Raw genomic sequence first — 144,179 nt, 5'->3', positions numbered from 1 at the left:
GCCGCGCTAGGTATGTATCGGCTTGTGTGATTCTCTCCTTGGGAAGGCCTTTGGTTATTATCATTATTATTATTATTATTATTATTATTATTATTATTATTATTTCTAGCCTGGTCTACCTGTCTACCCACCTATCTATCTGGCTCTATCTGTCTTTCTGTCAATCAAATACGGATATCACTACATAAGGTGAGTGGATGGTATATACTAGACAGACTGACAGATACACGGATAGACGGAGAGAGAGAATCAGTGTCAAAACATTTACGTTATTGAGTTGACCTATTTATGTATGTATTGTCTGTCCATCTATCCAATATACCTGCCACTACATCAGGTGAGTGGATGGTATGTACCAGAGAGAGAGAATCAGTGTCAAAACATTCACGTTATCGAGTTGACCTATTTATGTATGTATGTGTCTGTCCATCTATCCAATATATCTACCACTACATCAGGTGAGTGGATGGTATGTACCAGAGAGAGAGAGAGAGAGAGAGAGAGAGAGAGAGAGAGAACTACTGATGTCTTTTAATCTGGTTTTGCATCTATCTATCCAATAAAGCTATAGTTCCATCAGGTGAGTGGATGGTATATACTAGTTGGACAAACAGATAAAGAAAAAATACTGATATCTTTTATATACTTTTGCATCTATCTATCTACCCAGTAAATCTATCACTACAGCAAGTAAGTGGATGGTACGTACTAGATAGATAGACATGCTTATAGACTGATACAGAAAAAAATGTTGAGGCATTTTATCTATTTTGCATCTATCTATCAATATAATAATTCTATCACTACATCCGGTGAGTGGATAGCACGTAGTAGATAGAGAAAATTATTGATACCTTTAATCCATTCTTGCATCTATCTATCTAACTAATAAATCTATCACTACACCAGGTGAGTGGATGGTACTTACTGGTGTTGGTGGTGTTCTGTATATTCATCAAGTGCACCTGTCTATCTATTTACCTGTCTATCTACATACTACACCTGTTTACTTATCTATCCAATAAATCTATAACTTTATCAGATGAGTGGATGGTATGTACTAGATAGACAGACATAGACAGTGAAAAAATCAACATCAGATTCAACAAATTCAAAAGTAATCTATCTATTTTTGCATATACCTATCTATCTATCTATCCCAAAAAATCACTACATCAGGTGAGTGGATGGTACGTACTAGAGATGGATGGACAGACAGGCAGACAGCCAGGGATCCATTTTTATCGATAATTTATTGAAAAAGTGTATTTATGTATTTATCTATCTATACATTTATCTATCCAATAAATCTATCACTATATTAAGTGAATGGATGGTACGTACTAAATGGATAGAGAATTGCTATTGATCATGTTTTAATCTATTTTTGCGTCTATTAATCTCTCCAGTTCATATATCGCTACATCAGGTGTGTGGATGGTACGTACTAAATAGACAGACAGACATAAAGAAAAAAATATTGATGTCTTAATATATTTTTACATATCTATCCAATAAATCTATCATTACATCAGAGAGCTAGACAGATAGTTAGACAGATAGACATGGATGGACAAAGAAAACTCAAATCATTCTTACTCATCAGATTGAAGGTTGATCTATTTTTGCGTCTATCTATCCGATAAATCTATCACTACATCAGGTGAGTGGATGGTAGCTACGACAGACTGAAAGGAAAAAATATATATATGTATTTTTTTACAATTTCAAAATTAATCTATCTAGCCTTCTCTTCCACTTGTCTATCTGCCCAATAAATCTATCACTACATCGGGTGAGTGGATGGTATGTAGTGGGCAAAATGCGTGTCCACATTCGTCTTGGTAGGTAGGCCGAAAAATGACTTAGGCGTATGTATCTATCTTTGATTTACGATAGATTAAAGGTGAACTGATGACCTGTTTGTAGGTCATGTGGAAAGATTAGATAATAATAATAATAATAATAATAATAATAATAATAGCAGTAGTAGTAGTAGTAATAGTAGTAGTAGTAGTAGTAGTAGTAGTAGCAGCAGTTGTAGCAAATAATAAAAAATAACAATAATAATAATAATAATAATAGTAGTAGTAGTAGTTGTTGTTGTTGTTGTAGCAAATAATAATAAAAAATAACAATAATGGCTATAATAATAATAATAATAATAATAATAATACATTTCAACTCACCCTGTGTCCATACCAGGGATAGTTTCCTTTTCCGGCACTTGTGCCACTTGCCTCGCCTCCACAGTAATCCAGTCTGTCCATTCATCACGGCAAACACAATCGCTAGCGTCCAATAAAAGGGATTTAATCCCCGAGCTAGGCAACTATGACCACATAGCCCCGCTAGGTTACAGGAGCGCGCTACCACTCCCGGGCGTGGCTCGAACTCGCAATCCCCCGATCACGACTCCGATGCTCTACCACTGAGCCACCGTGCCCCCAACGTCCAATGAAAGGGAAACGCAAAGTTAGTACAAGCTGTGCACACCAACATCCCCCCACTTCCTGACCCGCGGGGTGACTGACTGCCCGATGGTCTGCAACGCTGCGTCTCAAGGATCACGTGACCAAGGCAACATTGTGCCTGAGATTCCTCCAGTTAAATTTATGACGATTAAAACCAGTATTACACGAATTTTTTACCCATGTTTTAAATCAGTAGGTGATACAACAGATTTTACTTGATAGGATCATAATGGAAAGAAAAAAATAAAGTAGAAAATATCACCATCGTAGTGTACGTTGGTTGTTTCTTTTAAAAGACTGCATCTCCGGCAGCTTCCTTCAGGTGTACCATCACTCAACATTGGCAACGCTGATTTACTTTTTAAATCTTTGAATGTTTACAGGTAATGTCTTGATTATTTCTGACCTGCTTGTAATAAACAAGTAATGGTAGAGTTTATTTATCTTTAGGGAGATTATTGGGTTTCTGAACCTTATTTACTGTACTTCAGAGGCAAAATAAGACGATGCTACGGCCCTGCATCCTCATCACAGCATTCCCTCGAGACTGGCGCCATTTCTGTCTCAAAATCTTGTTACTGGTGAACAAACAAGATGTAGATATGGCTAAATCAGCCAAATGACGAGAATTCTGAGGTTATACACGACAGATGTGCAAGAAAATGCTTACGGGACACCAAGATTAAACAAATACGTCCAACAAATGACTACTAAAAGCAAAACACATCTCAGGAAGTTGCCGTTAACGGTCAGCGCCTGCAACTTGGCGCCGCTGTCCTTGCAATGTGTCCTTGAAATGTTTGGAGGGTTAAAGGCAGTTGTGGCAGTGTTGGCGCGTCCTTTGCAATAGGTCAGTGATAATAGAGGTTGCACTTAACCCTTTCCCTGCTGCTGCACAAGGCGTCTGTTGTCATCTGATGCAACTGGCCAATTGACATCTGCAATACTGAGTCCTGCTGGCATAACATTCAACCAGCTTTAGTTATCAGGTAGCAATGAGTCTCCTTGGTTACTAGTCAAATCCCACCTCAAATCTAACTTGGCCATCCACTGCAACTACTACCAAATATTAACCAGTACTACTACTACTACTACTACCACCACCAACGCTACTACTGCTACTACAACTACTACTACTACTACTACTACAACTACTACTACTACTACTACTACTACTACTACTACTACTACCACCACTACATTGGACTCAGCGTGTATAAATATCACCAGGATGTTGTTGTTGTTGCTGCTTACCCCTATCTAGTGTGTGTGGCCGAGCAGACCCGTCGACCACAGATAAGTAAGTGTTTCTGTGGGGCCGCTACAGGTACAGTACAACATGTAGTCAACCGGCGCCTCCTTGTGATAGACACCGCCTCACCAGGGTCCTTCCCACGGCGAGGTGCAGGCAAATGGAAGAAGTTTGTGGCCTGGGTGGACGCCGCAGATGTTTCCCTCCACCGCTGAGGTAAGCCAGTGTAAAGGCAGGTAAAGCCAGACTAGCGGTAAGCCATTTAAGGCCAGGGAAATGAGCCACAACCAATGTATAGCCAAGTATAGCCACAGCAACCCATAGAAGGCCAGGGAACCTATGTGTTTTGTGTGGGTTAGTCTGCCCTCAGCATATTGCCCACACTGACTGATAGATTACAAGATAGACACATAGACATAGGTAGATAGACAGATAGATTGATACAGATAGATAGATAGATAGATTGACTGATAGGCAGGTAGACAGATAGATAGATACACTGAGAAAGACAATGACGAACAGACAAATTACTTAGATAGATAGACACAGATAGATAGATAGCTGGAGACACAGATCAATAGACAGACAGACAGACAGATAGATAGATAGATAGATAGACACGGATACAGGGAGATAGATAGACAGATAAATAGATAGAGTCCAGACAGCCTTGGTCCGGGAAACTAGATAGATAGACACAAAGAGATTGACGTAGTTACCCTGATAGATAGATAGATAGATGGACGGATGGATATAGATAGATAGATTGACAGACAGATAGGTAGATAGATACACAGATAGATAGATAGACATAGATAAAGAGACATAATTAGATAGGTAGACAGATAAATAGATAGATAGATAGGCAGACAGATAAATAGATAGAGACAGATTGACAGATAAGAAGATAGAGAAATAGATAGATGGACAGATAGACATAAAAAGATAGACAGATAGATGGATAGACACAGATAGATAGAGAAATGGATAGGCAGAGAGAAAAATAGACAGAGATAGATAGATACCTACTAATTACCAACATTTTCATCCCAGACAGATAGATAGAGATAGATAGATACAGATAGCCAGACAGATAGACTCTGACAGCAAATACATCATCTGGGAAACTAAATTCATAGACAGATAGATAGATAGACTGTGATAGATAAATAGATATTGATAGACAGACGGTTACCCAGATAGATAGATAGATATAGATAGATGGACAATTTACCAGACAGATAGATAGATCGATAGATACACAGAGATAGATGGATAGATAGTTACCCAGATACGGACTGATAGACAGATAGATAGAAAGACAGACAGATTGATAGATAGATAAATAGATAGATAGACAAACAGTTGACTAGATAGATGGATAGATACAGAGACAGATGGATAGATAGTTACCCAGATACAGACTGATAGATAGATAGATAGATAGACGGATAGATACACATATGGAGATAGATAGATGTATAGTTACCATACATACATACATACATAAATACATACATACATACATACACACATACATACATACATACATACATACATACATACACACATACATACATACATACATACACACATACATACATACGCCAATATAGATAGATGTATAGTTAGCCTTACATAGATAGATAAATAGATAGGAAGGTAGATAGATAGACAGATAGACAGAGATAGATGAATAGATAGTTACCCAGATAGACAGATAGATAAACAGATGGATAGATAGATACTGATTACAAACCCATTTTACCCAGGTAATAGATAGACAGATAGATAGACAGACAGACAGATAGATAGATAAATAGATAGATAGACAGACAGATAGATAGATAGACAGATAGATAGACAGACAGACAGATAGATAGATAGACAGATTGATAGATAAATAGATAGAGACAGATAGACAGACAGATAGATAGATATAGATAGACAGACAGATAAGTATAGATAGATAGACAGACAGTAGATAGACAGATAGATAGAGACAGTAGATAGACAGATAGATAGATAAATAGATAGATAGATAGATAGACAGACAGATAGTAGATAGACAGACAGACACCCCCACAAAGCTGGTCAGCCAGTTAGCCATAGACATAGATAGATAGACAAATTGATAGATGGATAGATAGTTAGCCAGACACAGATAGATATAGATAGACAGATAGATGGAGGCAGAGATAGATATACAGCTGTACAAATAGATACAAACAGACAGACAGACAGATAGACATAGATAGATAGACAGATAGATATATATTTATTCCCTGCACTCAGCCAGGGTAGGCAAACCAGCATTCCTGTAGGTGCAATGTGACACGTGATTATTATTATTATTATTATTATTATTATTATTAGCATTAGCATTATTATTATTATTTTATTATTATTATTATTAGCATTAGCATTATTATTATTATTAGCATCAGCATTAGCATTATTATTATTATTATTATTATTGTTATTATTATTATTATTATTATTATTATTACTACTACTACTACTACAACAAGTACTACTGCTACTACTAGAATTAGTAGTAGTAATAACAACAACAGTAGTAGTAGTAGTGTTAGTAGTAGTAGTAGTGGAAGTAGTAGTAGTGGAAGTAATAGTAGTAGGGGTAGTAGTAGTAGTAATAATAATAATGAGTAATGAAAAATGCTTTTATATTGTTATTATTATTATTATTATTATTATTATTATTATTATTATTAGATGAAGTGTCTGAGGAGTATGTGTGGAGTGACGCGTATGGATCAAGTGCGAAATGATGAAGTGCGAAGGAGAACTGGAGTTGTTCGGGAGATGGCTGGTAGAGTTGAGCAGAGGGTGTTGCGATGGTTTGGGCATATGGAGAGAATGGATAATGAGCGATTGGTGAAAAAGATAACTAGATCTGATGTGAGAGGTGTAAGGCTGAGAGGAAGACCACGAATAGGATGGATGGACAGTGTGAAGAGAGCGTTGGATGCGAGAGGGATGTCTGTTGAGCAAGGAAGAGTGGCTGTGCGTGACAGAAATAAATGGAGAGAAATTGTGAATGAATAAGTGATGACGCAGCCCTGAGGGGATATTCTCCCGCATTTGGTCTGATCAGCTATTTCAGGTCAGGTGCGGGTAAGGGGATGAGTCTGTTATGATGTGGCAGGGGTAAACCAGCTCTGCTGTCGGACCCTGCTGCGGATGTCACTGATTGCATTGCGCAGTTGACCCATGTGTGGTGCGGTGCGGTGAGGATCTGTCCGTTCTCCTCTTTGGGGCTAAGATGCGAATGAATGTGTTTGAATGGATGAGTAAATGGGGAGTGTGTAGTCCTGTCTCGGCTACCTCCCTTTCCTTGGGGGAAGCAGCCTAGGTATATAGATAGATAGATTATTATTATTATTATTATTATTATTATTATTATTATTAGCATTAGCATTAGCATTATTATTATTATTATTATTATTATTATTATTATTTATTATTATTATTATTATTATTATTATTATTATTATTATTATCATTATTTATTATTATTATTATTATTATTATTATTATTATTATTATTATTTAAATTACCATGATTATTATTATCATCATCATCATCCAATCCTGTGTTGCCCATGAGGAGCGTAGGAGCCCGGGGCTAGGCAAGTTAGTCCTGACATTTAAGATGAGAGTGACCAGCCTCACTCATCCCTGAGTGGCATTACATGGGCAATCAACCCCAACCACCCCTTGGATATAAACCTTCACCGGCTCAATCCGACTGGAGCGCAATAATTACCCACTAAACCACCAGGCGCCATAATTTGGTTATATGGTTACCACCTAGCGTGGTAAATGTTTTCCTGGTGTACAGGAAACCATTTGGCTTGTCACTCAGTGTACAGTAGAGTCACCCACAGGCAGAAGGAAGAGGAAAGAATGAAGGAAAGAAAGACAGAAGAGGGAGTGTAAAGTCACCTGCAGGCAGAACGACGAGGAAAGAATGAAGGAAAGAAAGACAGAAGAGGATGGAAGGAAAGAAGGATGGAGGAAAGGAAAGGGCAGACACCCGAGAGCAGCACTACATCGAGTGAGTGGATGGTGAGCGCCTGACCTACCACAAATTATTGTTATTATTATTATTATCATTATTATTATTATTATTGTTGTTGTTGTTGTTATTGTTATTGTTAATGACAACTGAACCAGATAGACAGATAGATGTCGATAGATAATCAGATAGATAGAGCTACTTTTGAAACATTACTTCGATGCTGTTACTTAAGGCAGTTCTGTGAATCTCCTTGGTTACTAGTGGTAAGATAGATAAATAGATAGATAGAGATATAAATGGACAGATACACCACACTGATAGATAGACAGATAGATAGACACAATAGATAGATAGATGAAGATATAGACAGATACATTAGCCTGATAGATAGATGGATAGACAGACAGGTAGGTGGTTAGATAGATGGAAATATATACAGTATAGATAGACTAGATTGATGGATTGATAGATAGATAGATAGATAGATGGAGGTATAGAGACATATACTAGACTGATAGATAGATGAATAGATACAGGGAGATAGAGACAGATACACTAGACTGACAGATAGATAGATAGATAGATAGACAAATTTAAACACCAAATATTTTTCATGTATAGTTGGTAGAATCTCCTTGGTTACTAGGCAGATAGATAGATAGATATAGATAGACAAATTTAAACAACACTTAATATTTCTCTTCACGTATAGGTGGTATAATCTCCTTGGTTACTAGACAGATAGATAGACAGATAGATAGATACAAAGACGAATTGCATTTAAAAGTAATAAAACTCATAAATGATTTTTTACCCTTATTTTTGTACTAGAGTCTCCTTGGTTACTAGTCTTAATAGATAGATAGATAGATAGACAGACAGATAGATAGATACACAAATAACAAAACCAAGTAATAATTTTCCTGGTACTGCATATATTTCCTGTTATAATCTCCTTGGTTACTAGACAAAAATAGATAGACAGATAGACAGACAGACGAGTTACATTTAAACCTAATAAATCTCGTAACTGATTTGTTATACTTATTTTATACTAGAGTCTCCTTGGTTACTAGTCTTAATAGATAGATAGACAGATAGACAGAGAAGTAGGTAGGTAAACAGACAGATATAAATAGATAGATAGACACAGGTAGGTAGGTAGGAAGGTAGGTAGGTAAGAAGGTAGGTAGGTAAGAAGGTAGGTAGGTAGGTAGGTAGGTAAGAAGGTAGATAGGTAGGTAGGTAGGTAAGAAGGTAGGTAGGAAGGTAGGTAGGTAGGTAGGTAAGTAGGAAGGTAGGTCGATAGTTAAGAAGGTAGGTAGGTAGGTATTTAGGTAGGAAGGTAGGTAGGGTGGTAGGTAGGTAGGTAGGTAACAAGGTAGATAGGTAGGTAGGTAGGTAAGAAGGTAGGTAGGTAGGAAGGTAGGTCGGTAGGTAAGAAGGCGAGTAGGTAAGTATGTAGATAGGTAGGTAGGTAGGAAGGTAGGTGGGTAAGAAGGTAGGTAGGTAGGAGGGTAGGTAGGAAAGTAGGTAGGTAGGTAGGTAGGTAGGTAAGAAGGTAGGCAGTAGGAAGGTAGGTAGGTAGGTGGGTAGGTAGCCTAGTATAGACAGTTTTCTATCTATTTATCTATCTATCTATCTATCTATCTATCTACCGTATCTATTTCTTCCTTTCCATTCAAATTCCCATCCCATGTAACCACCTGCCTTGCCTCCCATCACCTGTTTATTGCAAGTACTGACTCTATCTCCACCATTCTATCTACCGTCTATCTATTTGAAGTCATCTGTCTATCTATCTATCTATGTATATATCTACCTCTATCTATCTGTGTATCTATTTGCACAATTCAATCTACGGTCTGTCTATTTGGAGTCATCTGTCTATCTGTCTATCTATCTATCTACCTACCTACCTATATATCCACCTCTGTCTTTCTACCTATCTCGATCTATCTACGTACCTATCTATCTATCTATCTTTCTGTCTATTTGTTTATCTACCTACCTCTCTATCTATCTATCTATCCATCTATCTATTTCTTACTTTCCATTAATATTTCCCATCAGTGTCACCAGCTTCCTTCTCCTCCTGGTGAGTTTATCTATCCTCTATCTATCTGCACCCTTCTATCTGTGTATCTATCTGGACCTATTTATCTATCTGTGTATCTATCTGGACCTATTTATCTGTGTATCTATCTGGACCTGTTTATCTATCTGTGTATCTATCTGGACCTATTTATCTATGTGTATCTATCTGGACCTGTTTATCTATCTGTGTATCTATCTGGACCTATTTATCTATCTGTATCTATCTGGACCTATTTATCTATCTGTGTATCTATCTGGACCTATTTATCTATCTGTGTATCTATCAATCCCCACACGTCACCACCTCCCTCACCCCATTTATTGCAGCTTTGTATTTATCTATCTATCTATCTTCTACCTATCTATCAATCTATTTATCTATCCATCTATCTACTATCTATCTATCTATCTATCTAGAGCATTTTATCTATCTATTTGCAGCTATTTATCTATCTATGGATTTAAGTCCTACATTCTTATAAAATTACCATTCCAATTTTTCTCTTCCTATGTACTATAAATGTTCACTATCTATCTATCTGTCCCTCTGTCTATTTATCTATCTAGCATTTGTATATCTTCCTATATCTATCTATCTACTTATCTATCTATCAGTCTATCAATTTATCTTTAAAATGTCCTTGTCATGCCATCAGTTCCCTCGCCTCCTATCTATTTTTTTTATGCATAGGCTTCACATCCTGCTGCCAAGGCCCAGTAGTCCTCCTACATACCATACACCTCTACATGTCACCACTTCGGCGCTAACACCCACCGTCCATATTGAATACATGCTAGGGCTGTCTCATACAGGACTGGTGTACTGGTATTAGCGGGGGTATTTTTATGGCACTAACACCCACCGTCCATATTGAATACATGCTAGGGCTGTCTCATACAGGACTGGTGTATTGGTATTAGCGGGGGTATTTTTATGGCACTAACACCCACCGTCCATACTGAATACATGCTAGGGCTGTCTCATACAGGACTGGTGTAATGGTATTAGCGGGGGTATTTTTATGGCACTAACACCCACCGTCCATACTGAATACATGCTAGGGCTGTCTCATACAGGACTGGTGTGTTGGTATTAGCGGGGGCATTTTTACGACATGTCGGCGGGTCTTCTGGTAGATCAGTAAAGCCTGATTTTATGAAATTCAAATCCTTAAACTGTTCCCTGCCCCAGCGGGGATTTGAACCTGGGTCCGGTAGGACTGCAGGCCACCTCTCTACCGATTGAGCCACCGTAGATTTGTATACATGTCTATCTAATAAATCTGTGAGTACATTAGATGAGTGGATGGTACCTACTTGATAGATAGATAGATAGGTACAGTACGTAGACAGATAGGTAGAGAAAAAAAATTGTAATGTTTTTTAATAATCTTTTATTGAAAAAAAATTGTAATTTTTTTAATAATCTTTTATTCTGTTTTTGAAACTATATACGGGAATCTAATAATTCTGTCACTACATCGGATGACTGGATGGTACCTACTGGATAGATGGATAGGAAGGTAGAAAGACAGGTTGAGAAAATAAATATTTTTAATCTATTTTTGCAACTCTCTGTACCGGTATGTATCTACCGTATCTAATAAATGTCACTACATCGGGTGAGTGGATGGTACCTACACGATAGACAGATCGGAAGGCAGACAGACGGGTAAATAAAATAAATATTGATGCCTTTTAAACTACTTTTGCAACTCTCTCTATATATGTATCTATCTAATAAATGTTACTACATCGAATGAGTGGATGGTATCTACCTCATAGCTAGAGATGGTAGAGAAAATAAATATTAATGCCTTTTATTCAGCTTTTAATCCATATTTCTAACTATCACTATGTACCGGTACCTATCTAATAAGTCTATCACTACATCGGGTGAGTGGATGGTAGCTACATAACAGATCGGTAGGTAGGCAGGCATGCTGAGAGAAACACTGATGACTTTTAATCTACTTTTCAGCTATTTTTGCAAGTCTGTATTTATCAGCCTAATATATTTATCACTACATCGGATATGTGGATGGTACCTACTATATAGACAGATATGTACGGCAGGTAGGCAAACAGGTATATAAAATAAATATTCACACCTTTTAATCATATTTTAATCTATTTTTGCAACTATCTATATGTATATTTAATAAATCTATCACCACCTTGGGTGAGTGGATGGTACCTACTGGATAGACCGATAGGTAAGTAGACAGACAGGTAGATAAAATAAATATAGATTCCTTTTAACCAACTTTTCATGTAGTTTTGCAATTATATATGCATCTACCTAATAAATCTATCACTATATCGGGTGAGTGGATGGTACCTACTAGATAGACATATAGGTAGGTAGAGAGACAGGATAAAATAAATACTGATGCCTGTTAACCAACTTTTATCTATTTTTGCAACTATCTATATGCATCTATCACATAACTATGTCATTACATCGGGTGAGTGGATGGTATCAAGATACACACATACGTAGGTGGACAGAGAAGAAAAGAAAATTAATACTGATGACTTCTGATAAACTTTTAGAATATTTTTACAACTATCTGTACATATCTACAAAATAAATTTATGACTTCATCGGGTGAGTGGATGGCACCTACCAGATAGATAGATAGGGTAAAGAAACAATATTGGTGCGTTTTAATCAACTTTTATTCTATTATTGCAACTAAGCATATATACATATCTAATAAATCTGTCACTACATCTGATGAGTGGATGGTACATAGTAGTTAGATAGATAGGTACTTAGAAAGAGTGGCAGAGAAAAAAAAAATGTAATGTCATTTAATCATCTTTTAATCTGTTTTTGAAACTATATATGAGTATCAAATAACTATCACTACATCGTATGAGTGGATGGTACCTACTGGATAAATAGATAGGAAGGTAGAAAGAGAGGTTGAAAAATAAGTATTGATGTCTTTTACTCAGCTTTTAATCTATTTTTACAGCTATACTCGTATATACCGTTATGTAGCAACCGTATCTAATAAATCTATCACTACATCTGATGACTGGATGGTACCTACACGATAGATAGACAGCAGGGCAAGCAAACAGGTAAACAAAATAAATATTGATGCCCTTTATTCAATTTTTAATCTATTTTTGCAACTGTCTATATGCATCAGTCTAGTAAATGTCACTACATAGGGTGAGTGGATGGTACCTAGCTCACAGATAAGGATAGTAGAGAAAATAAATAATGATGCCTTGTAATCAACTCTTACATAATCTATTTTTGAAACTACCCGTATGTATCTATCTAGTAAATCTATGAGTACTGTACATCGGGTGAGTGGACGGTACCTACATGATAGATAGACAGGGTAGAGAAAATAAATACTGATGCCTTTTAATAAACTTTTTATCTATCTTTGCAACTAACTATATGAATCAATCTAATAAATGCATCACTACACTGGGTGAGTGGATGGTAACTCCTACAGTAGATAGGTAGGTAAAAGGTATAGAAACAGGTAGGAAAATAACTGTTGACGCTTTTTAATCAACTTTTAATCCATCTTTGCAACTACCTAGATATACCTATCTAATAAATCTATCACTACATCGGGTGAGTGGATGGTACCTACTAGTGAGATAGATTGGATTCAGAAAATAAACATTTATGCCTTTTAATCAACTCTTAATCTATTTTCTCAGCTATCTGTATGAATTTGTCTAATACATCTATCACTACATTAGATGAGTGGATGGTACCTATAAGATAGATAGTTAAGTAGACAGACAGGTACAGAAGTTAAATACTGATGCCTTTTAATCAACTTTAAATCAATTTTTTGCAACTGTCTATATGTATCTATCTAGTAAATCGGTCATTACATCGGGTGAGTGGATGGTACCTACTTCATAGACGGATAGGTAGATAAACAGACAGGTAGAGAAAATAGATACTGAAGCCTTTGAATCATCTTTTAATGTATTTATGTAACTATCAACAGGTATGTATCTAATAAATCTATCTCTAGGCTACATCAAGTGAGTGGATGGTACCTACTTCGTAGACAGATAAGTAGGCAAACGAACAGGTAGAGATAACTGTTAATGCGTTTTAATAAAATTTTAATCTCTTTTTTGCAACTGTGTATAGGCATCTATATAATATATCTACCGGACTACAACATCGGGTGAGTGGATGGTACCTACTAGACTGACAGATAGGTAGGTAGACAAACAGGTAGATAAAATAAAAACGGATGCCTTTAATTAACTTTTAATCTACTTTTGCAACTATCATTATGTAACTAATAAATCTATCACTACATCTGGTGAGTGGATGGTACCTACTTGATAGACAGATAGGAATGTAGACAGGCAGGTAGTGAAAATAAATACTGACGCCTTTTAATCAAATTCTGATTTATTTTTGCAACTATCTATAGGTATCTATGTAATAAATCAATCACTACATTGGGTGAGTGGATGATACCTACTGGTTGGACAGATAGCCTAGTTAGGCAGATTGACGGGTAAATAAAATATCGATGACTTTTAATTAACACTTTCAATCTATTTTTGCAACAATATTTACTTACCTAATAAATATATCACTACATCAGATGACTGGATGGTGCCTACTAGATAGACAGATTTTTTGGTAGATATTTAGATAAAATAAATATTATTGCCTTTTAATCTTTTCATGTATTTTTGCAACTATTTGTAGCTATCTATTTAATAAATCTATCACTGCATCAGGTGAGTGGATGGTACACACTTGACTGATAGGTAGTTTGGAAGCCAGGTAGAGAAAATAACTATTAATAGTTTGCAAACAACTTTTAATCTATTTCTGCAGCTATCTATTTGTACCTAATAAATCTATCACTACATCGGGTGAGTGGATGATACCTAGCCGACATGATAAACAGATAGGTAGATAAAGTAAATATTGATGCCTTTTAATCAACTTTTAATCTCTATTTGTATCTATCCACATGTACCAATCTAATATATCTATCACTTAATCGGGTGAATGGATGGTAGCTTCAAGATAGACAGGTAGGCAGACAGACAGGTAGAGAAAATAAATATTGATGCTGGTGCCTTTTAATCAACATCTAATCTAATTCTGCCACTATATATAAGTATGTATCTAATAAATCTATCTACATCAGGTGAGTGGATGGTATCAACTAGATGGATGGGTACGTAGAAAGAGATGAAGAGAGAATAAATTCTGATGCCTTTTAATCAACTTATATTCTAGTTTTGCAACTATACATGTGTGTCTAATAAATGTCACTACATCGGCTAAATGGATGGTACCTACTACACAGATAGATAGGAAGGTAGAAAGACAGGTACAGAAAATAAATATTGATGTCTATTACTTAAATTTTTATCTCTTTTTCAACTATTAATACCGTAATTATCTAATAAATTTATCACTACATCGCTTGAATGGATGGTACCTAGTACAGTAGATAGATAGATACGGTAGAGAAAATAAATACTGAAGCCTTTTAACTTTTAATAATTTTTTATAACTATGTATATGTAAGGTATGTATCTAATAAATGTTACTACATCAGATGAGTGGATGGTACCTAATCGAAAGATAGATAGGTACGTAGACGGAGAGGTAAGAGAACAAAACTGTAATGCCTTTTCGTCATCTTTTAATCTATTTTTGGAACTATCTATACGTAACTATCTAGTAAATCGGGTGAGTGGATGGTACCTACTGGGTGGATAGACAGTAGGTAGACAGACAAATAGTGTAAATAAATATTGATCCCTTTGATTGACCTTTTAATCCATTTCTCGAACTATATGTATGTACCGTACAGTACACACACACACACACACACACACACACACACACACACACACACACACACACACAGCCTCTTTGCCATCCTTATCTCATTCCAGTAGTTGAGTTAGTCTTCCAGCAGCTGCCCAGCATGGCCCAACCCGCCTACTGCAGGTGTCCTCTCATTTTGTTAGCTTTATACCCTCTCTCTCTCTCTCTCTCTCTCTCTCTCTCTCCATGCCATCACTGCCTCACCCTTACACACACCAGCGTCAGCCTCAGTGCTATACGGCCAGTCTGCTATACAGCCTTGGTGCTATACAGCCAGTGTATAACACACATCAGCGTCAGCCTTAGTGCTATACAGCCAGTGTATAACACACATCAGCGTCAGCCTTAGTGCTATACAGCCAGTGTATAACACACATCAGCGTCAGCTTTAGTGCTATACAGCCAGTGTATAACACACATCAGCGTCAGCCTCAGTGCTATACAGCCAGTGTATACGAGTAACACACATCAGCGTCAGCCTTAGTGCTATACAGCCAGTGTATAACACACATCAGCGTCAGCCTTAGTGCTATACAGCCTCAGTGCTATACAGCCTTAGTGCTATACAGCCAGTGTATAACACACATCAGCGTCAGCCTCAGTGCTATACAGCCTTAGTGCTATACAGCCTCAGTGCTATACAGCCTCAGTGCTATACAGCCTTAGTGCTATACAGCCTTAGTGCTATACAGCCAGTGTATAACACACATCAGCGTCAGCCTCAGTGCTATACAGCCAGTGTGCTATACAGCCTCAGTGCTATACAGCCAGTGTGCTATACAGCCAGTGTGCTATACAGCCTCAGTGCTATACAGCCAGTGTATGGTCTAATGCTTAAGTGTTAACTATGCTCCGTTTTTTTCATCGAGGCTAAGATGCACTAGACAGGTTGGTGGTTATTGGCTGACTGCAACATTACTTCATAATCCAGCATTATTAACTGACAATAAATACCTGAGGGGGAAATTTGGGTTAGTAAATAGTTTTTGGACATGTTGCATTCAGCCAGTCATCATCAACCTGCCAAGTGCATCTTCGCCTCAATTAAGAAAAAAAAATAAAAATAAAAACGTAGTCCTTCCTTCCTTCCCTCTTATTTTATTACTTTCCAGGAACGGTCCCTTTCTTACTCCCGGAACGGTCCCTTTCTTACTCCCAGAACGGTCCTGAACCTCTTACCTGAGAATAATTCAGGAACGGCCCTACTGACCTCTCATTGCCACAGCTTCCCACACCTCACGGCAACACCTCTCTCTCTCTCTCTGTTTATCCTTTATACTTTTCTGTCTTTTAATCTACGTTGGTTCTTAGTTCAGAGAGAGAGAGAGAGAGAGAGAGAGTTAAACTTCTTACCTGCCACATCACTAATGAGGTCGAGACAGGTGTATTAAGTCACAAAACATCCCTCGTGTGTGTGTGTGTGTGTGTGAGTGTGTGTGTGTGTGTGTGTGTGTGTGTGTGTGTGTGAGAGAGAGAGAGAGAGAGAGAGAGAGAGAGAGAGAGAGTAGACATAACGAAAAACATATAATGTGTGTGTGTGTGTGTGTGTGTGTGTGTGTGTGTGTGTGTGTGTGTGTGTGTGTGTGTGTGTGTGTTTCTACCTTTCTGTTTTGTTTGGCTGTCTTCCTGTCTGTGTCTGTTAGCTTACCTGTCTTTGTGTGTGTGTGTGTGTGTGTGTGTGTGTGTGTGTGTGTGTGTACCTTTTTGTTTTGTCTGTCTGTCTGCCTTTTTCCCTGCCTTCCAGCTGTCTGCCTGCTTCCTTGACTGCTGGTTACCTCATCATTCTGTGCATTTATTTTTGTGGTCAGTAAATATCTATCCATCTATCTATCTATCCATCTACCTGTCTTTTTCATCCTACCTACCTGCCTATCTACCTACCAATCACTCTGCCTTACACCTCCTGCTTACCTGCCTGCCTTTCTTCCCTACCTGCTACCTTCCCACCTACTGCCCACCTACTGCCTACCTACTTGCCTACCTACTGTCCACCTACTGCCTACCTATTGCTCACCTACTGTCCACCTACTGCCCACCTACTGCCTACCTACTTGCCTACCTACTGCCTGCCTACTGCCTACCTACTTGCCTACCTACTGCCCACCTACTGTCCACCTACTGCCTACTTACTGCCTACCTACTGCCCACCTACTGCCTCCCTGCTTCTCACTTTCCACCTGCTTACCTACCTGCCTTCTTCCCTGCCTGTCTTCCCTCCTGCTTCACTACCTGCTTCCTCAGCTACCTTTCTCTGTACCTTATTACGTTTTTCCCCGTCCATCCCCGCCTCCCTTGTTTTGCCTCCTTAATTTCCCTTCTCTCCCTCCCCCCCACCTCTCTCTCTCTCACTCTCTCTCTCCAGTAATAAACTGGCGGAGCGATAATGTTTTTGCCCTCCTCTGTGTGTGTGTGTGTGTGTGTGTGTGTGTGTGTGTGTGTGTGTGTGTGTGTGTGTTACCATTATATCTCATGAACGGCTTCAGTTATCAACATCAAACCTTCCTCAGGGTATCAAGATATGGCCAAAGTCTTGGACTTGGCCAACAGCATATTCTGGCGGGCGATTAGCATTCGGCACCCACTTTTCTTTCATTTATTCCGATGTCATTTCCTCACTGTCATCCTTGGTCTCCACCACACTGACGTACACTCTCCTAGTTAGTCTCTCACTCTCGCTATGCACCCCCACTACCCTGTACAACACCACCGTCAGTAAGACATAAAAGGCGCCTTTAACATCGAGCCAACGCAACAACAAAACCAGAGAGAGAGAGAGAGAGAGACGAGTCCAATGAATGTTATAAGGGTTTGCCAAGCTGCACAAGTTATCCCTCTATCTTTCTTTTTTTTTTTTTTTTTTTTTTTTTGCTGTGGATGGAAGAATAGATGCAGAAGCGAAGTTTAGAATAAATGAAGTAGGTAAAATGCTGGGAGGAATGAAAAAAGTGTTTAGATGTCATTCGCTTAGAATGGATGTAAAGAGGAGGCTGATGAGGGTGTTGTGGTACCGACTGCGTTATATGGGGCTGAAACATGGAATATGGGTGTAGCAGAGAGGAAAAGTTTGAATGTAATGGAGATGAGGTGTCTGAGGAGTATGTGTGGAGTGACGCGTATGGATCGAGTGCGAAATGATGAAGTGCAAAGGAGAAGTGGAGTTGTTTGGGAGATGGCTGGTAGAGTTGAGTAGAGGGTGTTGCGATGGTTTGGGCATATGGAGAGAATGGATAATGAGCGATTGGTGAAAAAGATAACTAGATCTGATGTGAGGGGTGTAAGGCTGAGTGGAAGACCACGAATAGGATGGATGGACAGTGTGAAGAGAGCGCTGGATGCTAGAGGGATGTCTGTTGAGCAAGGAACAGTAGCTGTGCGTGACAGAAATAAATGGAGAAAAATTGTCAACCAATTGCAGTGGCTTTCATCACATGACGTCTGATGGATAAGTGCAATATACGGTACTGTACAGATGACGTCAAATGTTACTTATGTGGGGGTGCGCACCAGGTAACCTCCCGGTCTTGCCTGGCGTACTGGAAGACTGCAGCTTCATGCCTATACTTTTTTTTTTTTTTTTTTTTTTAGGTGAAGATGCACTTGACATGTTGGTGATGATTGGCTGAATGCAACATGTCTGAATAACGTTTACTCACTCAAATTTCTCCCTCAGATATGTGTCAATTAATAATGCTAACAGGCAAAGAGATTATGAAGTAATGTTGCATTCAGCCAATCATCGCTGACCTGTCAAGTGCAGCTTTGCCTCAATAAAAAAAAAAAAAAAAAAATGAGTATAGTACCATCAATTGACCCTGACATTTAAAGACTACCAGCAACTATTCTGGGGACTTAACCCCCTGCACTTGGATTCTGGTGTTCTCAGTGTTCCTGCATTTTCTGAAAGGCTCAAAGGATGGATCCAAAGGTCTCCTATGCGTCATTGGCCATGTCCAACAAATACAGGCATACCACGATTTAATGATGCAGTTGGTTAAGTAAAAACCCATCGCTAAGTAGGGTATCTTATCTTGGGGTTGATTTAACGTGTAAAGTATAGGGGTGAGTTTTTGACCCTGGGGTTCCCTCTCAACCAAGTCCTAAACCCACCCAAATGAGTCCAAAAACAAGTTCCTAGCTAACCAAAACCCTCAGATAGCTCTAAATCAAGCAAACTAAGCCTAAAAGCAGTTTATAACTCACCTAAACCCAAAAATGAAATCTGAAAATCATCAAAAATGGGGCTGGAATAAATCAATCTTAGTAAACTGTACCCCAAAATGACAATGTTCACCCCACCTATGACTGAAACACATTACTCTAAGTCTAAAAACAGTTTATAAATCAACCTGAACACAAAATTTGTCTAAGGTATTCTCAAAATTGTAAAAAAAAAAAAAAAAAAAAATCGTTAAACCGGGGTTTGGCCATCGTTTGTTGGAGTAGGGTGATATTTCTACCCCCATCGCTATGCTGAGGTATCGCATCTCGGGGTCTGCCTGTACTTGTATGCCCTTCTGAGTGACCACTTAGATTTTTCAGTGGATGATAGTGATGTGGATGGCAAAGCGTTGTACTACAGTGATAGGGGTGTCAGCCCATCCCTCATCATCATCAGAGATGCGTGTCCATGCCCTGTGCATGCAGGTTTGTGGACGCAGTGGTAATCAGAGGCAGTCGACCAGTCCTCCTCAGAGTGACTGGTTTGATGATGGGGTTTGTACTGAGGATGAGTGCATGTTTTCACTTCCTCCCCAAAATGGTACATCAATTTCTAGACAACCCTGTCCTCATCCAATCTGCCCACCACCCAAAGCATCTAGCATCTAGACCTTCAACTCCCGCCTCATCTGCAGGACTTGGTGATTCCCATGACTCCTTCCTGAAGATCATCACGTTGATGCTGGAACTCCTGTGTCAGGAGCATGGCTTTAAGGCCATCTGTATACATTTTTATCTCATTTGGTCTCATTTCTGTCTTTGCAATAATGGCTCCTGACAGTTCCACCAACACATTATTTTTTAATGCAAGATCGGTCATCTGCAAGACTCAGGATTTAAAATTGACAGTTTATGGAACATCCCCCACAACAGTAGGCATATATGAATCCTGGCTCAACCCTTGTCTGTCTTAATCTTTGGAGCTATGCGTCATTTCAGGAGGACAGGGCTGGCAGAGGTGGGGGTAGGTCTCTAGTACCATGATTGAGAATTGTCTTTTTCCATCTTAGGTATAAAAATAATCGGTTCTGTTTTGGAAATTTGGGGAAATACCCTGCAGACAAAGATGCATTCAACAAATGAATTATTGTAGCTATTAGTAATGTTTTATGTTGCATTCATTTACCTATTTCTGGTTGTGCCAGAAAAACTAGATGCCTTTTCTCTGAATGTTCTCAAAAAGTGGGGGAAAAAAAAAAAAAATCAATTATTCCTTGTAGGCTGTACTGGGTATCTGTAAATCTAAGTAGCTATTGTATCATATGTTCATTGTTTCCTAGTCATTCTTCTACAGTGTGCTCATGTTTTTGTATAGATTTTGATATTTTCTTTTAATCATCATCATCATCATCATCATCCGGACCTCCTTTCCCACCCAAGGGCAGGGTGAGGAGTAGCAATGTCCAGACAACCCAAAATTGCCCAATCCAATGGGTCACGCTTCCATTCACTCATCATTCAAGCCCCCGGAATCCTGGCTCAATCGGATACGCCAAAAACATTCAACACGTTCTGTAGCTTCACATATCGTATCCGACAGAGTCAATCCAGACGCTGCCATGTTAAAATGGGGTGCCAAAAATCCCTGATCATGCACATCTCCTCACAAAATTCATCCATCCAGCTCGATCTCCTGTCAGTTCCCTAGCCTCACAGACATCCAAACCTCTCTTCCTCACACATTCATCCACCATATCTCTCCACCTTCTCCCTGGCCTACCTCGCCTCCTCCCTCCTTCGAATTCGCTCAGATATACCTTCTTCACCACTCTATTGTGATCCATTCTCTCCACATGACCATACCATCTCAGTACACTCTCTTCAATTCTGGTGTCCATCGACTTCCTCACTCCGCATCTTTCACGACTCACATTATTTCGTATCCTATCCACCCTCTGTACTCCACATACATTCCTCAGCAGTCCTATCTCCACTGCTCTTACTCTTGACTTTTCATTTTCATGCCACACCATAGTCTAACATCCATATGTTAAAGTTGGCACTAACGCTCATTCATGTAAGCCTTGTGCACCTGCAACACTCAAGCCTCTGTTTCTTATCAAGGCCTTCATTGCACCAGCTACTCTTCTTCCTTGTGTCCCTCTACTTTCAACTTCTTTTGCACATTTTCCTCTCTTTTCTATCACTGTACCCAGATATTTGAACTCTCTCACCAATTCCAGTCTCTCTCCATTCACTGTTACATTGCGCTGGGAGTCACCTTCTCTCTCAATAACCATCACTTTGCTCTTTTCTACATTTACTCTCAAGGAACGACGCTTACAGACATCAGCAAAACTCTGCACTAGCCTACCAAGTTCTTGTCCGGTACTTGCAAGCAGTACTGCATCATCAGCATACAACAAATTTGAGATATTCCATCCATCACCATTCATTACCAATGCCATCCCTCTCTCCATTACTCGTGTTTTCACTTCTTTCATCATCCCATCCATATATACATTGAACAACCACGGGGACATCACAACCTTGTCGCACGCCCACACTGATTGTGAACCATTCACTTAGATGCCCATTAACCCTAACACATGCTTCACTACCATCATAAAAACTCTTGACGGCACCTAACAGCTTACCCTCTACACCATACATGCGCAAAACTTTCCACAGTCCTTCTCTGTCTACTTTGTCATATGCTTTTTCCAGATCCATGAATGCCATAAACACCTTATGGTCCTTCTCACAAGCCTTCTCTACTATCTGTCTCACTGCAAATATTTGGTCCACACATCCTCTGCCACTCCTAAAGCCACCATGTTCATCACTCACTAGGACTTCTGATATCTCTCTTACTGTCTCTATAATAATTCTTCCATGTACCTTCCCTACCACACTCAGTAAGCTTATGCCACGATAATTCTTGCACTCACTTCGTTCACCTTAATTTTTGTACAGGGGTACAATCACAGCCTTTTTCCACACTGCAGGCACAGTTTCACTCATCCATGCCTTCTTACATATCTCCAACAAGCACTTCATTCCACTCTCTCCACTACATTTAAGCATCTCTGCATACACCTCATCAATCCCAGCTGCTTTCCCATTTTTCAGCCGCTTCACAGCACTCTTCACCTGTGCGAGTGTCACGTCTCCTGGCACTGCATTGCTTCTCTGCACACCCCCAAAACCAATCATGTTTACAGCTGCTCTGCTCTCTCTATCCCCATTCATCAGGCTTTCAAAATATTCTTTCCATCTGGTCCTTACTTCATCTCCATGGGTTAATAATTTTCTTTTAATCACTTATTAATTCCCAGAAAATTGTGGAGCCTCTTACATAGCATTCTTTGCTTTAGGTGGTTGGGCTGCCTCTGGGCACAAAACCACAGCCCTTGTCAGTTAACAAAAAGGATTACATACTGGTATATAAATTAGCTAAATTCACTTAGCAGTCCTCTTATTTTCCCTAGTTCTTGCATAAGTCTCACACAGTAAAATCCACTTAGAATAAACATTGGAAACTAAAATATCATGTCATAAAAGAAAATAAAAGTGAGAGAAACTCAGAGCGTGTGATATGCCATAACACTGTCTATTTGTCACTGTCTCCATCAGGAGTGCAGGGGCTCAGGGTACACTACTCAGCCCTGACATGTAAGGCGAGGGTGACCAGCCTCACTTGTTCCTGATTGGCATTCTAGGCCACATCTGGTTAGATCACATAAACCCAGTGTCTGGAGCCAGTTGACACTGCCGGTCATGAGTTACTGGGGACTGGAAGAGTACGGGAGATGCCGTCCTTGGAGGCATGCTTGGAGGAGCCTGCATGGGTGGAGTTGAAGGGTGAGTGAGGTTACATGCCACTGTTATGTATGCCTCAGTTGAGTTAGTGAGTTGGTCTGCTGTCATATTTGTCTGTCTGTGTGTCTCTTAAAATGTCTATCTATCTGTGTGTGTGTGTGTGTGTGTGTGTGTGTGTGTGTGTGTGTGTGTGTGTGTGTGTGTGTGTGTGTGTGTGTGTGTGTGTGTGTGTGTGTGTCTTTGTCAATTACACCAGGTGTCGTAACTTGTAATGACTGCCAGAAATGATTCACAACTATGAGAAAGAGAGGGGAGTAGGAAGGAAAAAAGGGAGGGAGGGAGAAAGTAAAGAATTGCTTTTGAATCACATGAAATGAGGACAGGGCAACATTTGGGTGAGAAATTAAAGACTTTCTGGCTGCCAGAATATCGTACATTAAGAGAGAAATAGAGAGAGAGAGTGAGAGAGAGGCCGGTAAATGATAAGAAAGATAAGACAGTGTTATCACTGAGAAAGAGGTGTGGCAGCTTGAGCAAACTCCAGTCTGAGTCGGTGTGAAGGAAGTGGGGTTAGTGTGAAGGAAGTGTGAACCTGCAAAGGAAGTGGAAGTGAAGGAAATATGAGTCAGTGAAGGAAGTGTAAGTCAGTGAGAAGGAAGTGAGTCAGTGTGAAGGAAGTGGGGTTATTGTGAGGAAAGTGTGAACCTTTGGAGAAAATGGAAGTGGAGGAAGTGTAAGTCATTGTGAAGGAAGTTTGAGTCAGTGTGAAGGAAGTGTGAGTCATTGTGAAAGAAGTGGGGTTAGTGTGAAGGAAGGGTGAGTTAGTGTGAAGGAAGTGTGAATCAGTGTGAAGGAAGTGTGAGTCAGTATGAAGGAAGTGTGAGTCAATGTTCAGGAAGTGTGAGTTAGTGCTAAGAAGGACAAAGAAGGAAAGTGGAGTCATTGTGAAGGAAGTGTGACTCTGTGAAGTGGAAGTCAGTATGAAGGAAGTGGGAATCTGTGAAGTGGATGTCAGTGTGAAGGAAATGGGAATCAGTGTGAAGAGTCATCGTGAAGGATATGGGAGCCATTATGAGGTCTGAGTCAGTATGAGGGAAGAGGGAGTCAGTGTAAAGGAGTGAGTCATTGTCTAGGATATGGAAGCCAGTGTGAGGGAAGTGGGAGTCATTGTGAAGTGCAAGTCATGGCGAAAGAAGTGCGAGTCAGTGTAATGGAAGAGAGTGCCAGTGTGAAGGAAGTTGTAGTCAGTGTGAAGCAAGATCCTAATTTTTGATGATCATTTGTGGAACACCCGTAACAGTCCAGTGTGATTAGCATGCATCCCACATTACAGGGTGCAGTCAGCAACGATACACCAGACATGTTACACCGACGCATGATTCAGGTTTTATCGTCAGAAATTAAGGGCTTGTTTACACCTTCACGTACTCAGTTTTCAAAATACGACCCAGTGTGTACCAGTGCTTAGACCATTAGCCCATCATGTGGACCAGTAAAGATGCACCAGACCGTCTCAATATTGGCACCAAAGATGAACTGGTGAGTAATTCTCTCTCTCTCTCTCTCTCTCTCTCTCTCTCTCACTCAGGTAGAAAGAAAAAAAAAATCTATCTGTTCACTCCGAAATGTCAAAGCACATTGTGTTTAAAAGAGTGGGGACCATTGACAGAGTTAAATACAGACTGAAGAAAACAGTTCCAAGGTCGACTTGGCACATACATGAAGGGCTGAGGGTACCAGCTAACTCTTGCATTAGAGGGCTGAACAGAAAAAGGTTAAGCATGTCAATTATACACTCTGTACTCCAGCCATATCGTATCATTTTATTTATAAAGGCTCCAGCTTTCTTGCACGCATCAGTCTTGGTCACCTAATAGCAGCTCTCCATGCTGCTTGATCTCTGGCAGCCTCGCTGTTCAGTCCCATATCCCAGAGTTCACACTCTGTGACCTTGTTCCAGATCTTTTTTTGGTCTGCCTCTTAACTCGATCAACCCATGCTGTTCACACTTCTCGCCTTTTGCACCCGACTGCCATCCTTCATCCTCTCAACACACCTAAACCATCTCAGTCTACCCCTCCTCATCACAACACTAATACATACAAGTCACATCCATCCTCTCAATTTTCCACTTCCAATGCTAGGCCCCCATTTCTTTTATTTAAGGATGTAACACACATCCATATAATCATTCATTTCTGAACATTTGAACATACGAATATCCCCTTCTTTTACTGCCCTGGAATCACTCCTGCACAGCATTACATTCCTAACACATGCTACCTACAAAGATCCCTTAGCACAGAGGGTGAGCCCTCTCCATGTTAGGAGAGGTGACAGCTCCTTGAACTTCCACAACCACTCCTTACCCTACCTACAGAGCTAGCCAGCCCCACCTCCAGCACATAACATATCCCCCAAACAACAAAACTCTTCCACACACTCAAGAAACTCTCCAATAAGATCAGTCTTTCATACCTGGCAATCTCTACGTGCCCTCTGTGACACACTGGACATGCAAAGTCAGCATTACTTCACAGCCTACCTCTAATACCATTGCATCTCTCATGCACCCACTTATAAATACACCACACGATGGAGTTACAATACATCTCACACCCATGTGGCAACTGCACATGGCCACAATCCCTCTGCTTTGAGAGAACCACCATCAGCCCAAGGTATCATCACTTTTGTTTTATCCTCATTTACTTTCAAACCTTTGTGTCCCACTTTGCCTCTTCAGTTCTTAAATCTTTCCTCCACCTCCCCTTCATTCTCTCCAGTTATCACCAAGTCATCAGTATACAGCGTCTCCCATGGGAGTCCATTTCTGAAGTCACGTCAGAGAGCTTCAAGCACCATGACAAACAATAAGAGTCTCAGGACAGACCCCTGATGCACACCAGCATTCATGGAAAACTTATCACCTATATCTCCATTCCCTCTCACCTGACTTAAAATTGTATCGCTTCATCTTGAACTCCAATTTGTAACATAATATTAAAACTGTACGGTACCCGGTATACAAATATGATGTTGGTCACAAAGAAGTGCTAAGGAAAGGATGTAGAGCCATAGCACTGTATTTTTCTGCCACTGAACTATGCAGAATAAGCTACAAATGGATAAAGATTTGGCCCAGGTTAAAGTGCATTTCAGTATACAGTAATCCGCCAGTTATCGGGATGCTCCATATCTGATTATCCTCCATATCCGGATGTTACGCCTTGGCTCTATTATAACCGTATCCGGATTTATTTGCCCATGGCCGGATATAAAAGTTCCGGCATTGGCAGCCAGCCGGCCTACAAAGTCAAAAAAGTCCATTGGGTGGCTCACCAGCCTCTCTGTCCACACATAGGTAATAGGCTGTAACCCACAAGCAAAGCAAACAAGGCTGTCCAACACCCTACTGAATGGTCGAAATCCCCTGACCACCCCGATCACTGGTAACATACCAGCAGCGCATGAGGAAAACATTGTAGCCCACAAGCTGCGCAAGAATGACTGTCCAGCTCCCAACCGAATGGCCAAAGTCCCCTGGCCCCCCCGGCCGGCTGGCCGGCCTACAAAGTAATAAAAGTCCGTTGGGTGGCTCACCAGCCTCTCTGTCCATGCACAGTTAATCTACCATAACGAACAAGCAGAGCAAACAAAGTTGTCTGGCTCCCAACCAAATGGTTGAAATCCCCTGGCCACCCCGATCACCGGAAACACCGGCAGTGCGCAAGGAAAACAGATCGTAACCCACAAGCTGAGCGAGAATGGCTGTCTGGCTCCCTACTCAATGGTCAAAATCCCCCAGCCTCCCCAATCACTGGCAACATTCCGGCAGCACGCAAGAAAATCACAACGTAACCCACAAGCTGAACGAGGATGGCTGTCCGGCTCCCTGCCAAATGGTCGAAATCCCCCAGCTGCCCGGATTAGTTGGAAACTCTCGGCCACACACTGCCATCTGCTTCCTTACCGAACAGTCAAAGTTGCATTGCCATCTGGATTACTCGGGCACTCCTTAGGCCCATGATGTACATGAACCTAGTGTTTCGTCACTTTGTGACATTTGTTTGGGCGAGCAAAAGGGACCCTTGTGCTTGTAGGTCAGTGTGCTGCTTTTTTCTTGCGTGCTCATAGCCAAGCATGGGTAGAGACATGGCAATACCGTACACTCCCCAGCGCAACCGCGTCTCAGTTCCCGCCTTTGTCTCTCCACATGTGGACGTTCTTGGCTGTCTTCCTCCACCAAGTTCACCAACCCACCCTCATGACCCGCCCCAGCCTCCCCCATCCATTGTCCAGCCATGCGGGAAGCTCCCAAGACCACGTGTCACTTGGTTTGCGCAGTGCGCAATCCACAGGGCAGGTGCGCAAGGTAGGTGCGCAAGCGCAAATTTAGTTGTGCAAGCGCAACTAAGTTTGCACTTGCGCACCTGCCTTTTCATGTGAGCAAGCACAAAATTGCGCATGGTCTCGTGCGGTGCGCATGTGCAAACGATATCACCGGAGCGCAAGGGTGCGCAATTGCGCTTTGCTCAAGTGTTTGCTCACCTGCCTAGCACTGGTTATGGCCATGCATGTGGATGCTCACACCCAGGCAAGGGTGAATGGAGATTTGAGTGATGAGTTTTCTGTGAATGTTGGTGTGCACCAGCCGTCAGTTTGGAGCCACTTGTTGTTTATCATGGTGCTTGAAGCCCTCTCACCTGACTTCAGAAATGGACTTCCGTGGGAGATGTATGCTGATGATTTGGTGTTGATTGCAGAGAATGAAAGGGAGGCAGAGGAAAGATTTAGGAAGTGGAGGGTTGGTATGGAACACATGGCTTAAGAGTAAATGCAGATGGAACAAAAGTACAGCATTCGGGAACCGAATGCTGATCACCCACCAAAATATGCTGTTGGCCAAGTTAGAATCTACTTACAAACCATATGTGAAGAAAATTTGCAAAACTCTGCAGAATTCAGTCACCGCGTTTCACAAAAAGCCAATCCATATGAAAATTAGTTGACCTTTGGCAGCCATTTTTGTGACCTTGACCTTGACTCCAAGTGCTGATTTTCGAACTCGTCCAATATTTTGGCCATGTCATTGATACTCTGATGGTTTCATGTTGATAGCTCAAGCCGTTCATGAGATATAATGGGGCTGAAGGCAGGCAATAAAAACTAGTCGACCTTTGGTAGCGATTTTGGTGACCTTGACCCTGAGTGCCCATTTTTGTAGTTGTCCAAGATTTTGGCCATATCTTGATACCCTGAAGATTTCAAGTGGATAGCTCAAGCCGTTCTTTTGATACAGTGGTGCTAAAGGCGAGCAATAAAAATTAGTTGACTTATGGCAGCCATTTTGATGACCTTGACCTTGACCCAGAGTGCCCATTTTCTAACTCATCCAAGATTTGGGCCATATCTTGATACCATGAATGTTTCATGTTTATAGCTCAAGCCGTTCATGAGATCTAATGGTAACAGATACACAGACAGTGGTAACAGATACACACACACACACACACACACATAGACGCAGGCAATAACATTATCACTTCTCCATGCTAAAGGTGGGTGATAACAAAAGTGATGATGTCAAGGGCTGGTGGTGGTACAGTCAAAGAAGAGGGAGAGTGGCCATGTGCGATTGGTCACAAGGGCGTGGGAAGTAATTCCATCTTCTGCAGTGTCTGTGATAAATAGGTGCATAAGAGATGTAGTGGTATCAGAGGTAGACTGCAAGAGAATGCTGTTTTCTTGTGTGCGGTGTGTCGGGGAGAGCGGGTGGAGATTGTTGGGCGTGAAAGAATTGAACTTGCTGGTGAGTCTCATGAATGTGTGGATGAGTTTTGTAATTTGGGGAAACATGTTATGTGCTGGAGGTGGGGCTGGTGCTGCCACTGGGGCTACAGTGAGGAGTGGTTGGAAGAAGTTCAGGGAGCTGTTGCCTCTCCTGACAATGAGAGGGCTTTCCCTCCGTGCTAAGGGATCTTTGTATGCAGCATATGTTAGCAGTGTAATGCTGTATGGTAGTGTGACCTGGACAATAAAGGAAGAGGATATTCACAGACTGAAACACACAGAAATGACAATGATTAGGTGGATGTGCAATGCATCCCAGAGTGCGAGGCCTGGGGGGGTCTAGGATTACGATGAAAGAGTTGAGGGGTAGGATGGGACTGGAGTGCTTTGGTGTTGTGTTGAGGAGAGGTAGATTGAGATGGCTTAGGCATGTGGAGATGATGGGGGATGATAATTGGGTGCAGAAAGTGTTATGTTAGGGGTAGGGATGCGCGAGGTAGGCCGAAAGAGACCTGGGACAAGGTCATTGAATGTGACCTCAGTGAGAAGAGACCGAATGGGGATGCTGCCAGAGGTCGAGCAGCATGGAGTACCGCTATTAGGTGACCAGGGCCAATGCATGCAAGCATGTTGGAGTCTTCAAAAACGAACGAATCGATGAACGAACTGAAATAGGGTCAGTAAGTGGGATGCGTCACATGGCCCTTCCAAACCACTGGCAAGTGCTTGGGATGGCTCGCCGCTCACAACACAGTTGCCAGGGTAGGGGGATGTGAGTAGAAACAAAAGCAGGCACCCAGGTTTATAAGTTTCATAACACAAAAGAGGCAGCCATCCAGCGTCAGCCTGGGCGGCATCTGCATGCGTGTTTATGTAAACATTTTATTATTTTCCACAGGAGGAGCAACAGGCATTGAGAATATCTTGTTATTTATTAAAAGTGGGAGTGATATGTGTATATGATTATGAGTAAAGCAGAAAGCAAGTGAATAGATACTTAAGGTATATGACACAAAGGAGACAGCCCGGCGACATCATTCTGACATTGTCTGCATGCCTGTTTGCGTAAAATCCTTCTATTCTTTCTTCCTACATCCAAACCACTTGTTTCTTCATAGGAATGATCTGTAATTTTCAAGAGCTTAATTAAGGCTATATTCAGTCCCTCTAGTTGGCAGGGTCTGGCCAGATCGGAAGCCAGGAATTGTTGGACCTGTATACACTTTATATTCTAACATGACCTAAATTGCTCTCCCCATCTTTAATGTTCTTTTGTAAGAAAAGATTAATAATAGAATCTGATAATAGTCATAGATGCCATGGAAAGGATGTAGAGCCATAGTACTGTATTGTCTTATTCAGTCATTAAACCAAGTAAAATACCAGTAAGCTGCAAAATAAAAAAATCGGGGCCAAGTTACAGTAAAAGGATGATAGGTGTCTCACTGGTAAAAGTTGCTGCCTAGCACCTCTGCCTTACCACTCAGAGTATCTGTATTGGGTAGGACGATTTATTCTCCTCTGTTATTCTAAGTCTCATTCCAGAAAGGTTTTTCCTGCTCTGGACCCTATCTCACCCCATTCTTAGGTGGGAAAAGAGGTCTGGATGATGATGATAATGATAATATTTTATTTAACTGTCTCACAGGAAGTGCGAGGGTACCAGCGTGATATCAAGCGACTGGTGTTAACGGTAATAGCGACTTTGCTCACTTGTGGCCTGCTCCTGTTGCCTCTGACATGGCGACCCTCCTTCAGGTTGCCATTCACACACAAACGCTGCCCTCTGTCCATGGCAACCACTGTTTTGCTGAAGGTATTGTACTATACATGTGGGAAAAGGAGGTGGTAAGGTTTGATCCAGAGAACAAGAAAGTACTGTACTTGATTTGCCAGATTTTTAAGTACTTTCTCCTATCAGGTTTGTCTTTCTGATCAGGATGATTTGTAATACTGTACTTACCTTCTTTTATATATATAGATAGATAGATTGATTGATAGATACAGTACGGTAGATTGATAGATAGATTGGCCACATATTTCAGAAGTTTCCCTTTCTAGCTTTTTTTTTATAATTGTGTTAGTTTTTAAGTAGTTTTTCCAATAAAAGTTTTCATTCATGATTGGGCAGGTTTTTAGATACTGTAGTTTCACTTTCTTTTTTTCCTGATTGGGCTGGTTCACAGGTAGTTTCCTATTTTTATTTCATTTTCCTGATTCCTCTGATTGTTTGGTTGTTTCTCCTTCAATTTTTTTTACAAATTGGGCACATTTTTAGGTAGTTTCTGTCATTTTCTTTTTTTAAATAGGGCAAATTTTTAGGTAATTTGTCTTTTTTTTCTTAATTGGGCAGATTTTTAGGTAATTACTCCTTGTCATTTCTTTAATGTAGATTTTTGGGTAGATTCACCTTTTTTTTTTTTCTCCTTAATTAGGAAGATTTTGGGGTAGTTTCTCCTTGTCATTTTTTCCCCCTTTACTGTAACTGGGAAGATTGTTAGGTAGTGTCTCCTTCATGTCAGATTTTTTTCATGCTCTTTGAATTGTGCTGCACCCCATCATTTGGTGGGAAAAAGAGTTCTGGATGATGATGGTAATACGAAGCACTTGGAATCATAATGTCCCTAGCGCCATTTTTAAAAAGACAATAAAAACGCCTCCAGAGCCTGGTGACTTTTAAATATGTATATCTCTGGAATTAAGACATATTGCAATGCTTTTTGATTCTAAATGTAGTGCAAGGTTTCAGCTATAAAATCCTGTCATTTACATGACAGAGAGAGATACTGTAGAGAGAAATATTAAATTTAATTTCACATACACAGTATACACTACACTTAACCCGTGGATTGCGAGCCACAGGTCAAGCTGGGTAGTGTCGCGTTGGGAGCCACAGCTCAGGCTGTGCTGGCCGTACATCACCGCTAACTACTCCACCCCTTTGCAAACTTATACGTGGCGCTATGCAAAGACGGAGAGAGAGAGAGAGAGAGAGAGAGAGAGATTTTTTTTCTTTTCACCAGATGATGCCCTGGATGTTTATCTTCAAGTTCATAGTAAATAAAAAAAATTTTTTTTTTTCTCTCATTTTTTCACTACTCCCGTACGTAAAGTTACGCATGGCCCTATGCAAAAATGGAGAGGGGGAAATTATTATTATTTTTTTTACCAAATGATGCCCTGGATGTTTGTCTTTAAGTTATAATAAATAAATAAAAAAAAAAAATCTTCATTTTTTTGTACACCACGGGGTGGGATAAAAAAGGTAATTGTGCAATCCATGGGTTAAACACACATGCTTTACATAGCAGACTCACATGCTTACAACTTTGCTTACACATACAGGCATTTTCACACATGCATATAGGCGGTAATAGACACATTACAGGCACACATGACAGTAATAATGGTAATGAGAATTGACTTTGGTTATCATGAGTGTTCATAATGATAGTAAAATTGAGTTTGTAAGCATGTGTTTGTGAAGGTGTCATGTATACTGTGTATATGAAATAAAATTTAATTTTTCTCTTTCTATCACTCTCATGTAAATTATTTGATGTTATAGCTGAGACCTTGCACTACATTTAGAAACAAAAAGCAAACCAATATCTGTCTCAGTTCCTGAGATATACATGTTTAAAAGTCATCAAACTTTTGGAGGCATTTTCTCATTTTTTAAATATCGGCACTTGGAACGTTGTGATTCTAAGTGTCCCATATTATTCACTGTACTGTTTTCACTTTCACTTGGCCTAAAATTGCCATCTCCCCACTGTTTTGCTGTGGAAAGAATGGAGAATGAAAGGCAGACTAGTGGAGTGTATGTGAGAGATAGAGGGGTGAGGGGAAAAGAGGATCTGAGGATGATATAGAGGATGAGGTGGGGAGGTATATAAGGATTAGTGAAAGTCATGGTTTTCAAGAGAGGTGAAGTCAGTGAATGTGCAGTGAGGTTGGATGATGAGGATGTTTAAGTACTTGGGTGTGATGAATATGGATGGAAGTTTGGAGGGTGAAGTGCTTGAAAGGGTACAGCAAGGAAGAAAGGTTGCTGGTTCCTTGAAGGCAGTGATAAGAAACAGGGAAGTGAGCATGGACTTGAAAAAGTTATTACATGACAATATTGTGATAACCATCTCTAACGTATGGAAGTGAAGCTTGGACGTTGTTGGAGGGACAGAAGTCAAAAGTGAGAGCAGTGGAAATAAGTTATCTGAGAGGAGCCTGTGGAGTACATGGAGAGACAGACAGACAAATGAGGATGTGCAGGAGCATTGTGGTGTGGATGTGGATGTGATAGGAAGGGTTAGGAGAAACACATTGAGGTGGTTTGGCCATGTGGAGAGGATGGAGAGTGAGAGACTGATGAGGAGAGTGTATGTGAGTGAGGTGGAAGGGGAGAGAGGGAGGGGAAGGCCAAGGATGAGATGGAGGGATGGAGTGGAGAGGTATATGAGAGAGGGGTTTGTGAATTGGGAGCAGGGCAGTGAAATGGCATTGGACAGGATGACGTGGAGGCACCCCTTACATCCCAGGTCGTCATCCGTATCTAGCATATTAATGCTAGAATATAATGCTAGTCACAAAGAAGGTTTTTGAAAGATGTAGAGCTACATCATTATCTTTTATTACCACTGAATTTCAGGAAATTAGCTGCAAAACTGCAAATCTTTGGACCAGATGAAAGTGAAAGAACTATAGGCATATTGCATAATAATTATCCATTTTAGGCTATGTACTTCCTCTTTCTAGTGTGTGTGTGTGTGTGTGTGTGTGTGTGTGTGTGTGTGTGTTTGATCAAACCTTACCCCATCTCTAGTTAGGAATTAGAGTTGTGATGATGAGGATGATGATGATGACTGATTTTCTTGCAGGATATACACAACCAGGAATGGGAGGAGGAGGTAGTGAGGGAGGAAAAGAAAGAAGAAAAAGAAGATGAAGAAGAAGATGTGGAAAGAGGTGAAAGGAAGGAGAGAGAGAATGACGAGAAAGCAGTGCGAGTGTATTTCATGAACCGCAAGATCAAGTATATATGGGAAGAGACAACCTGTACCTTCGTCAAGTTGAGGTGGGTTTAGCAGGGGCCCTAGGCTAGGTTACCACAGTCCTTACCTCTGTTTTTCTGGATATTTGACTCACACTGTAATTCTTTAAAGTTAACTTGTCCCATTGAATGTAGGCATCTGACTTGCCCTGTAATTATTTCACTTTGGTTTTTCCCTGTGGTTCCTGAGTTGTGACTCACCCTGTAGTTCTTTCTCCTTGCCTTGTCCCTATGAATCCAGACTTCTGACTAACCCTGTTGTTCTTTCAACTTAGCTTTTCCCTCTGATTCCAGACTTTTGACTTATCCTGTAGTTCTTTTACCTTAGCTTGGTCCAGGATTTTGTCCCCCCCCCCCTTTTTTCTCCAGCTCAGTGGCAGAAAAAAGACAATACCATATCTTTTATTATATGGTCCTTGTTGGAAGGACACAAGTCAAGAGTGTGAGTAGTGGAAATGAGTTATTTGAGACGAGCATGTGGAGTTACATGGAAAAACAAACTGCCAAATGAGGAAGTGAAGGAGTGCTGTGGTGTGGATGTGGATGTGATAGAAGCATTAGGAGAAATACTTTGAGGTGGTTTGGCCACGTGGAAAGGATGGAGAGCGAGAGACTAATGAGGAGAGTGTTTGCTAGTGAGGTAGAGGGGGGGAGAGCAAGAGACTAATGAGGAGAGTGTATGCTAGTGAGGTAGAGGGGGGGAGAACAAAGGGAAGGCCGAGGATGAGATGGAGGGATGGAGTGGAGAGGTATATGAGGGGGATGTGAGCTGGGAGCAAGGCAGTGAAGTGACATTGGACAGGGAGACACGTAGGCAGTTTGTTTGTGTCCACCCCTTATGGGACTGAGGCGTCTGGCAATAGATAGATATTATATTAATGCTTATCTGTTTTCACAACTCTGTATTCAAGAAGGATTGATGGTTGTTTTAGGCATTGTGAAAGTCATGATACTGGAATCAGAATTCCAGGGGTTTGACTGGTGAGCGAATGAGAATGTGACTCACTTAATTTGGCCTTTTTATTTTTTCCCCCACCCTGACCTTGGGTGGGAATAGAGATGAGGATGTTGATGATAATAAAGTAAAATAACTCTGTCATCATTGTCATACCAACTTCTTTTCCCACCTAAGGATGGGGTGAGGTAGGGTCCAGGAAGCAAAAAAAAAAAAATAAAAAGCCTGATAGGAAGAGAAACTAACCAAATATCTGCCAAAATAAATGAGCCACACATTTTCTTTCTCCATTCAGGCCTACAGAATCCTGACTCCCTGCACAGGCTTAAGCTCCACATTTATGTGCTCCAAACAATGTATCAAGTAGTCAGTATTATGACTGTCACTTCACTAGGATATGAATGGGGGTGTTAAACTTGTCATAACTCCTCCTTACTAAATGGACTTGTTGACGGTTGATTTTTTTTTTTTTTTTAATTAAACAATTTATTTGGGTGACAAATGTGCTGAATTATCCTGTGATATGGTTAATTTAACAAACCAAAGGCAAAATTTGGAGACATATGCCTTCAAAGTTGCACAAAAAGAGGTTGATGTCAGCATGAGCCTCGAGTGGCCATGACATCATATACCCGTCAAGCCCGGAGACAAAACTAAACTGATCCCCAGCTAAGTTGTGTGATTGTCATTCTGCTGGGCTTTACATATTGAGCAAATAACCACTGTTGGTGTTTTGTTCCATTGTGCAAGAACACAAGAAAAGATTCATCACTGTTCCAAGAGACATGAGAACCAGAAAGCTGGTGGCGAGCAGCGTGTCATGAGCATTTCATCACAACGGGCAACTCCTGCTATTTTCAACCAGTGCGAGGAAGTACTGAATCAACAGTCATTTACCAAATTGGCACTTTAAATGGAAAATGTTATAATTTTTATTACCATATAGGTTCATGCACACCTAATATCTAAAATCTGGTCAAAAATTTCTCCTTAATATGAGTTAATAAAAATCAGGTTTCAGGGCCAAAACGTGCTAAAGTTTGCAGATATTTACCCTTCAGATCAACATGCATCGACAGACTTCCATTTTGCATAAATATTGATTTAAAGCACAAATTAATGTATTTGCACTGTAAGTCAATATTTACACAAAACAGAAGTCAGTCAAGGCTAGTTGTCAAAGTAGAGGAGAAACATGAATGCTAACTTCAGGAAATATTTGTTCTGAAACCTGATTTTTCATTGTCAAGTTAAACACAAATTTTTGACCAGATTTCAGATAATTAGGTGTGTATGAACCCATATGGCGATAAAAGTTATAATACCCTAATATATACAGCTTAACCTAACCTAACAGTCACCAGCAAGCAAAATCAACCCTAACTTTGGCTTAAGCCATTGGTAGTGATGTGCAAAGATTACTCTCCAGATCAGACTAGCTGTTACCAAAAAGATGTTCAGACATCATCAGCACATAAGACCAAGAAATCAGATAACCAGATACTCCGCAGAGGTATAGCTGTCCTCGGTCAGGCCTGCCTAGGAGGAAAAAACATTGAAATATTTTGGTCTTTGTGACATCTTCCCTATGTATTGCTGCCCAGTTTCAGAACTATATGCCTCTGGAGTCAGGACCTACCAGTGCTTATACTGATTCATTTCATAGGTCACTTCATTACTACTTCACCAAATTTACTCTTTGTCCTACTGAGTTATCCTACAGGTACCTGGTTGCTGCATGGTCTGTCTTTCAAACCAACAAAACTCTTCACTAAAGCACAAACATAGCATACGGGTTACATCCCATGGCAGTGCTGGATATTGAATAATTTTGCCAGAGATTGCTTTCACTGAGCCGAGCCAGCAGCACCAGATATTGTATTGGGCTGGATATTGTGACGACAGATAATTGAGAGTTTACTTTTATCAGAAGGAGTATAACCCCTAGCTAACTTCTATAGGTCTCTTGGCTAAACACCAGCCTTCAGCAAAGTCAGCAAAAATGGTTCAAGGTTTAGTTAAAAGGAGACTGATGATGATGATGATGATATGTAAAGAGAGTATAACTCCTGCTTAACCCCTTCCAGTCTCCTGCCTAACCTCAGCCTGCCACCTTCCTAACCCATGCCTCACCCATACAGGTCTCTTGACTACACATTAACCTTCAGCAAATTTCTCTAGGATGGTTCAGCGCTGAGTCAAAAGGAGACAAAATGATGATGATGATGAAAATTAAAAAGAGTATAACCCCTGCTTAACCCCAACCTGATCCCTGCATAACCCATACAGGCCTCTTGACTACACACCAACCTTCAGCAAATTCCACAATGATGCATCAGGGTTGAGTCAAGAGGAGGCCAAGAAGAGACTGAATCTGTATGGGGAAAATTACCTAGATGTTACACCTGTTTCTGTGTGGGATTTACTTATTCACAAGGTTAGTATCATTACTATCCTTACCATTATCATTATTACTCTCATCATCATAATCATTTGCATCTTAATCCCCTTCATTATTATCATCATTTTTATCTTTATAACGTCACTTTTCGGCACCCTTTTGCAGACCAGGTTAGCTGTCGTTATTATTATTAGTATTATTACCAGTATATGACTATCATTCTCATCAGTTTTGTCATCTGGACAAGCTGTTGATAGTTTTCACTGTTTCTTGCCCTCTCTTTCATTGTTTTCTGGCCCCTGCTTCACCTCATCTTTAGGTGCAAATGAAAGGTGACGATGATGATGATGATGAAGCTTTTATATAATCATTTAAATTAAAGTTATTTATTAATTTATGTGCTACTCAAAATGCTGTGACTAGTTCTCTTTCTTTCATACTTTCTTCTTTGTTTTCTGGACCTTACCTCACCCTCTTCATAGGTGGGAAAAAGTCAAGATGATGATGATGGTGATGAAACTTAAGAAATGATTTAATTCAGGAATTTATTCACATTTAATTTATTACACACAACATGCTCTTGATTGGTTTTCTGTCTCTACTGTCTTTTCCCCTCTTCATCCCATTCTCTCTTCTCTCCTGTCATCTTTCCCCTGCCTTCCTCTTGTCACCTCATGTCTCCTTTCCTCACTGCTTCTGTTCTCTTCTCCCTTCTTGTCTGCTCTCCTTTCATTTCTCCGCTCCCATTTTCTCCCCTCTCCTCCCCTCCCCGCTCTTCCCCTCCTTTTGCCTCTCTTGATTTCTCCAGTCCCGTCTTCTCTCATCCTTTCCTTTCTCCTCCTGTCTTCTCTCCTCTCTTCTCTCACACACACCTTGTTGCCAACAGGTGATCAACCCATATTACATCTGCCAGTGTGGAGTGATAATCGTATGGCTTGTACAACACTATTACCTTACTGCCCTCACAATCCTTGGACTCTCCATTGCATCGCTCGCATTCTCACTCTACCAGACTGCCAGTGTGAGTACAATAGTAATAGTAGTAGTAGCAGTAGAGTCAGCCCTCACCATCCTTGGGCTATCCATGGTCACATTCTTATTTTCACTTTGTCAGACCATTAGAGTGAGTAACAGCAGCAGCAGTGGTAGTAGTAGTAGTAGTAGAAGAGTACTGTACTGTATTTTCTTTTTTCTGGATTATACCAATCTCATATGATTGAGAAAAATCAGGTTTGGATGATGAAAATGATTCTCGACAATATGCACGTATGTATATACTGTACTGTATATATTTATATATATGTGCAGTACAGTATATATAGTACAATCCCAGGTAGCCAGGATTATCAGACAACCAGGAGAATTTATGGCAAATATCCTGTATATATAAAAATATGGCAGTGTTTGCCACTTTGAATGTCTGCCCCTTCATGAGGTAGTCACTTGTCACATGAGACTGGGTGAGGTTGGGCGGTATGAAGTGAAGGCATTTCTGGTCAGGGTCATTTCCTAGTTAATCCCCTTCCGTGTCCTCCACTCCCTCTCTCCCCTCCTTAATTCAGTCACCCTCTATACTTCCACAAATCATCAGCAGTCTGTTTACTCCCACCAAGCAGTAGGCAGGCACTCTCATTCTTGTGTTGTTATGTCTGCTTACCGCCGCCAGGCAGTAGACAGGCACTCTTGCTGTTGTGTTGGTATGTCATGATAGATGGCGATTTCTGCACTCCGTGATGCCTGAAGTGCAAACTAATCCTAAAGCGCATTGTGTTCGCCTTTAATCAGAAGCTGGACAAGACTTGAAAAAGTGAATATTATTAAGGCACTAATGACAGAATTTAATGTAGGAAATTCCACGATTTATAATACAGTAATATCAAGTCTCAGGGACCCAGACTCAAGGAATTTTTCATTAATAGCAAGACAGATCCACAGCACAATTCATTTGACAAAAATGTGTGATATAGCAATGGTTTTCTACCTAGCGAACCATCTTTAATTATGCATGAGTTTCCAATATCGTACAGTACCTTGGCAAGTCAATTCTTTTAAATATTATTCATCCTTTTTTTCACAAAAACTTGGAAAAATAAACTGAAACATAAATCTTGAGCATTTATTAATGAACTGGTGATTTGAAAAGAAATGTTGTAGCTACAATAGAATTATTATGACTCCCTTGCTCACACATCAGCGTTATATTCACCTATTTCTTCCTTACATGACCGCCATCACTCCACCCTTGACTTGCCACTCTGCTGTTTTGCAGATAATAAATACATAGGAATTGCAACCACAGTAATTTTGTCCAACAAAACAAACCTTCATTTCTATCAGCTAGATTCTATCATCTCTGCCAGTACAGACTCATTCTGAGATGAATTTATGCATACAGTATGAGTAAATTCATCTTAGAATGCATCTGTACTGTCAGAGAAGATAAAATCTAGTTGATTGAAATGAAGGTTTGTTTTGTTGGACAAGATTTTCATGCTTCCAATTCCTATGTATTTATTGTATTATCTGCAAAACAACTGAGTGGCGAGTGAGAGGTGGAGTGACGGTGGTCATGAATAGATTGGCCATGCAACCATATATACAGCTTAGTTGTGAGCAAGGGAGTCGTGAAAATTCTACTGTATGCATCATTGCAAATCATCAGTTCACCAATAAATGCTCAAGATTTACTTTTTAATTTATTTTTCCAAGTTATTATAAATAAAAAGATAAATAATACTGTATTTACAAAATGGACCTAACATGTAAATTTTGTACTACTGCAAGACACTGCAGTCACATGAATTATGTCTATGGGACATGTTTAAGAGGAGATAATGTTTCATATGAAACGTGTTAATGTGGCCCTAGATATGAGTGGTGAGAACTGTATGTACTGCATTGATATAGCCTATGTATAAGAGTATATCAGGTATCCGGGAAAAATCGGTAACTAGGAAAGTAACTTTCCCAATGCTTCCAGTTAATTGGGATTATACTTTCTGTGTGTATATATATATATATATATATATATATATATATATATATATATATATACAGTATATATATATATATATATATATATATATATATATATATATATATATATATATATATATATATACTGTATATATATATATATATATATATATATATATATATATATATATATATATATATATATATATATATATATATATATATATATATATATATATATATATATATATATATATATATATATATATATATATATATATATATATATATATATATATACAGTATATATCGTTTCCTTTCATTTCGTTTTTAAAGGCTCCAACATGCTTGCATGCATCAGCCTTGATCACCTAATGGCGGCTGTGCATGCTGCATGATCCATTGCAGCCTCCCTGTTCAGTCCCTTAACCCTGAGGCCACACTTAATGACCTCGTCCCATGTCTCTCTAGGTATACCCCTCGTAACCCCACCCCCAATATTAACACTTCTCACCTTCCTCACCCAATTATCATCCCCCATCCTCTTCACATGCCCAAACCACCACAATCTACCTCTCCTCATCACAACACCAATACACTCCAGTCCCATCCTACCTCTCAACTCTTCCATCGTGAACCCAGCTCCCCCCAAACCTTGGATGCAGGGACACACTACACATCCACCTAATCATTGTCATTTCTGTATGTCTGAGCTGGCGAATATCCTCCTCCTTCACTGCCCAGGTCTCACTACCATACAGCATTACACTCCTAACACATGCGCATACAAAGACCCCTTAGCACATAGGGAGAGTCCTCTCAATGTCAGGAGAGGCAAGAGCTCCCTGAACTTCTTCCAACCACTTCTCACCCAAGCCACAGGGCTAGCTCCAGCCCCACATCCAGCACACAACATGTCTCCCAAATAACAAAATTCTTCCACACACTCAAGAGATTCACCAGCAAGTTCAATTCTTTCACGTCTGACAATCTCCATTTGCTCTCCCCGACACGCCGTACACATAAAATCAGCATTATCTCGCAGTCTACCTCTGATATACATATGATATATATATATATTAAAGATAAGAGAGCTGTACTTGTTTTGGTTGATTTGGAGAAGGCCTGATAGAGTCCCTAGGGAGATGAAGTATGCAGTGAGAAAGCTTAGGTCAAGGAGTGACTGGTTAGGGTGGTTATGGCTATGTATGTGGGTGCCCACATCAAGGTGAGGGTGCATGGAGGTTTGAGTGATGAGTTTTCCATGAATATTCGCATGTGTCAGGGGGCAGTCTTGAGCCCCGTATAGGTTTTCATGGTACTGTACTTGAAGATCTTTCATGTGACCAGAAATGGACTCCCATGGGAGATGTTCTGTGCTAATACTTGGTGTTGATTGCAGAGAATGAAAGGGGACTGGAGGAAAGGTTTAGGAAATGGAGAGATTAAATGGGAGCACAGGGGTTTGAGTTTGAATCTGGATGAAACAAAAGTGAAGATATCTAAAGCTGGTGGCACTGTCAAAGCAGAGGGAGGGTGGCAAAATGTGATTTGCCACAAGGGTGTGGGAAGTAACTCCATCTTGTGCAGTATTTTTGATAAGTGAGTGCTTTAGAGATGCAGTGGTATTAAAGGTAGACTGCAAGATAATGCTGATTTTGTGTGTACAGTGTGTCACGGAGAGCATGCAGAGATTGTCAGGCTTGAAAGGCTTGAGCTTGCTGGTGAATCTCTTGAGTGTATGGAAGGGTTTTGTTATTTGGGGGATATGTTATATGCTGGAGGTGGGGCTGGAGCTAGCTGTTTGACCAGGGCAAGGAGTGGTTGGAGGAAGTTCAAAGAGCTGTTGCCTCTCCTGACAATGAGAGGGTTCTCCCTCCATGCTAAAGGATCTTTGTATGCAGCATATGTTGGGATTGTTATGCTGTATGGTAGTGAGACCTGGACAGTAAAGGAAGAGAATATTCATAAACTCAAAACATACAGAAATGACAATGATTAGATGGATATGTAGTGCATCCTTGAAATCAAGTTCTGGGGTGGCTAGGTTTGTGACTGAAGTCCTGAGAGGAAGAGGACTGGAGTGTATTGGTGCTGTGATGAGGAGGAGTAAACTGAGATGGTTTGGGCATGTGGAGAGGGTAGAGGGTGACAGTTGGGTGCAAAAGATGAGAGCTGAGAATGTCTAGAATGGGGTTATGGGAGGCAGACTGAGGGAGACCTGGGATGAGATCATAGAGTGTGGCCTTGGGGATGGGGAACTCAATGGGGAGGCTGCTAGAGTTCAAGCAGAGTGGAGAGTTGCCATTAGGTGACCATGGCTGATGCATCAAGCATGTTGGCGCAGAGCTAGGCACCACAGACAAAAATTCACTTCCACAAATGCAAATCCACAAACTTAAACCATTACCTTCCGCAACCACAAATCCGGAAACTTCTTGAAACTTGCAGTTCCGCAAATGCAAACGCAAACACAAACCATTTGTATCCCTTTCAGTACCATGGCATCAGTTCCATTTTATTCTGGATACCAATAGTGGATTTTATTAAGTTTAGGATGATATTTTTCATAATCAAGGGCTTAAAAATCATCTCTGTTTATTCATTCACTACAGTTATATCTTTGTATTATCTTACTCTCTGTGGGTGACTTTATGAAGTTTGCATATTATCTGTAGTACTGAATGGGATATATATATATATATATAAAATTATATTTATAGTAAAACAAATGTATATATTTTAAATATTTTTTACATCCACTCACCTGAGGTAGTGCTGCTCGTCGGTGGCTGCCCTTTCCTCTCTTTCTTCCTTCCTCTTTTGTCCTTCTTTCTTTCTTTCTTTCCTCTTCTTCTTTCCTTCATTCTTTCCTCTTCCCTCTGCCTATGAGTGACTCTACACTGAGTGTCAAGCCAAATGGTTTCCCGGACACCAGGAAACCATGTAGTATGCTGGGTGGTAACCATATAACCAAATTATGGTGCCTGGTGGTTTAATGAATAATTAAGACGTTCCAGTCGAATTGAGCTGGTGCAGATTTATATCCAAGGGGTGGTTGGGGTTTATGGCTCACGAAATGTCACTCAGGGATGAATGAGGCTGGTCAGTCTCATCTTAAATGTCAGGAACAACTTGCCTAGCCCCAGGCTCCTATGCTCCTCATGGGACAACACAGGATTAGATGATGTGTGTATACATGTATTTTATGGTCACACGCTGCTTAACATCTGACTGCACAATGCCCGTTCACTTTAACCCACCCCATCCCGACCACTTTTCCACCACTGACTCCCCCCAATCCCGACCATTTTTGGAAAAATTTTTTTTTGGCTCAAACCTCCACTTTTGGTGAGAAACATTAAAAATTCATAGAGAAATCGCTCACCTGAGGTTTAAAATACTCAATCCAGGTAGCAGTACCTCCTTACCTGACTGAGTTTTCTAACAGGCTGGCACCAAAGAAAACGAGTTCTATGGAAGGGTAACTATTTCACACCACTCATAAACGGTATTTATTTATTTACTTGGTACGAATTTATATGTAGTATGAGAGTATATTGGTTTTCAAACAGTAATATAGGCATTATAAGCATTGTTTCACTTACTAACTCATCACCATACCTGACCCTTTTTTGCCACATTACCTAATCATCATTTCTGACTGTTTCTTCCTCTAATGCTATGTAAAGTTTGTCCTCCACATTGTCACTGATTGGAGAATCACTCTGGCCCTGAATTTCGTACCGTGGCATGACATGGCTTTACAGGCCAGGTCACTGATAACAGGTGAATTGCTGAGACAATGGCATGCAGGGGGGGGGGAGGTCATGCTGGGTAAGGCATTGTCCCTGCCTGGCATCTTGTAGAGGAAGGTGTCCCATGTATATGTACCAAAAATCACATGCGAAAATTGAAAATTGTGCAAATTAGGGATCTTGCACTTGATTCGCATGTATGTACGTCGACGGGATTGGCAGTGACAAAACGTGTGGACATTAATTCACGTCGACGGGACGCCACGGGTTAATGTCCAGGGACACACAAGAATATAGTAGGGGGGAAAAAAAATCCAAAGAACGGACTATGAATTATTGTTACCTTTTGGCTGCGGTGGCCATGACAACAGCCTATATGCTCAGTGCAGAGAAGGAGGAAGATAATAATTCACAAGACTGTGTAATATAAAATAGCATTTTCAACCACTCTTGTATAATTTTAGATTTGGATGTGTAATACAGTATTTCGTATTATTTATGAGAGAGAGAGAGAGAGAGAGAGAGAGAGAGATTCAAACCAGTTTAGACCCACCTGCATCGAGAGTATGTGTACATGTGTGCATGTATGTAGGTATGGTTGCACATTTATGAGTGAGAGAAAAATTGTGTGTGTACATATGAGAATGCTTCATGTGTGTGTGTGTGTGCGTGTATATTTACCTAGTTGTATTTACCAGGTTTTGATATGCAGGAAATGAGCTACACTCATGGGGTCCCGTCCCTGCTTCTCGATAAGTCAAATTTTGCTTTGAACTCATTTAAGTTTTTAGACTGGACAATCTCTTTGTCCAGGCTATTCCACATGTCTGTACATCTATATGGAAAACTATATTTCTTGATATCCTTCAAGCAACTTGGTTTTTTCAGTTTCATTCTGTGTCCTCTTGGTTACTCTCCCATCCCATACAAACAGATCTTATGTCAATTTTTCTACTCCCATCATGGCCCTGAACACTGCAGTCATGTCACCCCTCTCTCTCCTTTCCTCTAGGGAAGGCAGATCTAGCTTTTCCAGCCTTTCCCTGTATGACAGATCTGCCAGGCTAGGGACCATCTTGGTTGCTGTTCTTTGTATCCTCTCGATTTTTTTTTTATATCTTTCTTTTTATGTGGGGACCACACTGTTGCTACATATTCCAACCTGGGATGGATCATGGTCACTGTCAATTTTTTCATCATCTCAGCCATGTAATGAAATGCTACTCATATGTTACTATTTAGGGAGGTTTTTCAAGAATACTCCCCCAGTATCCCTGCTTGTCGTAAAAAGCAACTAAAAGGGTTGGCGGAGGGTTAATGCCCCTCCCCAGAAAACAACTAACTAAAAAAACAAACAATAAGCCTCGGACAAGGACTGACCAAACGGTGACGACCAAGGACCGGACAAAGGACATGGTTATCAGAACGTGGAATGTAAGTGGAGTGAATGATGAGGTGAAAGAGAGAGAGATTGTCCAGGGGCTTGAGGGTGCGAAAGTGGATGTATGTGGAATAACTGAAACAAAATGGAGAGGTGAGAGTGTGAGAGAATGGGAGTATGGATGGGGTATATGTGCAGGAGTAGGTGAGAATGAGAGGGCAAAGGAAGGAGTATGTATAGTTGTAAGTAAAAGATGGAAGAAGAGCATAAGACAGTATGGATCAGTTGGGTCAAGGATTCTGTGGGTAAAGTTGAAAGTTGGAATACAAATGTGGACGATTGTGTGTGTGTATGCGCCAACGCAAGATTGTGCTAGAAGAGTGAGAGAAGAGTTCTGGACAAATGTAGAAGTGTGCGTGGAAAAGTTTGGAAGGAATGAGAGAGTGTTTTTGATCGGTGATATGAATGGTAAAGTTGGGAATGTGAAGGTGGATGGAATAGTTGGTGAGTGGGGTGTGCCTGCTGAGATAGATGAGAATGGGAGTGCGTTAGTGGACATTTGTGCTGGGAGGGGGTTGGTGATAGCCAATACCCTCTTCAGGCATAAAATGATCCACAGGTATACATGGCGAGTGATGAGAAGGATGGGTGGTGAACTGAATGAAAGGAAGGCAATGATTGATTGTGTGTGTGGATGAAAGGATGCGAAGATGTGTAATGGATGCAAGAGCTTATAGAGGTTGGGGGAGTGGACTTTCTGACCACTACTTGGTGGTGGCCAGAATTAGGATTCAAGTAAGATGGAGGAATAGAAGAAGGGAAAGACGAGAGGAAGGAGTAGTTGCAAGGAGAGTGGAAAGGTTACAAGAGGATGAGAAAAAGGCAGAGTATAAGAGAGAAGTGGAGGAACGATTGGGCAAATATGAATTGGAGCAGATGGGAGACGTGGAAGGTGTGTGTAGGATATTTACAGAAGAAATATGTGCAGCATGTGATGTGTGTGGAAGGAAGAGAAGACGGAGGGGGGTGCAAGGAACAGCGTGGTGGACTGAAGAGGTGAGACAGGCTGTGGCACAAAAGAAGAAAGCATACAATGAATGGATGAGAAATAGGGGCGTGGAAGAAGTTGAGAGGGGGAAGAGAGAGTTATATGTAGAAAGAAAGAGAGAGGTGAAAAGATTAGTTAGAAGAGAGTGGATGAGGAGTTTGGAAGGAATTTGAGTGTAAAATGGAGGGACTGTAAGAAAATTTTCTGGAAAGAGGTGAAAAGAGTAAGACAGGGTGGAAGTGAAGTTAGCAGGGGAGTGAAAGATAAAAATGGTAGATTACTAGTGGAGAAGGGAGAAAAAGTGAGCAGATGGAGAGAACACTTTAAGGAATTGTTGAACATAGAGGATGGAAGTAATGCGAGTATAAGTGGCTGGGGAATGGCTGGGAGAAGGAGGGAGGTGAGAAGACAGGAAGAAATCAGTAGGATAGAAGTTGTGGAAGCAATGAAGAAAGTTAAATTGGGGAAAGCCCCAGGAATTGATGGAGTGTGTGGTGAAATGCTGAAGCATGGGGAAGAGATAGTAGTAGAATGGATGTGGAAGATGTGCAGATTGGCCTGGCAGGAAGGTAGAGTCCCGGAGGATTGGAAGTCAGGTGTAATTATTCCCTTGTACAAAGGAAAAGGGGAAAAAGATGTGTGTGGTAATCATAGGGGCATTTGTCTTCTTAGTATAATAGGAAAAGTGTATGGTAGGATACTTACTGACAGAGTTAGAGAAAGAACAGAGAAATTAGTTGGAGAAGAACAGGGAGGTGGTTGTGTAGATCAGATATTCATTCTTAGATCTTTAGTGGAAAAGTTTCTAGAGAAGGGAAAGAAGTTGTATGTGGCTTTCATGGATTTGGAGAAAGCATATGACAGGGTGGTTAGACAAGGATTGTGGAAAGTGTTAAGAATATATGGAGTAGATGGGAAGTTGTTGAATGCTGTGAAGAGTATGTACGATGGTGCGAAGGCTGCAGTGCATGTGGATGGTGAACTAAGTGAATTTTTCTCTTTGAAAATTGGGTTGAAACAGGGATGTGTCATGTCTCCATGGTTGTTCAATCTGTACATGGATGGGGTAATAAAAGAGGTACAAGGTAGGGTAGTGGATGTTGGAGTGGCCCTGGTGAGAGAGGATAGTGTTTGGAAACTCCCTGTACTGTTGTTTGCAGATGATACTGTGTTGTTGAGTGAAGACGAAGGGGAGCTGCAAGGCTTGGTGGATGAGTTTGAGAGAGTGTAAGAAATGGAATCTAAAGGTGAATGTAGGGAAGAGTAAAGTGATGGTCTTTGAGAGGGGTGAAGTCAGTGAATGTACAGTGAGGTTGAATGGTGAGGAATTGGCCCTGGTGAGAGAGGATAGTGTTTGGAAACTCCCTGTACTGTTGTTTGCAGATGATACTGTGTTGTTGAGTGAAGACGAAGGGGAGCTGCAAGGCTTGGTGGATGAGTTTGAGAGAGTGTAAGAAACGGAATCTAAAGGTGAATGTAGGGAAGAGTAAAGTGATGGTCTTTGAGAGGGGTGAAGTCAGTGAATGTACAGTGAGGTTGAATGGTGAGGAATTGGAAAATGTGAATATGTTTAAGTACTTGGGTAGTGTGATGAGTAAGGATGGAGGTTTGGAGGGTGAAGTGCTTGAAAGGGTACAGCAGGGAAGAAAGATTGCTGGTTCTTTGAAAGCAGTGATAAACCGGGAAGTGAACATGGAAGTGAAAAAGTTACTACATGACAGTATTGTGATACCAACTCTAACGTATGGAAGTGAAGCTTGGACGTTGTTGGACGGACACAAGTCAAGAGTGAGAGCAATGGAAATGAGTTATTTAAGAGGAGCCTGTGGAGTCACATGGAGAGACAGGCTGACGAATGAGAATATAAAGGAGCGTGTGGTGTGGATGTGGATGTGATAGGAAGCATTATGAGGAACACACTGAGGTGGTTTGGCCATGTGGAGAGGACGGAGGGTGAAAGACTGACGAAGAGAGTGTATGTGAGTGAGGTGGAGGGGGGAAGAGGGAGGGGGAGGCCGAGGATGAGATGGAGGGATGTGGTGGAGAGGTATATGAGAGAGGGGGGTGTGAGTTGGGAGCATGGCAGTGAAATGGCAGGGGACAGGGACTTGGAGGTGGTTTGTTTGTGGCCACCCCAAACAGGATTGAGGCATCTGGCAATAGATAGATAGATGTTAGTCAAGAGATTATATGTCTTTCTAACTATCTTTTTAATGTGTTTCTCAGGTGACAAATTATCCCGCACAAGCACTCCTAAGTTCTCTTTTCTCGCCTCTGTGATTACTTCATTGCCCATCAAATAATTCAGTGATGGTCTCTTGGTACTTTTACCCATTTCCAATAATTTACATTTTTTCGCGTTGAAATTCTTTTCCCACATCCAGCTCCAATCATGAATCTTATCCAGGTCCTCCTGCAGCATTTTACAGTCTTCTTCAGCTTCTACTCTCCTCATGATCTTTGCATCGTCAGCAAACAGACTTGCATGACTGTTCATTCCATCTGCCATATCATTTATGTAAATCAGGAACATTACAGGCACTAACACCGAGCCCTGTAGGACTTACTTGTTACTTCCCTCCATCCAGACATTCTGTCTTTTATTACTGTCCTCATATGTCTGTCTTTCGAGAGGTCACTCATCCACTCTGAGCGGTTCCCCTTCAGTCCTCCTATGTATTCTGATTTCCTTATTAGTCACTTGTGGGGTACCTTGCCATAGGCTTCCTCCAAATCTAAATACACACAGTCCTCCCAACTATCTCTCTCCTGTCGCCTTTGAGTACAAGCCCAGTAAGTTGGAAACGCACAACCTTCCACTTCTGAATCCAAACTGAGTTTCTGCCAAAATGTCCATCTCCTCCAGATATTTTATCCATCTGTCTTTCAGGATTCTCTCACACAGTTTTGCAGCCAAGCTGGTCATGGGCACTGGTCTATAATTCAGGGGTTCTTCCTTGTGCCCTCCTTTAAAAATTGGTACCGCATTGGCCCTCTTCCATTCCCAAGGCACTTTCCTTTTTTCCAAAGAACCAAAATTTAACTGTGAATCTTATCCGCCAGTTGTTCTTTGCATTCCTTTAGTATCCAGTTAGAGATCCTGTCAGGTCCTGGGGCCTTCCTCACATCTTGAATTTCCAGTAATTTGTACACATCTTGCATTTCAACATTTAACGTTTGCTTCTCTTAACACTATATTTCATGTCACTCCCTCCTCCTCCTCCTCCACAAAATCACTTTCCCTTGTGAAGACAGATCGGAATCATTTGTTCATTATTTCAGCTTGCATAACCGCATCTTTATAGACATTTCCTTCTGCTTTCAGCATATTGATTCCTTTCTTTTGTTTCAGTTTGCCATTAACAAACCTGTAGAACAAATTAGGTTCTTCCTTATATTTGTCAATTATACCTTTTTCGAAGTTTCATTCTTCCTCTCTGCGTATTATTGTATATTCATTTCTAGTTCTTTTATATTCTTCCTTTGTTCTGTTATTACCTCTCTTTCCCTATTTGTTCCATGCCTTATCCCTTTCTATTTTTTGCTCTCATACACTTTATGTTGAACCAGTCATTTCTTCAGTTCTCTTTCCCATTAACTTTTGGCATATACTTCTCCACGCTCATAATTTAGAAGTCTAGAAAGATATCCCGTCTTTTCTGTATCTCCCTTGTTTCCCTGAATTCTTACCAGTCCGCGTCTTCACAAAATTTACTCGATCCTGAAAAGTTTGTTTTCCCAAAGTTGTATCTTCCATGCCTGTATAGGTCATCTCATCTCCCCATTTCCTTCTGTCGTTTGGAACTCTGTCACTACATGATCATTTTTTCCTATTGGACACAGGTATTTCAGAGATTCAGTTGCATCAGGTTCTTTGGTTAGTATTAAAACTAGTCTTGCTGGTATGTCATCACCTCTAAATCTTGTCTCGTTTCTGACTCACTGGGTCATTGCATTATCCATTGCTATATTTAACAGTATACTGCCCCACAAATCTTCACAACTTCCTGAGTCCCACTCCTCCCAATTTACCTCTTTTCAATTAAAATCACCCATCAAGGATATGTTGTTGCTTTTTTCAGTCAGTTTCTGAATATATCTAACCATATCCGACAACATCTGATATCCCTCCTATTTCCATGGCCATGTCTGGGAGGGGCATATGTTACTGCGATGTCTCTCTTGCCCCTCCCTCTGGTTTCTGTTACCATGTTTATCACTTCGGTCATACCTTCTCCCAGTTCCACACTATCCACATTTAGGCTATTTTTCACTGCTGTCATCACTCCCCCTCCCATTTTTTCTTTTCTATCTCTTCTCCTTAGTTTGTACTGTATTTCTCATCTCTCATTTGGATTTCAGTATTCTCTCTTAGCTTGTTCTCTACAAAGCACATAATGTCTGGCTCATTTACCCTCAAGAAATCGTTTGTCTCCATCCTCGCTGAGATTGGGCCATCTACATTAGCATATGCCACTTTCAGTCTTTTTGCCTTTTTTTTTTTTATAATGTCCTTCTTTCTCCCTCTCTCCTTCGGCACCACTTCCTCAATTTCTAATCCATAACTTTCCAATGGAACTCTTGTCTTCTCTTCCTCCGTTCTTTGGTCTTTTTTTCCTTGGCTTCCATAACAAGTTCCTTTATTTTAGATCTCTCTTCCTCATTTGTGTCTCTCCATATCCAGATATTCTTGAATCCCCCCTTATCAGCTAATTTCCAAGTCTTGTTGGTTGTTTCATTTACCATGACCTGAGATTGAAGTTTTACTTTTAGTGGCCTTGCCCCTCCCTCCACATATTTTCCCAGCCTAAACACTTCTTCAATCTCCTCTTGGGCTCTGTCATTTCCTTCGATAACGATTGACACTATTTTCTTCACCCTTCTCAGTTCTTCCCTTTCTCTTTCTGACCTCACTGACATAGGTTTTTCTTTCAGACCTGAGATAATTATGCAGTTTTTCTTGTCTGCTGCATCTCTGAGAAGTGATTCCTTACTTTTTAGTACCCTAACCATGTCCTTCTCTATCTTTTCCTGGTTTTCTTCTATTGTTCAATAATCTTTAGATTTATTTTCCCTTCTGAATTTTCATCCAGCTCTTATGCTTATCCTTAATTTCCTTAAAGTGTTCATATTGCATCCTTGTTTTTTATTCATATTCTTCGTGTTTACTTTTCATCCTATCCTTTTCTTGATTCATACTGTTCGAGCTTATATTTCATCCTGTCCCTTTCTTCCTCCAACCTCTTACTTCTCTTTTAAGCTTTTCTGTTTCATTTGAGGCTGAATCATTACTCACTTTTAATTTTGATATTTCTCTCTCTTGCTCTGCCCTACATGAACAGACACTCTCCACCTCATTTTTCAATTCCTTAATCACATTCTCTTGTTGTAGTGTTCGTTCCTGCAACTCTGTAATTACTGACCATACCTTTTATAATTCCTGGGCATTCCTCTCAGCCATTTTCCCCACACCAGCTACTCTTGTTCAGTTCAGTTTAATACTCTCTCCACTCCGGTCTTTATTGGAGAAATCCGCAAATTCACTTACACAGGTTGTAAACAACAAAAGTCTCTCTCTTTCTGCCAGTATACACCTGTATGAAAATTTTAAACTTCTACTGTGACCAAACCCTCCATTTTTTTCAATAATAATGGACGGGACCACCACTCATGCATTAAGTACACATAATCACAATAGGCTGGCCTATTTTTTGATGCTGTATTAGCATTATTTCCCCACAATCAGCTCAGAGTTGCACCTCTGTCAGAGACCTGTGTGTGTGTATGTGTGTGTGTGTATTTACCTAGTTTTGATATACAGGAAATGAGCTACGCTTGTGGGGTCCCGTCTCTTTTTCTTGTTAAGTCATATTTGCATTGAACTCGTTTAAGTTTTTAGACTGGACGATCTCTTTGTCCAGGCTGTTCCACAGGTCTATGCATCTATATGAAAAGCTATATTTCTTGATATCCTTCAAACAACTTGGCTCTTTCAGTTTCATTCCATGTCCTCTTGTTACTCTCCCATCCCATACAAACAGATCATTTTTATCAATTTTATCTATTCCCGTCATGGCCCTGAACACTGCAATCATGTCTCCCCTTTCTCTCCTTTCTTTTAGTGTAGGCAGGTGTGTGTGTGTGTGTGTGTGTGTGTGTGTGTGTGTGTGTGTGTGAGAGAGGGAGAGAGAGAGAGAGTTCTTAGAGGTCAGGCTGGTTTGCGGGCAGGTGTGCGTTTGCAGAAGTACTTCCGCTAACACAAAACCTTAAATTTGTGTAATATTTGTTGGAAACGCAAATCCGCATACAAAATCACACTTCCGCAATTGTGGAATTTGCGGTTTGCAGCAGTGTCCAGCTCTGTGTTGGAGCCTTTAAAAAATTTTTAATACAGTATATACATGTATACATGTAGATAAAGTAGACCCATGCAATATTGAGCCTCAATGTAACGAATTTCGGATGTATCAAACACCACAAAGGCCACCAAAATGCTTTTCCTCTATACCAAATAATGGTCAATAAGTAGGGCACATTATGTTGTCTTTCCGAATCATTCGACTCGGTTGGGGTGACTCACAACACAGTTACCAAGGATGGCAATGCACGAGGGCTAGGTTGGAGATCTGTTAATGGGAATAGGCGATGAGTTGGTAGGCTTGGGCAGCCCTGGAGTCTGTGGACATGCTGTATCACACTTGATCAGCCTCAGTCTTGCTGCATCTTTTGTTGTGATCAGACATCCACATTCATGTATCATATCTCTCAACTTTGCCAAGTGTTTTTCCATTGTGATTTTGAAGAATAGCTTCTAGTAAGGAATCTTCCAGCACCTTCTCTTCTGAAAATGCATAGAGGAGGAATCTTTGTAGCCATCTATTCAGATACAGTGTACAATACATGTGTTTTCTACCCATTTTTCTCCAATCTGGCTTAAAATTGCCCTCTCCTCATTGTGATTCCTGAGTTATGATATCAGACAATAGTAATATTATATTAGTCAGGAAAAAGTACTATGATAAGGTTGCGAAATAAGCTGCAAAAGGGTATAGTTTTCATTTTTGGTACTGGAATATCATTTTGTACTCATTTATTTTCAAACATGTGCTTGAATTCCCACCTAAGGGGGGTAGAACCTCGGATTTATCAAACCTGGCTTTCCCCCAGTTAGTTGATTAAAGTCAGGGTCTACAGTACAGTATTTAGATATGGATAGTTTTTCCATATACGACTGCCCTTATAGTGTACCGGTATTATGATTTTGATGACAAAGATTCTTTTTAAGGCAACATCTAACCCTCCAGTTGAAAAGTTTAGCTTAAGCTTGACAAAGCTGTCAGGGTATGGGAAGAATGTACCACTAATGTAAAGATGTCTTTGACTCAGTGGGTTAGTGTGCTATATGCAGCATTAAACTACTATGGGCAAGGTACTCTAGTTCTTTCACCTTTGCTTGACCCAGATTTTCATCATTTTGCAGTTTATTTCACTTACTTCATTGGCATTCTTTTCAAAGCACTTCTTTGTAACTAGCATCATCTGCCAGTGTGAATTTAATGTTTTGATTCAGCATTCAAGATGGAGAGATAGGAATTTGAGACAAGGCTGAAGTGAAATGAGTATAGATAACCTCCTTAGCCTGTACAGTAGTAATAAGAGCCCCTTTTTTTTTCCCCCTTCCTCCCCAGCAATGTCAGATGCTGAGGAAGACAGTAACTTCACAGTCTCAGGTCACAGTTCTGCGTAATGGCCAACGTGAGTACCCTTGTTGTTGTTGTTGTTGTTGTTGTTATGCCCCCAGGCAGGCAATAGTTTAGGGATTTGAATTTCATTCACCCCAAAATTTGAGGAGGAGGCTGTAGCACCAGCTACAACCTCCTCCTCCTACCAGGGTGGTACTCACAAGGGGAATGGGAATGCTGGTGATAGGGAGAGCTGGAGCTCCTGTTTCACTAGCAACTTAACCATTCCCATTTGCTGACCTTTTCAGTGTGACACTAACAGACGAGCATACTCTCCCAAACACTTCCTCAATCTCATACACTTCACCACATGTGCTTTACATATCACACAACATACCCCACTGTGTTGAAGGGTTTGGCGCCAGCAAGGGCATGCGGCCAGAAAACTTTGCCCCCATTACTTAGTGGCAGACCTTTTGAGGGGAGGCATGACGAGGGCTCCGCCAGCGTAGATCGTGGGGCCGGAGTGAAACGAGGCTTGAACCTGGCTAGAGGGTACAGGGCATTGCGGTTCCCAGGTTGCTGCTTCTGTCCAGTAGAGAGGGGCCTGAACCTGGGAGTAGTTCCTTAGGAGGCTGCCCTATCAATGGGTGTATAATGGCAGGGCAGTTACAGTGCCAAGACATGCTTGGAGGGTGTCCCTGTAGCTGTCCTGGCAGAGTGCCCCGAGGCCACTACCACAGCCATTGGTCAAGGTTGGTGGGCTATGAATCCCAGATCCATTGCTTGGTCCTGGAACTGTGCAGTGGATGGGGCCTGTGGCATATCTGTCTCCTTATTTTTTAGTATGACCATGTTAAAGAATGTAATTCAAAGCAAGCCTGAGGACATGAAATCACTCAGGGGGATCAGAGTGGCTCTGTGGAATGCGGGAAGTTTGAGGGGTACAACAGGGGGAAGTGGTTGAAGTAATGAGTAGGAGGTGGGTGAATGTGGGATGTGTGCAAGAAATCCGGTATAGGGGTGGATCATCCAGAAAGATTGCTGGTAGGGATTGTTGCTATGAGTTGTTTTAGCAGGGTAGGATAGTTGAATATGTGGGTGTGGGGGTGTTGGTTAGGGAGATATGGTTTGAATATGTCATGAATATTTTGAGAGTAAGTGGTAGGATTTGTTCGGTGGGATGATGTTTGCATATATATCAGCATATGCACCACAGGCAGGCTTGGATGAGGTAGAGAAGGATAGATTTTGGGATGACTTAATACATGTAGTAAGTGGTATGGGTGATGATGAGATTGTAGTATTAGGGAGAGCTTTACATGGTCATGTAGGTGAAGCAGTTCAAGGATAAGAAGGAATACATGGGGGATGTGCATATCGTTTTTGTTTTCATTTTTAAAGGCTCCAACATGCTTGCATGTGTCGGCCTTGGTCACCTAATGGCGGCTCTCCACACTGCACGATCCATGGCAGCCTCCCTGTTCAGTCCCTTAACCCTGAGGTCACACTTAATGACCTTGTCCCTGTCTTTCTCAGTCTACCCCTCACAACCCCACCTCCAATCTCAACAGGGTGGAGTCAAAGGCTTTTCGTTTCATTAACTCTCCTCATCTTACTGGCTCCCTTCAGCCTCTGTCTCTTCGCCACACTGTTGCATCTTTATATCTTTTCTATCATTACTTCATTGGTCGCTGCTTCTCTGAACTGTCTGCATGCATTCCTCCACCTCTACGACGGGTGTGTAGCACCCGTCTAGCAGCAAACTCTCATCCCTTTTCTGTCCAACGCTCTAATGCACTAGTTAACCGTTACTTGCAGTCCTTTGTTTATGCAACAGGTCAACTCTGGAACCGTCTCCCTCTGTCTGTATTTCCTGTTTCCAACGATCTCCGGTCTTTCAAACGCAGTGTGTCCAGGCATCTCGAAATGAACGGATCTTGAATTTGGCTCTCTCTTGTATCTTGTTTTTCTCTTGGAAGGAACAATTTGTGGGCTCGTGGCCTTTGGTTCCTTCTTCCTAGCATTAAAAAAAAAAAAAAAAAAAAAAAAAAGGCATTTTGATGCCATTATAAATGATACAACACCTTGATCACAACACCATGTTACAGTATCCCCCCACCCCCACTCGACATTCACCCATCTTTAAACAGAGCAGATGGGGTTTGAATTCACCTTGCTAGGCTTAGATCATGACATCACCCAGCCTTCCTCAGTTATATATCATCTTAGTTTCAGGTTGTGAAGAATCATAAATGATATGAGCCCTACTTGTAGAATAGACCCACACAGTATAACACAAGTAATGTAGCACTGCATAACACATGCCACATTAAGATGCAGACACAACATTAATGATGTAAGGAGCCTATGGGACAACTGCATAAGAGTTGCAAACCTGCAGTCGACAGGTCTGCTAGACTAGGTAGACAAGGGTTAAGCAATAAGAACAACAACAATATGTTTGATAGATATTATGATCCTTTTATGTGTTGATGGTTATGCATGTGAGCTTCATAAGCTTCAGTGGTGCATGAGTGAGTGTGTAGTACATTTCATTGGGCATGCTGTTAATTAAACCCTTCTCTGTCATTTTTCCTCTTTCCCATCTGGGCCCTACCTCCCTCCATCTTTTGGTGGGAAAAGGGAGGTCTGGATGATGATGATAGTGCTGCCGCTGCTGCTGATGGTGACGATGACAGTGGTGATGAAAAGCAGTAGTGATATTTTTCAGCAACAGTAGGGGTTTCATTGATGATGGTGGTGATGATGATTTTTTACAGCAAAAAGTATGTCATCACGTGAACTAGTACCTGGTGACGTAGTGTTGATCGGAATGGAAGAAAATGCACAAATGGATGAGACTGGGATGGGTCGATTAGAGATGGATGCAGTTCTCTTGGATGGATCAGTAGTTACCAATGAGGCTATGCTGACTGGAGAGGCTGTACCAGTCACTAAGGTTGGTATCTACCTGTCTGTGTATTTAACCATTAATCTGTGTGTCTGTATATCTGGCTGTTGATTAGGGATAGATGCAGGTCTATAGGAAGGATTTGTAGGTACCAGTGAAGCTGTAGTGACTGGAGAGGTTGTGACTGTCACTAAGGTTGGTATCTATCTGTTTTTAATGTCTGTCTATTTATACGTCCATGTATCTATACCCTGTGTCGGGGGGGACACAATCTGGCCGCACTATGGGGTGGTACTACTACTCTGCGGCCAGGTTGTGTTAGGAAGAATACTGTCACCGTATTCCCTGCGTGTCGTAAATGGCGACTAAAAGGGGCGGGGTGAGGGGACTAGGGACCCCCTCCTCTGTTTTTTAGTTCCTAAAATGAGACAAGACAGAGAAAGGGATGGGGGATGGAGTTATCCCCGTACCCTGAAGCTTGGGTCTATGAATGTGAGTGAATGTAGTACGATTGAGACTAAAAGGGAGGAGATTGGGAGAATGTTTGTGAGAAGAAAGTTGGATGTGTTAGCTTTGAGTGAAACGAAGATGAAAGGGAAGGGTGAGTCTATGTTTGGAAGTGTGAATGGAAGATTGTCAGGTGTTGATAGAGGAAGGGCAAGAGAAGGTGTGGCCTTGTTAGTGAGTCCTGAAGTACAGCAGTGTGTGATTGAATGGAAGGAGGTGTCATCGAGACTGATGTGGGTGAAAGCGAAATTTGAACGTGAGTAGTGGGTGTTTGTGAGTGCACATGGGCCTGGTAGTGAAGGGGATGAAGAAGAGAGGGAGTCTTTCTGGAATGATGTTGATGAGTGTCTGCAGAGTTTTGGAGCAAATGTGAATGTGGTAATGATGGGAGATCTGAATGCTAGAGTGGGAAATGTAGCAGTTGAAGGTGTAGTTGGTATGCATGGTGTGCCTGGAAGAAATGAAAATGGGGAACGAATGATAGGGATGTGTGTTGAGCGAGAGATGGTGATTGGAAATACACTGTTTGAGAAGAAAGATATTTATAAGTATACATGGGTGAGACAGGATGGTGGAATGGTTGTAGATAAAGCATTGATGGACTATGTGGTTGTGTCTAGGAATGTAATAGGAAGATTGTTGGATGTGAGAGTTCTGAGAGGGGAGGGTGGAGGTATGTCTGACCACTACCTGGTGGAGGGAAAGTTAAGAGTAGGTAAGAGATGGGTGAGAGCTAGGAGGGTTAGGTGTGGCAGGGAGGTTTTGAAAGTGAGTGAGTTGGATAAAAGACAGAAAAAGATAGAGTATCAGGAGAAATTGAAAGATCAGTGGAACGCAGTGAAAGATCAGGAAAATGGCAGTGTGGAGGAGGAATGGCAGTTGTTTAAGTGTGCTGTGGTGGGGCATGCAGAAAAGGTGCGTGGTGTGAGACATGTGGGTGGTGGTGTAAGAAAAGGAAGTGAATGGTGGTGCGAGGAAGTAAGTATGGGTGTGGCTGAGAAGAGACGTGCATATGAAGTGTGGCTGCAGAGGATGGATGAGATGTCATATGAAAGGTATAAGGAAAAGAGGAATAGAGCGAGAAGGGCTGTGCGTGATGCTAAAGTGGCAGCAGATGAGAGGTGGGGTAGGCGGCTGACAGAGAATTTTCAACAGAATAAGAAAATGTTTTAGAAGGAGGTGAAAAGGGTGCGAAAGGGAGAGTCTGAGAAGGAAGAACGAGTAAAAGCAGAGGATGGAAGGATGTTAATTGAGATGGATGCAGTAAGGAAGAGATGGGCAGAGTATTTTAAAAGACTGTTAAATGTAGAGGAGGAAAGGGTGGCTGAGATTGTGGTGGATGGAAGGGTGCAAGGAATAAATGTGTTGGGAGAGTTGAATGATTCTTTGATCATGAAGGAGGAAGTGGAGAAGGCAGTAAAGGAGATGAAAACAGGGAAAGCTGCAGGTATGGATGGGTGTGCTGTGGAATGCCTGAAGGGAGGTGGAGTGACTATTGTTGACTGGTTAGTAAGATTGTTGAATGTGTGCTTTGTGAAGGGTATGGTGCCAGTTGACTGGGCAAGTGCTTGTGTGGTCCCATTGTATAAAGGCAAGGGTGATAAGTATGAATGTACCAGCTTTAGGGGTATAAGTCTGTTGAGTGTTGTAGGTAAGGTTTATGGTAGAGTGTTAATTATGAGAGTTAGAGAGGGTACAGAGGGAGTGATTGGTGATGAGCAGTGTGGCTTTAGGAAAGGGAGGGGATGCGTGGATCAAGTGTTTGCTGTGAGACAAGTGTGTGAAAAATATTTAGCGAAAGGCAAGGATGTGTTTTGGGCATTCATGGATTTAGAGAAAGTGTATGATAGAATTGATAGGGAGGCTTTGTAGACTGTTTTAAGATTGTATGGACTTGATGGTAGGTTACTAAAAGGGGTGAAAAGTTTTTGTGTAAATAGTAGAGCGTGTGTAAGAGTGGGAAATGCTGTGAGTGATTGGTTTCCCGTGAGAGTGGCGCTGCGACAGGGATGTGTGATGTCGCCTTGGTTGTTTAATATTTACATGGATGGTGTTGTAGGGAGGTGAATGCAAGAGTTTTAGGTGGAGATCTAAGTCTGGTGAATGTTGATGGTGGAGAGTGGAATCTGAAGCAGCTGCTGTTTGCAGATGCTGCTGCACTGGTGGCTGATTCAGAGGAGAGATTGAGACAGTTGGTAGAGGAGTTTGGAAGGGTGTGTGAAAGGAGGAAATTGAAAGTAAATGAGAATAAGAGTAAAGTGATGAAGTGTACGAGGTTGGTAAATGGTAGGGGGATGAATATAGTTTTGAATGGCGAGTTGCTTGAGGAGGTAGAGTGTTTTAAATATCTAGGGTCACATGTTGCTGTGGATGGAAGAATAGATGCAGAAGTGAAGTTTAGAATAAATGAAGTAGGAAAGGTGCTGGGAGGAATGAAAAAAGTGTTTAGATGTCGTTTGCTTAGAATGGATGTAAAGAGAAGGCTGTATGAGGGTGTTGTGGTACCGACTGCATTATATGGGGCTGAAACATAGAATATGGGTGTAGCAGAGAGGAAAAGTTTGAATGTAATGGAGATGAGGTGTCTGAGGAGTATGTGTGGAGTGACGCGTATGGATCGAGTGTGAAATGATTAAGTGCGAAGGAGAACTGGAGTTGTTCGGGAGATGGCTGGTAGAGTTGAGCAGAGGGTGTTGCGATGGTTTGTGCATATGGAGAGAATGGATAATGAGCGATTGGTGAAAAAGATAACTAGATCTGATGTGAGAGGTGTAAGGCTGAGAGGAAGACCACGAATAGGATGGATGGACAGTGTGAAGAGAGCGCTGGATGCGAGAGGGATGTCTGTTGAGCAAGGAAGAGAGGCTGTGCGTGACAGAAATAAATGGAGAGAAATTGTGAATGAATAAGTGATGACACAGCCCTGAGGGGATATTCTCCCGCATTTGATCTGATCAGCTAGTCAGGTCAGGTGCGGGTAAGGGGATGGGTCTGTTATGATGTGGCAGGGGTAAACCAGCTCTGCTGTCAGGCCCCTGCTGCGGATGTCACTGATTGCATTGCGCAGTTGACCCTTGTGTGGTGTGGTGCGGTGAGGATCTGTCCGTTCTCCCCTTTGGGGCTAAGATGCGAATGAATGTGTTTGAATGGATGAGTAAATAGGGAGTGTGTTGTCCTGTCTCGGCTACCTCCCTTTCCTTGGGGGAAGCAGCCTAGGTATATAGATAGATAGATAGTATCTATATCTGTTGAAAAGAGATGCAGTTTGTTGGTTTGATGGTTTTGTAGTTATCAGTGAGGCTATACTGACTGGAGAAGCCATACAAGCCAGTAAGGTTTGCATCTGTCTTTTTATTAGTATATCAACAGTATCTCTTAATTGATGGGAGATGGGTACACTTCTGTAGTATGGATCTGTAGTTACTTGTGAGACTTTGCTACAGTTGGTACCTTTCTGTTCATTTATATCAATTTGCCTATCTGTTGGTCTTTCAGAGTCGTGGAAAAAGTGAAATACCTGTATTAGGGAAACATTTATCCTTGACTGTACCATGGATGAAGTGTTTTGTGTGTTAATCTATGTATCTATCTATGTGTTCTATATGTTTATCTATCTGTATCTAATATGCTTCTACCAGTTTGTCTATATCTATCTTCTGTGTGTGTATCTATCTGTATATTGACTGGAGATGGATGCCTTTTTTTTTTTTTACCCTCACAAGGCTATATAAACCAGAGAAACTGTAAGTCACTATGGTCAGTCTTTCAGTCTGTCTAGTTGTCTTTCTACCTATCTCTGTATCTTTATGAAGTTTTATGTATATAGGTATCTGTCTATCTATCTGTTAGTGCTATTTCAGTGATCACTGCTCTTCTGAACTACTGTATCCACTTGCATCCATCCTCCATTATGGCAGGCTTGTTGCACCCATCTAGCAACACACTTTTTCCCCTTTTTTTTGTTCCGCTTTCTAATGCAAGAATTAATACTCTGAGTCCTTTAGATAAGCAGTAGGTCAACTCTGGAACTGTCTTCCTCAGTCTGTATCTCCCTTTGCCTTTTTAAGCACCATGTGTCCAGACATCTCAAAGTACAGTATACAGATCTTGAATTTGGCACTCATTCCTTCAGCGTTTCACAGAAAGAACAGCATGCAGGCTGCCAGCTTTTGGCTCATTCTTCTGTACATTGAAACTCTGCCCACCTGTCGGTCTGTCTATTTGTGCATGTGTGTGTGTTCTTACCTAATTGTTCTTACCTAATTGTATCTTTACAGGAATGAGTCAAGCTCATACTGTCCTGTTTCTTAAACCATATTTATCATAAATATCCATAAAATTGTGAATTGTTTTGGCACACACTATTTCATTTGGTAGTGCATTCCACTGATCAATTGCTCTGTTTGGGAAACTGAATTTCCTCATGTCTTTATCACCTCTCTTCTTATGCAGTTTTTTGCAGTGTCCTCTTGCTGATGCTTCCCTATATGTTAAGTAATCATTTATGTCTATTTTCTCCTTCCCTGATATGCATTTATATAGCATTATCATGTCACCTCTTTTCCTTCTTTCCTGTAGTGTTGGTAGATTCAGTTTATTTAGTCTTTCTTCATAGCTTAGATCCCTTAAGCTTGGTACCCATCTTGTAGTGGCCCTTTGAACTTTTTCATTCTTTTCTATATGTTTTTTGAGATGAGGACTCCAGACTACTGATACGTACTCCAGGGTTGGTCTGATGATTGATGTTATTATCTTTCTTAGCTTGTCTTCATTTATGTATGTGAATGCTATTCTCATATTTGCAAGCAGTGTATACATGTTCCGTACCTTCTCGCTGATGTGGTCAGCCAGAGATAGTCTGTTATTGATAATCACACCTGCAGTAGGTCCTTCTCTCTCTCTGATGTGTGTAGGGTTTTATTTCCAAACATATAATCCCAATCAGGTCTTTTTCCACTTTTACCAAACTTGATTACATGACATTTGTCCACATTAAATTCCACTTGCCATGTATTACTCCACTCATGAAGTTTATTTAATTCTTCTTGTAGCTCTTTACAAGAGTCTATGTTAGTAATTTTTCTTTGTATTTTTGCATCATCTGCAAACATTTTTAGATAGCTTTCATTTCCAGTGTTACTGTTTATATCATTTATATACACTAAAAACATGATTGGTGCCAGCACTGAACCCTGTGGTACTCCACTAGTCACTTCTTTCCATGATGAGTAGTTTCCTCTTAGTACTGTCCTCGTTTCTCTTTTTATGAGAAAGTCTTGTATCCAACAAAACGGTTTGCCTCGAATTCCTCCTTGATGGTACAGATTCCATAAAAGTCTTTGGTGTGGTGCTGTGTCAAATGCTTTCTTGAAATCTAAATAGATACAGTCCACCCATCCTTCTCTTTCCTGTAATGTGTCTGTTACTCTGTCATAGTAGCTCAACAGATTAGTAACACATGATTTTCCTTTTCTGAAACCAAACTGTCTTTCTGTTGTCATATTGTGTTCTTCTAGATGATTTACCCAAGCTTTTCTTATAAGCTTTTCTAATACCTTGCTTACAACACTGGTTAGTGATACTGGTCGGTAGTTGAGTGGATTTTGTCTATTCCCTTTCTTGAATAAGGGGACAATATTTGCTTTCTTCCAAATATCAGGTAGTTTACCTTGACTCAAGGATTTCTTGAAAATTAAAAATAATGGTTTACTTAACTCCTTTGCACATTCACGTAGTACCCAACATGAAATTTCATCAGGACCACTTGCTTTTCCTTTGTCTAATTTACTTAGCTCCTCCTGTATTACTTTTGCTGCTATTTGTATATCTGGTAGTATGTGTGGGCATGCATGTTCCACATAATCCCTCTCAAAATTTTTTTACTTTGTAAAAACTTATTGGAATTTCTTGTTTAGTGCTTCACAAATATCCTTTCTCTTGTGTATAGGTGATTCCCTCATAAGTAATGGATTGTATTTTATCCTTTACTTTGGTTTTGCTTCTGATGTAGCTGTAAAATAGCTTCGGTAGATCACTACTTTTATTTATGATATCCTCCTCCTTATTCTTGAATAATCGTTTCTTGCCTGTTTGTAATTATTATATGCCCTGTCACTATTGTGTCTTCTGTATCTATTCCAAAACAAATCTCTTTTTTCTTTTGATTTTTTACATTCTTTATTGAACCATTTCTTTATTTTATTTTCTGTTTCTTTGTGCTTTGGGATGTACTTCTGGACTCCTATTTCATAAAGTTCACAGAATTTTTTATATATAGCATTTAAATCTTGTCCTTTAAGCTCCTTTCCCCAATCAGTTTCTAAGAAGTACTTCTTTAGGTCATGATAATTTCCCTTTTTATAGTTTAAGCTCTTTTTGTAACTTTCATTGCTGTTAACTATGTCATATGCTCTCCTGAAGTTGCAATTTAGTACTACATGGTCACTTTTGCCGAATGGAGGGTGGTATGTAAAATTGTCAATATCTTTTTCTTGCCTAGTAAATATGAGATCTAGCATTGAGGATATATCGAGTCCTCTATTTCTGGTGCTTTCCCTTACGTGCTGCGTTAGGAAAAACTCTTGCACGAGATCCAGGAGCTTTTGGTCCCAGCAGCTTTCTTGGCTTATTATATCTATAGTATTCCATTTTATATTTGTATTAAAATCTCTAGTTAGTATAATTCTTTCCGATTTCTCTTCCATTTTATGTAGTAATGATCTTAAACACTGAATTGTATTCTCTGCCAGGTCCTCATACTCATCTCTTTCCCATGTGTTTGACTTGGGTGGCATGTACATAATGGCTACAATTACTTCCCTTCAGATGTATTGATCTCTACTGCAATCAGGTCTACTTGTGAGGGTATATCTAGTTCTATTTCTTTTACTTTTAGATTTTTCTTAGTTAATATTATAATTCCTCCTCCTTTTTTTAAGTTCCTATCTCTTCTCATATATTATATTCCTCTAAGTTTAGGATGTCATTTAATATCCTTGGTGTTAATTTTGTTTCAGTTAGGCATATTATATGTGGTTCATGTTCTCTGACATAATCATTCATCTCTAATAATTTAGATACCATTCCATCCACATTTGAGTACATCAACTTAATCAGCTTGTTTATATACTTGTCATGACTTGGTTCTACTACCTTCCTCCTTTTTATTCCCTCCTGTTTATGTACCACTTTCGTACCTGCAATCCAATTACTTTGTAAAAAAAATGTATTCTTCTCCTCCTCTGAACTTCCCTCATTTTTTGTTTTTGTTTCCTCCCTCTTCTCTTTCAGTAATTCCAGTTCCCCTTGTGTTAGGCATCTTTTTATCCATACATTTTTTAACTCCTCTTTTTCCATAAGATTCTTTGCATATTTTAGTATCTCCTCCATGGTGTTTACACTCTGGTAGGTTACCTTTAGGGGTCTTGACTTGCTTCTCTCATATTTCCCTAACCTTTTATGTTCCTATATGTCTTTACTACAGATTTCCTCTGATACTTCTTTCAATATGCTCATTACATTTGACATCTCCTTTTTGTCTCGTGAGATCTTGTTTTTTACTTCGTCCTCTTATGTACTGGTGATTACTATAGATTTGTTGATATCTACTGAATCTCTGACTAACTTAGGATTGTTTTGGATTATTCTTTTCACTTCCTTTTTGATGCTTTTTTCTTCCACCCTTGTTTCCAAGTCTTTCTTTACTTTCACCATTTCAGCATAAGTGGTTTCCACATCATTTTTGTAGCTTTGCACAGTTTCATTCACCTGTGTTTTCTTCTCCTCAATATCACTGCTTTGGTCTATCAGACTGCTTACTTGCCTAATTGTCTCTATCATTTTTGAACTCCTCCATAATACTCTCGTGGTTGACTGCTGTACTTGCCATTTCACTAATTTTTCTCCTAATCTACTGTCAATTCATCTATGGTTGTCTCTTTCTTATTGACTTCCTTTCCTAATTTTTCTATTTCTTCCTTTTGCAAGTGCATCTGTTTCTTAATTTCATCAATCACATTTTGAAAAGCCATCTCCAGCCTGTGTACTCATTCCACTAGTTTATTGTGAGTCTCCATTTCAACCAGTTCTTGGTAGAAATCATCGTCCTGCTTTCTACCTTTATCCCTTTTCTTTTCCAAATTTGCTGTACTAAAGTATGTGGTCATTTTGCAGTTCTGAAAGCACATATGGTACTTACATTCCCTGGGGCAGTAGTAGACAAAACAAACGATCAGCTGATTGTGCGCATTCTTACTCTGATTTGTTTTCTGTTTGAGCAAGTCTTGCTTAAAACTTTTTTTTTTTTTTTTTTTTTTTTTTTTTTTGAACACGGTTTAGTCTAACCTGATACAGAGCTTGACTCATATAAAGACACTAATTTAGGTAATGCCACTGGCCAAGTTGGCCATGTATGGAGCGGTGGCGACTTGCGTCTGGTCTCCTCAGTGCCCCATGTGCAGTGTGTGTGTGTGTGTGCGTGTGTGAAGTAGATGAGGTGAAATATTTAACAGGTTTTTGTACTTATGGGTAGGTGGGGGCGCTCACCATCCACTCACTCGATGTATTGCTGCTCTCGGGTGCCTGCCCTTTCCTCTCTTCCATCCTTCTTTCCTTCCATCCTCTTCTGTCGTTTTTTCCTTCATTGTTTCCTTGTCCTTTTGCCTACGGGTGACTTTACACTCCCTCTTCTGTCTTTCTTTCCTTCATTCTTTCCTTTTCCTTCTGCCTGTGGGTGACTCTACACTGAGTGACAAGCCCAATGGTTTCCTGTACACCAGGAAACCATTTACTACGCAGGGTGGTAACTATATAACCAAATTTTGGCACCTGGTGGTTTAGTGGGTAATTATTGTGCTCCAGTTTGATTGAGCCGGTGAAGGTTTATTTGCAAGGGGTGGTTGGGGTTGATTGCTCATGTAATGCCACTCAGGGATGAGTGAGGCTGGTCACTCTCATCTTAAATGTCGAGACCAACTGCCTAGCCCCGGGCTCCTACGCTCCTCTTGGGGCAATGTATGATTGGATGATGGATGGATGTATTTTTGGACAGAGAAATATACCAAGCCTCTCCTCACTCAGGAATATTACTTAGTAGATGGATATGTGAAGTAGGAGAGATGAAATGCTGTTCAATTTTTGTCCTTAACTGTATCATGTGATGATGATAATATGGTGTGGTTACAGGTGTGTGTCTCTGTCTCTCTATACAGGTGTTCATTTATCCATCTTTAGCCAGAACCCTCAATCTCATGAACTGTTGTCCATGTTAAGTAATAATTCCACTCATGCATGCCTCACACCTGCCCACACTCCCTGGCTCTAACTCTATCACTTGTAACTTTAATTGTAATTTGGATTGGTCTAATTATAGGTCATGGATTTGAAGTAAGGGAGTATGGGCAGGTATGGAAGGGTGCGAGTCATGGCTGCAGTGGCATAGCCAGGTCTCCGCAACTGGGGGCCAAGGTGGGTCCAAGCCCTATTCTAAGAGGGTCATTAGGTCCACTATGCAAGTGTGATTAATCTATTACAGATCAGCATCACAGCTGTACTAATAGTGTTGTGTGCTCATTAAGGAGTCAAGCACTGTAGGAGCTGAATCTGTGCAGACTTTTTAAAACTTCAGAGCTGAGTTACAGATTACTGGGTTTCAAATGAGAGTGCCAGTGAGGGGGGGGTCTTGGGCACCCCATAAATATGCCAGTGCTTGGCTAAGTGTAACTGACTATAAATGCCATGGTTTAGGTGGTACAGGAGGCTTTGTAGCACCTCTTTCCTCAACTGTTAATTTTGCATATTACATCTTAGCATTCTCTTGTATATCATTTATATCACTTATAGACTTAATTTTCATCACAAACATACAGCACAGGAGGATAATGAGGCTTAATAAGCAGATCAGGTCATTAAGAAAGTGGTGTTGCAGTATCTCCAGAGCCACATAGAATATGATCCCAAGTTGTGGTGAGCCACTATATATACCCCTGCATTGATCTGTTATCAGGCTGCCTTCATTACCTTCATTAATATCCGTGTACAGGTGTGTGTGCCCCGTGATGATGACACGCTGTTTGATGCCACACAACACCGCCATCACATTCTGCAAGGTGGTACTCACCTCCTACAAGTTCGTGGTGGTTTGCAACTTCCTGCCCTTGTACTCAACACAGGTATGTACTGAGCACTTGTCTACCATCATCATCATCATCATCAGCCATACCTCTTTTCTCACGCAAGGATGGAGTGAGGTAGGGTTCAGAGAGCCAGGAAAAAAGACAGTGGAAGAAGAAAGTACCGTAATCCAAGTCTACCCAGTTGAATGAGTCACACCCTCATTCACTCACCATTTAAGCCCCCTGGAAGCTTGACTCCACCTCACTGGCATAGACATCCACATATATTTAATATTTACCATACTTTATGTCTTGTTTATTTACTGACTATACAGTATTGTTCACAGTAAAACCCCAGAATACTAACATAATCACTGCACAAGCATATTGATACAGAAAGATATTTGCTATCATGAAGTATTTGAAAACTGTAAGAGACAAAACTGCATAAGCATTTTTTACCACTGCAGTCTAATTTCAGGTTTAAAGTATATGTAGTAGGTGGGGGCATCCATCACCCCACTCACTTGATGAAGTGCTGCATTCAGGTGACAATTACACCAGGTTACAAGCCAGATGGCTTCCTGTAACCCAGAATACCATTTATGACTCTGGGTGGTAACCTTATATCCAAATGATGCCTGGTGATCTAGTGGGTTGAGGCACTCCAGCAGGATGGGGCTCACAAGGTTACCATGGGAGGGGTGGGTAGGGTTTATTCTTCACATAATGCCACTCAGACGAGTGAAGCTGACCACCCTCATCTTAAATGTCAGGACTGAGTAATGCAGCCTTGTGCAGTGTTTGTGGTAAATGGGTGCAAAACAGATGTAGTGGTATCAAAGGTAGACTGCGATATTATCCTGATCTTATGTGTGCGGTGTGTCGGGGAGAGCAGGTGGAGATTGTCAGGTGTGAAAAGATTGAACTTGCTGATGAATCTCCTGAGTTTGTGGAAGAGTTTTGTTATTTGGGAGACATGTTGTGTGCTGGAGGTGGGGCTGGAGCTAGCTCTGTGGCTAGGGTGAAAAGTGGTTGGAAGAAGTTCAGGGAGCTGTTGCCTCTCCTGACATTGAGAGGACTCTCCCTACGTGCTAAGGGGTCTTTGTATGCAGCATGTGTTAGGAGTGTAATGCTGTATGGTAGTGAGACCTGGGCAGTAAAGGAGGAGGATATTAGCAGGCTCAAACGTACAGAAATGACAATGATTAAGTGGATGTGTAGTGCGTCCCTGCGTCCAAGGCCTGGGGGGGCTGGGCTTATAATGGAAGAATTGAGAGGTAGGATGGGACTGGAATGTATTGGTGTTGTGATGAGGAGAGGCAGATTGAGATGGTTTGGGCATGTGGAGAGGATGGGGGATGATAATTGGGTGCAGAAGGTGCGAAGTGTTAATGTTGGGGGTGGAGTTGTGAGGGGTAGACCGAGAAAGACGTGGGATGAGGTCATTAAGTGTGACATCAGGGTTAAGGGATTGAACAGGGAGGCTGCAGTAGATCGTGCAGCATGGAGAGCCGCCATTAGATGACCAAGGCTGATGCATGCAAGCATGTTGGAGCAATCAAAAATGAAAATGAAATGAAACTAAGTAATGTAGCCCTGGGCCCCTTCACTACTATCTATCTCTATCTATTGCCAGACGCCTCAATCCCATTTGGGGTGGCCACAAACAAATCGCCTCCAAGTCGCCCTGTCCCCTGCCATCTCACTGCCCTGCTTCCAACTCACACTCCCCTTTCTCATATACCTCTCCACCCCATCCCTCCATCTCATCCTCGGCCTCCCCCTCCCTCTTCCCCCCTCCACCTCACTCACATACACTCTCTTCGTCAGTCTTTCACCCTCCATCCTCTCCACATGGCCAAACCACCTCAGTGTGTTCCTCATAACGCTTCCTATCACATCCACATCCACACCACAACGCTCCTTTATATCCTCATTCGTCAGCCTATCTCTCCATGTGACTTCACATGGATGGGGCAAAAAAAGAATTGGATAATGATGATGATTATTAATTATATTTTTTATACTACCAACTTTATATAGCTCTGGGGAGGTTTTTCATAGTGAAAGAGTTAGAAATAATCTTTATTACTTTCAAAGTGGTTTGGGCATGTGGAGAGGATGGGGGATGACAGCTGGGTGCAGAAAGTGAGAAGTGTGAACATCTGGGGTAGGGTTGCAAGAGGCGGACTGAAAAGACCTGAGACAAGGTCAAAGAGTGTGACCTCAGAGATAAAGGACTAAATAGGGAGGCTGCCAGGGACTGAGCAGCATGGAGAGCCAACGTCAGGTGACCAAGGCGACACATGCAAGCATGTTGGAGCCTTTATAAACGAAATGAAACGACACAAAAGTGGAGGAGTTAGAAAATATATAGTGTATATACAGTTTACATATATGTGACATAATATTTCCCACTGAGGAATCTCTGTGTTGGGTTTTGCCATGGTACATCTGCTGTTTTCTATGAACTGGAAGCTAAGCCATCTGCTAAAACCAGCTAATTACTTTCCAGCAGTTGCTGGAAGCTATTGGAAAAAAGAAATTTGTGATGTGTAATAAGATTTGTAACAATGTGAGAGTCTCAGCTTGGCGTTTGGCCCCATGCACAGTAACACAGACCGAGTGACTATATTTATGGCTGAATTTCCTGCTTGAGAGTGATGGTGTTTGGCTAGTTACCAGGCTTTTCACTCTCACAATGGTACCTCCCAGGGTTAGTGGTAGCCTTTATGAACCCTTTCAGTCTGAAGATGTGTAATTTAGGTTATTCTTGTTGTCATCAGACTGTTTGATTCAGCTCAGGAGAGACTTTTCATTGCTGAAGGAAGATGTGCAGCCTTAAGCAGCTCTTTCCCTACTGCATATCCTTTGTAAACCAAATAAAAAAATGTTTGGAAGTAGTAAGAATAAAACAAACCACATCATTAAATTAAAATAGTTAATTTCAAACTGAAGGACTGAGATGTAGCCCTCATTCACCTCATGACAACTGGATACCTGTCATAAGTGGATTGAATTCATTTTTTAACCCCGTAAACACGGCCGTGAACAGTCGACTGCCCCTGAGTGGCGGGGTTGTATCGCGGTCTGAGTACCTGTAGGAAAATATTCGCCAAAAATCAGAGATTAACCCTAGAACATTATACTTGGTATGGCAGATAGTACTTACATTCAGCTTTCTCCAGAGACAGGTGTTGAGCCTTCGTGGACTACCCAAGGACTTGTGGAGACTTGCAAAGTTGGGTAACCAAATCTTCACTTTCACACCTCCAGCAACCCGGTTTCCCCTCTACCACAGCCTCATTCTGTCACAGTAAACTTTATACTACAACGTAAAGGTAGTTTGGAATCCGTATTTGTACAATAAGCACTGAAAATAAGGCTAAAATCAACGGAGCGTACGGCCGACATGCACCGCGGCGGCGATCTTCCTGTCACTCAACAAACATTTCCATTTTCACAGCTAAAAATGTGTATACTACATTATTTTCAATCATATTACTTCCCAAAAGATCACCACGGCGCGCTTTTTATTCTGCCTTACGCCCGCCACTTTATTCTCGTTCCTGTCGGCCGCTTGCACTGACTCGGAAGAGCTAGAACTCGCCATAATGTCACTTTGAAAGCCTGCAGTAAACTGACGCTAAACAGGGGCAAACCGTGAGAAAAAAAGCTAGTGTTACAACTGGGGAAACAAGCATTTCCTATTAGCATAAACTGCTTGTGAGAGGAGAGCGCAGATTTACAGTTCTGAGCACTCAGAGTGCTGCCATGTATCACAGCCAGGCTGGCCTGGCCGTGGGGGGGGGGGGGAACGCGATACTTGGCAACAACTGAGGTCAGTAGTACAAAGGTAAAGTATGCTAATTGTAGCTAAAGGGTGGTGGTACTGATAGACAATACCAGCTGGAGCCTGCTTGCCCGCGGTTATTCAAAATTTACTAGAATCGCAAATGCGACGATCCGTCGTTATGTCCTTTTTGCCGAGCGTCGCAAACGAGACGATCCGCGTTTAAGGGGTTAAGTAACGGGAGTAAAGTGGAAGAATGTCATCGTGTTATCTTATTAGAGTGGTTGCTGGAGCATTGAGTATTTTTATTGTTGTTGTTATTGCTCCAGGCTCATCTCAACATGAACCTGGTGGACTGCAGGCTGAAGCTGCCCTTCTCCAGTGATACACCACCCCTCTTTTGGGGATACAGGGAGGAAGATGAGGGTCATTTGTAAAAGCATAGTGGTGCTACCTTCCCTTCATTCCCACCCGTTCAACTATTAACCCAGCAAACCATAAACCCCACTGTCACAAGTTTTTGCACACTAATGCAATCAGTTCTCAGGTCCAAATTTCACCATCTCAACCTCTACTGGGATTTGGTATAGCTCCTTCCTTCCTTCCTTCCTTCCTTCCTTCTCCCATCTGTTCATGCCTCCACCTTTGTAAATTTTCCTGCCATCCATCTTTCCTTCCTTCCTACTTCTGTCTCTTCCTTTGACAGGTTTCTACACCTCTGCTTCTATTTGCTTTGGCTCCTTCTCTCTGTTTTTTCTTTCTCTTCTTCCATCCTCTTCTTCCCTTCCATTTGTTCATCCACCCATTTTTGTACTTCTTCCCTTTCATTCCTTCATTCCTCTTCCATTCCTGCCTCCCTTATTCGCCTTCCTTCTTTCCTTCCTTCCTTCCTTCATCCATCTTTGTATTTTCTCCCTTAAAAGGTTTTTATACAGTGCGAGGCGAGCTAGTGCGATCGATTCTCTACCCAAAGCCTCACCACCTCCACCTGTACTGGGATTTGCTTTGGCTTCTTGGTGTTTTTGCTGCATTTGGATTGGCAGCATTTGGATGGAGCATTTATTCCTGGCAGAGCATTGGGGTGAGTATAGGACTCAGAGAGTGAGAGAAAAACACACGCACGCACGCACGTTCATCTCAATATATCACTTATTTCTTCAACTTGTTTGTGGATTGCTGTATTTATTTCATACAGATTTGCTGAACTTGCCAGACCCATTAATGTTAATGGTGCCTCCAGTACTAAGCATAATACTGCACTAAGCATTGGACACCCTACTAAGCACAGTATTTAGAACAAGCCAAGTGTAGTAAACACAGTATAACCACATAGGTCCTGATGGGTGTCATGGTGCTAAAAATTTCCCAGACCTAATATTGTTCATAGTTTTCCAGTTCTGCCCACAGCCCTTACCATTAAGCAAGCATTAAACACAGTATTGAACACCATAATAAGCACAGAATAAACACTGACACTAAGTTAAGATGTTGTTTAGCGACGCAGTGCTAAACTCGCTGAACCCTGATAATGTTTGTGTTGCCTCCGGTGCTTTCCACCATCATAACCACTAAGCAGATATTAAACAGTATATTAAACACGGCTCTATTCACTGTATTAAACACACTGCTAACACACAGATGCCACTGGGTGACAGTACAGGTATTCAATTCGCTGGACCCGATAATGCATGTGGTACCACCGATACTTCCCTCCACCGTTACCACTAAATACATAATAAACACCATATTAAACATTGCTTTAAACACCATACTAAACGTTACTAAACCACACAGCTCCCACTGGGTGACACAGTGCTAAACTCATTGGACCTAATAATGTTTGTGGTGCCTCCGATACTGCCTGCGGCCATTACCACCATTGCTGCATGGGCTCAGCTACGTCTCAAACGACAGCATATCCTCACCTTTGCTTCAAACTACATATTGCCTGTTGGCTCAGTTGATGTCGTCTGTTTTGATAAGGTGAGTTTTGGCTTGTAGTCTACTGGGTTCATGTTCAGGTGAGCCTGGGGTTGCAACTGCTGCTACATTATTACTACATTCACCTGGTGGTGTAATGGTTAGAATGCCCCGGTTAGAGTGATAGCCATGTATAGATTACCGTAATAGACTCTAGCCTTTGACATCATCGTTTTGGTAAGGTGGTCTAAATGAATTTTGTCACGAGAAGAGCATCGCAAGGGTTTGGCACCCCTCTATAACTTCATTGTCATTGGATTGAATATCTTGAAGGCAATATGAAATGCATGGTAACAGTGTTTCGCTCTGCTGTGCTGAGCAGAGCAAAAAGTTTTTGCTCGGTAAAGACCTCTACCTCATAAGATGTGTTTTTATTACTAAGGATGGTGAGAATGGTAAACACACTCCTCCTCCTCTCAGACAGGCACACTGACAGAGGAGGACCTGGGCCTAGCAGGGGTTCTGCTGGTGTCGGGTGGTGAGTTCCGACCTCCCCAGGAGGACCTCAGTCGCCTGAACCCAGACCAGCCCTTCACCCGAGCCTTGGCAACCTGCCACTCTCTCTCCATTGTCAATCAGTCACTGGTTGGATACCCTGTTGATGTCAAGATATTCTCAGCCATCGATTGGGTGAGTTTTTTTTGTTTTTTTTTCCCCATAGTTGTACTCCACAACATACCCTTAACCTGGTGCTAGAGAGGGACACCTCATGTGGTGACGCTAGTATGAGCAGGCTGTTCCACAACCTGATTTAATAAACATTTTACATCTCCCTCCCCTTCCCCAAAAAACTGTTGGTGGATTGCAGAAGGGCAGCTTTAGCCTGCAGTCCACCAAATTCACCTTCAAATTAGCCTGCATTGACTACAGCAGCAACAGTTTATTAATTAGCTACTACAAGAGATAGGCACCGAAGTAGAAATACCACAATTCTTTCATATTAATGTGCTCCAGATTTGTATCCTCTTGCAGCCTGTATCACATATCACACTGGCAGAATAAGACAGTGCAGCCGCTCTACGTCCTTTGCGTAGCACTTTTTCATGACTGTCATCATATTCTTATATTAATGAAATGCAGGTACTCCTCAAGTTACATAAAATCGGAGGTACATAAAAACTAATTTCAAAGATAGAAATATAACAATAGGTATTATACTATTTTAAAATGCACTCCAAGCCCAACTTCATTAGTCAGGGACCAGGTGACGTCTGTGCGCTTCCTGCCTCTCAGTTTGTTTTGTCAGTACCCATGCAGCTGCTGTTGGCACAGGAGGTACACGGTTGTGTTTTTCATTATTCTGGCCCTCAGCATGTCTCAAAAACGGAAGAGTAGTGGTGGTGGTGAGGGCGGCAGCAATAAACAACACACTGTAATGATGGAAACAAAAGTGGACATCATTACAAGAGTGGGAAAGGAGAGAGAAAGAGGGACTTGGCACTTGTGTTTGAAGTTATGGACATACGTAAAAGTTCACCTTACGTAAGAGCTGCAGGGGCCAGTTAATTACACAAGTTGAGAAGTACTTGTATTACAACTCAACATTCAAGATGGAGAGATGGCAGTTCTAAGCCAAATTAGAATAAAAATAGTGTAGTAGTAGTTACAACCCCATGCTCAATTGAGTGTGAGCCCAGTTGACTATAACCTGAAGTTGCCTCTTCTGAATTCCACCATCCTCTTTTCAGGAGATAATGAGAAAACTGAGGGATGTTTAAATCACCAGGCAGTTGAGCTGCCCAGTTAAATGTACAGTGCCCTCGCACAGTGAACAAGTTTATGGGTGGCAGACAAGGTCGTTCACTGTGAATTCATTCAATTTGAACAACATAAAAATAGCATATGGACGGCACTGCTCCCTTAAAGTCCATTTTTTGAGCCATAGAGATGTACTAAAGGGCACATTTCAAACACGTACAGTACAGATATATAAAATATAAAACACAGGGTTATTTACATTAAATGGAGCAGATGGCAGTCCTGATTGACTTGAATACATTTGGTCCGAGGCAGGGAGATACACTTAGGGTATCCCCGCCACATCACCTTCCACTCCCTCGTTCCCATCACCAGTCTTGCCCTCATCACCTGACTGAACCATTTTCCCATGTGCCTCTACCTCGTTCACCTCTCCCATAAAACTTTCAAAGTCCAAAGATGACACCACTGACATCACATCATCTTTGTCTTCCCCAGGAAGTGTAGCAGACGATGTAGAGGCAACTAGCTCCTGTTGTTCTTGAGTTCGGTAGTAGCGTGTGATGAGTGTTTGTTTTCTTGTGTTGACTTCCATATTGTACCTTTCATTGTAATAGCAAAAAGTGGTTTCTGCTCCACCGAGCACTTCCTGTGTCCTAAGGTACTGTAGCTGGTTTCATTTGCCATGACCTCTTCTCTCAGAACATCCACTGCCACTAAAATTTTACTGATCTTCGACACTGGTAAATGTTCATCCTCCATTGGATTCTGATCAACAGGTTTGCTCATATCTGGCCTCTGGTGCAGCATCTCCTGAGGGGGGCAGGGGCATTCAGTATGGGAGACAGCAGTTGTGGCCTACTTTTTCCCCAGTTATGTTCACTCGGGGTTCAACTTTTATTCATTATGGTTTTGTGGACCTGATTACCCCCTGCTTGTTCACTAGACAAATGGTTTACACTAAATACGTTAACTGTGCGTGGGCGCCATACATCGGTGCCACCACCATCCCTCTCCTGCATATAACTCCCATCATGGTGTGACCCTAGGTTAAGAATTTTCTGTTTATGTATTCTGTCTGTCTGTCTACCTATCTGTTTGTGTGTCTATATCTGTATCTGTATATCTGCCTTACTTACATATCTATTAATCAGTCCACACAGGTACTAAAAGAAATGGGCACTGACATCAACCTCCACTACAACCTTACAACTCCATCTGTCTGGTTGTCTTTGCATCTCTCTTCCTGTCTGCCTGTGTAACTGCCTCTCATTTCATCAGGTTGTCTATTGTATCTCTGTACCTGGATTGTTGTCTAAAGCTAAACCTTGATCCTAAAAGAATTGGTCACAGATTAATTATTTCCATGTCACCCTGTCATCTGCCATCAGGCTGCCCTCTCTCCAGCTCACTCCCTCTCTCTCATAGCTCTCTCCACCCAATCCTTACTTCTCATTGTTATCTCCCCCTCCTCCTCAGTCACATATACTCACCTAGTCAGTCTCTGATTGTCTCCACACAGGTGCTACAAGAATTGGGCAATGACATCAACCCTCAGTACAACCTTGTGACTCCCATTGTGGTGCGACCCCAGGCCAGGGAAGGTGTCGACCCAGGGCAACATGAACTGGCCATACTGCGTTCATTCCCATTCAAGTCACAGGAACAGCGAATGACTGTTGTTACAAGGACGAAAGTGGATGCTGTCACGGAGGTGTTTATAAAAGGGGCACCAGAGAAGTTGGCCAGGATTTGTAGGTATGACACAGGTGAGTGGAGAGACAAACAGACAGTAAGAGAGAGGGGTGGGGGGGATAATACAGCCGACTCCGTTCCTTCTTTACCTCTGCACAATTGTTGACTCTATACACGGGTTTTATCCGCCCCTATGTGGAGTACAACTCTCATGTGTGGGGAGGCTCCCAACATACAGGTCTTCTCAATAGGATGGAGTCAAAGGCTTTTCGTCTCATTAACTCTCCTCCTCTTACTGACTCCCTTCAACCTCTTTCTCTTCGCTGCACTATTGCATCTTTATCTCTTTTCTGTTGCTACTTCAGTGGTCACTGCTCCTCTGAACTGTCTGCATGTATTCCTCCACCTCTACGACGGGCACATAGCACTCGTCTGGCAGCAAACTCTCATCCTTTTTCTGTCCAACTCCCTAATGCAAGAGTTAACCATTACTCCCAGTCCTTCATTTATGCAACAGGTCAACTCTGGAACTGTCTTCCTCTGTCTGTATTTCCTGCTTCCTATGATCTCCAGTCTTTCAAACACAGTGTGTCCAGGCATCTTGAAATGATCGGATCTTGAATTTGGCTCTCTTTTGTATTTTGTTTTTCTGTTGGAGGGAACAGTTATTGTGGGCTCATGGCCTTTGGTTCCTTCTTCCTCACAAAAAAAGAAAAAAGTTGTCACAAAAACTAAGCTAGGTGGCATATTGGAGGTGGTTATTAAAGGGTTGTCGAGAAATTGGTGAGGATATGTAGGCATGAGGTTTGTGTGTGTGTGTGTGTGTGTGTGTGTGTGTGTGTGTGTGGAGAGAGAGAGAGAGAGAGAGCACTGTGTTCATTCCCATTTTCATCACAGGACCAATGAGCAATGGTTTTTATGTGTATGGAAGTGCCTGGGATTTTGGAGATGTTTATTAACTCCTAATCAGCCAGCATTGTCAGTTGACGCCATTCGCTCCCAGTCCCATTGGCATTAGTGAAGGATTTATCATAAAAAAAAGACAAATATTTTGTAAAGGGAATGATGGTCTCTGGTTTGTTTATACAAACTTTACAACCATTCCAAACACTCAGCCTGTCAGTAAATCACATGCTTGAGGCATGACAAGCATTCACACTGTCATTACCTGTACATCAAGCACTTCAATCTTGTCCAGACATATATACCCTTTTATCTCGAAACAGCCCTGAAATAGAAACATACCCATCTATCCCTGGGCATAGTTTGCTGTCCAAACTGTATTTACAATAAACATCAAATTTCCAAAAAACAAAGATTAAAAATATATTTTATTCTCAAATTAGACATATTATTTAGTACTTGGATGGGTGACCGCCTGGGAACACCAGATGATGTTGGCATCCCTACGTGTCAAGTGGGGTTGTTGGAGGATTGGTGCCCCTCCCTGTAAAACAATTAACTCTAAGCCGTTGGCCACCCCGTTTGGGATACATGGCGTCTGGCAATGAATGAATGAATGAATGCATTGAATTAGTTCATAATACTGTACATTAATTTATGTCTTTACAACCATTTTAGCAACATGTAAGGCATTTAAGTAGCCAAAATAATGATATACCATTGTCCATAATTTTATCTCCATTTTGTTTAGATATTTCTGGAAAGAGGCAGTCATTTCATGAATTATTTTCTTGAATCATAATGAACCATAGGATGGGTTAGGAGGCTAAAGACCTCATTGGCAAGTGTGCCAGATAGCTATCTTCAGTTCTAGAAGAAAAAAATATCAGTTTTTGACTTTCGAAAAAATGACCCCAGGGCCGGCCTGGGGGAGGAGTAACTAATTTATGACCTCTCAGCAGTTAAAGGGTTAAAGGTTCACCGGAGAAAGTAGCCAGGATATGCAGGTGTGAGACAGATGAGTGGAGAGAGAAACTGACAGAAATACAACCCAGAGACCATCGTGACTGAGAGCAGGGATGATTTAGTAAGTAACATTTTTGTTTCCCTGTCAGTGCCAGGCCTGTTGGACGCTGCTGTGGAATGGTACACAAGGCAGGGGCTGAGAGTTTTGGCAGTGGCAGGAAAAGTCATCAGTGGGAGCCTGTTGTGGGAGGAGGTTAGTAGCCAGTATAGCTCATTCATTTTAACTATTCTCTGTACACATTCATTAGGCATAAAATATCCAGCTATCCATCATTAATACTGAACTGTAACTGGAAATTAATATCAGAACATGATCCTATACCGATTTTATGCTACTAAGGCCTAGAAGCCACGCCCACTTTCTGTGTCTGAAAACAGCTGATTGGTCCATACAAAATGTTCGTGCAGCTGCCCATTTATTTGTATTTAATGAGCTGACAGTTCTTAAACGGACCAGATTTTCTCTGCAATAATGTTTATTTATTAGGAGTATAACTTGGAATGTGAGGAGCGAATGATGAGGTGAAGAGAGAGAGATTGTCCAGGTGCTTGAGGGTGCGAAAGTTGATGTATGCGGAATAACTGAAATGAAGTGGAGAGGTGAGAGTGTGAGAGAATGGGAGTATGGATGGGGTATATGTGCAGGAGTAGGCGAGAATGAGAGGGCAAAAGAAGGCTTTTGTATAATTGTGAGTAAAAGATGGAAGAAGAGCATAAGAGAGTATGGATCAGTTGGGTCAGGGATTGTGTGGGTAAGATTGAAAGTTGGAATACAAATGTGGGCGATTGTGTGTGGGTATGCGCCAACGCAAGATCGTGCAAGCAGAGTGTTCTGGACAAATGTGGAAGTGTGCATGGAAAAGTTTGGAAGGAATGAGAGAGTGTTTTTGATCGGTGATATGAATGGTAAAGTAGGGAATGTGAAGATGGATGGAATAGTTAGTGAGTGGGGTGTGCCTGCTGAGATAGATGAGAATGGGAGTGCGTTAGTGGACATTTGTGCTGGGAGGGGGTTGGTGATAGCCAATACCCTCTTCAGGCACAAGATGATCCACATGTATACATGGCGAGTGATGAGAAGGGTGGGTGGTGAACTGAATGAAAGGAAGGCAATGATTGATTATGTGTGTGTGGATGAAAGGATGCGAAATTGTGTAATGGATGCAAGAGCTTATAGAGGTTGGGGGAGTGGACTTTCTGACCACTACTTAGTGGTGGCCAGAATCAAAGTCCAATTAGGATGGAGAAATAGAAGAAGGGAGGGACGGGAAGGAGTATTTGTAAGGAGACTGGAAAGGTTACAAGAGGATGAGAAAAAGGCAGAGTATAAGAGAGAAGTGGAGGAACGATTAGGCAAATATGAATTGGAGCAGATGGGGGACGTGGAATGTGTGTGCAGGATATTTACAGAAGAAATATTTGCAGCATGTGATGTGTGTGGGATGAAGAGAAGACGGAGGGGTGTGCAAGGAATAGCGTGGTGAAATGAAGTGGTAAGACAGGCTGTGACACAAAAGAAGAAAGCATACAATGAATGGATGAGAAATAGGGGCATGGAAGAAGTTGAGAGCGGAAGAGAGAGTTATATGTAGAAAGAAAGAGAGAGGTGAAAAGATTAGTAAGAGAGAGTAAGAAGAGAGCGGATGAGGAATTTGGAAGGAACTTGAGTGTAAAGTGGAGGGACTGTAAGAAAATGTTCTGGAAGGAGGTGAAAAGAGTAAGACAGGGTGGAAGTGAAGTTAGCAGGGGAGTGAAAGATAAAAATGGTAGATTACTAGTGGAGAAGGGAGAAAAAGTGAGCAGATGGAGAGAAAACTTTAAGGAATTGTTGAACATAGAGGATGGAAGTAATGCGAGTATAAGTGGCTGGGGAATGGCTGGGAGAAGGAGGGAGGTGAGAAGACAGGAAGAAATCAGTAGGATAGAAGTTGTGGAAGCAATGAAGAAAGTTAAATTGGGGAAAGCCCCGGGAATTGATGGAGTGTGTCGTGAAATGCTGAAGTATGGGGGAGAGATAGTAGTAGAATGGATGTGGAAAATGTGCAGATTGGCCTGGGAGGAAGGTAGAGTCCCGAAGGATTGGAAGTCAGGTATAATTATTCCCTTGTACAAAGGAAAAGGGGAAAAAGAAGTGTGTGGTAATCATAGGGGCATTTGTCTTCTTAGTATAATAGGAAAAGTGTATGGTAGGATACTTATTGACAGAGTTGGAGAAAGAACAGAGAAATTAGTTGGAGAAGAACAGGGAGGCTTTAGGAAGGGAAGAGGTTGTGTAGATCAGATATTCATTCTTAGATCTTTAGTGGAAAAGTTTCTAGAGAAGGGAAAGAAGTTGTATGCGGCTTTCATGGATTTGGAGAAAGCATATGACACGGTGGATAGACAAGGATTGTGGAAAATATTAAGAATATATGGAGTAGATGGGAAGTTGTTGAATGCTGTGAAGAGTATGTATCATGGTGCTAAGGCTGCAGTGCGTGTGGATGGTGAACTGAGTGAATTTTTTTCTTTGAAGGTTGGATTGAAACAGGGATGTGTCATGTCTCAATGGTTGTTCAATCTGTACATGGATGGGGTAATAAAAGAGGTACAAGGTAGGGTAGTGGATGTTGGAGTGGCCCTGGTGAGAGAGGGTAGTGTTGTGGTAGGTCTCCATATTATAATTGCAAATCATACTAGATAGATAGATAAATAGATAGATAGAGAGACAGATAGAAGCAGGAAGTCAGATGATTGAGAAGGTGTTGTGTCTGCGAGAATCGAGCAGTGCTAAACATGCTTACACACTCTTAACACTGAGGAAAGCTGACGACAGCGGCCAGTAAGGAGATGATGCAGTTAGCTGTCAGCAGTCCTCTCGTGAACAAAGATCTGGTAACCATGAGGAACACACGTGACACACCCCTGCTACACCAGATTTTAGGAAAGAGAGTTTAGAAGGAGACAAGCGACCCTAGAGAGAGGTCGAGACGGAGATTAGCCACAGAAGAGGCAACAGAGAAGGAGACAAGCGACCCTAGAGAGAGGTCGAGACGGAGATTAACCTTAGAACAGAGAGAGAGAGAGATAGCGAGACAGGGAGGTAGCTACCCCGGACTTATACTCTTTCCGTGTGAGAGACCTGTTTAATATTTCCAAGACAAATAAAAATAGTCCCATACTATTCTTTACCTCTCCCGTCACTACATGACATCTGGTGGGGAAGCTACTACAAGATATAAAAGCCGTTCGACCACAAGTCTAAAATATACTTCTCTACAAGTAACTACAAAGTCTTTATGACAGTGTTTGGAGACTCCCTGTACTGTTGTTTGCAGATGATACTGTGTTGTTAAGTGAAGACGAAGGAGAGCTGCAAGGCTTGGTGGATGAGTTTGGGAGAGTGTGTAAGAAACGGAATCTAAAGGTGAATGTAGGGAAGAGTAAAGTGATGGTCTTTGAGAGAGGTGAAGTCAGTGAATGTACAGCGAGGTTGGATGGTGAGGAATTGGAAAATGTGAGTACGTTTAAGTACTTGGGTAGTGTGATGAGTAAGGATGGAGGTTTGGAGGGTGAAGTGCTTGAAAGGGTACAGCAGGGAAGAAAGGTTGCTGGTTCCTTGAAAGCAGTGATAAGATGCAGGGAAGTGAGCATGGAAATGAAAAAGTTACTACATGACAGTATTGTGATACCAACTCTAACGTATGGAAGTGAAGCTTGGACGTTGTTGGAAGGACACAAGTCAAGAGTGAGAGCAGTGGAAATGAGTTATTTAAGAGGAGCCTGTGGAGTCACATGGAGAGACAGGCTGACAAATGAGGATATAAAGGAGCGTTGTGGTGTGGATGTGGATGTGATAGGAAACGTTAGGAGGAATACACTGAGGTGGTTTGGCCATGTGGAGAGGATGGAGGGTGAAAGACTGACAAAGAGAGTGTATCTGAGTGAGGTGGAGTGGGGAAGAGGGAGGGGGAGGCCGAGGATGAGATTGAGGGATGGGGTGGAGAGGTATATGAGAAAGGGGGGTGTGAGTTGGGAGCGGGGCAGTGAAATGGCGGGGAACAGGGAGACGTGGAGGCGATTTGTTTGTGGCCACCCCGAATGGGATTGAGGCGTCTGGCAGTAGATAGATAGATAGACAGATAAGAATGCAGATTATTTCAAGGCATTGGCACGTTAGAGAGGATATTAAAAATGTAAAATAGGTGCCACAAGTAGTCGAAGTCAACGATGCATGCTCGCTTTCGAATGAAGCCTATTCACTATTTCTTTCATTGTAGCAAATGTAATGGAGGCACAGAAAAATGACGCTAAACATAAGGTATAATATTTAGTGAACTACAGTTAGTACAACAATATACATCCCAAATCATTGTATAACTCATAAAGCTTATATATAAGCTGGGTCCATGGTGAGGTAAGAGGAACAGCCGCATTGATGACAGTTTTCAAATGTAGAATTTTCTGCTGCTTCATATTATAAATATCTTTGTAAGCAGTGTATGAGTTATTTAAGAGGAGCCTGTGGAGTCACATGGAGAGACTGGCTGACGAATGAGGATATAAAGGAGCATTGTGGTGTTGATGTGGATGTGATAGGAAGCGTTATGAGGAACACACTGAGGTGGTTTGGCCATGTGGAGAGGATGGATGGTGAAAGACTGACGAAGAGAGTATATGTGAGTGAGGTGGAGGGGGAAAGAGGGAGGGGGAGGCCGAGGATGAGATGGAGGGATGGGGTGGAGAGGTATATGAGAGAGGGGGGTGTGAGCTGGGAGCAGGGGAGTGAAATGGCGGGGGACAGGGCGACTTGGAGGCGATTTGTTTGTGGCCACCCCAAACGGGATTGAGGCGTCTGGCAATAGATAGATAGATAGATAGATAGTATCGCAAAATTAAACGGGCAGCTTACCCCCCCTACTCACCACCCTACTCTTTCTCTCTGTCTCCCCCCATGGTGAGCAGGGGTGTATCACTGCAGCCCGGTACTGTACGTACAGGCTCACTGTCGGTACTTCCACACCCTATCATTTAGGTAACCATTAATTATATGGCCTTCATAATTATAAGCTACCATGCATTTTAAAGTACAATATAGGCTTACTGGTACTTCAGTATACAGTATGTAACTGGGTAATAAAAGAAATTAAGGAAATTTATCAGGTTTTGACGCTTGACAACTGCAGAATGACATCAGCTGCCTGGTGGTACATTTAATTTCCTGCCAAGTGACTGGCTGTTCCCCTGAGCATTTTACCTCCCCAAGGAGGGCTATAATGATTTTTGTCAGTTATATAATGATTTGGTATATAACTAGACTGTACACACTGTACTTCACAGACTATTGTACTCTATGTTTGGTGTCAGTTGTTTGTAGGGCATTTATGTTTGACACAAAACAAAGAAATAGTGAATAGACTTAAATCATAAACGAATTGTGTCCTTGACTTCGACAGTTTATGATACATATTTTAGCTTTTTAGCATCCTCTGTGAAATGCGGATTCCTTCATATTATTTTTATGTTTATTTTCTTGATTGTTAATATTACTGAAGAGAAGTACAGGCCTGATTGCAAACTGAGAACACATTTAGTATGATTACACGGGTAGCCATTCAAACATATGATATGAACCAATCACCAGCTTCCACAGAAAGTGGGTGTGGCTTCTAGGCCTTAGTAGCGTGAAATCGATATACTCATGAAAAAGTATTATAGAAAGGATGTAGTACTACAGTTTTGTCTTATTCTGTCACTGAGCTGTGGAATATGAACTGCAAAAGGACAAAAATTTCTGCCAAACATAGGCGAATGAACTAAGGGTAAGCTTTGTCCTTTGGCATCTTCGTCATCATCATCATCTAGACCTCCTTTCCCACCCTAAGGCAGGGTGAGGAGTAGCAGCATCCAGACAGCCTAAAGTTTGCCCAGTCCAATGGGCTCCACTTCCATTCACTCATCATTCAAGCCCCCAAAATCCTGGCTCTATCTGATACACCAAAAACTTTCACCACACTCTGTAGCTTCACAGTAACGTATCTGGTAGAGTCAGTCCGGACATGTCACTTTAAAAGGGGTGCCAAATCCCTGATCATTCACTTCTTCTCACAACATTCATCCAGCCAGCTCAGTCTCTTGTCAGTTCCCAAGCCTCACCGACTTCCATACCTTTCTTCCTCGCACTTTCATTCAACATATCCCTCCATCTTCTCCTTGGCCTACCTCACCTCCTCCCTCCTTGAAATTCACTTAGATATACCCTTTTCACCACCCTGTTGTTATTCATTCTTTCCACATAACCATACTATCTCAATATACCCTCTTTGATTCTGGTGTCCACAGACTTTCTCATGCTGCATCATTCATGAATCACATTATTTTATATCCTATCCACTCTCTGTACTCCACATACATTCCTCAGGAGCCCCGTCTCCACTGCTGTCACTCTTGACTTTCATTTTCATGCCACACCATAGTCTCACATCCGTATGATAAAGTTGGCACTAACACTCCATCATGTAAGCCTCGCTTATCTGCAACACTCAAGCCTCTGTTTCTTATCAAGACCTTCATTGCACCAGCTACTTTCCTTCCCTGTGTCATTCTACTTCCCACTTCTTTTGCATATTTTCTTCTCTTTTCTGTCACTGTACCCAGGTATTTGAACTCTCTCACCAATTCGAGTTTCTCTCCATTCACTGCAACATCACACTGGGAGTCATCTTCTTTCTCGATTACCATCCCTGTACTCTTTTCTACATTTACTCTCAAGGCATGACACTCACAGATATTAGCGAAACTCTTCACATGTCTACCAAGCTCTTGTCCAGTATTTGCAAATAGCACTGCATCATATGTGGTAGGTGGGGGTGCTCACCATCCACTCACTCGATGTAGTGCTGCATACAGGTGTCTGCCCTTTCCTCTCCTCCATCCTTCTTTCCTTCTGTCACGGGGTTTTTAAAATAAATGCAATATTAAAGGATAATTCTCAGTAATACTGAAGAGCAGGGACAATGAATTGTCTTGTTAAAATCAAGCAATGATTACTTTATGCTGGCTTGCTTCGCCGATTCTTTCAGAACGAGAATTTATAAACTTTCTCAACAGTACACAGCAGAGACTAATTACTCACAATTGCTGTTTATTAGTACTGTTAGCCTGTGGAGAAAGTGACTTCACCCCTGACAATAAATAACTAATAATATAAATGATATCAGGTTCTTGCTGATGCGTTAACTCCTAGAAGGCACAAAGGATTTTAAGCTTAATACAACAAGACTGGCCTAAGTACCAGTTATGAATGGCAAAGCATTTATGCAAGCTAGGAGCTATAAGGGAAATAAGCTTAATTATGGAGAAATGAAACACGAGTTTACATTACATTAAGCTCAAAGAAAAAGAACTGTTAAATTTATTGATTACAAAGGAACAAATTCAATGTTACATCTCAAAGTGAATTCAAAATAAAGAGATCGCACTCACTCACTCACTCAGAAGCTAACCTCTTAAACCTAGGAAAATACGAAAAGGAAATACTGTACTGTACTGGTCAATGTAGCGTATCACCAAGGAAGGGTGGGAGCCTGGAGAACTGTAGTCTAGTGGAGTCTGGGTGCTAGATGACCTCTCTCACTCTCACTACTGGAGCACAGAACCACACTCCGTCGCGACAGACAAAAGACTCATTCAAATACGATGTATGTGGTAGGATGCCCAGGCCAGCCGGAAGAAGGCGTGGCCAACGGTCGAGGCAAGCAGGGGCGAACAATATAAAAACAATAATATCGCTCAGTAGAGCACTTAATGACGTGCATTAGAACAGTCACTTTTGAACAGTGACGAATGTTTTGAAAAAAGTATACCATCGAAATGGAGAGAGAAACGGTTAACTGAACGATACACAGTGAGTTTTCCACTAATAGTTCGTGGTTTCTCACAAAAGGAAAATGTCGCGAATTTGATTCGTGACACCTTCCATCCTCTTCTGTCCTTCTTTCCTTCATTCATTGCTTGTCCTTCTGCCAGTGGGTGACTTTACAGTCAAAATTCTGTCTTTCTTTCCTTCATTGTTTTGCCTTCCTTCTGCCTGTTGGTGACTCTACACTGAGTGACAAGCCAAATGGTTTCCTGTTCACCAGGAAACCATTTACTATGCTGAGTGATAACCATATAACCAAATGTTGGTGCCTGGTGGTTTAGTGGGTAATTACGGCACTCTAGTCGGATTGAGCCAGTGAAGGTTTATATCCAAGGGGTGGTTGGGGTTTATTGCTCACGTAATGCCACTCAGGGACAAGCGAGGTTGGTCACTCTCATCTTAAATGTCAGGATCAACTTGCCTAGCCCCAGGCTCCTACCCTCCTCATGGGGCGACGTAAGATTGGATGATGAATAAATGAATGAATGAGCATTCAGCATACAGCAAATTTGAGATATTCCATCCATCACTGATGCCATCCCTCTCTCCATTACTCTTGTTTTTATTTCTCTCATCACTCCAGCCATATATATATATTGTACAGCCATGAGGACATCACAGAACCATGTTGCACGCCCACATTGATCATGAACCATTCACTTAGATGCCCATTTACCCTTACACATGCCCCACTACCTTAATGAAAACTCTTGACGGCACCTAGCAGCTTACCACCTACACCGTACACACGCAAAACCTTCCACACTCCTTCTCTATCTGCTTTGTCATATGCTTCATCCAGATCCATAAATGCTTTAAACACCTTATGGTCTTTCTCACAAGCCTTCCCCACTATCTGTCTCACTTCAAATATTTGATCCACACATCCTCTGCCTCTCTTAAAGCCACTCTGTTCATCACTCACTAGGACTTCTGATATCTCTCTTACTTTTTCTCTTCCATACACCTTCCGTACCACACTCAGTAACCTTATGATGCGATAATTCTTGCACCGACTTCGCACGCCTTTATTTTTGTACAGGGGTACGATCACAGCCTATGGCCACTCTGCTGGCACAGTTTCACTCATCCATGCCTTCTTACATATCTCCAACAAGCACTTCATTCCGCTCTCCCCACAACACTTAATCATCTCTACATACACCACATCAACCCCAGCTACTTTCCCATTTTTCAGCCACTTTACATCGTTCTTCACCTATGCGAGTGTCACGTTTCCTGGCACTGCATTCCTTCTCAGCACACCCCCAAAGTCAATCATGTTAACAGTTGCATTATTCTCTCCATTTCCATTCATCAGACTTCCAAAATATTCATTCCATTTGGTCCTTACTTCATCCGTATAGGTTGATAATCTACTACTTACATCCTTCACACTTTCATATTTCATTCCTTTGCCACTTCTACATTTCTACACCTTGTTCCAGAATAACTTCCTATTTTCAGAGTAATTTGCATTCATATTTCATCATAGATCATCATTTATTTCCTTTTTCCTCTTCACTAATCTCTTTATGTGCATCTTGCTCTCTATATATTCAGTTCTTATTTCAATTTAAACTCCTCTCCTGTAACCACTCTAGTCACTTCTTCCCCTTTTCTTCCACTGCTGTCTTAACCACTTCATCCCACCATGCTGCATCCTTCTTCTTTGTTGTTACTCTTGCCACATTACACACTGCTTTAGCATCTTATTTCTCTGGGGAGGCGGTGGCTCAATCGGTAGAGTTGGCCTGCTGTCCTAACAGACCCCGGTTCAAATCCCGCTGGGGCAAAGAACAGTTTAAGGATTTGAATTTCATAAAATCAGACTTTACCGATCTACCAGAAGACCCACTGACATGTCGTAAAAATACCCCCGCTAATACCAATACACCAGTCCTATATGAGACAGCCCTAGCATTTATTCAGTATGGATGGTGGGTGCTAGCACTGAAGTGGTGACATGTACAGGTGTGCGGTATGTAGGAGGACTACTGGGCCTTGAAACTGGGCTGTGAAGCCTATGCCCAGAGTCGGTCACATTAAAAAAAAATAAAAATAAAAAAAAAAAATAAAAAAAAAAGTAATTCACTGGCAGAATAAGCCATTCCTATACTGTAGCTTTTCATCCTTTCCATACGTTATGAGTAGTGCCCTATTCTAGTGTTAATTTGTTGTCACAATTCAGCATTATAAATGGAGAAAGCAGTGTTACACTTATTGACAGTGAACAGAGTATAGTTTAAGTTCATACCTTTGTGGCTGGGAAGATACAGAGTAATATTTTGATTTTATTCAAGCATTACAGGTGCAAGAGTTGTCCTGCTATGCACTGGAGGCAGATTTTGGGTTCCTAGGAGTAATGATGTAGAACAGAGCCAACCAATCTTTTTGTCTCTGTTTCTTTATCTATATCTTTAGGTGCAGGAGATGTCCCGTGAGGCACTGGAGGCAGACTGTGGGTTCCTAGGGCTCGTGGTGCTGCAGAACAGAGTCAAACCCAATACCATACCAGCACTGACCACACTACACACTGCAGCTCTCACTACTGTCATGATTACAGGTATGGTTATCGACAATACTCTGATGATTTCAGGTACAGTTGTACAGTTGCCCACAATACAGGGTGCTCCATGTACTGTGCACCTCTTGGCTGGCTAATTCTCTTATGTCACAGGGATGGCTTAGTCAGTGTTACTAATGTCTGGCCTGCATCATTTTTTACTTCCCATAACCTTTTTATGTTTGTGATGACAGCTTTTTGTCTGTCATGGATTGCTTGGTTCATTAATTTCATATGAAAGCTTATAATATGTCCAAGTGCCCTTGATCAGTAAACTGAGTTGTCCACACAACATACAAGATGCATGCAGGAGGGCACAATATAAGTACCACCCAACACTTCATTTTAGCAGTGCCTGTGAGATGGAAATCAGGATTACAAGGGCTTGAATGATGAGTGCATGAGTGTGTGGCATATATCACTGGACATGCCCTTGATTAATTCTCTCTCTCTTTTGTTTATCACTTCCCTTGCTTTCTAGGCCTTGCCTCACTCCATCCTTAGAGGATGATGATGATGAAGGTGAAATGCTTATGCAATATGAATTGTACTTTTGGTTTGAATTGTGAGTGAATGAGTGTCACCCATTTGATTGGACACACTTTTGTTAGCTCCAGTATCATTCCCCCCCCCCTTACTATCCGGACCCTATCTCACCCCATCCTTACATGAGGTGATGATGATGATGACATGATGTTGGTAGGGGACAACCTGCTAACGGCTGTGAGCGTGGGCCGGGAGAGTGGTGTTGTTGGAAGGGACCAGCAGGTGGTGGTAGTGAGAGCCTTTGAAACAGTGGGTACAACCAAGGCTGTTCGTCACATCAAACTCCTCTACTATGATGCAGATGCTCAGGCCGCATTTACAAAGCAGGTGGGTGGAAGTGTGTGTTCACCAAAATTGTTGGTTGGATTTAGTTAGGGTTAGGTGTATTTTTTATTCTGCTTTGGTTTTATATGGGGCAAGCTTTATTTTAGTTCTTTATCTTAGTCAGGCCTTATTTTGTTCACTTTGCTTTGTGGTAGGTCGGGGCGCTCACCATCCACTCACTCGATGTAGTGCTGCTCTCGGGTGTCTGCCCTTTCCTCTCCTCCATCCTTCTTTCTTTCCATCCTCTTCTGTCTTCCTTTCCTTCATTCTTTCCATGTCCTTCTGCTTACAGGTAACTTTACACTCCCTCTTCTGTCATTCTTTCCTTCATTCTTTCCTCTTCCTTCTGCCTGTGGGTGACTCTACACTGAGTGACAAGCCAAATGGTTTCCTGTACACCAGGAAAACATTTACTATGCTGGGTGGTAACCATATAACCAAATATTGGCACCTGGTGGTTTAGTGGGTAATTATTGTGCTCCCATCGGATTGAGCCGGTCAAGGAGACTTTTTTGTGGCCTCCCCTTCTGTGAGTGTGGCAGCTGGCTATACTGTAGATAGACTAGAGTGGCCAGGCTTTTTTTTTTACGAGTGGCCCATGCCTTCCACTGAGTTATACCACTGCAGGTTGAATTAGATTTGGTGTAACCCCATCAGAGCAATGATATGTTTTATTGATTAAGTCTTGCTGCATCCAGAGAGTTTCATTCAGCCTCTGGAAGATCTTTTGTAGTGAAGAGGTTAGTAAAGGCTATATCTAACCTCATCATTTCAAGAAGTTTCCCTTGAGATGAACTAAAGTAGGTTGGAGATAACTAAAGTATAGTGAAAACTGTCATTGGACTCACATGGTTGATTTTGTTAGGGCTGATTAAGTTTGGTTTAATTTTGTTAGATTTAGTCATTGAAACTACAGTCAAGAATACCATCACCAGGGTGAGAGTGAATGTGTGCGTCATGATGACTATGTTCTGGCCGTGGAGGGAGACACTCTGGAATTGCTGGAAGACCACCAGGACAAAAATCTGCGCTACCGAGTCCTTCAACGTGCACGAATATTTGCACGCATGAAGCCACACCAGAAGGTTATGGTGGTGGAGGCACTGCAGAGTATGGGGTGAGTATACATAGGTACATACATAAATATATGTATGCAGTTATATACACAGGCTTGCATACTTTGATGCTCAGTCATCATCATCATCATCATCATTATGAGAATATTATGGTGGTGGAGGCATTGTAGAATATGGGGTAGGTATACAAGTGCATTCATACATGCATAATTACATACTGTAGATATATACACACATGAATATTAACCCGTGAATTGCCAGCCTCAGCTCAGGCTGGGTAGCATCACATTGCGGGCCACAGCTCTGGCTGTGCTGGCCGTGCATCACCACTAACTGCTCCAGCCCTGTGAAAACTTTCGCATGGCGCTATGCAAAGACGGAGAGTTTTTTTTTTTTCCCCACCAGATGATGCCCTGGATGTTTATCTTCAAGTTTATACTGTAATAAACAAAAAGATTTTTTTTTTTTCACTACTTCACTACATAAACTTATGCAAAGATGGAGAGAGAGAGAGATTTTTTTTTACCAGATGATGCCTTGGATGTTTAGCTTCAAGTTTGTAATAAACAAAAACTTAAAAAAAAAATAATAATAATTTGTTTGCACACCACGGGGGGGGGATAAAAATAGGTAATTGCGCAATCCACGGGTTAAGATAAGGTCATATTCTAGGAGATACAGAGAGTAACACATATATGAACAGTTATATACACATACACAGACACACAGTTATTTGCACATGCTTGCAGACACACACATGCATATAGTGACAGTCACATAGGGCAGCAAGGGAATTAATCACATAATTTCCCATTGCAAAATCTACTTCTCAAAGAGTGGTTGTACTAAATAGACTCTGTTCTCTCTCTACCCTGGTGCAGTTGCTGGCTTTGCACAGGGGCAGTATGTGCCTCTGTGTGAAGTACTGCTTTCGTGTGGGGGGGAGGGAAGTTTTACCAAGTTCATATCGTCTAAACAGGGTGGAAGCAAAGACTTTTCATGTCAACTCCCTATTACCGACTCTCTTCAAACCCTTTCTCTTTACCACACTGTTTCATCCATTTGGGTATGTGGAGAGGATGTAGGATGACAATTGGGTTCGGAAAGTAAGAAGTGTGAGCGTCGGGGGTAGTGTTGTAAGAGGAAGACCAAAAAAGACTGGGACAAGGACATAGAATGTGACCTCAGGGTTCCTGAACTGGATAGGGTGGCTGCCAGAGATCGAGGAGCATGGAGAGCTGCCATTAGGTGACCAAAGTCAGCACATGCAAGCACATTGGCGCCTTTATAAACGATACGATACAATACGATTGTTCTTCAGAACTGTGCCCACATCCTTGTTCCATTCTGGCAGACACCCATCTAGCAGCACATTCATGCCATCCCTGTCCAGCTCTCTAATGCAAGAGTTAGCATTTTTCACCAGCAATTTCCACCTTATGATCCACAGGTATACATGGCGAGTGATGAGAAGAGTGGATGGTGAACTGAATGAAAGGAAGGCAATTATTGATTATGTGTGTGTGGATGAAACGATGCGAAGATGTGTAATGGATACAAGAGCTTATGGAGGTTAGGGGAGTGGACTTTCTGACCACTACTTGGTGGTGGCCAGAATCAAGATCCAAGTAAGATGGAGAAATAGAAGAAGGGAAGGACGGGAAGAAGGAGTAGTTACAAGGAGAGTGGAAAGGTTACAAGAAGATGAGAAAAAGGCAGAATATAAGAGAGAGGTGGAGCAACGATTGGGTAAATATGAATTGGAGCAGATTGGGGACGTGGAAGGTGTGTGCAAGATATTCACATAAGAAATATGTGCAGCATGTGATGTGGTGTGTGGAGTGAGGAGAAGACGAAAGGGAGTTCAAGGAACAGCATGGTGGAATGAACAGGTGAGACAGGCTGTGGCACAAAAGAAGAAAGCATACGATGAATGGATGAGAAATAGAGACGTGGAAGAAGTTGAGAGGCAGCAGAGAGAGTTGTATGTAGAAAGGAAGAGAGGGGTGAAAAGATTATTACGAGAGAGTAAGAAGAGAGCGGATGAGGAATTTGGAAGGAATTTGAGTGTAAAGTGGGGGGACTGTAAGAAAATGTTCTGGAAAGAGGTGAAGAGAGTAAGACAGGGTGGCAGTGAAGTTATTCGAAGAGTGAGGTGGAGGGGGGAAGAGGGAGGGGGAGACCGAGGATGAGATGGAGGGATGGGGTGGAGAGGTATATGAGAGAGGGGGGTGTGAGTTGGGAGCGGGGCAGCGAAATGGCAGGGGACAGGGCGACATGGAGGCAATTTGTTTGTGGCCACCCTGAACGGGATTGAGGCGTCTGGCAATAGATAGATAGATAGATAGACAGAAAGATAAAAATGGTAGATTACTAGTGGAGAAGGGAGAAAAAGTGAGCAGATGGAGAGAACACTTTAAGGAATTGTCGAACATAGAGAATGGAAGTAATGCGAGTATAAGTGGCTGGGGAATGGCTGGGAGAAGAAGGGAAGTGAGAAGACAGGAAGAAATCAGTAAGATAGAAGTTGTTGAAGCAATGAAGAAAGTCAAATTGGGGAAAGCCCCAGAAATTGATGGAATGTGTGGTGAAATGCTGAAGCATGGGGGAGAGATAGTAGTGGAATGGATGTGGAAGATGTGCAGATTGGCCTGGGAGGAAGGTAGAGTCCCTGAGGATTGGAAGTCAGGTATAATTGTTCCCTTGTACAAAGGAAAAGAGGAAAGGGAGGTGTGTGGTAATCATAGGGGCATTTGTCTTCTTAGTGTAATAGGAAAAGTGTATGGTAGGATACTTATTGACAGAGTTAGGAAAATAACAGAGGAATTAGTTGGAGAAGAACAGGGAAGCTTTAGGAAGAGAAGAGGTTGTGTAGACCAGATATTCATTCTTAGATCTGTAGTGGAAAAGTTTCTAGAGAGGGGAAAGAAGTTGTATTCGGCCTTCATGGATTTTGAGAAAGCATATAATAGGGTGGATAGACAAGGATTGTGGAAAGTATTAAGAATATATGGAGTAGATGGGAAGTTGTTGAATGCTTTGAAGAATATGTATGATGGTGCTAAGGCTGCAGTGTCTGTGGATGGTGAACTGAGTGAATGTTTCTCTTTGAAGGTTGGGTTGAAACAGGGATGTGTCATGTCTCCATGGTTGTTCAATCTGTACATGGATGGGGTAATAAAAGAGATACAAGGTAGGGTAGTGGATGTTGGAGTGGCACTAGTGGGAGAGGGTTGTGTTTGGAAACTCCCTGTACTGTTGTTTGCAGATGATACTGTATTGTTGAGTGAAGACGAAGGGGAGCTGCAAGGCATGGTGGATGAGTTTGGGAGAGTGTGTAAGAAACGGAATCTAAAGGTGAATGTAGGGAAGAGTAAAGTGATGGTCTTTGAGTGAGGTGAATTCAGTGAATGTACAGTGAGGTTGGATGGTGAGGAAATGGAAAATGTCAGTAGGTGTAAGTACCTGGGGTGTGTGGTGATTAAGGATGGAAGTTTGGAAGGTGAAGCGCTTGTAAGGGTACAACAAGGAAGAAAGGTTGCTAGTTCCTTGAAAGCAGTAATAAGAAACAGGGAAGTGAGCATGGAAGTGAAAAAGTTACTACATGACAGTATTTTGATACCAACTCTAACGTATGGAAGTGAAGCTTGGACGTTGTTGGAAGGACACAAGTCAATAGTGAGAGCAGTGGAAATTAGTTATTTAAGAGGAGCCCGTGGAGTCACATGGAGAGATAGGCTGACAAATGAGGATATAAAGGAGCATTGTGGTTTGGATGTGGATGTGATAGGAAGTGTTAAGAGGAGCATACTGAGGTGGTTTGGCCATGTAAAGAGGATGGAGGGTGAGAGACTGATAAGGAGAGTGTATGTGAGTGAGATGGAGGGGGGGAGAGGGAGGGGGAGGCCGAGGATGAGATGGAGGGATGGAGTGAAGAGGTATATGAGAGAGGGGGGTATGAGTTGGGAGCAGGGCAGTGAAATGGCGGGGAACAGGGCGACGTGGAGGCGATTTGTTTGTGGCCACCCTGTACGGGATTAAGGCATCTGGCAATAGATAGATAGATAGATGGAATTTCCACCACAGGCGGCATGTTGCAATGTGTGGTGACGGCTGCAATGACTGCGGTGCAATGAGGGCTGCTGACTGCGGTATCTCTCTCTCCAAGACTGAGGCATCCATGGCAGCCCCCTTCACCTCCCAGCGGCCAGACATCAGCTGCATCCCGGCACTGCTGAGGGAGGGTCGAGCTGTCCTGGCCTCCACATTGGCTGCTGTCAAATACAATATCATTGCGTGCTTCACTGCTCTTATCTGTGTTATATTCCACTATGTTGTAAGTTTTTTCTTTGTTATGCTGTATGTCTTTGTGATATATCATTGTCAGGGTATATGTCTTCATTATGTCTTTGTTAGGGTATATGTTTCTCTTATATTTCTTCATTAAGATGTACAGTATACTGTCTTGGCCACCATTCTGGAAACTGAAGTATAATATTACTGTATGCATCACAGCTCTCATCTCAACATTGCATTGTTCATTATATATCTATTACTGGTATGTGTGTTTTTGCCATCATTATATATCTTTCTTATGAGATTGAACAGTGGACATTAGATCGCCATGTTTACAACAAACTAACCAATCATTTTGTAGGTCCACACTCAACCAACGGACCACCAGTATGTCCTGCTGGCCCTTGGACTGATGACTGTACCTTCACTGGTGGTTGGCTGTACCGGTCCATTTCCCCACCTGTCCCCTGTCCAGCCTGACTCCCGGCTCCTATCACCCATCACCATTGCATCAATCCTATCATTCCTTGGCATTCAAGCACTTACGTACTGGATGATGCTTGCTTACTTCCAGGCTCAACCTTGGTATGTTGTTATATATGTCTGTATCTATCAATCCATTTATTTATATATCTATCTGTCTGTATCATTACCTACCTGTATCTGTCTACACATATCTCCCTTCTTGTACCTCGTACCTATTTTCTCTGCTATGCGTCTACCTCCCGCTGCCTTCCTTTTCCCTTCTTTCTTCCTTTTTCTCAATCATACCACCTATTCCTTCCCCCACTGTAGGTTTAAGCCTCATATCTGTGAAGACTACGTGGACCCCCAACCCAGCTATGGAAACACTCTGTATACACTGTTCCCTAATTTTCCTACTCCTACCTTCTTTTTTCCTCCTTTCCTTCCTCCCATTTTTTCCTTCCTTCACTTTTCTCCTTCATTCTTTGTGTTTCCTTCTCCTTCATTCCTTGCATTTCTTCCTCCTTCATTCTTTTTTCTCTTCTTGCCTTCCTTTTCCTCCACCTCCCTGCTTTTTCCCATCCTCCTTCTTGCCTTTTCCCTTCTTCTTTGCTGTCTTTTCCTTCACCTTCCTTTTCTTCCTCTTCCTTCCTTCTTCCTTTTTCTTCTCATTCTTTTTTACCTTTTTCTCCTTTTCCTCTTCCCCCCATCTCACTTTGTCTTACCCTAGTTACAGGTTGTACATATACATATATGAAGGCAGTACATAGACGCCCCAGCGCAGCCACAGAAACACCTGTTTTTACACCATTCCCTCCATTCATTCTCCTTCCTTCATTCATTCATTCATTTTCCTTCTTCCTTCCTTCATTTTCTTCCTCCATCCTTCCTTTTCATCTTTTCCTTCCCCCTCCATCTCACCTTTTCTTATTCCCATCACAGGTTTGAGGAGGCTCACATATATGAAGGTGGTGCATGGACCCCCACGCCAAGCTATGAAAACACATGCCTCTACACACTGTGCTGTTTTTCTGTTACATCTGCTGCAGTCGTACTCTCACATGCCACACCATTCAGACTGCCTGTGTACACCAACTGTAAGTGTGAGGTAAAAACAGAGGGAGGGAGGAAGGGACACAACCGATGCAGAAAGTTTTTGTAATGTGTTACCCTTTATATATATATATATATATATATATATATATATATATATATATATATATATATATATGTGTGTGTGTGTGTGTGTGTGTGTGTGTGGTAATCATAGGGGCATCTGTCTTCTTAGCATAATAGGAAAAGTGTATGGTAGGATACTTATTGACAGAGTTAGAGAAAGAACAGAGAAATTAGTTGGAGAAGAACAGGGAGGTTTTAGGAAGGGAAGAGGTTGTGTAGATCAGATATTCATTCTTAGATCTTTAGTGGAAAAGATTCTAGAGAAGGGAAAGAAGTTGTATGCGGCTTTCATGGATTTGGAGAAAGCATATGACATGGTGGATAGACAAGGATTGTGGAAAGTATTAAGAATATATGGAGTAGGTGGGAAGTTGTTGAATGCTGTGAAGAGTATGTACGATGGTGCGAAGGCTGCAGTGCGTGTGGATGGTGAACTAAGTGAATTTTTCTCTTTGAAGGTTGGGTTGAAACAGGGATATGTCATGTCTCCATGGTTGTTCAATCTGTACATGGATGGGGTAATAAAAGGGGTACAAGGTAGGGTAGTGGATGTTGGAGTGGCCCTGGTGAGAGAGGATAGTGTTTGGAACCTCCCTGTGCTGTTGTTTGCAGATGATACTGTGTTGTTGGGTGAAGAAGAAGGGGAGCTGCAAGGCTTGGTGGATGAGTTTGGGAGAGTGTGTAAGAAACGGAATCTAAAGGTGAATGTAGGGAAGAGTAAAGTGATGGTCTTTGAGAGAGGTGAAGTTAGTGAATGAACAGCGAGGTTGGATGGTGATGAACTGGAAAATGTGAGTACGTTTAAGTACTTGGGTAGTGTGATGAATTAGGATGGAGGTTTGGAAGGTGAAGTGTTTGAAAGGGTACAGCAGGGAAGAAAGGTTGCTGGTTCTTTGAAAGCAGTGATAAGAAACAGGGAAATGAGCATGGAAGTGAAAAAGTTACTACATGACAGTATTGTGATACCAACTCTAACGTATGGAAGTGAAACTTGGACGTTGTTGGAAAGACACAAGTCAAGAGTGAAAGCATTGGAAATGAGTTATTTAAGAGGAGCCTGTGGAGTCACATGGAGAGACAGGCTGACGAATGAGGATATAAAGGAGCGTTGTGGTGTGGATGTGGATGTGATAGGAAGCGTTATGAGGAACACACTGAGGTGGTTTGGCCATGTGGAGAGGATGGAGGGTGAAAGACTGACGAAGAGAGTGCATGCGAGTGAGGTGGAGGGGGGAAGAGGGAGGGGGAGGCCGAGGATAAGATGGAGGGATGGGGTAGAGAGGTATATGAGAGAGGGGGGTGTGAGTTGGGAGCAGGGCAGTGAAATGGCGGGGGACAGGGCAACGTGGAGGCGTTTTGTTTGTGGCCACCCCAAACGGGATTGAGGCATCTGGCAATAGATATATATATATATATATATATATATATGATGTCCACAAAGTTGAAGAAAAATTAACTGTTAAAGATCCAACTCTACCTGTGAGGTAGCAGTAGAGCTACTGTATAAGTAACTCCATTCACTCTTTGTAGGTAGTAATGGAGCTGCCTGTTCCATATTCCAGTTTGCCCAACTTAGAGTACCAACAAAATTAAAACTGTGATATTTGGAACACTGTATCAGGATAGAGTGAGGATATTAAAATAATTGGTATCCAGTTGAAAAGATGATGTGCTGGATAGGGACACCATCATGTGGTGGTATTGATGTAACCAGGTGACTCCATTGCCTGGCTCTGCAAATGTCCCTCAACCATTTCTCCATCCATTGAAAGGATGGTGGACTTGCAGGACAGCTTCAGCTTGCAGTCTAGTGGCTTAAAGTCTGTGTGAGCCAGGGTCGACAAAACAATTTTTACGTGTATCTTTAACAGATGTGCTGACAGGGTATCTCCTGGTGGCCACATTCTTCTGCACATTCATCACCTTCTACACAGAGGATGGGCTTATCAACTTCTTCAATTTCCGTCCATTCCCTGACACTGAAGCGGCTGGCATGCTTTTCTGTGCTGCTGTTGTCTCTTTTGCTGCCAGCTTTGTGTGGGAGGTGAGATTCAAGGTTAAATAAGGTAAAATTTAATCTCCATGATTACTATAATATGTTCTCTTTAATTAGCCATAAGGCCTAAATCTCTCAAGCTTCAGTGCTACCTATTTAGCTATTTATAGCCAGAGCCAGGAAACCATTTACTACTTTAGGTGGTAACCGTATAACCAAATTTTGATGCCTGGTGGTTTAGTGGATAATTACGGTGCTCCAATCGGATTGAGCCAGTGAAGGTTTATATCCAAGGGGTGGTTGGGGTTTATTGCTCATGTAATGCCAGTTAGGGATGAGTGAGGCTGGTCACTATCATCTTAAATGTCAGGACCAACTTGCCTAGTCCTGGGCACCTACGCTCCTCATGGGGCAACATAGGATTGGATGATGGATGGATGGATGCTATAATCCCATGAAGGGTGTCCGTTTGTCTTTTAGTTAGTTGTTTTACAGGGAGGGGCACTAACCCTCTGCCAACCCACTTGTTGACACATAGGGAACACATATGGGTTGGTTATATGGTTACAGTTTAGAGTTGTAAATGGTTTCCTGGCTTACAGGCAACCATTTGGCTAGTCACTCAATGTAAAGCCACCTGAAAAGGAAAGAAGAAGAAGAATAAAAAGTGACACGGAAGATGAGTGAAATAGGAAGAGCAGAGGACAGATACAGAAAAAGAATTCAGTGCTGAGTTGTAATAATAGATTAACTTCTTTTGGACCTAGGTTGCTGTGTGAGGGATTTTGTTGGATGGGTACTGAGGGAACCACCCTCCACCTATGGACTTACACTTGCAAAGCTCATAGGTCCCTACCCACGGGTTCCCTACTTTATTCACTTATGAAAATGGCCAATTTTGTCCCATATATGGCACACAGGGCTATGAGAGGTTAACACACAAATATGGTATTACTCACAAATAAGCAATTAACCCCTTAACCGCGGGGCGTCACTTTCGTGATGCTTAGGAGCAAGGGATCATACCGCGGGGCGTCACTTTTGTGATTCTGTATTATTTTGAATTCACCCGGGCTTTCAAGTTGTGGCTTGTATCATCTATCAGTACTGCCAATGTCCAACACAAGTCAGCACTCCTAATCTCATCTGTACTCCCATCCATTGTTGACAATTTAGTCATTTCTCCCCGTTTTTGACTCCCCTCCCTACCTCCCCTCCATTACCCTCTCCTCTCGCCTGCCCGGCCATGCTACACTAAGTATATCTTCCCTGGAATATTCCACTGATTTCATCCATTGAAATAAGCCCTATACCCTATTCTTATACCAAATAATATATACAAAAAAGTAATAAGTGAGAGTGCCATACACCTGGAATTGGCTAATTATCACCTGACAACACCTCACATGCACTTGTTCACTAATTTTTGCTGTTTATTTCCCCTTGAAATATGTCATATACTCTATTCTCATAATAAAAATATATGTAAGGAGGGAAGGGAGAAGCCTAAGTGATATTTACATTCACCTGGAACTACCTAATTTATTATGTATTGTCTAGATTTCCTGCCAATCATTTCATAGCGTATATATTAGCAGCTGTCACCAGGCTGACATTGGCAGCATTGCACTCCCCCTAGGCAGGCCACCACACTGTATTCAGTTTACTGTCATCTTTGAAGGTGAAAGCACTTCGGATTCGCGCCTGTCAAATTCTGCCGTTTTTTAGCCCCATGCAAAGGGCCCTGTGACCTCTACCCCCTACTAAACCTTGTGTGGAAAGAGGTAAAGGGCTGACAATTGAAAGAGAGTGACTACGATCTTTCTGTTGAGTAAAACAGTGCAAGTGGAATTGTAAATAATGTGTAAACAGCAAGTGAAAGCAATGAATGTAAATTTAAGTGAACAGTGGAAAATAGTTTTATAAGTTACTGCCAGTGACAGTGCCTAACACAGTGTAAATAAAATAGTAATGTAAATAAAATAGAGAATGTAAATAGAAATGTAAATGAGTAGTAATATAAGAATATGAGTATATATACTAGGAGTAATTAAAGTGAAAGTTTCACTCTAGCATGTATGAATACTATGAGTTATGAAAGTGAAGGTGAAAATGACATTTACTCTCAACGCTAGTATACAGGACGAGAAAGTGAATGCTACGTATTTTACTGAAAGAGAAATTGAATGTCTACAGTGACAATAAACTACTGTTACTGAAGGAAACTTACGGATAAAGACTGTAGATATATATAAGTGTTATATAGTAATAGAAATATAAAGTGTGAGTGTTTTTTTTAATAATAAATGACAGAACACCAGCTGCGAACGATCGCAAGTGGGAAGGTCATATGCACTCGTAATTTTCATTGCTTTTACAGTGGGTTTTTTTTTTTTTTGGAGTATGGATTCCAAACTATTTGAGAATCATAGAATAGTGTTTCTAGTGATAATATCAGGCTGTAGTAATCATATTACGGGTTGTCGGGAAGTGTAAAGTGGAGACTTCGTTACCCAACTTCAGAGGTCTCCACAAGTCCTACGGTACTCATCAAAGGCTCAACAAACATTCCAGGAGAAAGCTGAAGATATGTTCCATATGCATATTTAATTTTATTATTCTAGGACTAATAACTGATTTTTGGCAAATATATTTAGAGAGTGTCGGAGGGCGAATATGCCCACGGGACATGCAAGTCAAAGCAAAACAAGCTCGGGGTTTAGGGGTTAAAAATATGCAGAGCTGTAGCATTACTTTATGCTATTAATGAATGGCATGAAATGTGCTGCAAAAAATAAAAAATCTGAGCCAAGTTAGTGTAAATGAACTGTAATCATATATTAACTACACTGGGCCATCAAGTGAGCTGAAAGGGGTTAGGCTTTTGACAGAGTAGAGCAGGTATATTATGAACATTGTTGGGATACTGATGATGATGATGATATTGCACATTTAGAGATGGATGCTATACAGTGTGGTTTGGCTGCCATAGCGACAAATCTAACAGTGATGTTGGTGATAATAATTGAAGTGGTGGGGGCGGCAATGATAATGAGGGAGAGTGGCCATGAGCAATTTGCCACGAGGACATGGGAAGTTATTCCATCTTCTGCAGTGTCTATGATGAGTTGGTACATAGAGATGTAGTGGTATTAGAGGTAGACTGCAAGATAATGCTGGTTTCATGCATGTAGTGTGTTCAGAAGACCAGGTGGAGACTTTCAGGCGTGAAAGGACTGAACTTGCTGGTAGTTTCTAGAGTGTGTGGAAAAGTTCTGTTATTTGGGAGACATGTTAGGTGCTGGAGGTGGGGCTGGAGCTAGCTCTGTGGCAAGAGTGAGGAGTGGTTGGAAGAAGTTCAATGAGCTATTGCCTCTTCCGAAATTGAGTGGGCTCTCCCTTCGTGCTAAGGGATCTTTGTATGCAGCATGAGTTAGGAGTGTAATGCTGTTTGGTAGTGAGACATGGTCAGTAAAGGAAGAGGATATTCACAGGCACAGAGATACAGAAATGGCAATAATTAGGCGGATGTGCAGTGCATTCTTGAGTATGAGGCCTAGGGGGGCTAGGTTTACGATGGAAGAGTTGAGGGGTAAAATGGGACTGGAGTGTATTGGCGCCATGATGAGGAGAGGTAGATTGAGATGGTTTGGGCATGTGGAGAGGGTGTGAGATTATAATTGGGTGCAGAAAGTGAGAAGTGTTAATGTTAGGGGTAGGGATGCGAGAGGTAGACCGAAAAAGACCTGGGATGAGGTCATTGAGTGTGACCTCAGGGATAAAGGACTGAATAGGGAAGCTGCCAGAGATCGAGCAGCATGGAGAGCTGCCATTAGGTGACCAAGGCCAACTCATGCAGGCATGTTGGAGCCTTCAAAAACGAATGAACGAACTGCTGATGATGATAATAATGGTGGTGGTGCTAATTGTGGCAATGATAATGGTGCTAGTTTTGGCAATAATAATGGTGATGGTACCAGTGGAGATGATGATAATGGTGTGGTAGTGATGGTGATGATGATTATAATGGTGGTAGTGATAATGAAGATGATGATAATTATGGTGGTGATGGCAATGATAATGATACAGCTGATTATAATATTTCAGAGGTGGGTGCTGTACAGTGCGGTATGGTTTTGGTTGTTACCATGGTGCCGCAGTCTGTGTTTACGCCGCCCACTGTATGTTCAGCTGGAGGACGAACTTCGCGCTGACACTAAATGGCCAGAACTCTCATCCCCGCCCACTGACCAGTTTGACCAAGCATCCAGTCTAGGTAGGGGCAGTCTATCTGTTTGTCTGTCTATCTGTCTCTGCATCTCTCTAGCTAGGTAACCCTCATCCATTCCTTTTTTGCCCCATCAGGAGTGTAGGGGCCCAGAACTAGACACTCAGTCCCAGCATTTGACGGAAAAGGTAACCATTCTCGCATTCCCCTGAAGGCACTTTGTGAGCAGTAAACCCTTTCACCCCTCAAATGTTAACTCTTATATGTCCCATCTGGTTGGGGTGCCTTAACTCATTATGCAGCCAGGTGTCATTTGGTTATATGACTGCTACATAATGTAGTATATGATTGGTTTCCTGAGTTATGGGAAACCATTAGGCTTGTTACCCAGTCAAGAGTCACATGAAGGCAGCTCTGCATCAGGTGAGTGGATAATGGGTGCCCCTGCGTATGGGCAGCATCAGAATTTTAAAACACCTGTGTTTGGAAGTTATGTCTGTGAGGTGGAGTCAGGATTCTGGGGGTTTTGAATGATGAGTGAATGAGCATCTGACCCATTTCACAGGGCATGCTGTTGTTAATTCCTCCTTGTTCATGCTTTCTTTTTTCTAGTGTTTTGGACCCTTCATTACCCCATCTGTAGGTGGGAAAAAAAGGTCTGGTTGATGATGATGTGGGTGAGAAGGCTGTCCAAACAACACAGGTTCCGAGCCTCAGTTAAAGTGGAGTGGGATCAGCTCCACAATGGAAGGCCAGGAAAATTTATTTGTCTGTTTTTCCATCCATTTTCTGTCAACCTGTAGCCAAATAACAGGTTCTGGGCTTCTGTAAAGGTTGCTTGGAGGGGGCTTACTTCCACTGCGGGAGGTCATAAGGATTTATTCATCCTTCTTTCTATCTGCCAACCTGTCTATCAGTCTACCTGTCTTTGTCTGTCTGTCTCTTTTTATAGCCAGACATCTTAATCCTAGAGAGTGTGTCCACTACCATACAACACTCGTGGTCAGTCTCTCATTCTCCATTCTCTCCACATTGCCAGAGAAACTACAGGAGAAAAATGAAACCAAGGAAGATTTACCTGTCTGGCTATCTAGCTATCAATCAGTCTTGATCCCAGGGGAGGTGATCTTTCTTACATAAATGGTCTGTTCAGAAAGTACCCGACCTTAGGCTCTTAAAAAAGTAAATAGCTAACCTGTTGAGCCACGACATTAATCCCCCTCAAAGTAGACTTCTGATATGACACACACAGCCTAGTGTTCTTTCCACTGCCAGAAACATTTTTCAAAGTCGGTTTTCAGTATCTACAGCAGGTGCTTTGTTGCATTCATCATGATCTGTTCTCTAGTCTCGAACTGGGAACACTCCAGCGGAGTTTTGAGCTTGGGAATAACCAAAAGTCGCATAGAGCCATGGCTGGTGAGTAGGGAGCCTGCTGGACTTGTGGGATGTCGTACTTGGCCAAAAATTCTTGAATCAGTTGAGAAGAATGGGCAGGGGCATTGTCATGGTGCAGCTTCCAACTTGCCGCTTTCCAAAGGTCTGGTCTCTTCCATCGAACTGCATCGCAAAGATGATGGATAACATCAAGGTAGTAATGTTTGTTGACAGTCTGACCTTCTGGTGCATATTCATTGTACACAACACCACTGTAGTAAAAAAAAAACTGTCACTATGCAAGTGCATTTCACCTTGCTGCAGACCTGTCGTGCTTTTTTGAGCTGAGGTGGCCCTGCATGCATCCACTGGAACGACTGTGCTTTGGTTTTTGGGTCGTACCTGTACACCTAAGTCTCATCCACAGTGATAAAAGCCTTCAGAAAGTCTGGATTGTGATTTGCACACTCTAACTTGTCTTGAGCAATGTTCATCCAAGAGAAGAGATCATGAAGAATGCAACGAAGCACCTGCAGGAGTTACCGAAAACCGACTTTGAAAACTGTTTCAGGCATCAGAAAGAATGCTGGATCATGTGTGTTAAGTCAGAAGGGGCCTACTTTGAGGGTATGTGTCAAGTCAAATAGGGTCTACTTTGAGGGGGATTAGTGTCCTAGCTCAACAGGTTAGCTACTGTATTTATTTTTTTTAGAGCCTAAGGTCAGATACCTTATGAACAGACCTTGTACAGTACTCTCCTTGTCAGTTCTGTTCTTTCCACCCTCAGAGGAGCTGCTAGAGAAAAGCGTTGAGCAAAACGTTGAGCTATTCGACTTCAAGGAGTACGGGGAAGAAACGATGTGGATGAGAAAACTATCCAGACGACATGAGTTCCGAGCCTCCATTAAGTATGCAGCAAAGGGGAACAACAGCACGGAAGGCCAGGAGGATTCCTCGGCCTCCTTGAGCCCTCTCAAGTTGGAAAAGGAAACAAAGATGAAGCAGAAAATTAATTTGGTCGATGATGTTTTTACACCACCCCCTGAAAGGTACTTGTATTCTATTTTATGCTATGTTGGGTTGGAAAACACACACACACACACACACACACACACACACACACACACACACACACACACACACACAGCCACAACGGACGGATGTGTCTCTCAACAGCTCACAGGCCCAGGCTGCATACTGTAAGTAGTTTCCAGGAATTATGTTTATTCTGTCTCCTGTGGTTTTGCTTTAAGTTTAAAATATTGTAAGTTAATATAGACTACCAAAAATGTAAAGATTTAATGGGAGGAATATACATGAAGTTTTGTAGTATTTTTGGTAACAGCTGTTTTTGCTACAGCAACCAACATCCAACATGGCCGAAAATGTAAACATTGAGGGACTCGAATTTCCAGGATTTGATAGAAATACTAATATCATGGATCTGGTTAAAACATTGATAATGAGGATTAGTGAACTTGAAAAGAAAGTGGAGAATTTAGTGTTAAAGGACGTGTCTGAGAATACGGAAATTACTATACAGAGTCTGATCCAGTCCAATGAGACGGCGAATGAAGAAATAAGAAATTTGAAGCGTGAAAATGTTGAATTGAGGAGGAAACTAGAAGAGAGTACTAATAAAACAGAGAAGGTGAGTAGTGTATTAGAAGAACATAAGGCAAAGTGGGCACACGTAGAAGAAGAACAGAAAGAAGTGGTCAGCTTAAGAGAAATCATCCAGGAAGAAAGGGAAATGAACAAGAAAAAGATGGAAGAAAATGTAGTGAAAATACTGAAGAAAAAAAGAGAAAATAGTGAGAGAAACTGTAGAAAGGAACAGATGTGTGGTAATATTTGGAAACAGGGAAGAGGAAGAAAAGGTTAGATTCGTGAGACTCGAGAGAGACACGAACCTGGTGAGAGGTATATTAGGCAAAATTGACCCCGAAGGAGACAAGTGGGTAAAAGAAATAGAGGAAGTAAGGAGGATAGGGCCTTATAGGAAAGGGGAAACAAGACCAATGAGAGTCAGTTGACATCAGAAAGTTTAGTAAATGATATACTGTACTCAAAATGACCTGGAAATTAAGCAAAGAGGCTGGAATGGAAAATACTATAATAAGAAAAGATTTAAATGAAGAAGAAAGAGAAGTTTTAAAATCATTGAAAGATCAAGTAAAGGAAAAAAATGGTAAGAGGACAGAGGAAGAATGTAATACTTTTTTTTGGAGAGTATTGGATATGAAAGTAAGGAAGTGGTATATAAGGAAATAGAAGCGAAGGAAACTAAGGGGGATAGCTGTGAAAGATTAGAAATTGAGGAAGTGGTACTGACGGAGAGAAGAGGGTATACTGTAGAAAACATGAAAAATAATTTAAAGGTGATATACACTAATATTGATGGTTTAATATCGGCCAGGCTTGAAATTAATAATTTCTTGAGAGAATATGAACCTGGTGTCATGTGCTTTGTAGAGACCAAATTAAGAGAGGATATTGATGTTCATTTGGGAGATGGTAAATACAATCTGTGGAGAAGAGACCGAAAAGAAAAAACGGGAGGAGGAGTGATGATAGCAGTGAAGAACAACATAAATGTAGATACCATGGAAATGGGAGAAGGCAGGGCTGAAGTGATATATATGATATTAGAAATTGGAGAGAAAGTTGAGAGATATAGCGGTAGTGTATGTTCCCCCTTAGACGAGAGCATGGAATGATGACGAATACCATGAGATGTTGTCTGATATGGCTAGCTATTTACAAAAAATAATTGAGAAAAGCAATAATATAATTATGGTGGCTGACTTTAACTGTAAAGAGGTGAACTGGGAGGAATGGGACTCAGGAGGCAGCGAGGATTCATGGGGCACTATATTATTAAATATCTATCTATCTATCTATTGCCAGACGCCTCAATCCCTTTTGGGGTGGCCACAAACAAATCGCCTCCAAGTCGCCCTGTCTCCCGCCATTTCACTGCCCTGCTTCCAACTCACACCCCCCTCTCTCATATACCTCTCCACCCTATCCCTCAATCTCATCCTCGGCCTCCCCCTCTCTCTTCCCCCCTCCACCTCACTCACATACACTCTCTTCATCAGTCTTTCACCCTCCATCCTCTCCACATGGCCAAACCACCTCAGTGAGTTCCTCATAACGCTTCCTGTCACATCCACATCCACACCACAACGCTCCTTTATATCCTCATTCGTCAGCCTGTCTCTCCATGTGACTCCACAGGCTCCCCTTAAATAACTCGTTTCCACTGCTCTCACTCTTGACTTGTGTCCTTCCAACAACGTCCAAGCTTCACTTCCATACGTTAGAGTTGGTATCACAATACTGTCATGTAGTAACTTTTTTACTTCCATGCTCACTTCCCTGTTTCTTATCACTGCTTTCAAAGAACCAGCAATCTTTCTTCCCTGCTGTACCCTTTCAAGCACTTCACCCTTCAAACCTCCATCCTTACTCATCACACTACCCAAGTACTTAAACGTACTCACATTTTCCAATTCCTCACCATCCAACCTCGCTGTACATTCACTGACTTCACCTCTCTCAAAGACCATCACTTTACTTTTCCCTACATTCACCTTTAGATTCCGTTTCTTACACACTCTCCCAAACTCATCCACCAAGCCTTGCAGCTCCCCTTCGTCTTCACTCAACAACACAGTATCATCTGCAGACAACAGTACAGGGAGTTTCCAAACACTATCCTCTCTCACCAGGGCCACTCCAACATCCAGTACCCTACCTTGTACCTCTTTTATTACCCTATCCATGTACAAAGAGATCATCCAGTCTAAAAACTTAAACGAGTTTAAAGCTAAATTTGACTTACTGAGAAACAGCGATGGGAACCCACAAGCATAGCATATTTCGTGTGTATCTCAATTAGGTATATTGGGTAAATACGTAAGTACTTGGAACGACTTAGACAAAAAGGTGGTGCAGGAGAAAAACATTAATGTGTGTAAAAGTAAACTAGATAAATGTGGATATGGAGAGAGGACAACACGAGCATCGCTCAGTTCCTGTATACTACTAGTAGGTAAACAAATAGGTAAATACACACACACAGGGAGATACTTACCCATTTCAGTCCTTTTTTTTTTTTTTTTTTTTTTTTTTTTTTTTTTAAGAATAAAATCCCCCCTGTGGAGGGGGGGACACAATCTGGCCGCACTATGGGGTGGTACTACTACTCTGCGGCCAGGTTGTGTTAGGAAGAATACTGCCACCGTATTCCCTGCATGTCGTAAAGGGCGACTAAAAGGGGCAGGGTGAGAGGACTAGGGACCCCCTCCTCTGTTTTTTAGTTCCTAAAAAGAGACAGGCCAGAGAAAGGGATGGGGGATGGAGTTATCCCCGTACCCTGGAGATTGGGTCTATGAATGTGCGTGGATGTAGTACGATTGAGGCTAAAAGGGAGGAGATTGGGAGAATGTTTGTGAGAAGAAAGTTGGATGTGTTAGCTTTGAGTGAAACGAAGATGAAAGGGAAGGGTGAGTCTATGTTTGAAAGTGTGAATGGAAGATTGTCAGGTGTTGATAGAGGAAGGGCAAGAGAAGGTGTGGCCTTGTTAGTGAGTCCGGAAGTACAGCAGTGTGTGATTGAATGGAAGGAGGTGTCATCGAGACTGATGTGGGTGAAAGCGAAATTTTAACGTGAGTTGTGGGTGTTTGTGAGTGCATATGGGCCTGGTAGTGAAAGGGATGAAGAAGAGTGGGAGTCTTTCTGGAATGATGTTGATGAGTGTCTGCAGAGTTTTGGAGCGAATGTGAATGTGGTAATGATGGGAGATCTGAATGCTAGAGTGGGAAATGTAGCAGTTGAAGGTGTTGTTGGTATGCATGGTGTCCCTGGAAGAAATGAAAATGAGGAACGAACGATAGGGATGTGTGTTGAGCGAGAGATGGTGATTGGAAATACAGTATGCTGTTTGAGAAGAAAGATATTTATAAGTATACATGGGTGAGACAGGAGGGTGGAAGGGTTGTTGATAGAGCTTTGATGGACTATGTGGTTGTGTCTAGGAATGTAATAGGAAGATTGTTGGATGTGAGAGTTCTGAGAGGGGAGGATGGAGGTATGTCTGACCACTACCTGGTGGAGGGAAAGTTAAGAGTAGGTAAGAGATGGGTGAGAGCTAGGAGGGTCAGGTGTGGCAGGGAGGTTTTGAAAGTGAGTGAGTTGGATAAAAGAGAGAAAATGATAGAGTATCGGGAGAAGTTGAAAGATGAGTGGAACGCAGTGAAAGATCAGGAAAATAGCAGTGTGGAGGAGGAATGGCAGTTGTTTAAGTGTGCTGTGGTAAGGCATGCAGAAGAGGTGTGTAGTGCGAGACGTGTGGGTGGTGGTGTAAGAAAAGGAAGTGAATGGTGGTGCGAGGAAGTAAGTATGGGTGTGGCTGAGAAGAGACGTGCATATGAAGTGTGGCTGCAGAGGAAGGATGAGGTGTCATATGAGAGGTTTAAGGAAAAGAGGAATAGGGTGAGAAGGGCTGTGCGTGATGCTAAAGTGGCAGCAAATGAGAGGTGGGGTAGGCGGCTGACAGAGAATTTTCAACAGAATAAGAAAATGTTCTGGAAGGAGGTGACAAGGGTATGAAAGGGAGAGTCTGGGAAGGAAGAGCGAGTAAAAGCAGAGGATGGAAGGATGTTAATTGAGATGGATGCAGTAAGGAAGAGATGGGCAGAGTATTTTGAAAGACTGTTAAATGTAGAGGAGGAAAGGGTGGCTGAGATTGTGGCGCATGGAAGGGTGCAAGGAATAAATGTGTTGGGAGAGTTGAATGATTCTTTGATCATGAAGGAGGAAGTGGAGAAGGCAGTAAAGGAGATGAAAACAGGGAAAGCTGCAGGTATGGATGGGTGTGCTGTGGAATGCCTGAAGGGTGGTGGAGTGACTATTGTTGACTGGTTGGTAAGATTGTTGAATGTGTGCTTTGTGAAAGGTATGGTGCCAATTGACTGGGCAAGTGTTTGTGTGGTCCCGTTGTATAAAGCCAAGGATGATAAGTATGAATGTACTAGCTTTAGGGGTATAAGTCAGTTGAGTGTTGTAGGTAAGGTGTTTGGTAGAGTGTTAATTATGTGAGTTAGAGAGGGTACAGAGGGAGTGATTGGTGATGAGCAGTGTGGCTTTAGGAGAGGGAGGGGATGTGTGGATCTGGTGTTCGCTGTGAGACAAGTGTGTGAAAAGTATTTAGCAAAAGGCAAGGATGTGTTTTGAGCATTCATGGATTTAGAGAAAGCGTATGATAGAATTGATAGGGAGGATATGTGGACTGTTTTCAGACTGTATGGACTTGATGGTAGGTTACTAAAAGGGGTGAAAAGTTTTTATGTAAATAGTAGAGCGTGTGTAAGAGTGGGAAATGCTGTGAGTGATTGGTTTCCTGTGAGAGTGGGGCTGCAACAGGGATGTGTGATGTCACCTTGGTTGTTTAATATTTATATGGATGGTGTTGTATGGGAGGTAAATGCAAGAGTTTTAGGTGGAGGTCTGAGTCTGGTGAATGTTGATGGTGGAGAGTGGAATCTGAAGCAGCTGCTGTTTGCAGATGATACTGCACTGGTGGCTGATTCAGAAGAGAGATTGAGACAGTTGGTAGAGGAGTTTGGAAGGGTGTGTGAAAGGAGGAAATTGAAAGTAAATGAGAATAAGAGTAAAGTGATGAAGTGTACGAGATCGGTAGATGGTAGGAGGATGAATATAGTTCTGAATGGTGAGTTGCTTGAGGAGGTAGATTGTTTTAAATATCTAGGGTCACATGTTGCTGTGGATGGAAGAATAGATGCAGAAGTGAAGTTTAGAATGAATGAAGTAGGAAAGGTGCTGGGAGGAATGAAAAAAGTGTTTAGATGTCATTCGCTTAGAATGGATGTAAAGAGAAGGCTGTATGAGGGTGTTGTGGTACTGACTGCGTTATATGGGGCTGAAACATGGAATATGGGTGTAGCAGAGAGGAAAAGAGTGAATGTAATGGAGATGAGATGTCTGAGGAGTATGTGTGGAGTGACGCGTATGGATCGAGTGCAAAATGATGAAGTGCGAAGGAGAACTGGAGTTGTTCGGGAGATGGCTGGTAGAGTTGAGCAGAGGGTATTGCGATGGTTTGGGCATATGGAGAGAATGGATAATGAGCGATTGGTGAGAAAGATAACTAGATCTGATGTGAGAGGTGTAAGGCTGATAGGAAGACCACGAATAGGATGGATGGACAGTGTGAAGAGAGCGCTGGATGTGAGAGGGATGTCTGTTGAGCAAGGAAGAGTGGCTGTGCGTGACAGAAATAAATGGAGAGAAATTGTGAACAAATAAATGATGACACAGCCCTGAGGGGATATTCTCCCACATTTGGTCTGATCAGCTAGTCAGGTCAGGTGCAGGTAAGGGGATGGGTCTATTATGATGTGACAGGGGTAAACCAGCTCTGCTGTCGGGCCCTGCTGCGGATGTCACTGACTTCACTGTGCAGTTGACCCTTGTGCGGTGTGGTGCGGTGAGGATCTGTCCCTTCTCCCCTTTGGGGCTAAGATGCGAATGAATGTGTTTGAATGGATGAGTAAATGGGGAGTGTGTCGTCCTGTCTCGGCTACCTCCCTTTCCTTGGGGGAAGCAGCCTAGGTATATAGATAGATAGATAGATAGAATAAAATCATACATTTTAAGTTAACCTAAGTAACATTATCTCAGGGAGTGATAGATAAGGCAGTAACAGAAATTAATTCATCTTCAAGCTGTGTGTCTGAGTATTGATCCATCTATCCAGCTACCTGTCTGTCAGTATCCACTTAGCTATATACAGTATCTATATACAGTAGAAGCCCGATTTAACAAACTAATTCAGCCATCTCCCAATCCATTGTCTAAAATTTTTTGCTAAATCGAGTTCCGTAACCAAGGCTTACTATAAGGGAAACTTTTCCATTAGTTGGAGATGCTTTCCGGTAAGTCCTTGAAGGCAACTGTCAGGCCGAGTTCCGGACAATGCGCACCCAAACCTAGCAGACTATGCTAACTCTCAGTGCATCACACAGCAGTCTGAACCCATTATTGATACCCCCACGTAAATGCATTATTGTGTACTGTACATGTTAACAGTGATACATACAGTACTGACTTAGTAATAAAATATGCACACATAAAGAATAAGGTGAGGATAATAGCGTGGAATATGATGAAATGTATAGTAGTATAAGTTAAGGAGAGCACCATAAGGTATGAAGAAATGTCCAGTAAGGTAAGGTAAGGATAGCACTGTAAAGTACTGTAGTGTATGATGAAATGTCTAGACACTCTCGCTTTACTGGACTTTTTCCAGCTAGTTGGTGGTTTTTGGAACAGAGTTTCCTTAATGGAGTTATACTAGTGTTAGTGGAAATTTTCCCTTAAATAGGGCAAATAAATACCAGAAAAAAATGCTTCCACTTTTTCGTGCTTATGTTATATCAGGCTTCTACTTTATCTACCTATCCATACACAGTGCTGGGTACCGAGAGCCATATGATAGCTTGGAAGGGAGTGACAGATCTGGCATTACCAGCAGCAAATTCATCTTCAATCAAAGTGTGAGAGAACAGATCAATAAAGGAACAAGAGGAGACTTCAGGACTTTCCGTGGCACTGTCAAAGATAAGGTGAGGAGAGAGAGAGTACTGTATAGAGTCATTTCTCTTACTGTCTTATTGTTTTGGAAAAAAAGAGATGGGAGCGAGAGACAGGAGATGTTCTGTCACTTTCCTTTCTATCGTAGTTCTTTATTTACTGGTATTTATTGAGAGAGCGAGGGAGGGAGAGTATAGTGTTGTGAAACCTCATATAATGCAACTCTAAGCTTTTCTCCTAATGCAGCGTCAAAGAGCCACAGATGAGCGCACAGCCGAGCCCTATGAGGTGATCCAGTTGATTGACAATGCTCTGCAGCCTGAGAACATTTATTCATCCATATCAGTAAGTTTGAGCTAGAACACAGTAAGTTAAACAGTAATTCTCACACAGTAAATTTTACACAGTATGTTACACTTTGTATGTTTCACACAGTAAGTTTTGTGCAGCAAGTCTCACCTATAGTCAGAGTATTTTAACCTGAGGGAACAAGGCCACTCCCATAGCCAGGGGTGCAGTTTTTGTTTAATAAATAGGGTGGCCTAAGGAAAACTCTTTGGGAGAGGCTGTGGCTGTTTGCTGGGAAATATGGGATGGCCAGTGCCACCATGGCCACCTCTTTGGCTGTGCCACTGCCTGTAATTCGAATGCAGTAGATCCGTGCTATACCAGACTAATTGAGTGGAAGCTTGATATGATAAAGCCAATAATCCAGTATATCCAATGGTCCCCCCCCCCCCAAAGTGGGATTTCAAGCATATATTGGAATATAAATTAGTGAAATAGTATATTCTAGTACTAAAAGTGAAAACTACCCATTTTACACCTACTTGATCCTTAATTTCACACCCTTGTCATAGCACTTCTTCATGACTAGTACAGTATTACTATAGTCTGTTTTAATAACCCAGGAATCATGATGGGGAGAGGGCAATTTCAGGCCAGGCTGGGGTAAAAAAGGGTAGGAAACTCATGTACTGTACACTGTACCCGTATAGATGGATGTACACTCTTCACACTCATACTTCTCTTGTTGTACACTTAGTTAACTGTCATTCATCGTCATTCATCTCAACAGCGTATTTCCAATCACCATCTCTCGCACAACACACATCCTAATCATTCATTCCCCATTTTCATTTCTTCCAAGTACACCATGCATACCAACTACGCCTTCAACTGCTACATTTCCCACTCTAGCATTCAGATCTCCCATCATTACCACATTCACATTTGCTCCAAAACTCTGCAGACACTCATCAACATCATTCCAGAAAGACTCCCTCTCTTGTTCATCCCTTTCACTACCAGGCCCATATGCACTCACAGACACCCACAGCTCATTCAAATTTTGCTTTCACCCACATCAGTCTCGATGACACCTCCTTCCATTCAGTCACACATGACATGAAATCTATTAAACCTTAATTTAGAGGTAGGATTGAGTCTCCTTGGTTGTTAGTTAAGTTAACCTTCCAGTATGACTGAAAGAGGCTAGGAATCTTTGTCATGTGAAAACAAACTGCAGCAACAATAAGCTAAAGTATAGGTCATGAAATTGAAAGGGTTAACTAGTGGTGTTGTTGACAGGAGAGCCCACTCGAGGAGTCACAGGAGTCAACCTCTGAGCCAGCCAACCAGGCCAGCAGGCCAGACGAACATCATGAGTCAGGTAAGGAAGAGAGGAACAGAGAGAGAGAGAGAGAGAGGGAAGGTTGAGTCTTTCTTTTAATGTTTTAGGAAGAGTGAGAAAGAAACAAAGGAAATGTTGAATCACTTCTTTTACTGTCTTACTTTTGGGGGGGAGAGAGAAAGAGAGAGAGGACAGCCAGTGTTTCTCAAGTGATAAAGAAAAATTATGAAGACAACTTATGTATCACAGCTAATTAGAGAGAGACAGACAAGACAGAGAGAAAGAGAGTTGGATCATATTGGTGCCACTACATGAAGGCATTCCTCTCTAGATGTTGATGATCACAGTGATTATATTTAAAACAGAGATATGTGATGTGTTATGTCCAGTAGAGTAAATGTTGATGATAATAATGAAATTCGTGTGGTATGTTTTGTCATATAATGCAAATGATGATGTGATGATATATTTATGTTCATTGCCAGCCGCTTTAATGTTCTTTGTCAGGTGGAGTAGATGATGATTATGCTCTTCCTTTGTAACTTATGTGCTATCAGGCAGATTCGCCATAGTGAGGGATCCACCAAGTCCAGCTGAGAGCCTCTGTTATGATATACATTTCATACCTGTTTTATAGTGTGTGTGTCTGGCTTGAGCAGATGATGATGATATATTGTACCTTTATAGCTTGAATTTGTCATATGTCAGGTAGATATAAATTCCTTACCTCTTATATGTCAGATAGACTTGAGTAAATAATCCATCCATCCATCATCCAATCCTATGTTGCCCTGTGAGGAGCATAATAGCCCAGGGCTAGGCAAGTTGATCGTGGCATTTAAGATGAGAGTGATCAGCCTCATTCATTTCTGAGTGGCATTACATGAGCAATAAACCCCAACCACCCCCTGGATATAAACTTACACAGGATTGGGCCGATTGGAGCACCTTAATTACTCACTAAACCACCGGGTTCCATAATTTGGTTACATGGTTACCACCCAGCATAGTAAATGGTTTCCTGGTGTACAGAAAACCATTTGGCATGTCACTTATTGTAGAGTCACCCATACGTAGATGGAAGATGAAGGAAAGAAAGACAGAAGAGGAAGAAATGAAGAAAGGAAAGGGCAGACATCCAAAGCAGCACTACATCGAGTGAGTGGATGGTGAGTGCCCCCACCTACACTAAATAATAATAATAATAATAATACTGTAATAATCGTCATATTGTTTACAAAGGCTCCAGCATGCTTGCATGCATCGGCCTTGGTCACCAAATGGCGGCTTTCCATGCTGCTCAATCTCTGGCAGCCTTCCTATTCATTCTCTTGCCCCTGCAATCATACTCAATGACCTCGTCCCAGGTCTGTTTTGGTCAGCCTCTCACAACCCTACTCCCAACGTTCACACTTCTCACCTTCTACACCCAGCTGTCATCCTCCATCCTCTTAACATGCCCAAACCATCTCATCTACCTCTCATCATCACAACATCAGTACGTTGAAGTCTTGTCAATCCTTCCTCTCAACTCTTCATTCGCAGTCCTAGCCCTCCTGGGCATTGAATTCAATGATGCACTACACACCACTACACACCCATCTAATCATTGTCATTTCTTCACATTTTAGCCTTCGAATATTCTCTTCCTTAACTGCCCAGGCATCACTACCATACAGCATTACACTCCTAACACACGCCACATAAAAAAATCCTTTAGCACAGGGAGAACCCTCTTAATGTTAGGAGTGACAACAGCTCCCTGAACTTCCTCTAACCACTCCTTACCCTAGCCACAGAGCTAGCTTCAGCTCCACCTCCTGCACACACATCCCTCATATAGCAAAACTTCTGCACACTCAAGACTTTCCATCAACATCGGTCCCTTCCCACCTAACAATCTCTGCATCTTAAATGGTAATAATTGAGGCGGGTAGACGAAGCAGATGGTCATTATTTTTGTAGAAATGTATCTGTGTTTGTCTGTGTCAGAAACTCAAATCTCAGAAAGTATTGATTGTAGAACGAAAAGTTACTAATAAAGTTGTTTAGAGTCACAACTTGAGTTCACATGTCACTCAAACAGCACTGGGAGTCATCCAGGATGGATACATAATATCAAGTTTTCATCTATTATATCAGTCTACCTGGCTCACGGATTAGTTGTAGTCTTGTAATAATAATAATAATAATAATAATAATAATAATGCTGATAATAATGCTACACCTTTCTAACATTAATCATGTCCTGTGTCAGGCAGATTCTCCTTCAGTGACAGATCCACTGAGTCCAACTGAGAGCCTCTATGATGTACCAAAGAAGCCACGTCCACTGTCAGGACACCGATTTCCCCTCCCTCCACCATCGCCTTACTCACCAACCTCTCCTCCCATCCCTTTCTCTTCAGAGTCTCCTCCAGTCTCTCCAGATTTTCCTCAGTTATCTCCAAATTCTCCTCCTCTGTGATTTTTCTCCTATTTTGCCTCTCCTTTTTCCTTCCGTACCTGTCTGTCCAGCCTATTCTCCCATTTCTTTCTCTCTAGATTGTCCTCCTTCATCTCCAGAGTTTCCTCCGTACTCTCCAAGTTTTTCATTGTGATTCCTTTCCAGCCTTTCCTTTCATAGTTCTCGCCAGCCTTTCCTTCCACACTTCTCTCCATCCTCTCACTTCAGTCTTTCCTTCCATTTCTTTCTCTCCAGATTTTCGTACATTCTGACCTATTGTAATGTTTTTGTGATATATCTGTAATCTGAGTGCCACCTTATCAAATCAGAGAAGTACTACACGTAGTTCAAACATATCGAATTAAACTACTATGATAATGTATAGGTGGCCACAAAAGTCCATTTGCCTCTCATACCTATCTCATTGCCAGAGTCATAGATACTTGAATGAGACATAGTGGACAGAGGCAAAGCCATGAACAAAAGTTCACTGAAACATCTCTGCCTGGTGTGGCAGTGGAACATGTTGTATAAATCATTTATTTGTGGTATCAATATGAAGCAAACAGCAAGAGTTTGAGGACTGGGATACCCTTTGTCATCTGGGGAGGAATGAGAAATATAAAAGGCAGGACACAATGCTGGCAGAGGATTGTCAGTAAACTTACTTATGGCTGTACACATCATCACCCGCTGAGGGATGAAGATATATACCTCTGTCCACTGTGTCACATTCATGTATTTTCTAATCCAGCAGTGACAGACGGGAAGAGAGAGGAACAGAAACTAGAAGCTGATTGTACTTCAGACATACAGGAGGTCCCATGAAACCTGTGCCAAGTTTCAGGAGTTATTCCTGAAGTTATTTTGAAGAATAACGCTATATCAGCGTGTATCAATTCTCAGCCATTCTGGAGCTACAATTACTGGAGATGGTGTGGGTGAAAATGGTGTCCTTCACAGGTCACCCATATGGTCAATATCTCCTTAACTGTAGAGACATGGACCACTGTTGGTGAAGCATTTATTATTGTACTCAAAATTATCCCAGAAGTAACATCCTGGTGCTTGGCAAGTTTCACAGGACAACCAGTGTAATTGCTCAATAAAAATCCTCCCAAAAATAATTTTTTACACAGTACTTCATGGAAGTGTTTGAAATACAGAAAATTCTCGTTATATGTTGTATGCATAATTAACTCCACAGTTAATTACAGAAATATTACTGACTAATCCATTAATTCTGATGACATATTTTTCATTTTATTCCTGCTTCCTGAAGAAAATTTTACTCTTGGAGAGGCTCTTTGAATTGGAGAATTTAGATACAGTATAGCCTTTATGTATCCCTTCACTGCAAAAGGACTGTGCAAAGCTAAGTCAGATCATCTGGAGGTAGTGCAGTGCCTTTTCCCATTTTAGTAAGCTATTTTGAGAGAAATGTTGCAAAGGTGATTACAGGGTTTAGTTGTTGTCACTTACGCAGATGAAGCTTGTCTGTATATCTATCTATTGCCAGAAGCCATAATCCCGTAGGGGGTGGCCATTTGACTTTTGAGTTATTTGTTTTACGGGGAGGGGCACTAACCCTCCACCAAACCACTCGTTGACACGTAGGGAGCAAGTGTGGTTTGGTTATATGGTTACCACCCAGCGTTGTAAATGGTTTCTTGGCGTACAGGAAACCATTTGGCTTGTCACTCAATGTAAAGCCACCTATAAAGGAAAGAAAAGCATTAAGAAGTGACAGGAAAGATGGGAGAAATAGGAAGAGAGGAGGGCAGGCACAGAAAAAGAATGATAAAGGCTAAGGAAGAAGTAGGCAGCACTACATCATGTGAGTGGATGATGGTCACAACCACCTATGAAGTTTGTATTGTATATAAATAATGTCACAGTTCATGCACTGTAATTGTAAGACAGTACTATGACTACATCTGTTTCATAATACTTCTTGACTGGCCCCATATTCTAGTATTAATCTAGAAGCATTCATGTTGGAGAGATGGCAACTTTAGACCTAGAGTATAGCACCATATTCTTGTGTTATTTCCTGTTATAGTTCAGTATTTAGGAAGGAAAGAAGTCAGTTAAAGCTGATAGAGTATAGTGCTAATCTTTTGTTACAGCTCATCATTCAAGACAGAGAAGTGACAGTTTTATGCTGTTTCAAAATGGACAGAGAATAGGTATATACAGTCAGCCCTTTTCTGCCTCAGTCATAACTGTTCAGGCAGGCCTAAATAAATCATAATTTTTGATTAGTGGGAATGGCTTTGCTTTTACTCTTTAAAATATAATTCAAAATATGTGAATAACTAGTAGTGTAGTTGCATGTACACTTGTTATAAGTAGCAGCTGCCACAAAATAGAATGTAGGACTGTATAATGTAGAGTAGGATAAATAATAGTACAGGTGAGAGGGAAAAATTGGCATTATATTCTTATATATACTGATAATTCTTTAACCATATCAAGCAGGTGATTTTTGTTTTCTTAGTTCTTGCTCTCTAGATGATTTTATTAAAGGGAGTGCAAAGGCAGGCAGTAACAGATCTAATGGTCGTGTTGAGGGCATTTGGTACAGACAAGACAGTGACCATGATATTAAATTCTGCATTGTTTAATGGTATGATACTGTATCTGATTCTGGAAGGTAATCATCATGATCATCTGCAGCTCCAACACTCAAGCCTCTGTTTCTTATCAAGGCCTTCATAGCACCAGCTACCCAGAAGTTAAAATAAGGACAATAAAGCAAGAAGGCTCCCTTAAGATTGACTTTTCAGTATTAGAGGTCTTTCCTGAGATGAAATAAAATTATCTAGAGGTTACAAGAATTATATATTTAAAAAAAAAATTTGTTAAGTCTGAATGATCAGGGGTGGTATTATTTTTTTACGAAGGACAGAAAGAGTCTCTTTGCATGGGCATTGTTCCTCTTTAAAGATGCAAATTTTTGTTGGGAGAGGAACATAATTGTAAGTTTAGGCAGGATAAGGACAGGGGAGCACAGATCATCACATACCTAATTCGGATTGTGTTGCAGTATTTGTAAAAGTTCCAACATGCTTGCATGCATTGGCATGGTCACCTAGTAACGCCTCTTCACACTGCCCGATCTCTGGCAGTCTCCCTATTCCATCGCTTCTCCCATAGGTCACACACTGTGACTTCATCCCAAGTCTTTTTCGGTCTGCCTCTGACACCCTTACCCCTGACGTTCATACTGTCATAAAGACTTTGTAGTTACTTGTAGAGAAGTATATTTTAGATTTGTGGTCGAGCGGCTTTTATATCTTGTAGTAGTTTCCCCACCAGATGTCATGTAGTGACAGGAGAGGTAAAGAATAGTATGGGACTATTTTTATTTGTCTTGGAAATATTAAACAGGTATAATAGTATAAGTCCTGGGTAGCTACCTCCCTGTCTCGCTATCTCTCTCTCTCTCTCTGTTCTAAAGCTAATCTCCGTCTCGACCTCTCTCTAGGGTCGCTTGTCTCCTTCTAAACTCTCTTTCCTAACATCTCGTGTAGTAGGGTGTGTGTGTCACGTATCTTCCTCGTGGCAACAGAACTTTCTCACGAGAGGACTGCTGACAGCTAACTGAATCATCTCCTTACTGGCCGCTGTCGTCAGCTTTCCCCCGTGTAAGCGTTTAGCGCTGCTCGCTTCTCGCAAACACAACACCTTCTCATCATTTGACTTCCTGCTTCTATCTGTCTCTCTATCTATCTATTTATCTATCTATCTAGTATGATTTGCAATTATAATATGGAGACCTACCACAATACCTCTCTCAAGTTCTTCATGCAAAAACAAATCAGAACTTATGACAGGGAATTGATTGTAAGTACACTCAAGAATCTAACCTCAGGGCATTTGCTTCTACATTCTGAGGTTTTATCGTAAATGTGCTTCCAGAAAATGTCTTTCACAATGTAATTTGAACAGTTTCACTATGAGTGTTGTTGCTGTTCATATATTTTTCAAAAGACAGGTATCTACTGTTTTTCTACATGTACAGTGTATTTCATGTTATGTAATGTGCCTTCTTTATGGTGTATTATTAAATGTATTACCAGTTTACATGCATATAAACAGGAAGATACATTACTGGATTTTTTTTTTTTTTTTCCCAGTGTCTTGACCAAGTTGATGTGTATAGTATGTTTCCTACTGTTAAGTTTTGCAATGAATAATATTTACTAATAATCACTCATACATGACTATTCTTTGTCTTATTAACTTTGTATGTAAGCATAATTACCACTGGACTGACTTGTAGCAGGTAAAAAAAAATAATAACAATAATAACAAGGATATGAAAGTCAACGAAAAAGTAGTAATGAGATCAGGTAACAACTGACATTTTTATTGCACAAAACACTTAGTCAGTCAAATGATGCCATGCTTCCCCTTAAGGATTCTCCATGCTGAGGTGGATAAATGTACAGCTGATGTTTTCTGTGGAGTGGAAGCTATACCAAGTAGAAAAATTAGATCATTACTTCCCAGCAGTTGCTGGAAACTCAGGATATGAGTCATAAGGTTTTATATGATGCAAAGAGGCTTTATGTGAGGCGAAGGCTGACACTATCAGAGGTGGTGAGGTAGCGAATCCACTTATTGAAGTTCGACGGAGGGACAGGACTGAGCCTCACGTGTTCTACCCTTAGGCCCGAGCACACCCACCGTGACACTTCAAACTCGAGTTCCCCAGATTCAACTACTGCATTGCCACCAGAGTCCACTAGCTGAGGGGGGGAAAGTGAGAGAGAATAATCAATATCATCATCCCTACCTCTTTTCCACCTAACTCACTGAAAGGGGGGAGAAAAAGCAAACTCTCCTCCTCATCATACCTACTTCTTTTTCCACCAATGGATATGGTGAAGCGGGGTCCAAAAAGTAAGGAAAGAGAAAACAACAGAGGGAGAAGACTCAATAGTATGGCCAATAAGCCACACACATAACTCACCACTGAAGCTCTGGGAGAGGAGAGGGGAGAAGGCAAGGGGAAGGGAGTAATTAGATGAGGGTGGGGGAGGAAGAAGGATGAGGAGGACAAGAAGAGGAAGGAAGTGCTGTAAAACATGGCTGCTACAACACACTGACTCTAATAAGAAGCATTAAGGTGGTGGTCATCAGAGTAATCTGTTATGAGGAGGGGAGAGGAGAGGAGAGAGAAGAGTAGAAAGGAGTGGACAGACAAAAAGAGAACAGGTGAAAGGGGAGGACAGACAAGAAAAGTGGAAATAAAAAGAGCAACTAATCCTAATAAAAGTGTTTGCATAGCCACTGCTGGGGAAGTCCAGCATGATCCATGTGAGTGATTTGTCTGTGGGGAGGGGACAGGAGAAGAGAAGAGAAAAGGGGGGAAAGGAGAGAGACAAACAGAGAGGAGAGGAAATAAACAGACAAACCCACCCTAATAAATGCGTTTGCATAGCTGCCGCCGGGGAAGTCTGTTATGGTCCACGTGAGCGATTTGTCCGTGGGGTTGAAGGAGACTGTCTGATGCCTTGGTCCACTAGTCTGGGACATCACTGCAGCAGTGGTGGGAGGGGCAGTAGTCCGGAAAGTTACATTAGGGGCCACCGTACCCATTCCAGTGTTGCTGGTTAATTTTAGCCGAAGTTCTCCATCACTGAAACAGGAAAGAAATGTGTCAAGAGTTGTAGGGAAAAGTAAAAAAGGAGGGGTATCTGGAGAGAAGGGTAAGTGAGGGAGGTAGTCAGGGGGTACGTTAGTGGCCACGGTATCCATTCCAGTACAGTACTGCTCATCAGTTTTGGCATTAGTTATCCATCACTGAAATGGGAAAGAGAAAAGTGTCATAAGTTGGACAAAACTGTGTGATTGAGAAGAACTGGGAGTGCTATGGAAATCATGTTAGAAATCTCCAAATCACTTAAAATACAGTACTGTACTGTACAGTGTAGGGATGATAATGCAGATACACAAACCTTGGAGTGAGCTGCTGTGTGGATGCAGAAAGTGTGAAGGGAAGGAGGTGGGGATGGTCAGGTGAGAGTGTGTATCGTGCCAGGGTTATCTCTTGGCCCGGCAGTGTCACCAGACTCAGCTGTCGACCGCCCTCAGCCAAATTCACACCCCCACCTAACTCAACCTCTGACATTCTTGTCCCAACACTGAACCCTGTTGGTTTGAAAATCACACAGTCATATTCTTCTTCTGTGATTATTTCAAATTCTTCATGTTATTCTCTTGTATGTCTTATTTAGCAATTTAATCTTGAATATACGAGCTAGTTATTATATTGCACACTATTTATTTTTACCTTCATGTGGTGTTGATGATAATGGAGTGTTAAGGGTAAGGATAAGGTTTGGGTTGCCAGGCAGGAAGCATCGCATCAGTATAGTACCAGTCACCTCTGCTCGAATGACTGTACCCTCACACCCCACTGATGCCCACACCTTCTCCACCACATCAACATATAGCTGCAAGCAAATTATTTTGTAATTTTTAACTACTGTACTTTAATCCTTTGCTATGTATATGATTTTATTATGCCTAGGAAGGACTGTACCTTCACATTACTGCACCCTCTATCACTGCATGTAACCTAGGAATAACTGTACCCTCTAAGATTACATTCATATTAAGCAGGACTACACCATCACACCCTACCAACATACACACATGTTCCAACATATCAACATTAACTACATACAGAAAGTTTTATCATCTTTTAACCTACACCCACCACAAAAAACCTTGATACTCTCCTATATTTAGCTTGAAAACTTTAATATAACATAACTCTGATAGGCAAAAACGTCACTTTAAAGTGACGTTTTCGCCTATCACAGTTAATATTTTTTTACTTTTCTACATCATTCAAGTACTTTACAGGCATCTTGCAATATGTCTGGTGAAATAATAACGATAGTAAGACGTAAGGAGGAAACTGAGAATTTATGCAGCAGGAACATCAACAACATACACCCTCCTTTGACGAGAGCTCGGTTAATACTGGCAAATTTCATGCATCAGTGAGTCTGGGAGTGTCCAGGGTGTTGCCAGATGTACTGTACTTTAACAGCCGGATTAACTCGGGAGATGGTTGGAGTTAAGCCTACCTTAAATGTGTTTTTCATAGATCTCAGAGGGGTGATGGGATCAAGGTTTTTTGCGGAGGGTGTATTCAGATGTATATGGGAGAACATTAGATATACTGTAATCCCTCCACTATCTGATGTAATAGAGCCAAAGGCATGTCTGGAAAGTGGTCCTATCCAGAAAGTGGGTCTCTGACTGCTGGACTGGTACTTATGGCCCCTAACCCAACCTAACTTTGAAAGCCACCTAAATAACTCCCTACCAGGCATCCATAGCACTTATTTAAACCTATTTAACCCTTTAACCGCAGGCTTGATTTGCTTTTTCTTGCGGCACCCACGGGCATATTCGCGCTTCGACAGATTTTCTAAAAATATTTGCCAAAAATCAGTTATTAGTCCTAGAATATTAAAATCACATATGCTTATGGCACATACCTTCAGCTTTCTCCTGGGGTGTTTGTTGAACCTTCGTAGAGTACCGTAGGACTAATGGAAACCTCTGAAGTTGGGTAACGAAGTCTCCACTTTACACTTCCCGACAACCCGTAATATGATTACCACAGCCTGATATTATCACTAGAAACACTATTCTATGATTCGCAAATAGTTTGGAATCCATATTCCAAAAAAAAAAAACACTGTGAAAGCAATGAAAATTACGAGGACGTATGACCTTCCCACTTGCGCTAGTTCGCCGCTGGTGTTCTGTCATTTATTATTCATAAAAACAATCACAGTTTATATTTCTATTACTATATAACACTTATATATATCTACAGTCTTTATCCATAAGTTTCCTTCAGTAATAGTAGTTTATTGTCACTGTAGGCATTCAATTTCTTTCAGTAAAATACGTAGCATTCACTTTCTCGTCCTGTATACTAGCACTGAGAGTGAATGTCAATTTCACCTTCACTCTCATAACTCATAGTATTCATACATGCTAGTGTGAAACTTTCACTTTCATTACTCATAGTATATATACTCGTATTCTTATAATACTACTCATTTACATTTCTATTTACGTTCTCTATTTTATTTACATTATTTACATTTCTATTTTATTTACACTGTGTTATGCACTGTCACTTGAAGTAACTTATAAAACTATTTTCCACTGTTCACTTATACATTCATTGCTTTCACTTGCCGTTATTATTTACACTTTATTTACAATTCCACTTGCACTGTTTTACGCAACAGAAAGATCGTAGTCACTCTCTTTCAATTGTCAGCCCTTTACCTCTTTCCACACAAGATTTAGTAGGGGGTAAAGGTCACAGGGCCCTTTGCATGGAGCTAAAAAGCGGCGGAAGTTAGCAGGAGCAAACAGACGTACCTTCACCTTGGAAGATGACAGTGAACTGATAGGGGTGGGCCGGAGTGGTGGCCTACCTAGGGAAATGCATTACTGCCAACGTCAGCCTCTTGACAGCTGCTAATATATAGCAGTGAAATGATTGGCAGGAAATCTAGACAATACATTATAAATTAGGTAGTTCCAGGTGAATGTAAATATCACTTAGGCTTCTCCCTTCCCTCCTTATATATATTTTTAGTACGAGAACAGATTATACGGCATATTTCAAGGGGAAATAAACAGCGAAAATTAGCGAACGAGTGCACGTGAGGTGTTGTCAGGTGATAATTAGCCAATTCCAGGTGTATATGCAATCTCACTTACCTTATTTCTTTTTGGTATATATTATTTGGTATAAGAATAGGGTATAGGGCTTATTTCAATGGATGAAATCAGTGGAAAATTCCAGGGAAGATTCACTTAGCGTAGCACGGCCGGGCAGGCGAGAGGAGAGGGTAATGGAAGGAAGGTAGGGAGGGGAGTCAAGAACGGGGAGAAATGGCTAAATTGTCAATAATGGATGGGAGTACAGACGAGATTAGGAGTGCTGACTAATGTTGGACATTGGCAGTACTGATAGATGATACAAACTACCACTTGAAAGCCCAGGCGAATTCAAAGTAACACAGAATCGCAAAAGTGACACCCCGCGGTATGATCCCTTGCTCCCAAGCCCCCGCGGTTAAGGGGTTAAGACCCTATTCACACCGATAATGGACATAAAGCATGAAATAAACGAAAAGGAACCAGAGAATGAGGAATTAGAAGTGAGTATGGAAAATACTTAGGCCTAGCAGCATACAGGGTACTGTACTGTACTTACAGCACGTCTGTGGCCGCCTCCTCTAACTCTCTAAGGCTCTGGTAGTTGTGAAAATGCTCTTGAAGCACATACAGTAATCCAGTGTTGTGCTACATTTAATTCTTTTGCACTGTGAGTTATAATTGTTTAACACTGCACATTCTTCTTAACTGAACCACATCAGTTTCAACCACCAGTTTCAACCGCCACTCTGCACTCCACACTCATTCCACAGTTAATCCTTTGCACTCTAAATTCTAATTTCATAACACTGCTCAACACTGTAAATTCCTATGTGGTCTAGTGGCAAGGTACTGCGGTTTATTCACAAAAAACGATCACGTGCAGCATCGATTATGATGTACGTCTTCCCTGAACGAAGGTTAGGCAGTAACTGGGAACAAGGTTGCCAGACCTCAACTCGGCCACATTACCAAACTCCTCAATTTTCATTACCAAATTCTTAAAGGAAGCATTTATTTTACACTAATTATATATACAAGTGGAAATATATGTAATCACTATCTATCTATCTATAGTCCGACGCCCTAATCCCGCAAAGGGTGGCCGCAGACAAAACGCCTCCAAGTCGCTCTGTCACCCACCATTTGAATACCCTCCCCCCAACTCACCCCCCCCCTCCCTCGTATATCTCTCTACTCCATCCTCTCTACCTCATCCTCGGTCTACCCCTCCCTCTCCCTCCCTCCACCTCACCTACATACACCCTCTTAGTCAGTCTTTCATTCTCCATTCTCTTCACATGTCCAAACCACCTCAGTGTATTTCTCCTAATTACCACATCCACATCCACCCCACAACGTTCCTTCATTTCTTCATTTGTCAACCTGTCCCTCCACGTCACTCCACATGCTCCTCTCAAGTAACTCATTTCCACTGCTCTCACTCTTGACTTGTTCCCCTCTTGCAAGGTCCACGCCTCGCTTCCATACGTCAGTTAGGGATCACAATACTATCATGCAGTGACTTCTTAACTTCCATACTTACCTCCCTATTTCTCATCACTGCTTTCAGTGTACCAACAACCTTCCTTCCCTGCTGTACCCTTTCACGCACTTCATCCCCCAAAGTTCCATCCTTACTCATCACACTACCCAAGTACTTGAATGCACTCTCATTCTCCATATCCTCACCATCCAACCTCACTGCACACTCTGTGACTTCATTCCTCTCAAACACCATAACTTTACTTTTGTTTACATTAACTTTCAGATTCCTCCTCTAACACACTGTCCCAAATTCATTCACCAAACCTTGCAACTCCCATTCATCTTCACTCAACAATACTGTATCATCACCAAACAGCAACACTGGAATCTTCCAAATCTCACCCTCATTCATTAGAGCCACCCCCACATCCACTGCCCTACCTTGCACCTCCTTTACAACCCCATCCATGTATATATTAAACAGCCATGGAGACATCACACAACCCTGTTTCAGTCCCACATTGAGATCAAAGATCTCACTCAGCTCACCATCCACTCGCACCGTAGCCCTAGCTTCCTCGTACATACTCTTCACAGCACTCAACAATTTCCCCCTCCACTCCATATATTCTTAATACCTTCCACATACCTTGCCTATCTATTCTGTCATAAGCTTTCTCCAAGTCCATGAAGGCAGGATACACTTTCCTTCCCTTCTCTAGATACTTCTCCACTAAACATCTTAGAAAAAATATCTGATCTACACACCCTTTTCCCTTCCTAAATCCCCTTGTTCTTCTCCAACTAGCTCCTCTGTCATATGCCTAACCCTATCAATGAGTATTCTACCATATATTTTACCAGTCACATTAAGAAGGCAAATACCCCCATGGTTACCACATCTCTCTCCCCTTTTCCTTTTTATAAAGGAACAATTATACCTGATTTCTAGTCCTCTGGAACCCTTCCCTCTTCCCAAGCCAATCTACACAACTTCCATATCCACTCCACAACAATCTCACCCCCATACCTAAGCATTTCACCACACACTCCATCAATTCCTGGGGCCTTTCCCAACTTTTTCATCGCTTCCACTACTTCCGCCCTACTGATCTCTTCCTCCCTCCTCTCATCTCTTCTTCTCCAAGCCATTCCCCAACCACTTATACTCGCACTGCTCTCACTCTCTACATTCAACAAATCCTCAAAGTGCTCCTTCCATCTCCTCAATTTCTCTCTCTTCTCCACCAACAATCTATTATTCCTATCTTTCAATCCCCTACAATTTCCCCTTCCACACTGCCCTATTTTCTTTACCTCCTTCCAGAACAATTTCTTACTCTCCCTCCATTTCACACTCAGATTCCTTCCAAACTCTTCATCCACTTTCTTCTTACTCTCCTTCACCAGTCTCTTACCCTCCCTTCTCCTGCTCACATATACCTCTCTCTTCTCTCTCTCATCTTCTCCCCTACCTCTACTCGCTAACCATTGACTATATGCCCTCTTCTTTTGTTCCACAGCTCGTTTCACCTCACCATTCCACCATGCTGTCCCTTGCACACCCTTGCATCTCCTCCTCACTCCACAAACCGCCTCACACGCTGCGCCTATCTCTTCCGTGAATAGCTTACATACATCTTCCACCCCTTCCATCTGCTCTAGCTCATACCTTCCCAATCTTTCTTCCACTATGCTCTTATACTCTGTCATTTTCTCATTCTCTTGCAATTTCTCCACTCTTCTCACAGGAGCTGCTTCCTCCTGTCTTCCCCTTCGTCTCCTCAACCACTTTCTTTGCAGCTCTACCTTGGCCATCACTAAGTGATGGTCCGAGACTCCATTCCCCCACCCTCTCCACACTCTTGCATCCAACACTTGTCTTCTCATTCGTTCATCCACACACACATATTCTATCATTGCCTTTCATTCAACAAGTTCACCATCCATCCTCCTCATCACTCTCCATGTATACCGGTGGATCATCTTATGGCGAAAGTAGGTGTTGGCTATTGCCAACCCCTTACAAGCACAGATGTCCGCCAAAGCACTACCATTCCCATTTACTTCAGCTGGCACACCCCACTGACCAACCACTCCATCCACTCGTACATTCCCAACTTTGCCAATCAAGTCTCCAATCAACAGCACTCTCTCACTCCTCTCAAACTTGTCCATACATGCTTCTACTCTCGCCCAAAACTCATCTTTCACTCTTGCCACTCAATCCTCTGTCGGGGCATACACACATACAATCGCCCACACTTGTATACCTACTTTCATCCTCACCCATACAATCCTTGCACCTACTGTTCCATACTCTCTTATATTCTCCTTCCACTTCTTGCTTATCATCAGACATACTCAATCTCTTGCCCTCTCATTCTTATTGACTCCTGCACATATACCTAAACCATATTCCCATTCTCTCATCCTTTCACCTTTCCATTTAGTTTCAGTCAATCCACATATATCCACTTTGCATCCTCAAGCACTCTCCTTATAATTAACAGAATGTTATTTTCACGCTATGTTGGCTAGCAGATTAATCAGAGAGAGCAGACAATCCACCATCTCCATCCTGTGTATCCTCATACATGTGAAAAATCCGTTTGGTAATGCATTATTCTGATTCATTACCAAATGAATTTTTCATTACCAAATTGGCCCATATTTGGTAATGAAAAATACCAAATGGCAACCCTGACAGGGAAGGGGGGAGAAAGGATGGGGTGAAGGGTCAGTGGTGTAACAGCTGTTCAGTGCCGCGCAGCAATTTCAAATTACGGGTGGGAAAAAATTTGGATTTTGGGGGGATTTCTTTTCTTTTTTTGGGCCATTTTTGGGTTCTGAAAGTCCAGGCCCACAATGTCTGGTAAGTGGGGTGTCCGGAAAGTGGGCGTCAGGAAAGTATAGGGATTACTGTACAGGCATACCTTGGTTTAATGATCTAATTGGTTAGGTAAAACCCCATCGTTAGGCGGGGTATCGTATATCAGGGTACTTTTAACATGTATTTCAATGTGGACCATTTACCAGCCTTGAGTTTCCCCCTAAACCAAGTCCAAAACCGACCCAGATGAGCCCCCATACAGGTTTAAAGGTAATCTAAATGGCCTAACAGCTGTCAAGGAAGCTAACCTAAGCCTAACACCTGTAAATATCTCACTAAAACCAACAAATCAAATCTAAATATCATCAAATATAAGTCTGGAAAAAAAATCAAGCTTAGTAAACTGTACCCCCAAAATGACAATGTTCACCCCACCTATGGCTAAATTACATTGATTGAAGTCTAAAAACAGTTTATATATCAACCTAAACACACAATTTTAGTCTAAAATATCATCAAAATCGGTAAGAAAAATAAAAACCCATCGTTAAACCAGGGTTTGGCCATCATTAGGTGGGGTATGGTGCAATTTCTATCCCCATTGTTAAGCCGGGGTATCGCATCTAGGGGTATCGTATACTGAGGTATTACTGTATTATTCACAACATACTGTATACATTTATCAGGATGCACGAATAAACTATGAAATGTCACTGGACTGAAAGGATTAAGTGACAACATAGACACAATCACAATGAACTAACCTCTCTCTTGCCAGTGTCTACAATCATAGCCGATTGTTGGGCAGCCATACTCGGGGCAGACTTCTCCAGGCCAAACTAACACATAAGTACAAAGAAACATGGTACATTATTATACTTTATCACACATCATCATAAATTAATATACAGTATCATACCATCTCTGTGTATAATTGTTATGGCTGTTTTTGTATCCAGTCATCATCATCATGCATGACAAAATTTAGCATTATACTGTTACGGTACGGTAATTTAGCTGTAGAGTATCCCAGTTTCACCTGGCAAAAACAAACCAATTACAGTCACATTGCTTTGCTAACCAGACTCAGTAAGGTAGAACAAATGCAACTATACTCAAGTTCTGAGAGTGGGCCAGTTCCCTACCAGACCCGGTGATGAAGTGAGTGCAGCTGTCTCGCGGGCAGCCACGGGTTTGCTGTAGATGTGGGCCTGAAGTTTTTCTGGTGATTGTACCTGCAGGAACCCACCACTCTGGAAGATATGGTGCCCATAATTTTTTAACAAAATTATTACTAGCTATCTTCATCATCACCATTCAAATACACAATTTAACATAATCATCTACACAATTTAACATAATCATCATCACACTGATGCAGAAAATGTAACATCATCATCATCATTCAAACATAATTAATCATCATGCCACCACAATTTAACATCACTTTAGTTCACAATTTAGCATCATCATCACAGTATATGATCCTGAATTCTCATCATAGTCTTGTGAATGATCTCTGATAAAGGTGGTGTTAGCAATGATACTGTACTGTGTTAGGGCACCACACAGGCTGTAACACACCCTATGCACCTCAGATAGATGGACAGATTGGTAGATAGATACTGTATATTGATAAGATTCTAACCATAGTCTCATGAATGATCTCCGTGATCAGGGTTGTGTTTGCGGTGATGCTGTGCTGTGTTAGAGCTCCACACAAGCTGCGACACACCCTATGCACCTGGCTCAATGCCTCCACAACAAAGATGTGTCCACACTGCTCAGTCAGACTGCCAGCTGTCACCACTGTCACCCAGTACAGGTCATCTCGAAACACATACACGTAGTTGTGTCCACCCTTGCTCTGCCAAACAAATACACAGTTACTTTTGGGTTTTTATTGTGCAGCAGTAGTAAAAACAGTAATAGTAATAATGGTTTTGGTGATACCAACAGTAATAATAATAACAATAACAATACAGTATACTCTAGTTCATCTCCAAACATATACTGGTACATATACAGTACTTGTTTTCTCTGCCAAACATACACAGTTCAAGTAGTAGTAGTAGTTGTTCCCTAGGCAGTCTGGCCGAACAGACCCGAGTCCCTTAGGAAGGCCATGGCTGAAATCAGGCTTTCCCACAGAGCTCTCAAGGAGTGCATGTTGTGTTGTTGGCGTAGGTGATAGTGTGCAATGCAGTCTTCCATAATGTGCTTAATAGTATGGGGTGCTCTGTTGCGTCCTGGACAGGCATCTGTGACGGAGTCATCCAGCCTCCTCTGGTAGCTTAAGAGGGCTGGATGGTGCCCACATCTCAGCCTGGTCAGGTGGACCCTGTCCTCACGAGGAAGATAGGATTCAGAAGGGTGGATGTCAGGAGGCCGTGCATGCAGCTGTGTGTTGTCTTTAAGTGACTGAATGGAGCGGTGAGTGATCTGAGTGTGGATATGTTTCTGGAAGCTGGTCTGAGGTGGGCGAGGGGGGAGAGATGACAGTATTTGTGTATGGTATCGTGTGCTGGGTGTTGTTTTGATGTTCCTTGGTGTGGGTGGATGTGCTGCCATGTAATATAGTGGATGTTGTGGGTTTGTGGAGGCTGCAGCAAGAAACTGGGTGCCTCTCATGTCTAGGTGATCCTTGACTTTGAGGACTTTGGTTTCTTGATGTAAGTGGTCTGTGGGTGTAGTAGCTGTGCAGCCTGTGATTATTTTTAGGGCCTTGTTCTGTATGGTCTGTAGAGTGTTGTAGTGTGTTTTGGTGAGGTTAGAAGCCCAGGCAGGGCTTGCATAATTCATCACTGAACGTATGTATTGTTTGTATACTGTGGTGGTGGTTTCTTTGTTGTGTCCAAATGTTGTTTGGGCAAGTGACCTCAAAACAATGAGTCTATCTATCTATCTATTGCCAGACGCCTCAATCCCGTTTGGGGTGGCCACAAACAAATCGCCTCCAAGTCGCCCTGTCCCCCGCCATTTCACTGCCCTGCTCCCAACTCACACCCCCCTCTCTCATATACCTCTCCACCCCATCTCTCCATCTCATCCTCGGCCTCCCCCTCCCTCTTCCCCACTCCACCTCACTCACATACACTCTCTTCGTCAGTCTTTCACCCTCCATCCTCTCCACATGGCCAAACCACCTCAGTGTGTTCCTCATAACGCTTCCTATCACATCCACATCCACACCTCAACGCTCCTTTATATCCTCATTCGTCAGCCTGTCTCTCCACGTGACTCCACAGGCTCCTCTTAAATAACTCATTTCCACTGCTCTCACTCTTGACTTGTGTCCTTCCAACAATGTCCAAGCTTCACTTCCGTACGTTAGAGTTGGTATCACAATACTGTCATGTAGTAACTTTTTCACTTCCATGCTCACTTCCCTGTTTTCTATCACTGCTTTCAAGGAACCAGCAACCTTTCTTCCCTGCTGTACCCTTTCAAGCACTTCACCCTCCAAACCTCCATCCTTACTCATCACACTATCCAAATACTTAAACGTACTCACATTTTCCAATTCCTCACCATCCAACCTCGCCGTACATTCACTAACTTCACCTCTCTCAAAGACCATCACTTTACTCTTCCCTACATTCACCTTTAGGTTCCGTTTCTTACACACTCTCTCAAACTCATCCACCAAGCCTTGCAGCTCCCCTTCGTCTTCACTCAACAACACAGTATCATCTGCAAACAACAGTACAGGGAGTTTCCTAACACTATCCTCTCTCACCAGGGCCACTCCAACATCCACTACCCTACCTTGTACCTCTTTTATTACCCCATCCATGTACAGATTGAACAACCATGGAGACATGACACATCCCTGTTTCAAACCAACTTTCAAAGAGAAAAATTCACTTAGTTCACCATCCACATGAACTGCAGCCTTTGCAACATCGTACATACTCTTCACAGCATTCAACAACTTCCCATCTACTCCATATATTCTTAACACTTTCCACATTCCTTGTCTATCCACCCTGTCATATGCTTTCTCCAAATCCATGAAAGCCGCATACAACTTCTTTCCCTTCTCTAGAAACTTTTCCACTAAAGATCTAAGAATGAATATCTGATCTACACAACCTCTTCCCTTCCTAAAGCCTCCCTGTTCTTCTCCAACTAATTTCTCTGTTCTTTCTCCAACTCTGTCTATAAGTATCCTACCATACACTTTTCCTATTATACTAAGAAGACAAATGCCCCTATGATTACCACACACTTCTTTTTCCCCTTTTCCTTTGTACAAGGGAATAATTATACCTGACTTCCAATCCTCCGGGACTCTACCTTCCTCCCAGGCCAATCTGCACATCTTCCACATCCATTCTACTACCATCTCTCCCCCATGCTTCAGCATTTCACCGCACACTCCATCAATTCCTGGGGCTTTCCCCGATTTAACTTTCTTCATTGCTTCCACAACTTCTATCCTACTGATTTCTTCCTGTCTTCTCACCTCCCTCCTTCTCCCAGCCATTCCCCAGCCACTTATACTCGCATTACTTCCATCCTCTATGTTCAACAATTCCTTAAAGTGTTCTCTCCATCTGCTCACTTTTTCTCCCTTCTCCACTAGTAATCTACCATTTTTATCTTTCACTCCCCTGCTAACTTCACTTCCACCCTGTCTTACTCTTTTCACTTCTCTCCAGAACATTTTCTTACAGTCCCTCCACTTTACACTCAAATTCCTTCCAAATTCCTCATCCACTCTCTTCTTACTCTCTCTTACTGATCTTTTCACCTCTCTCTTCCTTTCCACATATAACTCTCTCTTCCGCCTCTCAACTTCTTCCACGCCCCTATTTCTCATCCATTCATTGTATGCTTTCTTCTTTTGTGCCACAGCCTGTTTCACCTCTTCAGTCCACCACGCTGTTCCTTGCACCCCCCCCTCCGTCTTCTCTTCCTTCCACACACCACATCACATGCTGCACATATTTCTTCTGTAAATATCTTACACATACCTTCCACGTCTCCCATCTGCTCCAATTCATATTTGCCCAATCGTTCCTCCACTTCTCTCTTATACTCTGCCTTTTTCTCATCCTCTTGTAACCTTTCCACTCTCCTTGCAACTACTCCTTCCTCTCGTCTTTCCCTTCTTCTATTCCTCCATCTTACTTGCATCCTAATTCTGGCCACCACCAAGTAGTGGTCAGAAAGTCCACTCCCCCAACCTCTATACACTCTTGCATCCTTTACACATATCTTCGCATCCTTTCATCCACACACACACATAATCAATCATTGCCTTCCTTTCATTCAGTTCACCACCCACCCTTCTCATCACTCGCCATGTATACCTGTGGATCATTTTATGCCTGAAGAGGGTATTGGCTATCACCAACCCCCTCCCAGCACAAATGTCCACTAACGCACTCCCATTCTCATCTATCTCAGCAGGCACACCCCACTCACCAACTATTCCATCCACCTTCACATTACCAACTTTACCATTCATATCACCAATCAAAAACACTCTCTCTTGGTGTTATTTTATTTTTAATGTTTGTGATGTGTTGTTTAAATGACATTGATGTACTGTATGTTACACCAAGGATTTTAGGGGGGGGGGGGTAGGGGACTGTTGTTTATGGTGAGGTGTGGGATGTGACTGTGTTCTGCTGTCCAGTTTGTGAGAAGGGTCACTGCTGATTTGGCTGCGGCTACTTTGAGCCTGTTTGTGGTGAATCATTCGTGTAGTGTGTTGAGGTAAGGTTGAATGATGTGCGCAGCTGTGTTTGTGTTTTGGTGCGTACATGTAAGTGTTATATCATCTGCATAGGAAGCTATGTGTATCTGTGGTGTGTGGGTACGTCGTGCATGTATAGGTTAAAGAGTGTAGGGGACAAAACAGATCCTTGGGGGACACCATTTGTGAAGTTTCTGATGTTAGAAGACTGACCGGCAAATGTTACGTGTGCACATCTGCCTGCTAAGTAGTTTGCCAGCCATCTTTTTGTGTTATTGTGCATGTTTGTGTTGAGTACTTTGTTTGTGAGGCTGTGGTGGGGGATGGCATCAAAAGCTTTGCTAATGTCTAGTGTGACTAGGAGTGCTCTGTGTGGTGGCCTAGCTGAATTCATGCCATCAAAAACTCTCTGTGTAAGGTCTGTAAGAAGGGTGTTTGTGGAGTGTAGTGGCCTAAAGCCATGTTGTGACTGGGCTAGGGGAATGTGAGGTGTGACTAGTTGTAGTACCAGTCATTCAGTGACTTTAGAGGGGGTGCTAAGGAGTGTGATGGGGCGATGTGAGGAGGGTAACGTGGGGTCTTTGTTGGGTTTAGGGATGGTGATGATACTGCCATCCTTCCAGATGTTGGGTATTATGTTGTGTGAGTAGCTGTAATTTGGTATGTTGGTGAGTGTTTGTATGCCTTGTGGTCCTAGGTGTTTTAGGTGAATGTTGCTTATGTTGTCTGGTCCACAGGTAGATGAGTGCTTGAGGTTGTTAATGATGTGCTTTGTCTGGTTATAAGTGAAAGGTGCGTAGTCTGGGTCTGTGGGGAACTGTCTCTTACGTCGGATGATACGTCGGTCTTCGGGATGGGGGTTTAGATGACTGACTTGTGAAAAGTGATTGATGAGAGTGTTTGCTTGTTGTTTGTTTGAGGGTATGGTGTCTGCTGTTGTGATGGCAGCGTGTGATTGTGTGGTGCTGCTGCTGGAAAGTGTGATGCTGTTTAGTGTTTTGTAGAGTTTGCTGATGTTTGTTTGTGGTCAAGTGTTTGGAGGTAATTTTTCCAGTTTGGTGTTTGCTGTTCTGATATTTTATTGTTTATCTGAGTGTTGAGTTCTTGTATTTGTTGTATGGTGTCTTGTGTATGGGGTGTTGGGGAGTGTCGCAGTGTGTCCCGTTGTCTGATGAGGCCTTGAATTTCTGGTGTGAAGTTCGGGTTGTGTCTCTTTCTGTTGCCTCTAGGTATGTGTCTTTTGTCTGCGTTTTGTATGATTGTATTGAAAGTGTGCACAGCAGTGTTGATGTTCATGATGGGTGTACTGTTTAGTGTTTCGAAATGTTTTTCTGTTTCAGTTACAAAGGCCTCCCAGTTGGCTCTCTTATAATTAGTGTATGTGTGTTTGTGGCCAGCTGGGGTGATTCTGGTTTTGGTAGTGATGATGATTGGGAGGTGATCAGAACCTAGGGTTCTGACTACTCTCCATGATGTAGTGGGGGAGAGGTTTGGGGAGCAGAAGGTGATGTCTGGAGATGATGGGAGGAAGAGGGCTTGGTGTGGGATATGGGTATGTTGGTATAGACTGTTTAGTATGAAAAGATGATCTGTCTGGGAATGTAGTGCCAGCCCTCTGTTTGTGTCAGGGTTGTTGACATGCCAGGCTGATGACTTGGCGTTGAAATCACCACCCAGGATGATGTTGGGTATGTTAGTGATGTGGTGTATTTGAGGAGAGTAATTGTGTGGTACTGTGGGGGACGACTGGGGGGGAATGTATGTGTTAGTGATTGTTATGTGTGATTTGTTACCAGTGCGTATTTTAATTTATTGTATTTCTGTTGTGGTGTCACGTGGGGGGAGAAGTGACTTTGTGTGTGCACTGGTATCTGCAAAGTTGATGGATTTGTGTACCAGGGTGATGAGTCCACCGCCACCGCCGTCGGCCCAGTCTTGTCGAATGGTGGTGAAGTTATGAGATGAAGGTGTTTTCTGTGCTCTGGGTAGTTTTGTTTCTTGTAAGATGGCAATGTGTATGTTCTGTTGTTTGATGAATTGTGTGAGTTCATGTATTTTGGTGTTTATGCCATCTATGTTTAACTGAAGGATGTTTATGTTGTGAGTGCAATGTGTGTTGGCTGCTGCAGCATGGGGGGGAGGTGCTATGGGTGGATGGGAAGGGGTAGGAGGAGGTTGTGATGGAGGTAAAGGGTGAGGTGGATTAGGATGGGTTGGAATGGGAGGAGTTGGGGGACTGGATGGTGTGGGAAGGGTCGGTGGGTTTGGCTGTGGAGGTGTGAAGGAAGTAGGAGTAGGATTGGAAGGGGGGTTGATGGGTGGGGAGAAGGAGCATAAGGAGCAGGTCCAGGTGTTTGTGTAATGTTTTCTGGATGCAAGTGTTGTGCAGTTCAAGTTATTTATGGCAGTGGTAGGCTCATCACAGAACACACACAGCTACTGTACATAGTTGTTCCCACCTTACTTCACCAAATATAAATAAAGAATTGAATTTTAAAACATCAAAAACAGTCATTATGTAGGAAAATTATGGTGATAATATATACCATTGGGTGTTTGAACCTGGATTACAGCATACTTCAAATACTGTGTCATTGGTTGCAGATTGTACTGATACTGGTTTAAGCACGGCATTATTTAAGTACACTACAAATGGATGTATGTAATTATGGGTGTGTCAGAGGCATGTGGAGAGGATGAACAATGAGAGACTGATTAGGAGACAGTATGTGAGTGAGGCAGAGGGAGGGGATAGGGGAACTGAAGATTAGATGGCAGGATGGTCTGGAGGTACTGTTTTATATACGGTATGACAGACAGGTGGTTGAGAGAGAGGGCAACCCGTTGGTAAAGGACTGGATGACAGACATGATTCATTTATGGCCACCCCTTATGGTATTAACCCGTCACATCCTGACCATTTTCACACCTCCGACACCCCCCAGTCCCGACAATGTTTGGAAAAAAATTTGTTTGGCTAAAACCTCCGCTTTTGGTGCGAAACATCGAAAATTCATAGAGAAATCGCTCACCTGGGGTTTAAAATACTCAATACAGGTAGGAGTACCTCCTTACATTACAGGGTTTTCTATCAGGCTGGCTGCAAAGAAAACGAGTTCTATGGGAGGATAACTATTCCACACCACTCCTAAACGGTATTTATTTATTTATTTGGTAAGAATTTATATGCAGTATGAGAGTATATTGGTTTTCACACAGTAATATAGGCATTATAAACATTGTTTCACTCACTAACTCATCATCATTCCTGACCTTCTTTTGCCACATTACCTGATCATCATTTCTGACTGTTTCTTCCTCTAATGCTATGTAAACTTTGTCCTCCACATTGTCATCGATTGGGGAATCACTCTGGCCCTGAATGTCTTTATTGGCCAGGTCACTGGTAACAGGTGAATTGCCGAGACAATGGCATGCGGGGGGGGGGGGAGGTTATGCGGTGTAAGGCATTGTCCCTGCTTGGCATCTTGTAGAGGAATAGAGGAAGGTGTCCCGTGTATACATACGAAAAATCACGTGCGAAAATTGAAAATTGTGCAAATTAGGGACCTTGCAATTGCAAAACGTACCAGTACGTCGATGGGACTGGCAAATGCAAAATGTTGCAACGTACCCATACGTCGACGGGACGTCTCGGGTTAAGGCATGTGGTTCTAGATAAACAGTTGTGGAATCTGGGGTACATAGGTGACCTTAGGCTGCCGGAATCAGTCCAGCAACATTGGACAAAGTCTATACAGGGGCTTGAAAACCTTGACTATGTGAATAGATTGAGGGCTTTGAACTCATTCTCCATTCAGGGGAGACTGCTTCGACATGACATCATCAAATACTAGAAAATATTTCATGGAAACTTCTCATTGACCCCAGATGATCTGTTTGCCTGTCCTCTTTACCTTACTACTCACAGCCACTAGTTCAAGATCGCCCACTCCCGATGTCAACTTGACATGTGTAAGAGATTCTGCAGTATCAGATGCGTATCTCCCTGGAAATCCCTGTCCGACTCTGTTGTTTCTATTCATGACCTAGCTTCTTTTAAAGCAGCTCTCACCTCCTATCTCGGCAACTCCATGTTCCAGTTCCATTAACTATTGTGATGATATTATTTCTCTCTTGCCCTATTGCTATCTGTCCCTACCCCCCCAACTTCACTCTTCTGCAAGTAGTTACTTCTTAGCTGCATATGGTGCACCTTCCAGCCTATGTCTTTGCTTTGCTCTTTCTTACTTATTTCCTATTTTCAGTGAGCTGGCGCATCAGCAGCGTGTGGCTTCCGTGGGCCCTTCCTTTGGGCAGGCTCAGGGTCCAGGAAGCCCTCCAGGTAAGATAATCAGGTAAGATGAGACATGAGAGGGTGATGCTAAATAGGGATGCTTTCACGTGGTGGCAATGACACAAATGGACACCAGCACTCGAACTGCTTGGTTGTACACACTCCCTCAACTCCCTCCATGTTCCCCAAAGATGGATGGTGGGCTGCAAGAAATGGACAACTTCAGCCTGCAGTCCACTGGGCCACAATGACAACAAGACACATAATACGGTAACTTACAAATGCAGGTGGTGGGTCTCCATGTGGTGAAGACGACACCTCAGTGAGGAACGGGTCAAATAAGGCCTTGGTCAGGTTACACTCAACTTAGAAGAAAGGTTAAGATAAAATACTACACTGTTAATGCCTTCATTATTAGAGAAAGGGAAGTTGTGCCTATAACTATACCAGAATTATGATGGACAAATGCTGCTTTCTTGGTTAGGTTGAGTCCCAATTGGCTTGGTTTGTGCTTAACGATGAAGTTCTATAATTACTAACTTGAAAGTTATGCATTTCTTAAAAAAAAAAAAAAAAGAGCAAGGGAAAGAAGGAATAATGGAAGAGTGACAGAAGGTATGAAGGGTACAGGGTAAGAGGAAAACTGAGGCAGAGGAAAAGAACAAAAGGTAATCTTTAATGAGACCTAGGATCACCTATCAAAAATAAAAATAAAAAATTAAACCACCTTGGAATTGATTCAGTGACTATTACAGTACAGAAGTGTATTTTCGAGTATGGAGAGGATCTATCAATAAATGTTAAATATGACTACGTAAGGGATAGGTTAGGTTTGGTTAGGTTACCATAAAACTGAGAAAGATAGCATGAAATTGGTCAGGTTCTGTTAGGATAAATAAGGTTGGGTTGTTAATAAAATTTAGGTCAGGTTTGGATAAACAGGCACTGATAAAGGTAACTTAGTTAAAAAATGGCATTCATCTGTCTTCGCACCCCACAAGATGGCATCAGTCTGTAAACAAACAACACCTTTTTTTTAAATAAGCTTTTCACCAATTTTAAAAGAAATGAGTACTCCTCACCATAAAGCAACTACGGTAACTCATAGACAAACAGCCACCCCTTACAGGATTTTGGCATCTGGCAATAGATTGAGAAAAAATATTGAAACCTGAAAATGTAATCAGAAAATACTTAAAGAATCCCACGATGAGCTAAGCAAGGAAAAACCAAAAGGAAACTGCAAAATAAGTTGATCCTATGTCTCCTTAAGGATTAATTTAAAAAAAAAAATGAGAAGGGAATGATGATGGGTAGAATGAAGAGGTATGGAATGTGGAAGTGAAAATACCCAGACAGCGACTGAAAGAAATGAAATAAAGAAGAGAAAGTCATGAGGAAGAGGATTAACATGAAATGAACAGATGTGAGAAAGGAAAGGATGAGGTGAGAAGGCGACAGAGTTTGAGACTTCTTAAAAAAAGGATACAGAGTGCCAAAAACAGCACTTCCCCACGTTTGCTGGCTATACAGAATCCTTTCAACATTTTCCACGATAATGGTGTATCATTTCTCTACTTATTCCTTGATTAATCGCAGAGGCTTGAAGTAGCAGCAACGCCCTCGGACCTATCAGATTCTTCGCATTCTTTGCTTTAGACGGAAGATCTAAAGTATTAAGATTGTTAAAGGGGTGTATTAGACAGCATCAGTGCTATATAACACAGGATACACCCATAATTTTATAGCACTGAAACATGAACTGAAAATATCGATGCTTTTTTTTCCAATGTTTTCATTTTGACTTAATTATCTTAGATTGGGTACTAAAAAGTAACCATTTTATTACAGGTCTTAGTTACTTACTTTCGTGACAATGTTTATGGTAAGAGCTACAGATTGCTTTCTACCAATGAAAATTAGGCCAACTGTTCATACTGTTTTCATTTCTGGAAACTGTTTTTGACCATCCTATTCCGAGATTGGTCTGACAAACTCGGCTCAGCCCGCCCACAGATAAATCTTTCGCGTTCCCCATATTGTACAGTATGTATTTAATGTGATATCATCCGGATTCATTCACCAATATGAATACGGATTACAGATTAATACTTTTAATCTAGCTTGATGTTGTAACGTTGGTTCTGGAATAAGCTGTATAAAATTTACTGAAGAAAAAAAAATACTGTGGCAAAATGCACATTAATTCGAATATCCTTGGAAGTCTTTTTTTTTTTTTTTTTTTTAAGCTTCGTCGTTACTATTGTCCAAAGCTGTATGCAAGATGAGCAATCGTGAATCTAGGTAGAGAGAGATTTGGGCTTCAAGCGCTGTGTGGCATCGCTTGAGCTAAGTTTAGAGCTGGGCGCGAGGAAGTGATAGGAGAATGTGTTATGTTTTCTGTGCTCTATAAACATTTTTGGCCGTACGTTGTGTAGTGTCAGGGTGACTGATTTAAATTTTATTGCTGTAAAGGCAGATTACTCATTTGTATATCGAACCAAGCCATCCTTACGTATGCTATCAGTTTTTTTTTTTTTTTTTCCCATTCTTGCTGTCTCGATGTGATTTATTCAGCTTAGAACATAGGTTGAGAGGATAACTGCAGTAGCACAGTTAGCTCAGGCTAGGCAGCTCCTTCAAGAGTAACTGAAATACACACCCCCAAGGAGACTCCGCCTAGGACGGAGCCACGACCGCATCCCCATCCCAGAAGGAGACCACGGAGGGGCAGGGAGAGAGCACACCAGGTCCGAGCGATACGAGCCCAGGTACACCACAGCCCTACGCCCCTCTTCCCCTCAACACAGCCAGCGACAACCAAACAGTCTCGCCGGTCAACTACAGCTCAGCCGGGCCAGCCCTCGCCAGGATCGGGGTGGGACTTGTCTTCTGACAGTCCCAGGCAGCACCGCGGTATCGGCCACTGCCCATAACGGGGAAAGATCGGCCACTGTACGTGAAATGCATGAGCTACAGCATAGTGCTCCCGGAAACTCACCGACACCCCCACCCGGACCTCACGGAGTAGCCGCAGCCGAACCACAGGATGCAGTGCGACAACGGCACAAGTCAGCCCAGGCCGTGCGCCCCTATAGC

At 41.8% G+C, this 144,179-nt stretch overlaps 2 protein-coding genes across 2 annotated transcripts; one reads left to right on the top strand and one right to left on the bottom strand.

Moving 5' to 3' along the window:
- Positions 1–25,193: 25,193 nt before the first annotated feature.
- LOC145401190 (polyamine-transporting ATPase 13A3-like) lies at positions 25,194–119,059 on the top strand. The gene is made up of 27 exons (XM_080273494.1): positions 25,194–25,250; positions 31,153–31,320; positions 34,382–34,469; positions 34,512–34,578; positions 37,799–37,946; positions 38,797–38,931; positions 54,762–54,828; positions 57,539–57,717; positions 68,216–68,345; positions 73,008–73,165; positions 73,879–74,067; positions 74,485–74,694; positions 77,285–77,531; positions 79,476–79,579; positions 89,711–89,852; positions 90,556–90,725; positions 91,658–91,839; positions 95,885–96,134; positions 96,456–96,683; positions 97,509–97,656; positions 99,610–99,782; positions 103,842–104,010; positions 106,106–106,388; positions 113,840–113,993; positions 114,208–114,306; positions 115,552–115,633; positions 118,947–119,059. The coding sequence occupies exons 1-27, from the start codon at positions 25,194–25,196 to the stop codon at positions 119,057–119,059; spliced, it is 4,140 nt and encodes a 1,379-aa protein (XP_080129620.1).
- Positions 119,060–121,836: 2,777 nt separating this feature from the next.
- On the bottom strand, positions 121,837–142,857 carry LOC145401358 (AP-4 complex subunit mu-1-like). The gene is made up of 9 exons (XM_080273683.1): positions 142,570–142,857; positions 141,360–141,445; positions 132,725–132,943; positions 132,222–132,329; positions 131,841–131,915; positions 124,345–124,507; positions 124,010–124,202; positions 123,471–123,690; positions 121,837–122,797 (listed from the first exon to the last, which is right to left on the bottom strand). The coding sequence occupies exons 1-9, from the start codon at positions 142,625–142,627 to the stop codon at positions 122,615–122,617; spliced, it is 1,305 nt and encodes a 434-aa protein (XP_080129809.1). The 5' UTR covers positions 142,628–142,857; the 3' UTR covers positions 121,837–122,614.
- Positions 142,858–144,179: the final 1,322 nt, after the last annotated feature.

The sequence above is a fragment of the Coenobita brevimanus genome, chromosome 55 (assembly GCF_032717465.1).
Source record: "Coenobita brevimanus isolate Jiangsu-jjx chromosome 55, ASM3271746v2, whole genome shotgun sequence".
NCBI lineage: Eukaryota > Metazoa > Arthropoda > Malacostraca > Decapoda > Coenobitidae > Coenobita > Coenobita brevimanus.
Note: the sequence above shows the minus strand (reverse complement) of the source record. Positions and strands in the feature narration are given on the sequence as shown.

What these genes read in the sequence shown, in the direction of transcription:
- LOC145401190 (XM_080273494.1), top strand. Translation starts at nt 25,194, where the DNA reads ATGTGGACCAGTAAAGATGCACCAGACCGTCTCAATATTGGCACCAAA. An exon ending in TGCCCTTGTACTCAACACAG is followed by an intron (nt 68,346 to 73,007) that starts GTATGTACTGAG and finishes CTCCCTTAAAAG; the next exon opens with GTTTTTATACAGTGCGAGGC. An exon ending in ACATTTATTCATCCATATCA is followed by an intron (nt 114,307 to 115,551) that starts GTAAGTTTGAGC and finishes TGTTGTTGACAG; the next exon opens with GAGAGCCCACTCGAGGAGTC.
- LOC145401358 (XM_080273683.1), bottom strand. Translation starts at nt 142,627, where the DNA reads ATGTTGAAAGGATTCTGTATAGCCAGCAAACGTGGGGAAGTGCTGTTT. An exon ending in ATCATCAACACCACATGAAG is followed by an intron (nt 124,203 to 124,344) that starts GTAAAAATAAAT and finishes TCAAACCAACAG; the next exon opens with GGTTCAGTGTTGGGACAAGA. An exon ending in ACACAGCAGCTCACTCCAAG is followed by an intron (nt 123,691 to 124,009) that starts GTTTGTGTATCT and finishes TTCCTGTTTCAG; the next exon opens with TGATGGAGAACTTCGGCTAA.